This window comes from Salmo trutta, chromosome 13 (genome assembly GCF_901001165.1).
Source record: "Salmo trutta chromosome 13, fSalTru1.1, whole genome shotgun sequence".
NCBI classification, from domain to species: domain Eukaryota; kingdom Metazoa; phylum Chordata; class Actinopteri; order Salmoniformes; family Salmonidae; genus Salmo; species Salmo trutta.
The window spans coordinates 6,007,037-6,128,932 of NC_042969.1; the positions used below are offsets into that span (position 1 = coordinate 6,007,037).

The 121,896-nt window shown below is 42.6% G+C and overlaps 1 protein-coding gene and 1 pseudogene across 8 annotated transcripts in view; both read right to left on the reverse strand.

Annotated features, from left to right (window-relative positions):
* LOC115205107 (glutamate receptor 2) overlaps positions 1 to 17,694 on the reverse strand; it is a 67,908-nt gene extending 50,214 nt beyond the window's left edge. For 3 of the 8 annotated variants that reach the window (XR_003880551.1, XM_029770762.1, XM_029770765.1), the window contains exons 1-2: positions 17,234 to 17,694; positions 16,911 to 17,051 (exon numbers count right to left, since the gene is read on the reverse strand). Coding sequence is in view for 7 of the 8 variants with exons in the window: in XM_029770762.1 (XP_029626622.1) it covers positions 16,911 to 17,051; positions 17,234 to 17,354 (262 nt within the window). In the remaining variant the exon portion in view is untranslated. The remainder of the gene's footprint in view (positions 1 to 16,910; positions 17,052 to 17,233) is intronic. The other 5 variants (XM_029770759.1, XM_029770761.1, XM_029770763.1 and 2 more) reach the window with 4 other exon arrangements.
* Positions 17,695 to 61,314: 43,620 nt separating this feature from the next.
* On the reverse strand, positions 61,315 to 121,185 carry LOC115204997 (glycine receptor subunit beta-like; annotated as a pseudogene).
* Between the last annotated feature and the right edge of the window lie 711 nt (positions 121,186 to 121,896).

Here is a 121,896-nt window from a genome sequence, read left to right on the forward strand (position 1 = left end):
TTTCGCAAAACGCCACACAATGAAAACGCTCACTAAGTACGTAGGTTGAGGCATGTGTCGAAACTTAAAGGGTCGAAAGGCAGGCAGCGCTGCTCTCAGATCAGCTTTCTCCCTTTCAAATCTTACCTTATAATTTGAATAATTCCATTATATGACGACGAATCAGATTCTAGAGAAATATTATCAACTATGGCTGAAAATATTGAGGAGTCTTATTCTAATGCGTAGCCTACCCTAATATAATGCTAGTCAAACAATCCTATAGTACTGGTAACAAAATCTGATGGGATTTTTCTATTGTATTTGTGTATTGGATTTCTATAGGATCCTATAAAAAAATTGTTTTGGGTAGAATCCCATAGGAATCCAACAGGACTGGTTCCAAAATCTGATAGGATTTTTCTATAAGGGCTCTACCAGAAATCATGAAAACAGTGTTGACTTGCCTATAATAAAGGCACATATATTTAGCAATAACAAACAATAAAACACATTTTTCATCTGCAATAACAATACAGTGACTCAAAAAACAACATACAAATGGCTACAATTTAGCCAACCGGTCAGCTGACAGGCAAAATGTGGCTTTTTAGCTAGCATAAAAACTAGTGCATAAAATGCTGTACAATAACTAACACATTGACAACTTCGCCATGACACATGGAAACTAAATACTGTACTGACAGATCTTTCTTTCAAGCATAGTGAAAGTTAGAATAATAATGTTAGAAAACTTGAGATTCTCTTCACAGCTACAGGTGGCAAGCTAAACTTGGGAGTTAGGCTAATTAACACTGCAGGCTTATGCTAGCTGTGACGTCATGAGCTACTCTTAAAGGGACAGGCTTTCTTACGGGCGAATAAAACACAAATTAATATAGAAGTGTTATTTCCAATCAACCAAAATGTTGTAATTAAAATTGTTGCATTGTACTGGAACTAATGACAACAAACTATAATTTAATGGGTTCAATTAAGAAAAAAGTTCCAATAGGATTCTGATAGAGGTGATACAAAATCTTATATGATTGCAAGAATTGAATAGGGTCCAATAGGACTCATTTTGATTTCCAATAGAAAAAAGTAGTCAAATGGGATTCTGATAGAGGTGACACAAAATCCTATAGGATTGTGAGAATCCTATTGGAAAAGTCACTAATCCTATAGGATTTTCTGACTAGGGACTAAATAAAGATTTGGCACATTACTGTGTTGTTATCAACCATAAAATATATTGAGGCAAAACTTAGAGACAGTAGGCTAGTCTACATTTAGCAAAAATGGAGCTCAATTTAATGAACATGAAATGGATTTCAATATAAATATATAGGTCTATGTACCCTATACTGTAATTATCTGTGTAATGCAGTCATCTCAGTTTTCATTTGATTCATCTTTTTATCCTTCACTTGTTTGTAATGATGGTATTTTTTAACTATGTATTTGTAGTCAACTTTGTTCTGAAGTTATCGGCAATCACAAAGAGACAGATAAACATCTTGATTGTGTGTTTAGTGGAGATCTTCTGTAGCTATATAAACTACAAAAAAGGCCCCAAAGGAGACACTTAGCTGTTCTACGAGTGGTCTGAGGCAGTCGGTAAATAAAGCATTTTCAAGTGCAACTTTGGGAACAATGGTTTTGGTAAACCGCTTACAGATTTTTACCAATGCTCCTACAAAAGGTTCTAACAATGAACTTAGCCTTAAGATGCTTTTGGGAAATCAGGCCCTGGGTTGTGCAGAGAAAGCCTGAGGACTTAACTTTTGGTTGAAGATGCACTGGCACGTCTTTTCACTTGTGTGCTCTCCAAACTCACACTAGTTGAGAGCCGTTTGTTTTCACAATGAACATATTTCTGGTTGCTTTCACAAGTTAAAGAATATGTGTTAAATCCATATGCACTACAATAGTTGCTAGCGTTTCACCATTCCCTTACCGTTTATTGCAACATTGAAGGCATTTCTGATTTATGTTTGATACAGGCTACATTGTTACATTTTAATTAGCCTTTTCTTACCATCCTGAGTGGACGCGATGTTTATAGTGCACCTGAGTGTTCGCAACACTCACAAGGTGGAAGTTGTTAAGATAATTTTATTTTGGTAAGATGTATTTGTTTGCTGTTTAGTCCTGGGAGCTTCTCAGTCTTTGTCTTGTCACTGTGAACATGTGCGATTTGATTCAGCGCGCATAGATGTATGCTCCTGGCCTGTGTGCCAGAATAGGTGTGGCCAAATGTATTTAAGTGCCCATTTGGGTATGCTATCCTCATTTGGGTTTTGGTAATTGTTAGGGGAGGCTGTATTCGATCCTGGTAGACTCATTTTGTTGGTAAAGACAGGTTTTGCGTGCTTATAGGGTTTTTGCTTTTGAAGACTACATTTTGTGTGCTGATAATTTAAAGTCAGCAGTTTTTATTGTAAATGTGTCACCAGCACTGTGCAATGAAAACCAACCACCTTTTGTACCTAAACCTGCATCCCTCCTTCTGAATCTTTGTCCTTATGACTGCTACAAGGCTTTTACGAAAAGTGGATTTGTCACTGTTTGCAAGCTGCAGCTGTAAGCCACCACCCGTTCCCTGCGCTGCCCTGAGTATGTGTCACTTATCTATACTGAACAAAAATATAAATGCAACATGCGACAATTTTAACGATTTTACTGAGTTACAGTTCATATAAGCAAATCAGTCAATTGAAATGAATTCATTAGGCCCTAATCTATAGATTTCACATGACTGGGCAGGGACACAGCCAGGGGGAGCTAGGCCCTGCCAATTATAATTAGTTTTCCCCCACAAAAGGGCTTTATTACAGACAAATACTCCTCAGTTTCAACAGCTGTCTGGGTGGCTGGTCTCAGACGATCCCGCAGGTGAAGAAGCCTGAGGTAGAAATCTTGGGCTGACATGGTTACACGTGGTCTGTGGTTGTGAGGCCGGTTGGATGTACTGCCAAATTCTCTAAAATGACGTTGGAGGTGGCTTATGGTAGAGAAATCAACATTTAATTGTCTGGCAACAGTTCTCGTGAACATTCCTTCAGTCAGCATGCCAATTGCACGCTCCCTCAACTTGATACATCTGTGGCATTGTGTTGTGTTACAAAACTGCACATGTTAGAGTGGACTTCTATTGTCCCTAGCACAAAGTGCACCTGTGTAATGATCATGCTGTTTAATCAGTTTCTTGATATGCCAGACCAGGCAGGTGGATGGATTATCCTGGCAAAGGAGAATTGCTCACTAGCCAGGATGTAAACAAATGTATGCACACCATTTGAGAGAAATAAGCTTTGTGTGCATATGGAACATTTGTGGGATCTTTTATTTCAGCTCATGATACATGGGACCAACATTTTACATTTTGCGTTTATATTTTTGTTCAGTACTGCACAGGCTGATTCCTGCTCTGAATTGAATTCCCCTATGGCACAGAGGGAAAGCGTAGTCTGTCTGTTTTTTTAAAGTAGCACCTGAAGCTATGTTAAGGATGGTGGGAACCCACCAATTGAATCCTAAACAGGAAATAACCTCAAGTAAGTGAGAGTCAATGTGTCTCTCTGCCAACCAACCTCCCCTAACTCATACGTATATGCACACATAAATGCACACTTGGATATGACCCAAATATGCATGTCCCTGTAAAGTATGTGAAGTCTCAAAATTACACCAGAGCATACGATATCTGGGTATCAACCATTGTATACAATCACCCTTTACACATATTATCTTTGTCTGTGGCAGATTGGCAAACATCCTCTCTCTGTCTCTCTCTGTCTCCCTCTTTCTCTAAATAAAGAACAATGTTATGGCAGCATGTGACATCTGTTGGGGCATCTATAACAGTCGAAAGACAGTTTTATGACAATAACAAATGTGCTACTACCATAACATAGCAGCAGAGTGAGGGTCAACATCAAAATGACAATATTTGCTATCTAAGAACACGAAACAGACACTTTTGGAAACGTGTCTTATATTTTCGCAATTTGCATCCTTGCCATTATACCTGAGATTTAAAATAATAATAATAATAATTTTGTCTGTTCTTTGATCTCTCAACTGGTGATGCCCATCGAGGGAATCTCATTTTTATATTTTCTTCCTTATTTATTTTTCACAATTTAACTCCACATCAGTAATCAAGTGTACCGAACGTGGATAGTATGACACATAGCTAGATGAGCAGAACATAGCTGAGCTTCTCTCCTCAGCCAACTGTAGGCTGATCGTGCTCTTGTTTCGTGTAGCAGTGTGGCCATGAGGTGGCTCGAGGGGACCACTGAGGTTGAGTGAGGCATTGTGGGATTCCTTTGGGTCTGGGGGTCAGGGGCTATTCCGGCAGCTGCTCTGAAGCAGCACAGAAAACAGAAGACTTCAGTCCCTGACAACACCCACCCTCTCCCGTCCCTCTTTTATTTCCCTCAGTCTGTTGGGTATGTGCTATGTATTGGTTGATTGTATGGGTGGGGGAAGGAGGGTGTCTGGTTGAGAGGGAGGGTCTGCTATAGATGGCTTCACATGAAGAAGAAAAAACCTCTATGGTAGATGTCCCTTGATTTCCTCCAATTACTTTAAACTGACTCTGCATATTAAACGAGAAGTAAAACCTCAGGAAACACATTGCCATTTCATTCCATTTTGCACATGAAACATAGATAAAACAATGATTTTCCAAAGCAAAGGCGTAAAGCAAGACCAGACCACACTATGTGGTTGTATGCACAGGCAATATTTAATTCAAAAAAAGACAATACTGTATTCAAAGCCACATTGATTCTCATCAAGCAAACCATGCATCCTTTACGCATAGGACCACAACACTGAAGCTTGTAGAGATGCTGTTAGACTACTCATTCAAGGGTTTTTCTTAATTTTTTCTATTTTCTACATTGTAGAATAATAGTGAAGACATCAAAACTATGAAATAACATATATGGAATCATGTAGTAACCACAAAAGTGTTAAACAAATCAAAATATATTTTAGATTTTAGATTCTTCAAAGTAGCCACCCTTTGCCTTGATAACAGCTTTGCACACTCTTGGCATTCGCTCAACCAGCTACATGAGGAATGCTTTTCCAACAGTCTTGAAGGAGTTCCCACATATGCTGAGCACTTGTTGGCTGCTTTTCCTTCACTCTGCAGTCCAACTCATCCTAAACCATCTCAATTGGGTTGAGGTCGGGTGATTGTGGAGGCCAGGTCATCTGATGCAGCACTCCGTCACTCTCCTTCTTGGTCAAACAGCCTGTAGGTGTGTTGGGTCATTGTCCTATTGAAAATCAAATAATAGTCCCACTAAACGCAAACCATATGGGATGGTGCATCGCTGCAGAATGCTGTGGTATCAATGCTGGTTAAGTGTTCCTTGAATTTTAAATAAATCACTGACAGTGTCACCAGCAAAGCACCCCCACACCATCACATCTCCTCCTCCATGCTTCACGGTGGGTACCACACATGCAGAGATCATCCGTTCACCTACTCTGCGTCTCACAAAGACATGGTGTTTGGAAACAAAAATCTCAAATTTGGACTTCACTGGTCTAATGTGTATTGCTCATGATTCTTCACCCAAGCAAGTCTCTCCTCCTTATTGGTATCCTTTAATAGTGGTTTCTTTACAGCAATTCAATCATGAAGACCTGATTCATCAGTCTCCTCTGAACAGTTCATGTTGAGATGTGTCTGTTACTTGAACTCTGAAGCATTCTAATAAACTCTGAAGCACTCTAATAAACTTGTCCTCTGCAGCAGAGGTAACTCTGGGTCTTCCTTTCCTGTGTCGGTCCTCATGAGAGCCAGTTTCATCATAGCGCTTGATGGTTTTTGCGACTGCACAAATTTTACAGATTGACTGACCTTCATGTCTTAAAGTAATGATGGACTGTCGTTTCTCTTTGCTTATTTGCGCTATTCTTGCCATAATATGTACTTGGTCTGTTACCAAACATGGCTATCTTCTGTATACCACACCTACCTAGTCACAACACAACTGATTGGCTCAAACACATTAAGAAGGAAAGACATTCCAAAAATGTACTTTTATCAAGACACACCTATTAATTGAAATGCATTCCAGGTGACTACCTCATGTAGCTGGTTGAGAGAATGCCAAGATTGTGCAAAGGGTGGCTACTTTGAAGAATCTCAAATATAAAATATATTTTAATTTGTTTTACACTTTTTTGGTTACTACAGGATTCCATATGTACTATTTCGTAATTTTGATGTCTACACTATTATTCAACAATGTAGAAAATAGTAAAAACAAAGAAACTCTGGAATAAGTAAGTGTGTCCAAACTTTTGACTGGTACTGTATATAAAAGTAAGTTTCATTCATATACCAACACATAGGTTTTGTCCAAGCAGCACTCTCTTTAATGATGTCTTGGCATGTTGGTATGTTAGCTACTACTGCTGTATAGAAAGACTGTTTCATCCAATGAGCCAGGTTGCCAGGGAAACCAAACTCTTTCCCTGTTTGCTTGCGCTGAATGTCACACATACTGTAAGTAATGTGTGTGAAAGCTTACTTCTTCAGTGTTGTCTGTTAATTTGTGCATATAAAAGGATGGAACAACAACATTACATACACAAGGAAAAGGGATAATGTATGGACATATGGGGAGACATTCCATTTAATTTATAGAAAGGCATACTGTGGACAACGTGACACTTGTACCCTGATGTTGACTGATTTCTGGCGTTCTGGGTTTGAGACAATATCTGTTGTCCAACGATTTGGCAGTGTTGATTAGAACAATAAATTGGTTTGTAAGAATAAGAAACGGTATCCCATTGTTAACCTATATGTCCTGTGTTACACTTCTTTCTGTCGATTCTACCCAAAATAACCCCAAAGCCTTATTGGATATGATTGCAGTTACATTCAGGGCACATTGTCTCAATTATACCTGCTCAAATTGGTTTATCATGCATGCATGATGTAGCATTCTCATTTCATTGCTATGGTGCTGTAAAGACACCAACAACATATAATTGGTCAAACCATTTAACACATATACAATATATTATTTTCATGCACTAATGCTCAGAATAGATCACAACACATGGCTAGACACAAATTAAATCGTATGTTAATTCCAAAGGCCAATTTTCCCTTTGTCACCATGGCTACCATAGAGCTATACTAATCAAGTTATTATGATGTTGGATCGTTACTGAAAGTTGATTGCGCCGTCGTGCATCAGTCATTCCACTTGTTGCGCTTTGGGTAATTTGAAGAACAACACCACCGATGTCAGGGAACGTTCAGGTGCGTAAGCCTTACAGAAAGACAAAGGAAACTTCAGTCTACTCATCCATCAATGGAGAGCTAGTCAGGCACCACGTTGCTATGGTAACAGTGGCGCAGACTTGGCTGTGTCGAGCTACTAAAACACTGTGAAATGGGTCGTATATGTCTCTGATATCAGATTTTTGTTGACTCCCTTTCCTACAGTACAAATACTGTATCACCCATCAACTTTACGTTACAGCAAACCATACATGCATGTGTTTTGGGTTAGTACAGGTGGATATAGTTTGACACTAACGTTTCAAGGACCAAATGAAAACAACCCTGAAGAAGGGTAACATCCATCCTTCAGGTCCCACTGCATTGATAAACAACATAAACAACAACTGGAAATGAAGTGTGAGAAGAAGCATGCTTCGAGGGCTGTCCTCTACCTCCTCTAACCAAGCCTTTACATGCATGTCCTGTCTGCCACCGCAACTGTGGTCAGTCGTACTAGAAGCCTTTTATTAGCTGGAACACAATTACTTCTAGAGGCGAGCGGAAATCGAACTGTCAGATAATTTATGCATCTCCCCCCACTCTCTCTCCTACTCCCAGTCGCTGCTTAGCCACAGAAGGAGAATAAATAGGTCTTATAATAAATAGACGGAGGTGGGGGCGGTCAACTCTGAGAATGAAAGTACTGTAAAGCACTCGTTCTCATTGTACTGGTCTGTGTGACATATCTACAAGCTTCTACATGTTTCTGAAGTCTCAAATGGGAGGAAATCTACAGTACCTCTTCAAGAACAGAACACACACACACACACACTTTCGCTCTCTGTCGCTCTCTCTCGCTCACACACACAACCAGCCACCCTTTCTTCCCCTCGCAGCAGGTGCAATCAGAAATCTTTCCCCGCAACTAGTGACAGATACAACAGAGTTACCGCCTACCTACGGCATTGCAGGGTTCCACAGCAAAAAAAACACCCAAGGTCTCTTTAATTGAATAGGATTGAATATCACTGTCAAGTACAAGGGGAGGGGAGCAGAGTGCTGGTTAGCTAAGCATATCGTGACAGAGGAGACCCCCCCCCCCCCCTATCGATTAGACCCCTTATGGTGGTTTTGGATAGGTATGAATCATCCTGTCTCCTTTAATGGATCTTGGTTGCTCGGCTGCACACAGATACCTTGTCTATCTCATATGTGGCATTACGTAAGCCTGTTTTTAATAGGTTGCTTGAATAGAGAATAACACAATTCTCACAATTATTTTCTATGTGTGGCTGGGTTTCCATTGCCCACTTTCTCTGCCCATCATGATCTTTCACTCTGCTCTCTCTTACGCATGCACACACACACACGTCATGTTTTTTGATGAGAACAGTTAGGGGAGAGTGGGCTAAGTTGAGCCATTTTTTTACATTCATCATTACTCCGTCAAGGGAAATATATTATTATTTCTAACAAAGATATTTAAATATATTTCAAGATGTTGTGTATAATCAGAATTCATGTAAAAATTGAAGTTTTTAAAACATAGCTTGTCCAAAAAAAGTGGTCTCTTTGCACATCTTAAGCCTACAAATTTCTTCACTGAATGAAATATTACCACTACCTTTTGTCTATCTTTACTTACCAAGCACAATCGCTTTTGTCTTTTAGTAATTTTAAGCATATTTTAACACAGGCTTAACACCTAACAACATTGTAATTGTTTTTTTTTGTGTGGTTTTTTTACACTTTTAACATAGGCCAGGCCCTGTTACCTCATATCCCAGCGACAATGGCTTGCATTATGCCTGGGAAGAAAACATTTCTATTTGATCAACTTGCCATTGACTCAACTTACCCCAAGGCAAACATTTTGACTATATTAGCCCACACAGCTAAAAATATGCACTTTCATGCTAAGTTTAGGGCCTCAAAATGAAGATTATATAGACCCCAACTTTGGTTTAGACACAAGCATCATGAAACCTCTAACACAAATTAATTTGACTTGATGAAAATCAGTTTTTTGGACCCAACTTGCTTACCACTTTTTCCATGTGGTTTCTTCCTTCAGACTCCATGAATCGAGGACATCTTCCAAGATATACTGCTCAAAAAAATAAAGGGAACACTTAAACAACACATCCTAGATCTGAATGAAAGAAATAATCTTATTAAATACTTTTTTCTTTACATAGTTGAATGTGCTGACAACAAAATCACACAAAAATAATCAATGGAAATTCAATTTATCAACCCATGGAGGTCTGGATTTGGAGTCACACTCAAAATTAAAGTGGAAAACCTGATCCAACTTTGATGTAATGTCCTTAAAACAAGTCAAAATGAAGCTCAGTAGTGTGTGTGGCCTCCACGTGCCTGTAAGACCTCCCTACAAGGCCTGGGCATGCTCCTGATGAGGTGGCGGATGGTCTCCTGAGGGATCCTTTCCCAGACCTGGACTAAAGCATCCGCCAACTCCTGGACAGTCTGTGGTGCAACGTGGCGTTGGTGGATGGAGCGAGACATGATGTCCCAGATGTGCTCAATTGGATTCAGGTCTGGGGAACGGGCGGGCCAGTCCATAGCATCAATGCCTTCCTCTTGCAGGAACTGCTGACACACTCCAGCCACATGAGGTCTAGCATTGTCTTGCATTAGGAGGAACCCAGGGCCAACCGCACCAGCATATGGTCTCACAAGGAGTCTGAGGATCTCATCTCGGTACCTAATGGCAGCCAGGCTACCTCTGGCGAGCACATGGAGGACTGTGCGGCCCCCCAAAAGAAATGCCACCCCACACCATGACTGACCCACCGCCAAACCGGTCATGCTGGAGGATGTTGCAGGCAGCAGAACGTTCTCCACGGCGTCTCCAGACTCTGTCACGTCTGTCACATGTGCCCAGTGTGAACCTGCTTTCATCTGTGAAGAGCACAGGGTGCCAGTGGCAAATTTGCCAATCTTGGTGTTCTCTGGCAAATGCCAAACGTCCTGCACGGTGTTGGGCTGTAAGCACAACCCCCACCTGTGGACGTCGGGCCCTCATACCACCCTCATGGAGTCTGTTTCTGACCGTTTGAGCAGACACATGCACATTTGTGTCCTGCTGGAGGTCATTTTGCAGGGCTCTGGCAGTGCTTCTCCTGCTCCTCCTTGCACAAAGGCGGAGGTAGCGGTCCTGCTGCTGGGTTGTTGTCCTCCTACGGCCTCCTCCACGTCTCCTGATGTACTGGCCTGTCTCCTGGTAGCGCCTCCATGCTCTGGACACTACGCTGACAGACACAGCAAACCTTCTTGCCACAGCTCGCATTGATGTGCCATCGTGGATGAGCTGCAATACCTGAGCCACTTGTGTGGGTTGTAGACTCCGTCTCATGCTACCACTAGAGTGAAAGCACCGCCAGCATTTAAAAGTGACCAAAACATCAGCCAGGAAGCATAGGAACTGAGAAGTTGTCTGTGGTCCTCACCTGCAGAACCAGTCCTTTATTGGGGGTGTCTTGCTAATTGCCTATAATTTCCACCTGTTGTCTATTCCATTTGCACAACAGCATGTGAAATTTATTGTCAATCAGTGTTGCTTCCTAAGTGGACAGTTTGATTTCACAGAAGTGTGATTGACTTGGAGTTACATTGTGTTGTTTAAGTGTTCCCTTTATTTTTTTGAGCAGTGTATTTGTTGAAATTACACATTTTGTGTATGGTTTCCTAGAAACAAGGGTGGCTAAACATACCCCTTTGGCTCCACTTACCCCACTCTCCCCTAATAAGAAATAAACCTACAACAGCGTCCCGATTCAAAGCGAAAAAGTCCTCTCCATCAGAGGGGTAGTGAGCTCGGCATCCAGTGTTGCTAATGAATGCACCCCTACAGCAACTATCCCTATTAGAACAAACAGAATAAATCATATGCGTTTTCCAAATTGATCCAGCATCAAATTGACTATACAAATATTGTGATACTGGGGCTCCTGAATGGCGCAGCGGTCTAAGGCACTGCCTCTCAGTGCAAGAGGCGTTACTGCAGTCCCTGGTTCAAATCCAGGCTGCATCACATCTGGCCATTGTTGGGAGTCCCATATGGCAGTGCATAATTGACCCAGTGTTGTCCGGGTTTGGCCAGAGTAGGCCCGTCGTTGTAAATAAGAATTTGTTCTTCACTGACTTGCCTAGTTAAATAAATATGACATTTTAAAATATATCAAGACACTCTGTGGACATGGATTTATGACTTGTTTAACACCTTCATTTCCACACCTTTTTAAAGGAGTACTAAGGATTTCACTGCATTTAACGTCTTCCAAATTCTGAGCTAAATGGTGACCAGTGCATATTAAGGGGTAAAACCAGACAGAGAATTATGATGCATAATGAATATGCTGTTGCTGAACCCATAGCTATAGAATATATTTCTATGACTGAACCCACTTATGGAATGCATTGTATTACATATAAGTTGCTCTGAACACAAACATCTTCCAACTGACTAAAATAAATATACGGCCTATGATCTGTCCACCACACTTGTACCTCTGTAGTCTGTAGCCTACAAATGTGACAGAATTGGATCAGGTGAAGTGGGAAATATTAACCTGGTACTAGATTTGCTTGTGCCGTCTTGCCAACTGGGACTAGGCAGGACAACGTATCCAGCATTGTTTTTACCTTGTGTTATAGATGCTGTTCTGAAGTGTAGCTATTTATTATAATGGGGATAAGTCTCAGATGTCAAGGACTGATGGTACATAATCATAATTGTGCTCCATCTCTGCCATCTCCTTGGAAAAGAAGTGCTCTGCCTTCAGAATCTCGATTGGAACAGGGACTGTGAGTAAATAGTTGTCGCTACAGTGCCTTCTGTCCTTGGGTGCACCGTAGCCTACCTACAGTTTGATAAAGGATGAACGATAATGGATGTGCATAGGAGCCAGGAGTGTTTTTTTTATCAGATCCTAGATCAGATTAAAGATAATCTTTATTTGAATGAACACATCAAGATCGCTCCTGTGGGATAAGGGTGACATGTTGATGTGGTGCTGAACTAGGAATAGGATGAAGTTGACGCTGATCTGTGACTTTAACTTGAGCTACAAGTTATTACAGAACACGGCTGAGTCCTCTCACTAGTTGGACATATAGTAGCAGCCTGCAAATGCAAGAAAGCAATAACATCAAGCTCATTATTGCTTTGCTCATCTAACTTTCTTTGACGGACAAGTTACATACAGTGTATGCACTGTGACTCCATATAGAGCACATCAACGTGAATAGACTTGACCTCGCTGCCTCGGAAGCAGTGAGCGGGCTAAGCAATGTGATATGAGACAAGAGGAGACGACTTAGACTAGACTTGAAGTCTTTGAACAAGTGTGTAATTGATATTTCAGCGTAGTTTAAAAAGACAAGCCACTTACAGTATGTGTGGATGGAGGATTATTAAAAGGAGAGGAGTAATGTGTGCCAAATGGCACCCTATTTCCTATGTAGTGCACTACTTTTGGCCAGGGTCCATAGGGCTCTAGTGCACTACATAGGGAATAGGGTGCCATTTTGAATGCACACCAGGTTAAGGAGAGTATTCAGGGCAGGCTAATGTCCACAGAGGGCTGTCTAGCCTCGATTTATGAAAGGTCCAACTTCCTAGCCTACTTTAATAATAGGGCGTTGGGCCTCCACAACCCAGAACAGCTTCAATACACCATGGCATAGATTCTAAAAGAGTCTGGAACTCTATTGGAGGGATGCAACCCCATTCTTCAACAAGGAATTTCATCATTTGGTGTTTTGTTGATGGTGGTGGAAAACGCTGTTGCAGGCGCAGCTCCACAATATGTTCAATTGGTTTGAGATCTTGTGACTGAGACGACCATGGCATATGGTTTACATCATTTTCATGCTCATCAAACCATTCAATGACCACTCGTGCCTTGTGGATGGGGGCATTGTCATCCTATGGGGGCATTTTTATTATTTTTATGTCACCATTATTTTACCAGGTAAGTGGACCGAGAACACATTCTCACTTACAGAAATGACCTGGGGAATAGTTACAGAGGGGAGAAGAGGGGATGAATGAGCCAATTGGAAGCCATGGTAGACAAAATAATGACCTGCCCAGCATTTCTAATACATGACCCTAAGCGTGATGGGATGTTAATTACTTAATTGTGTGGAAGCACCTGCTTTCAATAGACTTTGTAGCCCTCATTTACTCAAGTGTTTCTACACTGAACAAAAATCTAAATGCAACATGTAAAGTGTTGGTCCCATGTTTCATGAACTAAAACAATAATTCCAGTAAATGATCCATACGCACAAAAAGCGTATTTCTCTTTAGTTTTGTACACAAATTTGTTTACATCCCTTTCAGTGAGCATTTCTAATTTTCCAAGATAATCCATCCACCTGACAGGTGTGGCTTATCAAGAAGCTGATTAAAGAGCATGATCATTACACAGGTGCACCTTGTGCTGGGGACAATAAAAGGCCACTCTAAAATGTGCAGTTTTGTCACACAATACAATACCACAGATTTGTCAAGTTTTAAGGGAGCGTGAAATTGGCATGCTGACTGCAGGATTGTCCACCAGAGCTGTTGCCAGAGTTGAATGTTCATTTCTCTACCAACGTCGTTTTAGAGAATTTGACAGAACGTCCAACCGGCCTCACAACCACAGACTTCGTCTGGTGGCGATGGGGTTATGGTATGGGCAGGCATACGCTACGGACAATGAATACAATTTAATTTTATCAATGGCATTTTTTATGTATAGAGATAATGTGACGAGATCCTGAGGGCCATCTGTATTCCCAGTCATGTGAAATCCATAGATTAGGGGCTAATTCATTTATTTCAATTGATTGATTTTCTTATATGAACTGTAACTCAGTAAAATCTTTGAAATTGTTGCACTTTGCATTTATATTTTTGTTCAGTATATTATTTTGGCAGTTACCTGTACATCATAATGAGGTCAGATGCAGGTAAATGTAGGAAATTACAATACGATGAGTCAACCGGATAGATAAGGGACTTTTGATGGGTTAAATCAACAATTTCTCACATGCAACATTGTATCTCTTCTAGGAGTCCCCAGAGAGGGAGTGTGGATTCTTTTGAAAGAGGTCACACACAGTGGCCGCCTCCATCCACTCTCCTGGAGTTGGCAGCAGATCCAGAATGTACCAAATGCACTCGATGATGGCGCAATGTAGCTACGGCAGGAGTAGGTTCTCCTGGCATTGCTTTCATACATCGTAGACGTACCACTCTGGCCCAACACGACTTTCTTGAATAAAATTGTACAAGCTCTTGTGTTTTCTTATGGTCACTATAAAAGCCTAGCCAACAATATCCCAGTAAAGGAATTATTATCTGACTCATTGCATAACCTGTACAAAATTGTCTGACATTTTCTCAATCTACTTCATTATGAATCAGCTTATCCCACAAGGCATACTTGTAAGGGAAGCTTATGCCTTCAATTTGGCCTGGATTCTACTGTACTTTGGGCTACTATACAGCTTGGTGATTTAGCTAATCAGAGTGTATTTCATCTCAGGGATATCATTCGTTCTATTCATGAAACATGTCCCATTGACTGGTTACATTAGGTAAAACAATGTACAGCAAAATTATCAATCTAATTTTAATATGGCTTCTATAAATTTCTCTGTGCCCAGTTTTAATGGTGCTTTCTCATCTGAAAATGTATGTTTTAAATATGAAGGGAATTACTCTAATGCCTTCTAATGTATAGTGTCATCTATTGGATTAAAAGAGTAGCATATACAGTCAAATGCTTGAGAAGAGCCACTCACTCTCTAATAATATGTTCACATACAGGAAACACTATTTTACATTTTATATATATATATATATTTATGTATTGTATTGCTAAATGTGCTACCAATTATTATGAGTGTTTTTTAACATTGGTTTATATGAGTTTGAATTGGTCCATTGACCAATTCATTCACTAAAGGCAAGGTTATCACATATCTATCACAGGAGGCTGGGGCAGGGAGGATGGCTAATAATGGCTGGAATGGAGTGAATGGAATGGTATCAAACACATGGAACCATGTCCTTGATACCATTCCATTCCAGCCATTACTAGGAGCCCGTCCTCCCCAACTAAGGTGCGACCAGCCACCTGTGAGATCTATTGTCCCTATTTTTTTCAAATAAATGATGACACCTATCAATAATAGGCTACAGTAGGCCTATGTCCAAAGAACATGCTTTCAGCATTTTCCCTACCGAATAGTTTAGAAATAATTATCCTAAAAGTTAAAACTTTTTTAAAGTGCATATGTGCATAATAAGTGAGGCAAATGTGTAAGTTACAATGATTCCATCTGCTTCTTATTTACAGTAGACTACTTACTGAATGAAGCCATATGTAACCCTACTGCATAAGAACAACGTCTGACATAACAGTTATGGGGATTGATGTTGTTGCTTAGAACCCAAGCGGTGACTGACACGTCGCTGTTCTCTTGATCCAGCGTCATCAGGCATCTGAAGCGTTGAGGTTCTTCAACACAACAAGCTTTTATATGGAAAGTGTGGAAACGGTGATTATAATCAATGCACATGGTCTAAAAATATCCTTGAGTTTTGATATAATATACCTCAGAGACGTTTTTCCAAACGAACTGTCGCTTGGCAACAGCTAGATGAAATGGGGAGCCCACCCATTTTAGAGCGGCGCACATTAATAGCTCAGTGAACAGATCAAATCGAACCTATTATTTTTAAGTATTAAATATTGTCAGTTTATATATATATATATATATATATATATATATATATATATATATATATATATATATATATATATTGTTTCAGTTGATTGTTCTATATATATATATATATATATATATATATATATATATTGCGTTGAAGAACCTAATAACATAACGAATGTGGGCCAAGAAGTGGTAGGCAATAGGCTGGTCCAGAAGGCTATAACCTCCTCTCAATGCCCAGAGGGAATAAACCTTAATGATTGAATTATTACACTTAGCCTATCTTTCTCATCCACAGAACTACATGTAATGCATAGGCTACCTAATACCTCGTTCCTTTACTAAATACGGTTAATAAATGCCTATTAAATATGTGAAACAATAAACTCATTGACGGGCGTGAATGTATTTTAACCTAGGTTATGTCTATCATAGAGATGAAAAGCTATTGCAAATAGTGACAATAATTGACAAAAGATAATACAACTGTCTTGAATTTGATTAAAATATGAGATTACAATGGATACTCCCAGTGCCTACTTGTCATGCAAGACATTATGCGCGCCTGTGTCAATGGAGCAGCGCTGTGACTTACTGTTACTGTGGAAACCAACTTTATCTTGTCATTTCTCACACAGAGAAGATGAACACTAATCCGCATAATATCTTATTTTACAAACAGCCTACTTGTCCATGTCTTTCCACAACATATGTGGTTTCATCGACTTAAATAAGTTCACAAATTACGCGCTAATTGAGTGGTTCCATGCACCGTTTCTAAGTAGCCTAAATGAATCCATCAATTGATAGTTCTGATGTGTTTTCTATTTGAAGGGGATGAAAATTGATTTCATCGTTAACTTTGTAAAGAGACCTGAAATAGGCTACGTTTGTTACTTACAACAATTGGTGACGGCAAAACTGTTTGCTACTTCCAGATTGTCAATATGGGGCGTCAATCTGAATTCGGGTGTGCCGAATTGAACCATTCCTATCCGAAATGCACTGTACTCCTGATCAGCACCCCTTGGAAAGAGTCCACCTGTAATAGAAACAATTGGACATCTCAATATACTTGTGTATAGCATATTCCAAAATGTTATATTGTTGATTCATTTGATTTAATTTGCATGACCAGCTTTCATCATGCATTGGCAAAATCACTAGCCTATGTTCCAAAAATATAGTCGATCCTTGAAATTAACGAATTTGCTTGATACATACCAATTTGTACACTTTGAGAGCCACCAAGCACCAAACCCCATAAAACAGGTAAAACAAAAACCGATAAATGCATTTCCATGAAAGAAAGTGCCCACATCCACCCAAGAATGGAGATATTCATTGTTTCTCAATAATAGTCTATGTTAGATCCGAAACATATCGGCGAATTGATGTCAGGAAAAATGCACTGGTGACTATTTTCTGCAGGTGGTTTTTTTGTATAGAAAATGAGGGCTCCTGCTCCAGGTCCAGCAGTGAAGGAATGCTATAATGTAAATTAACCGTCTCTTCCGGTCCTCCTCCTTGCGCTGTCCGCCTGCGAGTCGTAGATACCTCCTTTAAGCACTGGAACAATGCTCGTCTCCGCTCCGTGTGCTGGAGATCCTCTCAGCATCATGGACAAGCGACGAATGGTAATGAGAAGCGTAAAGACACGAGAGGCGGCCGAGCGTGCGCTCCACTTCAGTGCCTCGCGACTCATTACTGTGTGTATGTACATGTTTATTGAGCATGTATGTAATAGATGAAATATGTGCCCTTGACTTTACATTTTTGAACCAGCTACAATTCATGGCAAACCATAAGGCAATCTCATTATCTCAGGGGTTTGCTTCCTGTTATACAAGTCATTATTGAGGGTTCAGCCCTCACTGTATCACTCTGCACTAACATGGAAAAGTATGACATTAACACATATTGTATTAACCTGTGTGTGCCCTGCTGATAATCAGACTCAGTCACAAAAAAACTAACAAAAAATCATGTAGTTAAGCAAATAATAGCCATGCCAGTTTGAGTGGCATCTTACTTATTCCATGGGTAGTGTGTGCCATCCTCAAAAGCAGGTAGCTGTGCCAGCTATTGACCAACGCCTGCTTCTTAGGCCTGAAACATTGATGCATTGTTGTGTCTATATCTCGGAGACATTTAAATTGCACTTGATGAACTAAACAAGATTCACTTTATCTAGCTTGTCCAACAACAAAAAAACAATACTGTTGCATACCTTCCAACCAAAATATAAGGAACGAAAAACAAACTGAAGATATTCATGGTTGAATCAAACAGGAGCTCCCCTCCAGTCAATAACGGTTTGTACAGGCTGACATTTAGATGCATTCCACTTGTAGCTCGTCGAGTGAATCTTGTCAAGGTGTGTGTGTGTGTGTGTATGCGAGTGGGTGTGCAGGTATGTGTGTGTGCGTGCGTGCGTGCGGGTGTGCGTGCGTCCATGTGTGCTCAACTGCCCGTGTGTGAGCATGAATACGGGTCTCCTTCCACTCCCATCTCGCTGGGATTAACCATCAAATGAATGCGCTCTTTACCTTTGATCTATTGCTTGTTTTCCACTATTCCATGCATACTAATTGGAGCCGAATCTGTGTGGCGCTTGTTATTGCCTTTTTACACAGGGTAAAATGGAACAGGAGCTCCCCTCCAGTCAATAAAAATAAATGTCATCCTGGTTCCCCAGTTTATGATATACAGTGAGGGAAAAAAGTATTTGATCCCTTGCTGATTTTGTACGTTTGCCCACTGACAAAGAAATGATCAGTCTATAATTTTAATGGTAGGTTTATTTGAACAGTGAGAGACAGAATAACAATAAAAAAATCCAGAAAAAGAATGTCAAAAATGTTATAAATTGATTTGCATTTTAATGAGGGAAGTGCTGTAATGATATGCTATGCGGTTCATAAGGATAGCCTTGGCAACACATTGTCAGCCAACATAACGTGTAGTGTAAATCATTTGAAAAATCATTACTTTATTACATTGCTCAACATTTTCACATTTGTCCTAATTAGTTAAAGCAATTCATTTGTATCCGCTCTCGGACTTTGGCTGCATATTTTCTGACGTTTTCTTCAAATTTGAAAACATTATAAAGCCACGCCCATTCCCTGCAAAATTGCATAATGGGCCCTAAAAGTACAGAAATAGTGTCTACTGGGTGTATACTTCGTATTTTGGCAAATGTAGTACGACATCCAGGAACTTTTAGCATACTAAATCTATCCATACTATGACCAATAAGCATACTACATACTCAATTTATGTCACAAATAGTACGGTTAGTATGAGTATTCGAACACAGCTATAGACTGTTCTCTCTGCTACCGTGCGGCAAGCGGTACCGGAGCACTAAGTCTAGGTCCAAAAGGCTTCTTAACAGCTTCTACCCCAAGCCATAAGACTGCTGAACAGCTAATCAAATGGCTACCCAGACTATTTGGATTGTTCACCCCCCCCCCCTCCGCTTTTACACTGCTGCTACTCTTTGTTTATTATCTATGCATCGTCACTTTAACTCTACCTACGTGTACAGTGGTTCTTCCTGTAAAAGTTGTGTCATATAGCAGCACAGCTTGCGGGCTACCGCACGCTAGTGCTGGTTTGACAACCAGCGGGCATCTTTGAGAAGCATTTTACAGGCTTTAATATTGGCTGTATTAGAGAATTTCAAACCTTTTTTTGTAAGAACATAGTATATGGGATTGATTTTAAGAAATGTAGCTTCATTAATTTGATTAATATTATGGTGTTTCTATTCCAAGAAAGGACAATATGGCGCTGTATAATTGACATCAATTACCTTGCCCCCACACATTGACTCTGTACCGGTACCCCGTGTATATAGCTTCGCTACTGTTATTTTACTGCTGCTCTTTAAATATTTGTTATTTACCTTTTTTACTTAAGTTATTTTCTTAAAACTGCATTGTTGGTTAAGGGTTTGTAAGTAACTTATCGGTGCATGTGACAAATAACACTTGCTTTGAGTGTGTCTTTGCCACCACCATGACACAACCATCTTTCAGAACCTTGCCCACAGCTGGTTCCCCTCAATCAATCACAACAAACAAACCTCTTGCAGGTTGATTACAATAACTACAGGCAGATATGAGAAAAATGTAATTGCTTAATTTATGTAGATATTCTAAACTAGGGTTTTGATCACTTTCAAATGTAGTAACAGGTCCATGTGGAATAAACAACCCTTTACATAATACAATAGAAGCAGTGTTAATTTAACAATGTGCACCTTTCATTCTCATTCCCAGCTGATACAGATACTGTGCCTATCTGCATTTTGTCTAGTTTTAATGGGACTACCTTGGCAAACATACCTTCCTGTGTGGTGTCCCGTCTACAACAACAGTTCCCTGATCTTGGTGCAGAACATGCAGGGTTTCTCCATCCCCATATTAACTGATACTAAATCAATTCAACAATAATAATAAGTAAAAGTAAAAATAGTCTGGTAAAATGTTGAAAATGAGTGCCAGGTCTCTCTCTATTCAGATACATCAGTATCAAGCCTGTCTGTCAGTCTGGACTTCATCACATCATCTTGCCAGTCTCCATGTGTTAGATCCATGTTTCTCTGAACACATAGTCACTGTTATATTACCAATGGCAATTATGATAGTATATGTTTTGTGTGTCAGATATTACCTAATGTTGAAGTTTGAATAAATCAGACTAAACCTACCTAATTCGATGACCGTTGGTGAGCAGGCAAGAGGTGTGGTCTTTGCCAGAGCCCCATTGATGGGCATAGCAGCATAGATCAGCTCCTGGCCCCTCAAAGTTACTGGTCAGTCACACACAAACAGAGCACTGATGACATTATCAGTGGTGGTTATGATTATCTTATCACCAATAATTTGCTAGTTACACAACACAGGAATGCATTTATGAAATGTTAATGAACCTGTATTAATATTTTTACTTTCAAAACATGTATACATTGGAGCGCTCGTGAATATAGCTACCCAGTGGTCGACACAAACTTTTTTTCATCACCATCCCAAAATTGTCCTTAAGTGCAATTTCAACTGTCCCAAACTGAAGATGAACCGTCCCAAATTAAAATGCTTTGTTTATTTTTATGTTTTGAACTGCCAACATGGGTCTACATTAGATGTAAAGGTAACTGACAAAATAACAGAAACACTTGAGTAAATGAGGGATACGAAGAATATTGAAAGCAGGTGCTTCCACATAGGAGGGGTTCCTGAGTTAATTAAGCAAATAATATCCCATCATGCTTAGGGTCATGTATATAAATGGTCAGTTACCCATTATTTTGGCTACCATTGCTAGAAGAAAAGATCTCAGTGACTTTGAAAGAGGTATTTCAAAGGAGCATAGGGGGTTTAAAGTGTGTGTGTTTGTGTGTATTTGTGTGTGTAACCAGATCTCAACCCAATTGAACACTTATGGGAGATTCTGGAGCGGACCCTGATATAGCGTTTTTCACCAACATCAAATAATGGAATTTCTCATGGAAGAATGGTGTCGCCTCCCTCCAAGAGTTCCAGACACTTGTTGAATCTATGCCAAGGTGCATTGAAGCTGTTCTGGCAGCCCAAGCCCTATTACGACACTTTATGTTGGTGTTTCCTTTAGTTTGGCAATTACCTGTACATAAATAATTAGTGTATGTCACGTCCTGGCCAGTATAAGGTTAATTGGTATTGTAGTTTGGTTGGGACGTGGCAGAGGGTATTCGTTTTATGTGGTTCGGGGTGGTGTGTTTGTTGAAGGGGCATTTGATTTAAGTATTCCGGGGTTTTTGGGCACTGTTTGGTTTTCATGTATTCTATGGTTAGTCTAGTGTGTGTGTTTCTATGTTGAGTTAATTGGGGCTGGACTTCCAATTGAAGGCAGCTGTTTGGTGTTGCCTTTGATTGGAAGTCCTATATTAGTTGGGTATGTTTGTCTTGTATTTTGTGGGAGATTGTTCTGTGTTTAGCCTTGTGCCTTAGCAGACTGTTTTTGTTGATCGTTCGTTCTTTTGGTGTTCATTTTGTATTTATTAAAAAGCAAGATGAGCATACACATACCTGCTGCGTTTTGGTCCTCCTTCACCGACGACAACCGTGACAGAATCTCCCACCAACTATGGACCAAGCAGCAGAGGAAGGAGCAGAGGGACTTCGAGTTGGACTGGCGGGAGAAATGGACCTGGGAGGAAGTTCTGGACAGGGCCGGACCTTGGCACCACGCTGGGGATTATCGCCGCCCGCAGTGGGAAATTGAGGCAGCCAAGGCAGAGAGGCGGAGGTACGAGGCCATGGACGCGCTGAGGGAGAAGCATGAGAGGCACCCCCAATAATGTTTTTTGGGGGGGCACACGGGTAGTTTGGCTCGGCCTAGGAAGAGCCGGAAGCCAGCTACCCGTGGTTATATGGAGGAGCGTATGGGGTGGAGAGTGCCATGTTTCGCTGAGGAGCGCACTCTCACCCATACGCACGCACAGTCCGTTGCGCGTTATTCCAGCCCCTCGCAGGTGCCGTGCTAGAGCGGGCATCCAGCCTGGTAGGAGGATGCCTGCGCAGCGCATCTGGTCGCCGGTACGCCTCCGAGGACCAGGCTACCCAACTCCCACTCTACGCACGGCTACCATCAGGCCCCTGCACAGCCCAGTCTGCCCTGTACGAGCACCCCGCTCGTACAGGGCTACTAGTTCCATCCAGCCAAGGCGGGTTGTGCAGGAGGTAAGATCAAGACCGACTGTGCGCCTCCATAGCCCTGGGTTTCCAGTTCCTGTCTCTCGTGCGGACCCGGAAGTGCGTCAACCCAGTCCGACTCGTCCTGTTCCCGCTCCCCGCACTAGCCTGGAGGTGCGTGTTCACAATCTGGTAAGCCCAGTACCAGCACCACGCACCAGGCTTCAAGTGCGTAAACCCAGCCTCGCCAGTCAACAGTCACCAGAGCTGCCCGCCAGTCAACAGTCACCAGAGCTGCCCGCCAGTCAACAGTCGTCAGAGCTGCCCGCCAGTCAACAGTCGTCAGAGCTGCCCGCCAGTCAACAGTCGTCAGAGCTGCCCGCCAGTCAACAGTCGTCGGAGTGGCCAGACTGCGCTGAGCTGCCGGAGTGGCCAGACTGCGCTGAGCTGCCGGAGTGGCCAGACTGCGCTGAGCTGCCGGAGTGGCCAGACTGCCCCGAGCCGCCAGACTGCCCCGAGCCGCCAAAGTGGCCCGACTGCCTGGAACGGCCAGGACCGGAGCCACCTCCTGATATAGGTGGGTTGGGGAGAGGGGTGTAGCACAGTGCCGTCGTTGACGGCAGCCACCCTCCCTTCCCTCCCTTTTAGTAGAGGGGAAATTTTGTTTTGTTGTTTGGGGTTGTGGTTTGTTTTTTGTTTTTTATTTTTGTAAGGTGCTTCCGGGGTTAGCACCTTTAAGGGGGGGTACTGTCACGTCCTGGCCAGTATAAGGTTAATTGGTATTGTAGTTTGGTCGGGACGTGGCAGAGGGTATTCGTTTTGTGGTTCGGGGTGGTGTGTTTGTTGAAGGGGCATTTGATTTAAGTATTCCGGGGTTTTTGGGCACTGTTTGGTTTTCATGTATTCTATGGTTAGTCTAGTGTGTGTGTGTTTCTATGTTGAGTTAATTGGTGTTGGACTTCCAATTGAAGGCAGCTGTTTGGTGTTGCCTTTGATTGGAAGTCCTATATTAGTTGGGTGTGTTTGTCTTGTATTTTGTGGGAGATTGTTCTGTGTTTAGCCTTGTGCCTTACCAGACTGTTTTTGTTGATCGTTCGTTCTTTGTTATTTTGGTGTTCATTTTGTATTTATTAAAAAGCAAGATGAGCATACACATACCTGCTGCGTTTTGGTCCTCCTTCACCGACGACACCCGTGACAGTGTAGCTCAGGTGATATGCCCACACCGATGCTGACCTGATGGAGGCACCAGAAAATGTAAACAAACTTTAATGAGACTTTTAATTACATAAATATCGGACAAATGCCAGTTGTATTTGACACACATACTAAGTGTACAAAACATTAAGAACTCCTTCATAATATTGAGTTGCACCCTCTTTTGCCGTCAAAACAGACTCAATTCGGCGGGGCATGGATGCTACAAGGTGACGAAAGTGTTCCACAGGGATGCTGGCCCATGTTCTTTGGGTGGTGGATCATTCTTTGTACACACGTGAAACTATTGAGCATGACAAACCCAGCAGCATTGCATTTCTTGACACAAACCAGTACGCCTGGCTCCTTCTACCATACCCCATTCAAAGGCACTTAAATATTTTGTCTTGCACATTCACCCTCTGAATGGCACACATACATAATCTGTGCCTTAAAAGACAACTAAGGTTTAAAAATCTTTCTTTAACCTGTCTCCACCCCTTCATCGACACTTATTGAAGTGGGTTTAACAAGTGATATCGATAAGGGATCATAGCTTTCACCTGGATTCACCCGGTCAGTCTATGCCATGGAAAGAGCAGGTGTCCTTAATGTTTTGGACACGCAGTGTATAATTATAGATAATTAACATTAATGTCTAAAGGAGAGAAAGGCCAGTGCCCTGTTGTGCACCGTGTATCACTCACCTTGCAATCTGAGCGGAGGCTGTCAGCATTTTGAAACTGCTTGACCACAAACGTTTAAAACCTGGAGGCATGTCTTATCTCGTTTCAAAGTAGCTTAGCCAAAAACAGACCATAGAAATGTTAAGGGGAATTATTTTATAAACACTTCCTTATGCCATTGAAAACAGCATTTCTCTCATGTTCTATTGGTTTTCAAATCAACTTTCTTTCATTGTCCAGCAGCCAAAGACACAATCCTAGTCATATAAGCAACCCATGCTAGTTGTTGCATCTTTAGATCTCCCCTCTTTTTACATTTTGAACAGATGATTTCATCTCTCTCACAATACACCGCTTGCATGTGTGGTGCACTGTTTATTAGGAAGGTATGTTTCTGCTAATGGCATTTTGGAACATTTGCGCTTATCCTACTGTCGTGTGCGCATTGCTGCACTTATGTTAAGAAATAATAGTTTATCAACATTTTAAGCTAAACGTTCTCATTTGTTGCATCAGCCTCATTGCTTTTTAACATTGTTTGATGTACAGTGGTTGTATGAATTTTGGCTCTATCGTCCCAGAACTGTCTCTGAGTCGGTTTTGAACTGTCCCAGAAAATATTTGAACATCCCCAGGACGACAGGACGCGTAGTGCGCACTATTGAACCATTACTGCAGACTAAAGCAATACATCAGACTGCTGAAAAGGGAAAGAGGAGAAATTGTGCGTTTCGGGCAGACGGCCTCTGGGGATCAAAAGCGTATTTGGCGGCGGGGGGGATGCAATCATAAAATTAGGAAATTAGTCACTGTGGTGCAAAGCAACATAAAGCCAGTAGCTGCCTGGTGCTTAACAGTGGGGATTTTTCCCCCAATCAAACTCATCATGGTATGTTATTGGAGAGGAGGGGGCGTCAAATTGGCCTGTTACTAATATTGGTCAAGTTACGCGCCTGGTGGAATATACCGTACAGTATCCTGAGGTAGTTTAACAGGGTTACACTATGTTAAAAGTGAGAGGGAATAGCTTTAGAAATTAACTGACATAAGGTTCAGTAGGCTTACACATGTAACTTTGGCTGATAATTCCTAAAACAAGAGGTGATCGCTGACTGACAGTTCATGCAACTTGTGTTGAGAGGGGGATTAGATACAAGAGGCGTCTAACTATCTTTGCATATTAGTTATAGTGAGACAATTGTGATGGGGGGTTGTACATTTAAAACATCTGTTGCATTGTTACACAGTGGCAGTACAGTAGCTGGGGTGAATTGAGCTTCTGTAGCAGTTCTTTTCATGAAGTGTTCCTACTCCCTCTGGCTCATGGCTGCATGATGATATTACATGGATACACACACAATAACTTGCACAAGAGCATACACTGTGTGATGTCTGCTTAGGCAGAAACTGCATGAAGCAGAAAACAAGATAAGCCCATATTGACTGAGAAAGGAATAGGCAAAATCAATCTGAGAAGAATTGGGGTACACTGCCAACCTAAGACTGACCAAGTTTGTGAAATCATACCCTTTTGTGAGGTACTAGATTGTTAGATTCTGGGTTAAACTTGGAACCTTGTTATACTAGAGACATGATACATCAGGAGTTATACTATAGTATTTGAGGAGTGATAGAGACTGGTTTTCACATCAGAAGTTAATGGTTATCTGTAAGAGCCAGATGGCTTTGGAATTTACTGAGTAGAGGGGAGGCAGTCACATGATTGCTATAGGTGATACGGGTGGAGAACTTTGGATTAGGCATCAAGGGGGTTGAGGTCAGGTCAGGTCACCTTAAGCGAAGATCAGATAAAATATTTGTTTATTTAGAAATCAAATAGAGAGAGCCAACTAAAGGTTTTAACCCTCCACATCTCTCGAGGCAACTGGAACACTGGACAAGCCACAGGTGAAACACTTTCTGTCTAACGAGGTGATACCAATTGGTTCACCCAACATGCTAAAGTCCAACCTCTAAATATAAATGAAAAAACCAAGACCAGTAACACCTTCCCCCTAACACAACAAATACCAGACCAGACAACAGTTTGGACACACCTACTCATTCACTGGTTTTTCTTTCTTTTTACTATTTTATACATTGTATAATAATAGTGAAGACATCAAAACTATGAAATAACACATATGGAATCATGTATTAACCAAAAAGGTGTTCAACAAATCAAACTATAATTTTATATTTGGGATTCTTCAAAGTAGCTACCCTTTGCCTTGATGACAGCTTTGCACACTCTTGAAATTCTCTCAACCAGCTTCATGAGGAATGCTTTTCCAACAGTCTTGAAAGAGTTCCCACATATGCTGAGCACTTGTTGGTTGCTTCTCCTTCACTATGCGGTCCAACTCATCCCAAACCATCTCAATTGGGTTGAGGTCGGGTGATTGTGGAGGCCAGGTCATTTGATGCAGCGCCATCACTCTCCTTCTTGGTCAAATAGCCTTTACACAGCCTGGAGGTGTGATGGGTCATTGTCCTGTTGAAAAACAAATGATAGTCCCACTAAGCGCAAACCAGATGGGATGGTGTTTCCATTCGTTCACCTACTCTGCATCTCACAAAGACACAGCGGTTGGAAACACAAATCTCAAATTTGGACTCATCAGACCAAAAGGACAGACTTCCACCAGTCATGTTTCTTGGCCCAAGCAAGTCTCTTCTTAATATTGGTGTCTTTTAGTAGTGGTTACTTTGCAGAAAATCGACCATGAAGGTCTAATTCACAGTCTCCTCTGAACAGTTGATGTTGAGATGTGTCTGTTACTTGAACTCTGTGAAGCATTTATTTGAGCTGCAATCTGAGGTGCAGTTAACTTGAACTTATCCTCTGCATAGGTAACTCTGGGTCTTCCTTTCCTGTAGCGGTCCTCATGAGAGCCAGTTTCATCATAGTGCTTGAGGGTTTTCGTGACTCCACTTGAAGAAAGTTCTTGACATTTTCCAAATTAACTGACCTTCATGTCTTAAAGTAATGATGGACTGTTGTTTGTCTTTGCTTATCTGAGCTGTTCTTGTCATAATATGGACTTGGTCTTTTACCAAATAGGGCTATCTTCCGTATACCACCCCTACCTTGTCACATGGCAATTGATTGGCTCAAACACATTAGGAAGGAAAGAAATTCCACAGATTAACTTTTAATAAGGCACACCTGTTATTTGAAATGCATCCCAGGTGACTACCTCATGAAGCTGGTTGAGAGAATGCCAAGCGTGTACATAGCTGTCATCCAGGCAAAGGTTGGCTATTTGAAGAATCTCAAATATATTTTGATTTCTTTAACACTTTTTTGGTTATTGCATCATTCCATGTTTTATTTCATAGTTTTGATGTCTTCACTATTATTCTACAATACTAATACCAAAGTGAGCGTCTCCTTCTCGATAGTTGAGTAGTGTTTTTGATATGAGGCCAACTTCTTTGAAAAGTACCCCATTCAACATTGTTATCGTTTATCTGTAGGAACACAGCCCCTGCTCCTACATCGCTGGCATTGGTGTACAAAGCAAATGGACAATGGAAATCTGGAGCAGCTAGCACCGGTGCAGAGACCAAAAGCGTCCCAGCATTTTGAAACCTGAACGGGAGAGACAAAGGTAGGAAAACAAACCATCAGGAGAAACAAAAGCAAACAACTCTTTGGCGCTCTCAGTTAAATGGACCTGCCAATATCCCTTCAGCAGATCGAACTTGCTAATGTACTTAGCAGGGCCATACAGTCCACACAATCGTCAATCCTGGGCAAAAGGTATGAGTCTGACTTAGTAACGGTATTGAGTTAGCGAAAATCAGGAAAAAAACGCAGAGACCCATCCACCTTAGGTATTAATGTACAGGGCGAACTCCACAGACTATTACCACAATGTGCAATGCTGTGTTCAAGCATGAACTTCACCTCACTGTGGAGTTCTCTCTTTTCAGGATTCACTTGATAGGCATGTTGTTTGATTGGGGCAGTGTCCTGAACATCAATGTCATGATCTAGTACATTTGTCTGAGTTGGCACATCCGAGAACAAACCACGACATTCCAAAAGAAGTGCAACAATGTCGCCTTTATCCTCCGGAGACAAGTGTGACAAAAAGACATCAAGGGTTTCAAGAATCTCTGAGTTACTCAGCCGGCACACAGGCATAGGATATATTGGCATTTCTTCGTGCTCTCGAGGAAGACTATAGTCAACGGTGACAGCAGTGGCCACAGGCAGAAGATTACTACCGGTTTCCGCCCGATCGTAGTGGGAGAAGTATGATTTCAACATGTTGACATGACACAGCCAGGTTTTGTTTTCCTGCGCTCTGGAGTGGCGATGACGTAATCCAGATTACAGATTTTTTTTTTCACTATGGTGTAAGGGTTTGGAAAGCCATCTTGCAACAGTGACCCCAGAACAGGCAACAAAACCAGGACTTGGTCAGCCACATCAAAAGTGCAGCTTCGGCCTTTCAATCGTACCAAATTTTAATTTCTCCAGATTCCCACTGGCAAACTCACAAGCACGGTGCGATTTATATTGAAAAGCGCTAACACGCTCCAACAGATTTTTTTTTTTTGGCCGTTGTCCTGAAACAACACCTCTCTCAGCAAGCTCAATGGATCTCTGACATGATGTACAAACACAAGCTAATTTGGACTGACTGAAAGCAAGAGATTCCTGAACAACCTCCGCACTGAAAAATGCACAAGAGGGTCCCCTTCATCATAGTCTTTCTCTAACTCAAAGCGGTAAGCTCTCAACATAGACTTCAGAACAACTTGAGACTGTGTGGTAGGCAGTAGAGAAGCAACGGGAAACACCCAACTGCTGTAACACTTGCTGGAAGACCTTTGACATGATATTCAAACCTTGGTCCAATTGCACTACCTGCGGATGTACAAACATTGAAAAGAATGTCACCTAGGCCTTAAGAATACTGGGAGCCGTGATTTAGCCTTCCCTGTAGCTCAGTTGGTAGAGCATGGTGTTTGCAACGCCAGGGGTTGTGGGTTCGATTCCCATGGGGGGCCAGCACAGGAAAATAATTATATGAAATGTATGCATTCACTACTGTAAGTCGCTCTGGATAAGAGCGTCTGCTAAATGACTAAAAAAAAATAATAATTTAATTTTCCTCAGTGGAATGGCCTCAGGGAAATAAGTGGCAGCGCACATGATGGTTAAGAAATTAGTTAGCAGTATTTGCTTTGGGCAAAGGACCAAAACACAGTCCACCAGAACCCTGCTGAAAGGTTAATCAAAAGCAGGACGAGGCTGCAAAAAGTGCAACTGGTGCAGCTTGACTCGGTTTACCCGTCCTCTGGCAAACGAGAAAGGATTTACCATTGTGAGCCAACCTCAGTATCTCTTGTAGAAGGGTAACTGGAACAACAATTTGAGATACACTAGGACAATCGTCTTGCCAGAAGTGGCGCAAGAATGCCATTTCCTATTTACAAAGTAACCCACACAAACTTGATCAAACTCCTCCTCTGGACACATCGCAGCAAAAAGAGGAGAGGGCGAATCCTCTACTCTGTTCAGCAATCAGCTGCTTCCTAGACATTGAAGTGTCAACTGTAGGGACCCGCTCTTCCTTCAGTGGTTCTACAAACTTGCTCGCATTTGGGGTTTTCAAAAGAGAGGTCAACTCAGGTGGTTTTACCGAAATCAGGATCACACATAAACGTCTCGGACAGATCGAACATGGTGGGACCGCTGACATCCTCCTCAACACTCGAATTGCCCCAACAACTTTCTTAGACATAGCATGTGTAATGGCACATGCTGAGAACACTCTAGAGTACGTTTCTGATAATCCATCAGGTTACTCCACTCTGGGTTGCTTACAAACAGGATATGGCACAACCTTCCCTCCAGCCAAATTGTTTCCCAAAATGAATGAGACCCCTTCCACTGGTAGGCTAGGCCTCACCCCAATGACAATGGAACCAGAAACAAGATCAGACTTGAGTTCCACATTATACATGCAACTCATCTCCAAACCTTGAACTAACACACTGTAACCAATTGCTGAAGTGTCAGAAAAAAAGCTAAACCCCCTTCAAAATGAAGGATTGGGCTGCCGCAGTGTCTCACAGTGTCTTCACTGGCTGCTTAACAGCATCGCCACTCTTCAGACACAAACCTGTCTGAAACAAAGGATCTGATTCAACATCTTGTTTAGGAGAAACACCAGTCCTATCTACACACTTGATGGGCTGGAGGGCTCCCACAAGAGTACATTTTTTTTCTGTTTCAACTTAGGACACAGAGACGATGTGCGTCATTACTGCCGTGAGAAAAGATACTGGGGGATACAAAAAACATTTTCTGACAATCCTTGTCTTTGGTCACTGGGGGAAAAGACAAACTTTGCAGTAGGAAGAGACTTCTCTGGATTGCTTTTTGTTTAGGGATAACTACTGAGTGCTTTGTTTGTGAAGGTAGTTCTATGTGTCAACGAAACCTCATCTGCAAGGACTGCAGCTTTCTCAAGAGTAAGATTCTTGTGCTCATAAAATGTAGGTAGCAACCCTTTTGTGAAGGCAATTCTGCTCGAGAAGTATGAATGTCTTTAAATCCTCAAGGTCCTTGACCTCTGGAGAAACACACCCCAATGAAATACATGCTTGTTCCCTTGCGAATTCAACATGGCTTTGTGATTTGGTCTTTCATAATTTACGGGACTGTTGTCTGTATGCCTCTGGGACCAACTCATAAACTGAACAATAGCAGTTTTAACAGTGTCAATCTGAGCTCTGGTCAAGAGATAAAGTGGCATACACTTTCTGAGCTTCTCCCACTATTTTAGGGATGTGGCAATCCGTTTAAACAGAGTAAAATATATAGCCACCTCCTTTTCGTTGAAAGGTGATATAAGCCGGCTGTTCCAACCAAGTACAAACTTTACTGAGGTAGCAAAATGGCCAGACTTGATTCGGAGTACTTCTAGATCTCTCTCTTTGTCGTGCTACCAGCACCATCTCTTTTAATCGAATGGCACACTCACGTTCCTGTTTTTGTCTGGCTACTCATTCTCTTTCCCTTTCCTGGTGCTCAAGCTCTAATTTCTGATGCACCAATCTCTCCTTACGTTCTCTTTCCTTGTGCACAAGCTCTAATTTCTACTGTTCCCATTTTGCCTTTAGTTCTACGTCTCACAATTGCATGTCTACGGGGTGTACTCTACCACCCGTAGGACCTTTTTCATCATCCTCCCTCTCCGAAAGGATTTCCTTCTCCACTAACTCTTTGACTACTGCTTTTGAATTGGCATGTACAACTTTGATGTCATAATACTTTGCAATGATGAGCAGATTTGCCTTTGTACATTTAACTACACTAACTTTCAAAATAATTCCACCAATCTTATAACCACTCTGGTTGGATGTCTGTGACAAACTACCACAAGTGTCTTTAGAACACTCAAATATCTGATTAGAGCAACTACCATATTCCAGGGAAACAGAATCCTGGACGAGCCCCCATTTTGTTAGGTTCCCTAGCAAGAAACCATAAATTGTTGCTCAAACAGTAGGGGGAACCAACAAAGAGTCATTAACAACTGAAACAAAACCGGTGGGGGTCTAGGAGAGGCCCTCAAAGACATTCATGGGGGTGTCCACTGAAAGTTGACGAGCAACAACAACTGGGACCTAAAAGACACCCACCATGAGCGCCCACTAAATTTGCCCAAGAAGATGCAAACAAAATTAAAACCCATTCCAATTCTTAGAGACAGGAAGCAAACCAAAAGCTGGAACAAAAACAGGGAAGAAGGATTTTTTTTTTATAAAATGGGGAGAGCCAACTAAAGGTGTTAACCCTCCCCATCTCTCAAGCCAACTGGAGCACTGGGCCAGCCGCTCTTAAATATCACCTGTGCTAGCGAGATGACAAGTCACCACAGGTGTAACACATACTGACAATGAAGTGACACCAATTAGTGTGCCCAACACGCTAACGTCAACCTCTAAATATAAACAGAAAAACCAAGGCCTATAACAAACCCCAAACAGTCAACCTGAAATCCAGTAAGAACATCTGTAACCCTGAGTAATAATTTCATAGAAGAATTAACAGAAATATTTGCATATTAAAGGTTGTCACTGACAACCATGGATGACAAAAATATAATGATTCCTGGCCCACTTTTGAGGAAATGTTCTTTCAAATTGAGCTTCTTGGGGAATTTAGTTCACAACAACCTTGTCAATTGATGAGGGACCTGAGGACACTGCATCTGCCACTGTCTTCTAATGGCAGTCGCTGATGCCTCAGTGACCGAAATGCTCCTTGAGCATATACTGTATACAACAGGGTGGTGGCATGAATGCATAAAAAGTCATGAGGCGAAAAACGTGTTAGGCCAAGCATATTACAATCAGCGGCAATTCCCACGAGCCAACCTATACTGGATATCATATGGCACCGATATGAGTCCAACATTTATTCTACTGTCAAAATTGACTAGAAAGTGTAAATAGAATAATTTTGGTCATTAAGTCAGTCTCATCCAAAACAGAATTTTGTGTGGTTGTGACTGCATCACAACGTAAATGTAGGTTGGGTTAGTTTGGGTTAGTAGGTTGGGTTAGTTAATCATCAATTCAGAGTACAGCTGCATGTGACCCAATCGTAATGTCTGTGGTAAGTTTAAGTTGGCTTTGGATATCCCTATGGGGCTAGTTAGGGACTGTCGGTATATTACACAATGTACATGGGACAATATGTTACAATTCCAATAGCTCCAAATTTCAATGACTTAACCTCAAACCAACTATACATTGTAGAAATTCATATACAAATATTGAAAGCATTTAATGAGAACCGAAAGGTGTGCAACATAAAAATTGTCTTATTTACATTGTGTAATTTATTAACTAGCCCCGGAGAAACCAACTTTGTCATGATCGCACACCAACCGGCTGCAGCTAATGAGCTAAATAGTTTTTCGAACTCTTCCCACCTGCGAACAGACACGATTCACATTTTAATTCAGTCATGGCTGCTAGCATTTCTTATTAATGAACCAAATCTAAAACTAGGCCAAATTAGGAAGTTTAGCCACCCTTTAACACCCATGGTCTCTGGGCTGTGGATCAAAAGCATCACTCATTAGAGATTGTGTAATACTGTATGCTTTCTAATGTAAGTTCCCTGTGCTTGGAATTGTAATCGTACTCAAGTATGCATATTAGAGATAGCTGAACTATAACACACTCAGAATATATTCACTGATCTCTTATTGATGTCACTTAAATCCACTTCATCTACACAGAAGGGGAGGAGACCAGTTAAAGAAGGATTTTTAAGCCTTGAGACAATTGAGACATGGATTGTGTATGTGTGCCATTCAGAGGGTGAATTGGTAAGGCAAACGATTTAAGTGCCTTTGAACAGGGTATGGTAGTAAGTGCCAGGCGCACGGGTTTGTGTCACTAACTGCAACGCTGCTGGGTTTTTCACGCTCAACATTTTCCCGTGTGTATGAAGAATGGCCCATGCCCCGATTAATTGAGGCTGGTCTGAGGCCAAAAAGGGGGGTGCAACTCAATATTAGGAAGGTGTTCTTAATATTTTATACACTCAGTGTACATATGCATAAGATATTATAATTATCCTATCATTGTTCACAGTAAAATAGTGCTTGAGATGATTGTAATGGCCTTATCTAGAAGAAGAGCCCTGAGACTATTTCAGGGAGTTGAGGGGGCGTAAATGGCTGAGGTTGGAGATGGTTAACACTGTTTATTAATTACATGTTTAAGAGCCCTTCCAGATTTCTAGATGGTTCTTCTTTTCACTTTATCTCCTCTCTCTCTCTTTCTGTGTGACTCCAGTAATATTCCATGATGATTTGTGTTCTCTTTCCTTCTTGCACGCTGTCACACTTCCTCTCTAACTCGCTCTCTCACAGACACCCACACACTCTTTCCTTCTAACTCCATTCATCCTTCCCTTTCATACATGAAGGGACGTCGCGTGCGCCATCCGTATGGTTAGTGAGAAAGTCCATGTTGCAAATGTACGCTCCCTTACTAGACGTCCGACCACGTCCGATAAATCCGCGGACGGCGTCGGGCCGCTCACAGGGGCCGGATCTTCCAGGAAGTCATCGAACGGAGTCTCTCGGACCTTCCGTTTCTGTTTAAGAAAATTTTCAAATTTTGGTCATTTCCTTGCAGTCCCGGATTATTCCACGAGAGGGCGTATGGAATCATATTGCAAATGTAACATATATCACCAATCGCGACACGGCTTTTTCTCCTAAACTGAAGATAATTCGAAGACGAAACTCGGTCTGCGTGGGTTTGGCATAATGGGCAGTTGGCCCCGAACAGGATGGAGTCGAGGCCTCGACGCTTTTCGAGTTAAGGCTATTTTTCTGGGATTGAAAGTCAAACAGGAAAATAGAGTGCTGATTTGACCGCTTCACATCAAACTACATGAGCCTACGGTGTCAGGAGAAAAGGAACCATGCATTTACCAATGTTCATTTCAGAGAAATTGTACAATGACACATTGGTGATATTCAACAACAAGAGGTTTTTTTTTCAAAAAAGTTACATATCCAGTTGCAGCGTGTTCAGATGAGTCCGTTAAGGCAGGTTTCGGAGCTCTGCGAGATTTCTGTGATTTTCTGTGATTTTCTGAAACAACACACACTTGTTCAACCCTCTGTAAATAAGTCAGTTCTTAACAGAAACACTTAAAACTCAATATTCTATAAGAGCCTAACGTTCAGATTCCTGTGTCAACCAGAAATGCCTTATAATGGTGTCATAGGGGCTGTTTTGAAGGGTTAAAAAGGTCAGATCTTTCCTCAACTTCATATGTGTGACTAGGCAACCCTCATGAACTGTAAATCAGTCATTTATCCCATCAGATGTCAAAGAAAAGCTCTCTCAAACACACACACAGCAAGGACGGAGTGACACAGTGCGGTGCTTAAAGACACAAAGAGCCTGCAATGGCATTACCATTATCTCTAGGCTGAGACGAGTTCAATGAGACGCCCCGCTTGACCGTAGCTTGCTCGGTATGAGCGCAGTGACCGTGAGAAAACTAGGCCCAAAATGAGGCCTGCACCAATATGTCAAGTGCTTATGGGTGACAGTGAGAGAACCATTAGGGTTAGAAGCACAATTCAACCTCAGGAGCGTTCCTGAGGTCCTCCCGATCTGTGCAAGCCTAACCTTGACCCTGTGGCATTAACCCTTCACAGTGAAAAGAAGGTGTTTAGATCAAACTGTGTGCAATGACTTCTCTCCCCATAGGAATACATTGACAATTCTCCTAAATTCAACCTGAAGTCTATGTGGGTTATGAATGCCTTATGAACCTGTCTTCTATAACAATCCATCAGGCTACTGTGAGGTCTACCTGTGTCGATTCTAAGGTTCCTGGAGCAACCGGAAAATGTTAAAATCACCCTAGAGCTATTGTCATATAAGCAACCTGCAGATAGTGAAAATCACGCAACTCAACCATCTGTCATTCAGTCAATTCTTAAGGTAGAGACTTCATATTCAGGATTCTGTTTATGTCTACCCCAAAGACAACGTGTGTGAAGTAAGAGCTTCCTGTGACAACCGGAAGTTGTTAAAAACAGCCAAGAGCTATTGTCATATGGTCAACCTGCATATAGTGAAAATCACGCAACTCAACCATCTGTTATTCAGTCAATTCTTAAGGTAGAGACTTCATATTCAGGATTCTGTTTATGTATAACCCAAAGACAACGTGTGTTGAGTAAGAGCTTCCTGTGACAACCGGAAGTGGTTAAAAACAGCCAAGAGCTATTGTCATATAACCTGCACATAGTGAAAATCAAGCAACTCAACCCTATGTCATCCAGCCAATTCTTTAGGTAGAGACTTCATATTGAGGATTCTGTATATGCCTACCCCAAAGACAACGTGTGTCTATTCTTTTTGCAAAAAAAAACAAAAACACACACACACAATTTGGCCATAGGGACATAGTGTGGGGCTTAGAGTCTTATACCGCCTTCAATAGTTACTTTCGTTCAAACGATTCAAGAACCGTTAGACCTAGAGCTCCGAAATTTTAGAAACCTGTTCTAGAGCTCAAGTCGATAGTGCACGGTGATTTATGGGGCTCTAGAAGGTTCTCTGACCGAGAAACCGCCTCGTACATTTGCAATATTTTTATTTCATTTTGAATATCACGGACATGGCGACATTTAGAAATGTCCCAGAGTCGCAAGACTAGGTGCATTGAAACCGCCTCGGCCCGTAGAGACGGACCCCAATGTCTCTGTCCGATAGCTCATTCAGGGACCCCGTAGTAACGCCCTGAAAAAGTGGATTTTCAGCACCAATTAAGGCCATTGCTCGGGCACCAAATGACCTATCAAGCCGAAACTTGGGATTCGGGGTCGCCTCACATAGGCCTACACATAATGTCAGAGCTGGACCCGCAGCTATAACGTAACTATGTGTTTTAGGTTTTTTTATGGTTAAAATTGAAAGCACTGTGAATTATGGGCCTTCTCTGACATATGTGATAGTTGGCTTCTATATGAGTTAAAAAAAGTTGATTTTGTGTCAGATGCTATCAGTTTGGTGTCAGAATGACATCTAATTGACTGATGGACGCTGACTGCTGTGTGACGAGCAATGGAGAGGAACCACAGTCACTGCCCGGCCATCCCGAGTTCATCGGGCCAGTCAATTATGCATTTCTGCAGGATTTATGAGCATGCCTAAATTTGTGATGCTAAATGCCCATTAAATCATATTGCAAACGTAACGCGCTATATTGCAAACGTAACGTGCGTTTGCAATATGATTCAACAGCAGAAAATATCACCAAAGTTGACATAATGAAATCAACACAATGAGCGACAGAGGAACCACAGTCACTGCCCGGCCATCCCGAGTTCATCAGGCTAGTCAATTATGCATTTCTGCAGTATTTTTGAGCATGCCTAAATTTGTGATGCTAAATGCCCATTAAATCATATTGCAAACGTAACGCGCTATATTGCAAACGTAACGTGCGTTTGCAATATGACTCAACAGCAAAAAATATCACCAAAGTTGACATGATGAAATCAACACAATGAGCGATAGAGAGGAACCACAGTCACTGCACGGCCATCCCCAGTTCATCGGGACAGTCAATTATGCATTTCTGCAGTGGTTTTGAGCATGCCAAAGTTGTGATGCTAAATGCCCATTGAATCATATTGCAAACGTAACATGGAATATTGCAAATGTAACGCGCATTTGCAACATGATTCAACAGCAAAAAATATCACCAAAGTTGACATGATGAAATCAACACAACGAGCGATGGAGAGGAACCACAGTCACTGCACGGCCATCCCCAGTTCATCGGGACAGTCAATTATGCATTTCTGCAGTGGTTTTGAGCATGCCAAAGTTGTGATGCTAAATGCCAATTGAATCATATTGCAAATGCGCATCCGTGTATTTGCAATATGATTCTACAGCAAAAAATATCACCAAAGGTGACATGATGAAATCAACACAACGAGCGATGGAGAGGAACCAGGAGCGTTCCTGAGGTCCTCCCGATCTGTGCAAGCCAACCTTGACCCTGTGGCATTAACCCTTCACAGTGAAAAGAAGGTGTTTAGATCAAACTGTGTGCAATGACTTCTCTCCCCATAGGAACACATAGACTATTCTCCAAAATTCAACCTGAAGCCTATGTGGGTTATGACTGCCTTATGAACCTGTCTTCTACAACAATCCATCAGGCTACTGTGAGGTCTACCTGTGTTGATTCTAAGGTTCCTGTGACAACCGGAAGTGGTTAAAAACACCCAAGAGCTATTGTCATATTGCCACCTGCAGATAGTGAAAATCACGCAACTCAACCATCTGTTACTCAGTCAATTCTTAAGGTAGAGACTTCTTATTCAGGATTCTCTTTATGTCTACCCCAAAGACAACGTGTGTGAAGCAAGAGCTTCCTGTGACAACCGGAAGTGGTTAAAATCACCCAAGAGCAATTGTCATATTACGTGCGCATAGTGAAAATCACGCAACTCAACCATCTGTTACTCAGTCAATTCTTAAGGTAGAGACTTCTTATTCAGGATTCTGTTTATGTCTACCCCAAAGACAACATGTGTTGAGTAAGAACTTCCTGTGACAACGGGAAGTGGTTAAAACAGCCTAGAGCTATTGTCATATTACGTGCGCATAGTGAAAATCACGCAACTCAACCATCTGTTACTCAGTCAATTCTTAAGGTAGAGACTCCATGTTCAGGATTCTGTTTATGTCTACCCCAAAGACAACGTGTGTGAAGCAAGAGCTTCCTGTGACAACCGGAAGTGGTTAAAAACACCCAAGAGCTATTGTCATATTACGTGCGCATAGTGAAAATCACGCAACTCAACCATCTGTTACTCAGTCAATTCTTAAGGTAGAGACTTCTTATTCAGGATTCTGTTCATGTCTACCCCAAAGACAACGTGTGTGAAGCAAGAGCTTCCTGTGACAACCGGAAGTTGTTAAAAATAGCCTAGAGCTATTGTCATATTGCCACCTGCAGATATTGAAAATCACGCAACTCAACCATCTGTTACTCAGTCAATTCTTAAGGTAGAGACTTCTTATTCAGGATTCTGTTTATGTCTACCCCAAAGACAACGTGTGTGAAGCAAGAGCTTCCTGTGACAACCGGAAGTGGTTAAAAACACCCAAGAGCTATTGTCATATTGCCACCTGCAGATAGTGAAAATCACGCAACTCAACCATCTGTTACTCAGTCAATTTTTAAGGTAGAGACTTCTTATTCAGGATTCTGTTTATGTCTACCACAAAGACAACGTGTGTTGAGTAAGAACTTCCTGTGACAACGGGAAGTGGTTAAAACAGCCTAGAGCTATTGTCAAATGGTCAACCTGCATATAGTGAAAATCACGCAACTCAACCATCTGTTACTCAGTCAATTCTTAAGGTAGAGACTTCTTATTCAGGATTCTGTTTATGTCTACCCCAAAGACAACGTGTGTGAAGCAAGAGCTTCCTGTGACAACCGGAAGTGGTTAAAAACACCCAAGAGCTATTGTCATATTGCCACCTGCAGATAGTGAAAATCACGCAACTCAACCATCTGTTACTCAGTCAATTTTTAAGGTAGAGACTTCTTATTCAGGATTATGTTTATGTCTACCCCAAAGACAACGTGTGTGAAGCAAGAGCTTCCTGTGACAACCGGAAGTGGTTAAAAACACCCAAGAGCTATTGTCATATTACGTGCGCATAGTGAAAATCACGCAACTCAACCATCTGTTACTCAGTCAATTCTTAAGGTAGAGACCTCTTATTCAGGATTATGTTTATGTCTACCCCAAAGACAACGTGTGTGAAGCAAGAGCTTCCTGTGACAACCGGAAGTGGTTAAAAATAGCCTAGAGCTATTGTCATATTGCCACCTGCAGATAGTGAAAATCACGCAACTCAACCATCTGTTACTCAGTCAATTCTTAAGGTAGAGACTTCTTATTCAGGATTCTGTTTATGTCTACCCCAAAGACAACGTGTGTGTAGCAAGAGCTTCCTGTGACAACCGGAAGTGGTTAAAATCACCCAAGAGCTATTGTCATATTACGTGCGCATAGTGAAAATCACGCAACTCAACCATCTGTTACTCAGTCAATTCTTAAGGTAGAGACTTCTTATTCAGGATTCTGTTTATGTCTACCCCAAAGACAACGTGTGTGAAGCAAGAGCTTCCTGTGACAACCGGAAGTGGTTAAAAACACCCAAGAGCTATTGTCATATTACGTGCACATAGTGAAAATCACGCAACTCAACCATCTGTTACTCAGTCAATTCTTAAGGTAGAGACTTCTTATTCAGGATTCTGTTTATGTCTACCCCAAAGACAACGTGTGTTGAGTAAGAGCTTCCTGTGACAACCGGAAGTGGTTAAAAATAGCCTAGAGCTATTGTCATATTGCCACCTGCAGATAGTGAAAATCACGCAACTCAACCATCTGTTACTCAGTCAATTCTTAAGGTAGAGACCTCTTATTCAGGATTCTGTTTATGTCTACCCCAAAGACAACGTGTGTGAAGCAAGAGCTTCCTGTGACAACCGGAAGTGGTTAAAAATAGCCTAGAGCTATTGTCATATTGCCACCTGCAGATAGTGAAAATCACGCAACTCAACCATCTGTTACTCAGTCAATTCTTAAGGTAGAGACTTCTTATTCAGGATTCTGTTTATGTCTACCCCAAAGACAACGTGTGTGAAGCAAGAGCTTCCTGTGACAACCGGAAGTGGTTAAAAACACCCAGAGCTATTGTCATATTACGTGCACATAGTGAAAATCACGCAACTCAACCATCTGTTACTCAGTCAATTCTTAAGGTAGAGACTTCTTATTCAGGATTCTGTTTATGTCTACCCCAAAGACAACGTGTGTTGAGTAAGAACTTCCTGTGACAACGGGAAGTGGTTAAAACAGCCTAGAGCTATTGTCATATGGACAACCTGCATATAGTGTAAATCACGCAACTCAACCATCTGTCATTCAGTCAATTCTTAAGGTAGAGACTTCTTATTCAGGATTCTGTTTATGTCTACCCCAAAGACAACGTGTGTGAAGCAAGAGCTTCCTGTGACAACCGGAAGTGGTTAAAAACACCCAAGAGCTATTGTCATATTGCCACCTGCAGATAGTGAAAATCACGCAACTCAACCATCTGTTACTCAGTCAATTCTTAAGGTAGAGACTTCTTATTCAGGATTATGTTTATGTCTACCCCAAAGACAACGTGTGTGAAGCAAGAGCTTCCTGTGACAACCGGAAGTGGTTAAAATCACCCAAGAGCTATTGTCATATTACGTGCGCATAGTGAAAATCACGCAACTCAACCATCTGTTACTCAGTCAATTCTTAAGGTAGAGACTTCTTATTCAGGATTCTGTTTATGTCTACCCCAAAGACAACATGTGTTGAGTAAGAACTTCCTGTGACAACGGGAAGTGGTTAAAACAGCCTAGAGCTATTGTCATATTACGTGCGCATAGTGAAAATCACGCAACTCAACCATCTGTTACTCAGTCAATTCTTAAGGTAGAGACTCCATGTTCAGGATTCTGTTTATGTCTACCCCAAAGACAACGTGTGTGAAGCAAGAGCTTCCTGTGACAACCGGAAGTGGTTAAAAACACCCAAGAGCTATTGTCATATTACGTGCGCATAGTGAAAATCACGCAACTCAACCATCTGTTACTCAGTCAATTCTTAAGGTAGAGACTTCTTATTCAGGATTCTGTTTATGTCTACCCCAAAGACAACGTGTGTGAAGCAAGAGCTTCCTGTGACAACCGGAAGTGGTTAAAAACACCCAAGAGCTATTGTCATATTACGTGCACATAGTGAAAATCACGCAACTCAACCATCTGTTACTCAGTCAATTCTTAAGGTAGAGACTTCTTATTCAGGATTCTGTTTATGTCTACCCCAAAGACAACGTGTGTTGAGTAAGAACTTCCTGTGACAACGGGAAGTGGTTAAAATAGCCTAGAGCTATTGTCATATTGCCACCTGCAGATAGTGAAAATCACGCAACTCAACCATCTGTTACTCAGTCAATTCTTAAGGTAGAGACTTCTTATTCAGGATTCTGTTTATGTCTACCCCAAAGACAACGTGTGTGAAGCAAGAGCTTCCTGTGACAACCGGAAGTGGTTAAAAATAGCCTAGAGCTATTGTCATATTGCCACCTGCAGATAGTGAAAATCACGCAACTCAACCATCTGTTACTCAGTCAATTCTTAAGGTAGAGACTTCTTATTCAGGATTCTGTTTATGTCTACCCCAAAGACAACGTGTGTGAAGCAAGAGCTTCCTGTGACAACCGGAAGTGGTTAAAAACACCCAGAGCTATTGTCATATTACGTGCACATAGTGAAAATCACGCAACTCAACCATCTGTTACTCAGTCAATTCTTAAGGTAGAGACTTCTTATTCAGGATTCTGTTTATGTCTACCCCAAAGACAACGTGTGTTGAGTAAGAACTTCCTGTGACAACGGGAAGTGGTTAAAACAGCCTAGAGCTATTGTCATATGGACAACCTGCATATAGTGTAAATCACGCAACTCAACCATCTGTCATTCAGTCAATTCTTAAGGTAGAGACTTCTTATTCAGGATTCTGTTTATGTCTACCCCAAAGACAACGTGTGTGAAGCAAGAGCTTCCTGTGACAACCGGAAGTGGTTAAAAACACCCAAGAGCTATTGTCATATTGCCACCTGCAGATAGTGAAAATCACGCAACTCAACCATCTGTTACTCAGTCAATTCTTAAGGTAGAGACTTCTTATTCAGGATTATGTTTATGTCTACCCCAAAGACAACGTGTGTGAAGCAAGAGCTTCCTGTGACAACCGGAAGTGGTTAAAATCACCCAAGAGCTATTGTCATATTACGTGCGCATAGTGAAAATCACGCAACTCAACCATCTGTTACTCAGTCAATTCTTAAGGTAGAGACTTCTTATTCAGGATTCTGTTTATGTCTACCCCAAAGACAACGTGTGTGAAGCAAGAGCTTCCTGTGACAACCGGAAGTGGTTAAAAACACACAAGAGCTATTGTCATATTGCCACCTGCAGATAGTGAAAAACACCCAACTCAACCATATGTTACTCAGTCAATTCTTAAGGTAGAGACTTCTTATTCAGGATTCTGTTTATGTCTACCCCAAAGACAACGTGTGTGAAGGAAGAGCTTCCTGTGACAACCGGAAGTGGTTAAGATCACCCAAGAGCTATTGTCATATTACGTGCGCATAGTGAAAATCACGCAATTCAACCATCTGTTACTCAGTCAATTCTTAAGGTAGAGACTTCTTATTCAGGATTCTGTTTATGTCTACCCCAAAGACAACGTGTGTGAAGCAAGAGCTTCCTGTGACAACCGGAAGTGGTTAAAAATAGCCTAGAGCTATTGTCATATTGCCACCTGCAGATAGTGAAAATCATACAACTCAACCATGTGTCATTCAGTCAATTCTTAAGGTAGAGACCTCTTATTCAGGATTCTGTTTATGTCTACCCCAAAGACAACGTGTGTGAAGCAAGAGCTTCCTGTGACAACCGGAAGTGGTTAAAAATAGCCTAGAGCTATTGTCATATTGCCACCTGCAGATAGTGAAAATCACGCAACTCAACCATCTGTTACTCAGTCAATTCTTAAGGTAGAGACTTCTTATTCAGGATTCTGTTTATGTCTACCCCAAAGACAACGTGTGTGTAGCAAGAGCTTCCTGTGACAACCGGAAGTGGTTAAAATCACCCAAGAGCTATTGTCATATTACGTGCGCATAGTGAAAATCACGCAACTCAACCATCTGTTACTCAGTCAATTCTTAAGGTAGAGACTTCTTATTCAGGATTCTGTTTATGTCTACCCCAAAGACAACGTGTGTGAAGCAAGAGCTTCCTGTGACAACCGGAAGTGGTTAAAAACACCCAAGAGCTATTGTCATATTGCCACCTGCAGATATTGAAAATCACGCAACTCAACCATCTGTTACTCAGTCAATTCTTAAGGTAGAGACTTCTTATTCAGGATTCTGTTTATGTCTACCCCAAAGACAACGTGTGTGAAGCAAGAGCTTCCTGTGACAACCGGAAATGGTTAAAAATAGCCTAGAGCTATTGTCATATTGCCACCTGCAGATAGTGAAAATCATACAACTCAACCATGTGTCATTCAGTCAATTCTTAAGGTAGAGACTTCATATTCAGGATTCTGTATATGCCTACCCCAAAGACAACGTGTGTCTATTCTTTTTGCAAAAAAAACAAAAACACACACACACAATTTGGCCATAGGTACATAGTGTGGGGCTTAGAGGCTTATACCGCCTTCAATAGTTACTTTCGTTCAAACGATTCAAGAACCGTCAGACCTAGAGCTCCGAAATTTTAGAAACCTGTTCTAGAGCTCATGTCGATAGTGCACGGTGATTTATGGGGCTCTAGAAGGTTCTCTGACCGAGAAACCGCCTCGTACATTTGCAATATTTTCAATTCATTTTGAATATCACGGACATGGCGACATGTAGAAATGTCCCAGAGTCGCAAGACTAGGTGCATTGAAACCGCCTCAGCCCATAGAGATGGACCCCAATGTCTCTGTCCAATAGCTCATTCAGGGACCCCGTAGTAACGCCCTGAAAAAGTGGATTTTCAGCACCAATTAAGGCCATTGCTCGGGCACCGAATGACCTATCGAGCCGAAACTTGGGATTCGGGGTCGCCTCACATAGGCCTACACATAATGTCAGAGCTGGACCCGCAGCTATAACGTAACTATGTGTTTTAGGTTTTTTTATGGTTAAAATTGAAAGCACTGTGAATTATGGGCCTTCTCGGACATATGTGATAGTTGGCTTCTATACGAGTTGGAAAAAGTGGATTTGGTGTCAGATGCTATCAGTTTGGTGTCAAAATGACATCTAATTGACTGATGGACGCTGACTGCTGGGTGACGAGCAATGGAGAGGAACCACAGTCACTGCCCGGCCATCCCGAGTTCATCGAGCCAGTCAATAATGCATTTCTGCAGTATTTTTGAGCATGCCTAAATTTGTGATGCTAAATGCCCATTGAATCATATTGCAAACGTAACGCGCAATATTGCAAATGTAACGCGCATTTGCAAGATGATTCAACAGCAAAAAATATCACCAAAGTTGACATGATGAAATCAACACAACGAGCGATGGAGAGGAACCACAGTCACTGCACGGCCATCCCGAGATCATCGGGCCAGTCAATTATGCATTCTGAGCATGTCAAATTCGTTAAAAATGTTAAAAGCAACAGAGTCCCACTTCTCCCTCATCATACATGACAAGTAGACCATCTGCGTTGATTGATGGCTCAACATAGGGATACATATCATTTGGGCAGTATAAATGCCATTTGGACCATGGTTCACTGACTTTTGGGTTTGGAAACCGACTTCCTATGATCGTACATGGCAAACGGACAAACATACTGATTTGGCACATTCAATACTTTCATACATGTATAATTGACAAAAAAAGAATTGGACATTTCATTTGCACATTTCTAATGGCATTTGGCAAAAAAATATAAATATGTCACTTTTGACTTCCTATGAAATCATATTCCAAATGCACAAATCATATGCCTTATGCACAAGCAAATATGTCACTTTTGACTTCCTATGAAATCATATTCCAAATGCACAAAACATATGCCTTATGCACAAGCAAAAACAACCCAAAAAATTATGTCAATAAAATATGTCAAAAGTATGTCCATACAGCTCTTATACATGTGTAATTGACATAATTTTTTTTTTTAAAAATCGAAAAACGGTCCAGAAACCACTTTTTTAGGGTTGAAAAGTTTTCTAAAAATATGTCATTTTTTCAAAATTTGACTCTTGGGACTTGAATTGTGTTACATTCGCAATATGAAAATTCACTGCGGAGAGCTCTAGCTATCTTTTGGATATTTGCTGTAATTTGGCACATGCAATACTTCCACAAGTGACAAAAAAAAGCATTGGATATGTCATTTTGCAAAAAAAATGAAAAAAAAGTCACTTTTTTCCTATGAAATCATATTCAAAATGCACAAAACATATGCCTTGCGCACAAGCAAAAGCAACCCAAAAAACGACATAAATAAAAAACGTCAGAAGCATGTTCATACAGCTCTTATACATGTGTAATTGACATAACAATCGAAAAAAATTCGAAAAACGGTCCAGAAACCACTTTTTTACAAGGTGCTAAGTTTTCAAAAAAAAAATCATTTTATCAAAATCTGAGACTTGGGTAAGAATTGGGTATCATTTGCTGTATGAAAATCCAAGGTGGAGCGCGCTCGCCATCAAAAGGAAATTTGGGGTGTTACAATTGGCAATTGCCATCGGAAAATTGCCATATGATTGGCCCGGAGATGGGCCGCTTTGGGTGGTTTTTGCAATCGTGTGTATGATTCGTGCTATGCCAATATGTTGCCATGTTATTTTGTCCAAATCAGGGGGGTATTCCCTTACTTCACTCTCAGGTCTGAGCAGAACTAACTTGTTCACTCATGGCAACCGAGCCAGGAGTCATGGACAGTTTGGCAATTGCTTCAGTCTGCTCAGCCCAAGCCCGGTGTTGAGATGCCCACGACCACATTCTGTTACAGGAAGTCATAGTGACCACACTTCCTTGAGTCTACCACCTCACGCCATGCCACACTTCAGTCAGACATGGCCACCACTTTCAAGAGTGTGGACATTTTAAAATGATGCAAATTCAACTGTGACCTATTAACATTTACTGTAAAAAAAAAAATGATGCGTCTCGGTTGATGCCCTAAGTTGTTTGCCAGGTAAATTGAAAGAAATGGGTCAATTGCAATAAACATAATCTAGACACCTTAATTTGATCTGCATCTCATTAACACGCAAACCTTGTTCAAATTCAGACTAAGGCACAGTAATTGGTGAGTTAACCTTTTTGAATAGAGCAATTGAGGTTGTTAAATCCAAAGAGAGAGTGCATTCAGAAAGTATTCAGACCCCTTGATTTTTTCCACATTGTTACGTTAGCCTTATTCTTAAATGGATTAGATCAAAACAAATCCTCAATCTACACACAATACCCCATAATGACAAAGAAAAAACTGGTTTAGACATTTTTGCAAATGTATTAAAAATACAAAACAGAAATACCTTAATTACATAAACTACCGTTAAAAAGTTTGGGGTCACTTAGAAATGTCCTTGTTTTTGAAAGAAAAGCTCATTTTTTGTCCATTAAAATAACATCAAATTGATCAGAAATACAGTGTAGACATTGATAATGTTGTAAATGACTATTGTAGCTGGAAACTGCTGATTTTTTATGAAATATCTACATAGGCGTACAGAGGCCCATTATCAGCAACGATCACTCCAGTGCTCCAATTGGCATGTTGTGTTAGCTAATCTAAGTTTATCATTTTAAAAGGCTAATTGATCATTAGAAAACCCTTTTGCAATTATGTTAGCACAGCTGAAAACTGTCGTCCTGATTAAAAGAAGCAATACAACTGGCCTTCTTTAGACTAGTTGAGTATCTGGAACATCAGCATTTGTGGGTTCGATTACAGGCTCCAAATGGCCAGAAACAAAGACCTTTCTTCTGAAACTCGTCAGTCTATTCTTGTTCTGAGAAATGAAGGCTATTCCATGCAAGAAATTGCCAAGAAACTGAAGATCTGGTATAATGTTGTGTAGTACTCCCTTCACAGAACAGTGCAAACTGGCTCTAACCAGAATAGAAAGTGGAGTGGGAGGCCCCAGTGCACAACTGAGCAAGAGGACAAGTACATTAGAGTGTCTAGTTTGAGAAACAGACGCCTCACAAGTCCTCAACTGGCAGCTTCATTAAATAGTACCCACAAAAACACCAGTCTCAACGTCAACAGTAAAGAGGAGACTCTGGGATAATGGCCTGATGAAACTCTTTTGCCTGAATGCCAAGCGTAACGTCTGGAGGAAACCTGGCACTATCCCTACGGTGAAGCATGGTGGTGGCAGAATCATGCTGTGGGGATGTTTTTCAGCAGCAGGGACTGGGGGACTAGTCAGGATCGAGGGAAAGATGAACGGCACAAAGTAAAATCAAATCAAAATTCTGCCACATGCCCCGAATACAACAAGTGTAGACTTTACCGTGAAATGCTTACTTACAAGCCCTTAACCAACAGTGCAGTTCAAGAAGAAAATATTTAACAAGTAGGCTAAAATAAAAAGTAATAATATAAAGTAACACAATAACGAGGCTATATACATGGGGCACCGGTACCAAGTCAGTGTGCAGGGGTACGGGCTAGTTGAGGTAATCTGTGCATGTAGGTGGGGACAAAGTGACTATGTATAGGTAACAAACAAACAGTGAGTAGCAGCAGTGTACAAGAGGGGGGCTTGTCAATGTAAATTGTCCAGTGGCAATTTTTATGAATTGTTCAGCAGTCTAATGGCTTGGGGGTAGAAGCTGTTGAGGAGCCTTTTGGTCCTAGACTTGGCGCTCCGGTACCGCTTGCTGTGCGGTAGCAGAGAAAACAGTCTATAACTTGGGTGACTGGAGCCTCTGACAATTGTTTTGGCTTTCCTCTGACACCGCCTATTATATAGGTCCTGGATTGCAGGAATCTTGGCCCCAGTAATGTACTGGGCCGTTCGCACTATCCTCTGTAGCGCCTTACTGTCAGATGCCGAGCAGTTGCCATACCAGGCGGTGATGCACCCGGTCAGGATGCTCTCGATGGTGCAGCTGTAGAACCTTTTGAGGATCTGGGGACCCATGCCGAATCTTTTCAGTCTCCTGAGGGGGAAAAAATGTTGTCGTGCCCTCTTCATGACTGCCTTGGTATGTTTGGACCATGATAGTTCGTTGGTGATGTGGACACCAAGGAACTTGAAACTCTCGACGTATACACGACTACAGCCCCGTCAATGTTAATGGGGGCCTGTTTGGCCCACCTTTTCCTGTAGTCCACGATCAGCTCCTTTGTCTTGCTCACATTGAGGGAGAGGTTGTTGTCCTGGCACCACACTGCCAGTTCTCTGACCTTCTCCCTATAGGCCGTCTCATCGTTGTCATTGATCAGGCCTACCACTGTTGTTTTGTCAGCAAACTTAATGATGGTGTTGGAGTCGTGTTTGGCCACGCAGTCTTGGGTGAACAGGGAATACAGGAGGGGACTAAGTACACACCCCTGAGGGGCCCCAGTGTTAAGGATCAGCGTGGCAGACGTGTTGTTGCCTACTCTTACCACCTGGGGGCGGCCGTCAGGAAGTCCAGGATCCAGTTGCAGGTGTTTAGTCCCAGAGTCCATAGCTTTGTGATGAGCTTCTTGGACACCATGGTGTTGAATGCTGAGCTGTAGTCAATGAACAGCACTCTCACATAGCTGTTCCTTTTGTCCAGGTAAGAAAGGGCAGTGTGGAGTGCGATTGAGTGCATCATCTGTGGATCTGTTGGGAAGATATGCGAATTGGAGTGGGTCTAGGGGGTCCGGGAGGATGCTGTTGATGTGAGCCATGACCAGCCTTTCAAAGCACTTCATGGCTACCGACATGTGTGCCACAGGGCGGTAATCATTTAGTCAGGTTACCTTCACTTCCTTGGGTACAGGGACTATGGTGGTCTGCTTGAAACATGTAGGTATTACAGACTCGGTCAGGGAGAGGTTGAAAATGTCTAAACTGACACTTGACAGTTGGTCCACGCATGCTTTGAGTACACGTCCTGGTAATCTGTCTGGCCCAGCGGCTTTGTGAATGTTGACCTGTTTAAAGGTTTTGTTCACACCGGCTACCGAGAGCGTTATCACACAGTCATCCAGAACAGCTTGTGCTCTCTTGCATGCTTCAGTGTTGCTTGCCTCGAAGCAAGCATAAAAGGCATTTAGCTCATCTGGTAGGCTCGTGTCACTGGGCAGCTCGCATCTGGGTTTACCTTTGTATTCTGTAGTAGTTTAAGCCCTGCCACATCCGACGAGCGTCAGAGCTGGTGTAGTAGGATTCAATCTTAATCCTGTATTGACGCTTTGCTTGTTTGATGATTCATCTGAGGGCATAGCGGGTTTTCTTATAAGCGTCCGGATTAGTCTCCTTGAAAGCGGCCGCTCTGGCCTTTAGCTCGTCATTGATGCACTTATTGATGAAGCCGATGACTGAGGTGGTGTATTCCTCAATGCCACTGGATGAATCCCAGAACATATTCCAGTCTGTGCTAGCCAAACAGTCCTGTAGTGTAGCATTCACGTCATCTGACCACTTCCGTATTGAGAGTGTCACTGGTACTTCCTGCTTTAGTTTTTGCTTGTAAGCAGGAATCAGGAGGATAGAATTATGGTCAGATTTGCAAATGGAGTGCGAGGGAGAGCTTTGTATGCATCTCTGTGTGTGGAGTAAAGGTGGTCCAGGATTTTTTCCCCTGGTTACACGTGTGACATGCTGGAAAAAATATGGTAAAACTGATGTCAGTTTGCCTGCATTAAAGTCCCCGGCCACTAGGAGTGCCGCTTCTGGGTGAGCATTTTCTTCTTTGCTTATGGCCTTTGTGGCAAACCTCTTCAAAGCTAGGAGCGTTTGTCACAAATTAAGTGAGAAACTGTCACCAAAGTCAGCCCAGAATTAAAGTTCTTTCGAACATGACAGTACCTGTATGTTTGTTTCTCTGTCCTGGTCCACCCAGGCCGCAGGTAAGGTCAAGGATAGCAGGGTTCGGTACACAAATCTGGTTCTCGGTAGGTCCAGGTCTAAACGCCAACAGGTAAGTCCAAAACAGTCCAGCTCGTACACGGTAAATCCAGCCAATGTAGAATGTCTCTCTCTCTCTCTATGGTTCATAGATCCTTCCCGCCCTCTCTCTCTCTTCCTGGTTTTTCTTGACCTTTTATCTGTGGGTCGGCTCCACCTTCTGAGGGTTCCCCTTGCTTCTGGGAATTGTAGTTTTGGCAGTCGGCCATTTTGTGATCTGTAGTTCTGATCGGGGTGGCCATTTTAGTGATCGGGCAGAGCCCGTTTATTAGTTCTGCCCTCACATATCTGCCATTTATCACTCGACCCCCTTCTTTGCCACACATCTCCCCCCCTAGATCCGACCCCTTAGGTCGGGCTACCGCAGCAAAATATGCGTGCATGCGGGATAACCCATCCACATTTCCCATTTCCTTTCCTGCTCTGTGTTTCAAGTCAAAGTGAAACGGTTGGAGACTCAAAAACCACCGCATCACCCGCGCGTTCTTCTCTTTAGCCCTATGCATCCAGGTGAGTGGTGCATGGTCACTGATGAGGGTGAAGTGGCGCCCCAGCAGGTAGTATTTCAGGCTTTCCAGAGCCCACTTTACTGCCAGCGCCTCTTTCTCAACAACTGAGTAGTTGGTTTCCCGTGGTTCCAGCTTCCTGCTTAAAAACAGGATGGGGTGTTCCACCCCTTCTACCTCTTGGGACAGCACTGCTCCCAAGCCGACCTCTGAAGCATCCGTCTGAACCACAAACTCTCTCTCAAAGTCTGGTACCACCAGCACTGGATTACAGCAGAGGGCCTCCTGTAATGTCCTAAATGCTTTGGTGGCCCTTTCATCCCACTTGACCATGTTTGGCCCTCTGGCTCTAGTCATGTCGGTGAGTGGGGCGGCCACTGTGGCATAACTTGGGATGAACTTCCGGTAGTACCCGGTCAGCCCTAGGAAGGCTCGAACCTGCTTCTTATTTACTGGTTTCGGCCATTCTCTAATTGCCTCCACCTTCTTACGTTGGGGTTTGATTAATCCTCTTCCCACGGTGTATCCCAGATACTCCGTTTCCTCTAACCCCACATAACACTTGGCAGGGTTCGCCGTGAGCCCTGCCTTTCTAAGGGCGTCTAACACCGCCTGTACCCGGGGTAAGTGGGATTCCCAATCTGGGCTGTAGATCCCCACGTCATCTAAATAAGCTGCGGCGTATGCTTGGTGCGGTTTTAGGACCTTGTCCATGAGCCGTTGAAAGGTGGCTGGGGCCCCGTGTAGGCCGAATGGCATGACGGTGTATTGAAACAAACCGTCAGGGGTTGCAAATGCTGTCTTTTCTTTGGCCCTGGGGGTCAGAGGAATTTGCCAGTACCCTTTTGTCAGGTCCAGGGTCGTAATGTACCGAGCTTTACCAATTTTCTCCAGTAGTTTGTCTACTCTGGGCATGGGGTAGGCATCAAACTTGGAGATTTCATTTACCTTCTGAAAGTCGTTACAGAACCGCAAAGACCCATCGGGCTTGGAGACCATCACAATTGGGCTAGACCACTCACTATGTGACTCTTCGATCACTCCAGCTGTCAACATTTTCTCCGTCTCTGCTCTAATCGCTGCCTGTCGAGCCTCGGGTACCCGATATGGCCTCATGCTCACTTTTCTCCCTGGTAGGGAAACGATATCATGAGCTGTAACCTCAGTTCGGCCGGGTACTTCTGAAAACACATCTCTGTTTTTCTGGATCAGGGTCTTTACTTCCTGTACTTGTGCTGGGGACAAAGTAGGTGAAATATTTACTTCAGCTGTCTCCTGAGTGTGTGTGGGGTACGTGACCATTAGTGTTTCTTTCTCTCTCCATGCTTTTAACAGGTTTATGTGATAGATCTGTTCCTGGGGCCGTCGACCTGGCTGTCGGATCCGATAATTAACTTCTCCTATTCTCTCCAGTACTTCATATGGTCCTTTCCATGTGGCTAGTAGTTTGCACTCTACCGTGGGGATCAGCACTCACACCTTATCTCCCGGTTGAAATTCCCTCAGGGTAGCCTGCCGGTTATAAGTGTGCCGCTGGTGCTCTTGTGCTTGTCTCATGTGCTCTCTGACGACGGGCATGACTGTGGCTATCCTGTTTTGCATTGCCGTGACGTGCTCTATGACACTAGTATACGGGGTGGATTGGTGTTCCCAGGTTTCCCGGGCAATGTCTAAGATTCCCCGGGGGGGCCTCCCATATACCAGCTCGAAGGGAGAAAACCCCAGCGAGGCTTGAGGAACCTCTCTAATGGCAAACATCAGATATGGCAACATGCAATCCCAGTTTTTCCCATCCTTGTCGATTACCTTCTTGAGCATTGACTTCAGGGTCCGGTTGAATCTCTCAACCAGCCCGTCCGTCTGTGGATGGTAAACCGATGTCCTCAACTGTTTCACCTGCCACAATTTACAAAGGTCTGCCATAAGGCGGGACATAAAGGGGGTCCCCTGGTCAGTAAGGATCTCCTTTGGGACCCCAACCCTGGTGAACAATAGCACTAGTTCCTTGGCGATATTTTTGGAAGCCATTGTCCGAAGGGGAATGGCTTCTGGGTAGCGAGTGGCATAATCTAGAATGACCAGAATGTATTGGTGCCCTCTGGCAGATTTGGGTAGTGGGCCCACTATGTCCATCGCTATCCTCTCAAATGGCGTTTCGATTATGGGGAGTGGCACCAACGGGCTTCTAAACGCTGGTCGGGGAGCTGTTACCTGGCACTCCGGGCACTCTCCACAATGCCGAGCCACTTCAGCCTGAATTCCTGGCCAGTAAAACCTCCTTACAATCCGGTCTCGGGTTTTATCGATACCAAGGTGTCCACCCAGAATGTGCCCATGAGCTAGATCCAGTACTGTCTTTCTGTACCGGGTGGGGACCAACAACTGTTCCACCACATCAACCCCTATTTTTGAGACTCTGTACACCAAACCATTTTCATGATGAAGTGGGGAAAACTATTAGGCATCATCCTATCATTTATGGGAGTACCATCTATGACCTGCACGTCTGCTCTGGCTTGCTGCAGGGTTGGATCCTGGTGTTGGGCCGTCCCGAAATTAGTCATGGACCCTGCCAAGTCTGCTGGTTCTAGATAGTCGTCCTCTGGATTCAGATCGACCCCAGCCCCACTAGTACTGGGCTGTTCATTATCAACGAGGTTTGCCACTTCATCCTCATCCTCCCCTACTAGTACCTGTGAGGTTGGCCCCTGGGAGACCTCTTTTCTTGGCCTTGGTTGAAGGCCCCATGCTTCTTCCTGCTTGATCAGGGTTGTTGGCTTCTCAAATATGCCGTTCTTTTGACCTAACTTCGCAAAGTTAGGAAAGTATCTACCCAATATTACATCATATGGCATCTTTGGGACCACGCCGACCTCATAATCCAGCAGACCGTCCTCTGTTTGTATGCTCACTAATGCTGTGGGGTACAGACGGATATCCCCATGAATGCACGTAACACTGATATCCTGACTTGTATCCAGTTTATGCGTCGGCACTAGGTTTGCAACGACCAGGGTTAGCATACTGCCGGAATCCAGTAGTGCTTCAACCTCCTTCCCTTCAACCTTCACCCTGCACATATGTTTGTTTCTTGATCTTTCAAGTACAGTGGTTACCACAGGACATGCATACCATATCTCATCTTCTTTTTCACCGAGGTTACATTGCATTGGCTCTTCCTTAATAGGGCAGTAGGCTGCAATATGTCCCGGTCGATTACAATTGTAACAGATAATAGGATTCCGGGGGGGGAGACCTCCTCGACCCCCAGTCCCGGTTTCCGGTTTTTCCCTTAGTGTCTCGGCCCGATTCTGATTCTTTCCTCATGGCCCCACGCTGCTCTCCTCCCCCTCCCCCTGTTGGCACAGTCTTACCCTGTCCGCTGGTTCGCCCAGGCCTGGGGAATGGGAATCTTTCCTCCTGCGCCTGCTCAGCTGTTCCTGCCGTACAATACCGTTCAACCAGGCCCACGAGATGGTCGGCGGAAAGTACCTCGTTCTGGCCAACCCATCGTCGCACTTCTTGGGGTAGACCTCGCTGAAACTGGTTGAGTACGATGGTCTCGACGACCTCGGCGGACGAACGGGTCTCCGGTCGCAACCATTTCCGTGCCAGGTGAATCAAGTCGAACATCTGTGTTCGGGGGGGGTTGTCCCGGTCTGTAGGACCACTGGTGGAAGCGGTGTGCCCTCACGGTATCGGTCACTCCCAGTCTAGTCAGAATCTCTCCCTTGAGTTTATCGTAATCCTGTGCGTCCTTCAACTCCAGGTCGAAATATGCTTTTTGAGCATCCCCTGCCAGGTATGGTGCCAGAAGCCCTGCCCATTCTTCTTTTGGCCACTTCTCCCTCTCTGCCGTCCTTTCGAAGGTGGTAAGATATGCTTCCACATCATCCTGCGCTGTCATTTTTTGAAGAAAATGATTGGCCCACCTTTGGGTATTTGCAGCTGGTAACTGAGCCCCAATTTGGTCCGCTAGCCCCTTTAGGCCTTCTCTTAACTCCCGGGTGTTTCTCTCTTGCTCTTCTCTGAGCAGCTGGTTGGTGTGGTGCTGGACCTGTAACGTGTCCTGATACATTCGCATTGCATCCTGATGAGCTATTTGTTGAGCTCTAGTTGCCTCTTGTTGGGCGGCCACCGCTTGTAACAGGGCCTGTATGGCTCCCTCCATACTCATTTTCCTGAAAAAAACTGTCCTAACCAAACAAAGCCACAAAAAAAAAAAAAAAAAAACCTGACTCCCCTTTGGAGTGCTAACTAAACTTTTTTTTAATTTATTTTTTTATTTTTTTTCTACCTAACCAGCGGTATGGTTAATCCAGTGCCCACATTCTCCACCACGTGTGGCAAACCTCTTCAAAGCTAGGAGCGTTTGTCACAAATTAAGTGAGAAACTGTCACCAAAGTCAGCCCAGAATTAAAGTTCTTTCGAACATGACAGTACCTGTATGTTTGTTTCTCTGTCCTGGTCCACCCAGGCCGCAGGTAAGGTCAAGGATAGCAGGGTTCGGTACACAAATCTGGTTCTCGGTAGGTCCAGGTCTAAACGCCAACAGGTAAGTCCAAAACAGTCCAGCTCGTACACGGTAAATCCAGCCAATGTAGAATGTCTCTCTCTCTCTCTATGGTTCATAGATCCTTCCCGCCCTCTCTCTCTCTTCCTGGTTTTTCTTGACCTTTTATCTGTGGGTCGGCTCCACCTTCTGAGGGTTCCCCTTGCTTCTGGGAATTGTAGTTTTGGCAGTCGGCCATTTTGTGATCTGTAGTTCTGATCGGGGTGGCCAATTTAGTGATCGGGCAGAGCCCGTTTATTAGTTCTGCCCTCACATATCTGCCATTTATCACTCGACCCCCTTCTTTGCCACACCTTATAGAGTTGGTTGAGAGCGATCTCAGATTCGCTTTCTGGTGGTAAATAGACAGCTACGAATAATACAGTTGAGAACTCTTGGTAGATAGTGTGGTTGACAGCTTATAATAAGGTACTCTACCTCAGGAGAGCAATACCTTGAGACTTCTTTAATAATATTAGACATCGCACACCAGCTGTTATTGACAAAAAGACACACACCCCCACACCTCGTCTTACCAGAGGTAGCGTCTCTGTTCTGCCGGTGCATGGAAAATCCCGCCAGCTCTATATTGTCTGTTTCTTCGTTCAGCCACATCTCGGTGAAACATGGGATGTTGCAGTTTTTATTGTCCTGTTGGTAGGATAATCTTAATATTGGGTCAGCAATCATGATTGCATGTTAGCAAGAAGAATGGAAGGCATTGGGAGTTTACTCGCTCGCCTCCGGATTCTAAGAAGGCTTCCCGATCTGCGTCCCCTTTTCCGGAGTCTTTTCTTCAAGCAAAAGACGTGGATCTGGGCCTGTTTCAGTGAAAGCAGGCTATCCTTCTTGTTGGACTCGTTAAAGGAAAAAGTTTTTTCCAGTCCGCGGTGAGTAATCACTTTTCTGATGTCCAGAAGTTATTTTCGATCATAAGAGATGGTAGCAGCAACATTATGTACACAATAAGTAAAAAAATAAGTTAGTGTGCATCAATCATTACTCCCCTTGATGAACACCTGCTCCAGAGCACTCAGGAACTCAGACTGGGGTGAAGGTTCACCTCACAATAGGACAACAACCCTAAGCACATAGCCAAGACAATGCAGGAGTGGCTTCGGAACAAGTTTCTGAATGTCCTTGAGTGGCCCAGCCAGAGCCCAGGCATGAACCCGATCGAACATCTCTGGAGAGACCTGAAAATAGCTATGCAGCAATGCTCCCCATCCAACCTGACGGCGCTTAAGAGGATCGGCAGAGAAGAATGGGAGCAACTCCCTAAATACAGGTGTGCCAAGCTTGTAGCTTCTTACCCAAGAACAATCGAGGCTGTAATCGCTTCCAAAGGTGCTTCAAGAAAGTACTGAGTAAAGGGCCGGAATACTTATGTAAAAAATAAAAATAAACCCCATTATGGGGTATTGTGTGTATATGATGAGAATATATTTTTTTTAATCCAGGCTATAATGTTGAAAAGGGGTCTGAATACTTTCCAAATGCACTGTGCATCAATCATTAGAATTATCTGTGGTTAAATCGCTCTACCATTTCAGAGGATGAGCTACAGAAAAAAATGTAATAATAATTTCAGAGTTGAGGATGATCTAATGCACCAAAATTACCACATCTCTTTTTATTATTGTTTATTTATTTAACCTTTATTTAACTTGGCAAGTCAGTTAAGAACAAATTCTTAGTTAGAATGATGGCCTACCCCAGCCAAACCCTCCCTTAACCCGGACGAGATGCAGTGCCTTAGCGCCACTCGGGAGCTCCAGGAAAGCTTAAGCACAATTAACCCTACGTTCCATAACCTGGATTCTAGAGTGAAGTGGAAGGAATAATTGAACATACAGTACATTTAAGTGACAACTCAGCAATCACTCCTATTTGAGCTAATCAGCTATAACTATCATCCTGGTTCCTCACAATTAACGTTGTACCATCTTGTCAACCTGACACTAAGGGTTATGTGGGGGTGATAATTCACCACATGTAAATTCTAAGATAAGAGCCAGTGTGGGAATAGCTCCTATTTTAGCTCATCAGCTCCAACTGTCACTCAGGTTTGTTGATTACCTGTGTGTCCCATGGGGAGGGGGGGGGGGATGGGGTTGTCCCTCTGTGAAAGGTGAAAGGTCAGGTTGGATTAGAAGACAGTCTGTGACTTATAGGATACAGAGCTGTGTTAGCGGCATGGAGGCTGAAGGTTGGTGGGGGTGTTGCAGATACAGAGATGTGTTAGCAGCAGGGGGGTGGAGGAGGGTACGGGTGGTGGAGACTCAGAGTTCTCACGGTTATGTCAGTGATCAAAGAGGATGTGAAACGGAGACGAGCCATGAGTACTGTAGCATAAATACTTTCCTTCATCTCAAATGCCATTGACTATAATAACATTGTTTTTAAGAATAGTAATAAACAAGACAAGTTCTTGTCTCATAAGGCTGTTTCTATGGGAACAAGGCATCTGACTGACCCAAAATAACCTAGATTGCATGTTGATTTGTAGTGAAGGAATAAGGCAAAAGGTGATCAAAATTGCTATTTAATCAACTGGCTTCTGGTTTATTTGTTGCTGTGGTATTTGACTACATATTCCCCCAGCATCACTTGTTTATTTTCTGTTCCAAGGGAACCTTTAGATTCTAGATCCATGTGAGTGAATGAATTTCCTCCAACCATTTGAATTAAAGGCAGCAATAGAAACATCCTCTAGTGGGCACTGCAGAGGTCAATCTTATTCTCTGAGACTTTCAAAATAAGGTTAAAATCCTTGGGAGTATATTCCATGGGAACCAGTCGATTTTAATGACAAACCGAAATCAATATCACCAACACATTTTGGCCCTAGAAACCGTACATTTCAAGAGTAATATAAGTATACCTTTTAACGAGGAGATTTTTTTAATTCATTTGTTACTCTTGTTTAACTCACCTGTTGTTTTTCTAGACTTTATCGTCTGGCACGTGTCCTCATTCTAGAAACATCAGTAGGCGTGATTGGTTGCCTTCAGTGACCACTGAAATGTTCCCTCCATTATGTCTGTTACCATGACAGCAACAGGAAAGTCATCATGATGGTACTTATTTGCTTAGTAAATAAGCATATAATCAAAACATGTTATTAATGAATCTATGGACCAACCCCAAGTAATATAACCACTGAAATGACTCTCATTTTCTTCTATCATTTCCATCCTCAACAAACCAGATCTCCTTCTGCTTCATTTATATGGGCCATTTGTCATGACATGAGGTCGGTATTTATCTTGGTTCATTAAGTCGGAGACAGATTTCATATTGAGGAGTCTCGCAATGATACTCTGAGGTCAGTATCCAAACACATTTCCAATGCATAATTAATGGCCAGTTGGTGGATTAGGAGAGGGGCAAGACTCTCACGGGGAGAAACAGCTGTGTGGCGTGCCTAATGTGCAGGTTGCATGTTGGGAAAATATGGGTCGGCCCATGGAGGGAGGAGAAAGAAGGATAGATATTCCCCAATTATCAATCTTACTGGGAATGATCTTTCACAAATGTGACTGTTTTTATGAGTAGAAGTTAATCTTTTGAAACCATGTGAATACTTTAGGGGGATGGGGGTTATGTTTCAGATATCTGACATAATCCTTGAGTTTATTTTAATGAACAATGGGTATACTGTCTTCAAAAATGAGATCAATCTTACTTTCTTTAGTTATTGTAGTAAATCTGTGATAAATGTGTGTAGGGACAGACAGATTTAGGCTACTAGTGGTGTGGGGGCTGTGCTTTGGCAAAGTGGGTGGGGTTATATCCTTCCTGTTTGGCCCTGTCCGGGGGTATCGTCGGATGGGGCCACAGTGTCTCCTGACCCCTCCTGTCTCAGCCTCCAGTATTTATGCTGCAGTAGTTTATGTGTCGGGGGGCTAGGGTCAGTCTGTTATATCTGGAGTATTTCTCCTGTCTTATCGGGTGTCCTGGGTGAATTTAAGTATGCTCTCTCTAATTCTCTCTTTCTTTCTTTCTCTCTTTCTTTCTTTCTCTCTCTCTCGGAGGACCTGAGCCCTAGGACCATGCATTAGGACTACCTGACATGATGACTCCTTGCTGTCCCCAGTCCACCTGACCGTGCTGCTGCTCCAGTTTCAACTGTTCTGCCTGCGGCTATAGAACCCTGACCTGTTCACCGGACGTGCTACCTGTCCCAGACCTGCTGTTTTCAACTCTCTAGAGACAGCAGGAGCGGTAGAGATACTCTCAATGATCGGCTATGAAAAGCCAACTGACATTTACTCTTGAGGTTCTGACTTGCTGCACCCTTGACAACTGTGAGTATTATTATTTGACCATGCTGGTCATTTATGAACATTTGAACATCTTGGCCATGTTCTGTTATAATCTCCACCCGGCACAGACAGAAGAGGACTGGCCACCCCTCATAGCCTGGTTCCTCTCTAGGTTTCTTCCTAGGTTTTGGCCTTTCTAGGGAGTTTTTCCTAGCCACCGTGCTTCTACACCTGCATTGCTTGCTGTTTGGGGTTTTAGGCTGGGTTTCTGTACAGCACTTTGAGGTATCAGCTGATGTAAGAAGGGCTATATAAATAAATTTGATTTGATGATTTGATTTGATACTACAAATATCACAAATACATAACTGTGTGATTCATATAAACATTTATTGGTTAGTTTGTAAATTGCACATTTGTAAATAATATATATATGGTCAATTTGTTAACCCATTTACACATGATATGTAGTCACGTGAGAGATGGTCGAAAGTTACAATTCTCGTCGTGGCAATGTCATATAACCATCTGAACAAGGATAAGGTGTTTCACATATCAACAGGAGTACTGTAGAAAAAAAATCATAATATTAATAAACTTTGATAGATCTAATATACTGTATTTATATTCATATAAGCAATTTTTTTACATGCAATTGTAAACTTTGTGCCAATGTGGTCTTATCAAACTTGCAAGCAAGTTCCGGCAATTAGCACCAAAAAGCAGAGGACCTGGCTATTTACACTAATATTTTCAATAAATAATTAATTGAATCTATTTTTTATTTATATTTTTTAGAAATTCTTAATTCTTGATACATTTTTCATTGATTATTCTTTTCTTAATTCTATCTATTTTTAAATTGTCAAATAATTTGTATACTATTCATCTCATGAATTACACCTGTGATGCTTTTCTTCTTTTCCTAGTACCAATCATGAATTAATGGACGATATGATTTTTCTAGTGTCAATAATGATAGTTAATAATATATAGATTCATATAAATACATAAGCAACTTTAATTAAGGAAGAATGGATCAAAATACGAGATCACAGGGCAAAGATGGAAATTAGTAGAAAATATGGTCTACAAGCACAGCTGGCTGTGCCCAAAATCCTTAAATTCCTTCCATGATCACAAGTAAACGGACCAATAGATGACGTTGAAAAAGAGGAAGGAGAAGGGAAAGAGGGCTCGGGCATAGAGGTCGACCCGCTTGGCGGCTGAGGGGATGACGGGTTTGGGCGGTGGCGGTTTCTTGGCCTTGGCCTGGCTTTTGCTCAGGCCCTGAGGCAAGGTGATGGGCTTCCCATAGCAGTCAAAGTTGGAGAGCTCAAAGTCCAGCGGCAGTGAGCCAACAATGCTGAAGTCATTGGTGCGCAGGTCCGACTTGGAGGTGCACACCTTTTTGCACCGGATCTCTCCCACCTGGAAAAGGGAAAAGTGGATAGAGTAACCACTGCACAATCATTGGAGGAGCAGAGGGTCAGCCAAAGAGCAGTGCCCCTTAACCCCTTACCTGCTTAAGTGCTGTGCTCAAGTGCACAATGGCAGTGGGTGGTGAGGTGGTGATGGGAACAATTGAAAACATTGCATTAGTCCCACTACTCCAAACATTCCTGTCCAGTCACGCTCTCTGACTTTCTCTCAGTTAACGGCAACATACATCTCGGCAGGCAATGCAACAGGAGTCAGCTTGAGCTCCAATCACATCCCATTTCCTCCTCCCTTGCCACAGATGGCAGCTACCGCCAACGCTGAGCCATTGCGGCCAGAGCCAGAAAGACGTCGACAGTAGTGTTAAGCAAACCTGAGAGGAGCCTGACTCAACGAGGGAAAAATTCAAATGCCCTGTTCTTTTTCTGTCATACCCAGCGACTCACAGTCTCACATTTAAGGAGTGGGGGAAGTGCGGGAGGGACGCAAATGGGTGCCACAGATCACCTGGCCCTTATTACCAGGGGAAAGGGGAGACAATGGAAGAGTTGAGGACTTGCCTGACTCGACTTTGGAAAGGAATGGTGATGATGCTTGCCATACCCTTTGTACATCTCAAAGCCTGTCCTCCGACCACCTCCAATTGAATAATGCCTTCATTCGTGTGACATTCTGACATGAGCTGATTTATGACTGCGGTGCTTTGCCAACCCTGTCAGGACTCTTTGGTGTGGTTTCGGTCAGAACTGTTCTGTTTTTTCCTATGGTTCTAGTGTGGTTGTAGGGTAGGATGGAGACATATGGAGATGATCACTCTTGCACGTCCATATATATATATATATATATATATATATATATATATATATATATATATATATATATATATATATATATATATATATTAATATATATATACTCCTCAAAAAAATTAAGCGAACACTTAAACAACACAATGTAACTCCAAGTCAATCACACTTCTGTGAAATCAAACTGTCCACTTAGGAAGCAACACTGATTGACAATAAATTTCACATGCTGTTGTGCAAATGGAATAGACAACAGGTGGAAATTATAGGCAATTAGCAAGACACCCCCAATAAAGGACTGGTTCTGCAGGTCACAGACCACTTCTCAGTTCCTATGCTTCCTGGCTGATGTTTTGGTCACTTTTGAATGCTGGCGGTGCTTTCACTCTAGTGGTAGCATGAGACGGAGTCTACAACCCACACAAGTGGCTCAGGTAGTGCAGCTCATCCAGGATGGCACATCAATGCGAGCTGTGGCAAGAAGGTTTGCTGTGTCTGTCAGCGTAGTGTCCAGAGCATGGAGGCGCTACCAGGAGACAGGCCAGTACATCAGGAGACGTGGAGGAGGCCGAAGGAGGGCAACAACCCAGCAGCAGGACCGCTACCTCCGCCTTTGTGCAAGGAGGAGCAGGAGGAGCACTGCCAGAGCCCTGCAAAATTACCTCCAGCAGGCCACAAATGTGCATGTGTCTGCTCAAACGGTCAGAAACAGACTCCATGAGGGTGGTATGAGGGCCCGACGACCACAGGTGGGGGTTGTGCCCGCTCGATAAAATACAGAACGGTTCCGTATTTCACTGATAGAATAAACATTTTGTTTTCGAAATGATAGGTCATTAATATGGTCAAATCTGGAAACTAAGGCTCGTATTTCTTTGTGTTTATTATATTATAATTAAGTCTATGATTTGAGAGAGCAGTCTGACTGAGCGGGGGTAGGCAGCAGCAGGCTCGTAAGCATTCATTCAAACAGCACTTTCCTGCGTTTGCCAGCAGCTCTTTGCAATTCTTGAAACACAGCGCTGTTTATGACTTCAAGCCTATCAACTCCCGAGATTAGGCAGGCAATACTATAGTGCCTATAAGAACATCCAATAGTCAAAGGTATATGAAATACAAACGGTATAGAGAGAAATAGTCCTATAACTACAACCTAAAACTCCTTAACTGGGAATACTGAAGACTCATGTTAAAAGGAACCACCAGCTTTCATATGTTCTCATGTTCTGAGCAAGGAACTTAAACGTTAGCTTATTTACATGGCACATATTGCACTTTTACTTTCTTCTCCAACACAGTGTTTTTGTATTATTTAAACCAAATTGAACATGTTTCATTATTTATTTGAGACTAAATAGATTTTTTTTAATGTATTATATTAAGTTAAAATAAAAGTGTTCATTCAGTATTGTTGTAATTGTCATTATTACAAATATATATATATATATATATATATATATAAAAATCGTCCAATTAATCGGTATCGGCTTTTTTTGGTCCTCCAATAGTCGATATCGGCATTGAAAAATCATTATCGGTCGACCTCTAGTGTATAAATCTCGACATATACAAAGGGTGCAATTTTGACAGTGTAGTAGTGTTGTGTTGTGCAGTGGTGTTGTTGTCAAACCAACGTATTACTTCAATGCTAACTGGCAGTTTCTTTCAGGAAGAGATGAGAATGCAACAGATACACAATTACCTCATGCATGGCAGAATGTCCCTAATGTTGATGTTTTGGAGCTGTAATCTGGATTTTCTCGTTTTTTCTTTGGTGAATCGACATGCTGTTATAACAGAATCAGTGGGAAGTAACTTCTGAAAACACACATTTCAATCTTTCTCATCGGCTACAGGGCAAATTAGATACTAATCATACAGTTGCTACTTTTTCACTCAACCATTAAGCTCATTAATTGGCGTTAATTTGATTTACGTTTGATTAGAACATATTCGACTAGTCATCTTCAAGCAAATCGCACAGCACAATACTCTGCACAAGTCTTGACTAGCATACATTACGATGTAAATTAATTTATATGAAGTGTATGATTGAAAATAACATTTCACAAGCGAAATCTGTACCTGTGTCAATCTTTATCCATGCAAGGCCAGAGTGCAGGAGATGTTAGGACAATTCAATCACTCATAAATGCTATCTATTTATCTATTGGTATCTCTAACTTCCCTCTCATCATGCCGAAGGATATATGCAAGGTTAAGCATTCCTCATTCAACTGTGAGGGAAGTGGTTAGGGACAACTTCATCTTGACCTTAGATCAGTGTCTGGGGGCAACTTATTTCAAATCACACAAACCTCCCCCCACTCACCAGAAACAAGCCCATCCCCTTCCCCACCTTTCCCCTCACCCACCACACACAACCACCCCTCACCCACCTGCAGCGTGCTGACATGACAGGGCGTCCCGCTGGTGCCGCTGACCGTGTTGTTCTTGCCCGCCTCCTTCTCCTTCCCCTCTGCCTTTGCCGCCATCTTGGCCTTCTCTGCCTCAATGCGCTTGGGGCTGTTGAGCATCACCTACACCACGGCATACTCCACTAGCGAGGCGAAGCCAAACAGCAGACATGCAATGAGCCAGATGTCGATGGCCTTCACATAGGACACGTTGGGCAGCTCTGAGGCCAGGGACGTGCAGGTTAACAGGCCTGGGAGGTTAACAGGATGGGAGTGAAGATGTGGCCTTGTCAATTAAACATCCAAGGAAGGAGAGCATAGCTTAGCGTTGGGGATACTTCTACAGGCGTCTTAGGATCTCAAATTAGCATTTGACCCCTGGACTCTCTAATGCGCGACACAAAATGCACAGCAGACAAAGAGATTCAACTTCAGACCATGAGGATCGCAGTATTTTATTAGTTTTCATCCTTGCCTTTAAATCAGAGGTCTAGACTTTGATCTAAACCAGGTGAGTGGTAAATAGCAGGGAGAAGACACAGCAGCCCTTGAGAGTTGGAATTGAATACCCCTGGTGTACAGTACATAATGGATATATGAATCACCTAAACTAGGCAGTGGTAATGAAACACTCACAAGCCCATATCCCAGGATTTACAGTACAAAGAGCCCAATTATAAACCTTCTTATACCTTTCTCATTCTAGTGATGAAGCGGGTTCAAATAGCCACTGATAACGGAGGGCTATTTATATTTATTTTTCTCCAATTGGACAATTAATCTAGGTGGTTGTATGCGTAAAAATCTTCATATAAAAGCGGGGTCCTTATTTCGGATGATTATCTAACCCCATTCGAGTTCACCGAGCTCCGAAATCCTTTTCATCACAGCATGTAAGATGGCCTATTTTACATAACACAAGGAAGGTGTTGGCTCTGTTGAAACAGCATAATTGTCACAAAGTCCACAGAAGGTGGCGCCTCTCCTCGGGCGGGCGGTGCTCGGCGGTCGTCATCGCCGGCCTACTAGCTGCCACCAATCTATGTTTCAGTGTCTGTTAGTTATGTCTGTTTTTGGTTGCACCTGTTTCGTGTTTGTCATTAGTGGGGAGGGTATTTAGTTTGTCTGTGTTTAGTTAGGATTCGTGCGGGATTGTTTTATGTTACGTGTGGTAGGGGTTGTAATTATTTAACGTAGTTGCATTTTGCTACGTATCGTTTAGGCATTAGGGTTGCCGGGCTGCGCCCCGTCTGTCTTTTAGAGTGGAGCTTTCCTCTCGTCATTTGACTTTTGTGCACCCTGCCTTATATGTGGATTTTGCCCCTTGGCAGTATTAAATTACGTTTGTTCAAACGGACCTCAGCCTCCTGCGCCTGACTCATCCTCCAAGTGTTCTATCTGCCCGTGACAATAATGCTTTGTTTGCTTGATGCTTGGCCCCCGATAGGGCGCTTTATTGAGGGAACAAAATGAGTCTGAAACCGACACACATAGTAGGAAGCATGTATGTAAGTATTCCACACATTTAATAACATGTACACTAACATACACTCACAGAGATGAATGACATATGTCAAATGATCACACACGGGAGATGACTGACCTTTGCTGATCCCATTTACTGAGGTGTCATGAGTTGGCCCTCCAGAGGAAATGGAGGGATGGGACAAAAGTGACAAACAGCTGGAGGTGGATGGTCCTCTTATCCACACAGCTCTTTCCAGACCCATCGGACTGTGTGAAGTGACGCCAAATGGGTGAGAAGTTGACATTTCCGACTCATGCAGGCTTGTTTACAATGGACCAGGCGAGTTACCCATACAAAATAAAAGGTATCATTATCTATTATGTATCATGTAGGGGCGACAGTGGAATGAGAATGGGTGGTCCCATTCACATTGCACTCCCTCAGAGGAGTGTGAAAAGCCTGCACAAACAGATTGTTGGCCATCCCTTGTATCTTGTATAAGTATGTACATTCACAAACTAAAGTGTACCGAGTTTTTCAAGCTACTGGTAGGGTAACACACATTCATAACAAAGTAATCTAAAATGTATTTGGGTATACAATAATATGACTGCAAAATGACTGTTGTGATAACTAACTATAATTGTTAAATACCATTGCATTACATCGGTCTATGAATGAAATCATAATAATGAACTACACATCTTTTCCAAGAGTTTGACTAAGGACAAGCAGAGAGAGAACGCATCATCATCAAGATACCCTATATACCAGGCTAAATGTGTATGTTCTCACACTCGTCTAATACCGGAGGCTATTTCCTGTTGGATCTTTTTTTCAGAAGCAGAACAGGAGGGGCAGCCCTTGGCATGTTCCATTTTGTCAGATTCCGCTCTCTTTCCCTCTATCTGCTAATGCTCTGCTGTTTAATTACATTCATGAATAACCATGGTATCTCACTTCCTAGACAGACTTCTCTTTCATCGTTTCTTTCACTTGTTATCTGCTTTGGAGTAACGTCATTAAAACACGTCTCTCTCGTGTTCCCTTTTAGTCAGTCACTCGGTATAACACACTATGGGGAGTCAACGACCAATCGTATTCACCTTAAGAAAACTGAAATCACGCACAATGGATGCCGAGCCCACCCCCTTCATGGCTATAATAATCGGGGCTCGCATTCATTTCCTAATTTCTTTGCTCTCAGCTCCTGTCACGCAATTTCCAAACATTTCAAGCACACGGAGACCACGAGATTAGGCTCCGACTTAGGTGTCTGTTAGTGGGAACAGTGCATACTCCTCCCTCTAGATCAGGGTCTCCAACATGTCGATTGTGAGCTACCAGTAGCTTGCAGCCCACCTATGAGTATCTCGCCAAACAATTCTGAAAGTACATCCAATTTTCACGTGTCCCATCGCAAACCTTTGTTAACAAATCTCACAAGTATCAGACACCGCAAGCTCCCAGCTACTATCTAAACAATGCAACATTGATATTATCCCAGCCCTGGTTAGCCACTATTGGATTTAAAAAGCCAAACCTAACACAATATCTGCAAATACATTTCCAGCAATATTGCCTCTGTCGGTCTGTGTGGTGAGCGCGTTTGTCTATCACTCCGTGTGTTGATGTGATAAGGGTCTTGTGGATTGACAGAAATACTTTCCCCCAAACCTTCGCAATTAAATGTTAACTGCAAAGTAGGTTCACTTAGCAGAAAGACTCATCATTAGACTAGCCCATTAGATGGCACCTTCCTCACTTGCTAGATGCGCAATTAAAAGGGGAATTACACTTAAAAATACATTTTTGTTTTCTTCCAGACCTGAAAAAAATATTGTCTTCTGATGTGATTTCAGCATTGACATGGACTCAGTACATCCAATTGTGTTGTCTCTCTATGAACAATTGTGATTTTGAGAGTGAAAAACTATCTAAAACCAGGAAAAAGAAAACTGAGAAAACAATTTAGGAAAATAAAACAATTGGGGAGAAGAAAACCCACAGATTTTATAGGGCCCCCCTTAGAGTCGTTTATTAACCATTATTTTACCAGATATATTGGCAGAAAACAGTGCACTACTTTCTCTTGTACACTAAGAACCTGGGGAAGAGTTGCGGGGAAGAGTTGCAGGGGAGAATAGAAGAGAAGAATGTGCCATTTTAAATGGCTAGAAAAAAATTGTAGCTTGCAACAAGTTTTATTTTTTAAAGTAGCTTGCATGCTAGAAAAAGTTGAAGACCCCTGCCCTAGATGTTGTGAGTGTTGTGTATTGGTTTTTGTTTTTGCTAAAAAGTAACAACTTTCTGCTCTGCTTGTGTAGCTAAAGCTTCCTTACTTGGGTAAGATTTGTGTTTGCTAAAAGTATACTACATGCTGCTCTGCTTGTGTAGCCAGTGCTTCCTTACTTTAGTAAGATGGCCAGCGTAAGACTAAGTTCAAAAAGGCTGACCTCCAACCGTGCCCTAGGGCATGTGGTTTCAGAATGACAATTTAAGATACTCGTGAGTGCAGTCCTGTTTGCCTGAGGTGAAAACACACTCAGGAGTGAGGCCAGGAGGGATCAGCAGTGGTTGTCGGAGTTGATAGGGGTGTCATCCCAGCCGAGTGAGGCTCATTCCAGTTTCTCTGGCAGTGTTCAGAGTCTGGATTCTGGTGATAATATACTATCTCTGGTTGGCTCTAGAGAGTTTTCAGAGTCTGAATTGGATGACATCAGTCCGGGGCAGCCTAAAGCTCTGGCTTTGGATTTGGCGGGGGAGAGTGAACCATTGGTGGTTAATACCTCGTGACCTGCAGTGGTGAAGCGTCGATTACCGCTGTTTATAAATTTAGCCGATGAGCTAATGTCAACCTGGGATTCCCCTCATTCAGCCATGTTGGTGCTACTAGGTTATGGAGACTTACCGAATGTAGAGGGTATGGAGGTGGCAGGACTGGTTTGCATACTTCCGATGGATGGAAAACAATTTACTTAACTCGAGGTTAAGAAGGGGGCTAATCCTAGCATGGTGCTTCCAAATAAGCAGTGCTGGTTCTCGGCAGATCGGCTGGACAAAGTGTATCAGGCTGAGCGTTGGCGGCCAGATTGTTGAATGTGGTCACAATGCCGCAGATTTATCATATTGGTTTGCTGCAGTAGCTGAATAGAACCGTGGAGGTGGAGAAGCCGGTTTCAGAGCTTCCCGACGCAATCCATGCTATGGCTGATTTAGTGCTGTGTCTTTCTCGCTGTATTATCCTGGCTGTGGAAAAGTATGGGGGTGACGGTAGTGGCTCAGTGCCACCCCTGGTTGACGTTGTCCCGGATTCCTGAGGAGGGACAGGTGGATGTATTTGGATGAACCAGTTACGCCAACAAGGTTGTGTGGCTCGGCTATGGAGTCCTTATAGGCCCATTTTGAGGAGAAACAAAATGATGGGTGATGGGGGGGCTTAAAGATCAGTTTTTGACAGTTTTGGTGCTTCTGGGCAGTGGTGGATATCTTGGCACAGATGCCGTGCTGGGTCAAAGGAGAGCAGGGTGAAAGCAGACTCTTCAATGGTGCAGGGGGAAGAAGCAGACCTTGTGACCCTAGCTGGAGACCAAGGTAGGTGGCATGTTCTTGGCACTCTCGTCCCCAAGCATTTACTGTGGCAAAAGTGCTCCCAAGTGGCTCGGTCAATGGGGGCAAGTTACTGGTTGCCGAAGTCCCTGAACCCGGTGTGGGCCGGGTATTAGAACGGAGGGTCCGTTAAGAGGGTCTGTTGTTGATTCTGGTGGCTCCCTGTTGGCCCAGACAACCCTGGTTCCCGGAGATCATCCACCTGTTGGGCGGGGACCTGTGGAGGGTTCTGTGTTGTCGGGATCTAGTGTGCCGGGGGCAAGGGAGAGTTTGGCACCCACCACTGCAGATATGGATCTGTGGGTTTTGGCCCCTGAAAGGTTGAATTTGACAGCTAGGGGTTTTCCTTTGAACATGATTACGACGGTACAGTCAGTGTATAGGGTGTTGTATACATATAAGTGGCACGTTTGAGGGTTGGTGTCAGGGAAAAGGAATTTCTCCTTTGATGGACATTTTGATGTTCTTGCAAGAGCTTTTTGAACAGGGCCTTTCTTTTTCCACATTTAAGGTATATTTGGCAGCCATCTCAGCTTGTCATGTATGGATTGAGGGCGCTACCCCGGGGCCTCATACACTGGTGGTGTGGTTCCTGAAAGGCGTGCGTCAGCCCAGACCAGTGTCTAAGTCTATGGCGCTGATCTGGAACCTGACTTTGGTCCTGGACGCTTTGTGTGAGCCTTTATTTGAACCACTGGAGTCTGTGGACCTGAAAGTCCTTTCATACAAGACTGCCTTGCTCATGGCCTTGGTGTCGGCCAAGCATGTTGGGGTTCTCCACGCGTACACCTTTCCTGTTTGGAGTTCGCACCTGGTTACTCCAAAGGAATGTTACGACATAATGCAGCTTTTGTTCCCAAGGTAATGCTTATGTCTTGCTTTCGAGCTGTTCCCATTCTCACCTCCTCCGTTTACTTCTAGTGAACAACGGAGGTTGCATGGCCTGTGTCCGGCACGCACTTTATGCATGGATATGGATAGAACCAAGGATATCCGCGTTCTTGACCAGATTTTTGTCTGTTTCGCTAATCCAGCTGGGGGTAGGCGGCTTTCTAAGCAGCGTCTTTCTCATTGGATTCTGAAGGCCATCAACCCAGGGCATATGACAGCAAATGACGAGGGTTGCCTAGCGGTGTGCATGCTCACTCCACTAGAGGTGTGGCGGCTACTTGAGCATAGTTTTAAGGGCATGACGATTGGTATTTTGTATTTGTATTTATTAAGGATCCCCCATTAGCTGCTGCTCTTCCTGGGGTCCAGCAACATTAAGGCAGTTATGAAATGTAATATTTAAAATTGTATATAACACTTTACCCAATACATTTAGTGTTTCCCTCAGGACACTACTCCACTATCACATATTTACAATAAAACATCCATATGTACGTGTGTGTAGAGTGCGTGTCTTATGTGTATGTGTGTATGTCTCTTCACAGTTCCCGCTTTTCCATAAGGTGTATTTATATCTGTTTTTAAATCTGATTCTGCTGCTTGCATCAGATACCTGATGTGGAATAGAGTTCCACATAGCTATGGCTCTATGTGGTACTGTGCGCCTCCCATAGTCTGTTCTTGTCTTGGGGATTGTGAAGAGACATTTGGTGGCATGTCTTGTGGGGTATGCATGGGTGTCCAAGCTGTGTGCCAGTAGTTTAAAACAGACACCTCAGTGCATTCAGTATGTCAACATTTCTTACAAAAACAAGTAGTGATGAAGTCAATCTCTCCTCCACCTTGACATGCGTGTTCATTTAAGGGCCAGCTATGCTGCGTTGTATTGAGCCAATTGTAATTTGAAGTTTCTCTTTGTGGTACCGGACCACACGACTGAACAGTAGTCCAGGTGCAACAAAACTAGAGCCTGTAGGACCTCCTTTATTGACAGCGTTCTTAAAAAAGGCAAAACGCTTTATTATGAACATACTTATCCCCATCTTAGCTACTGTTGTATTAACATGTTTTAACCATGACAGTTGCTCAATTTCCTAATTATTTATTAGAAGATTTAGTTGAGATTTAGGGTTTAGTGAATGATTTGTCCCAAACCCATTCAGAAACTAACTGCAGCTCTTTGTTAAGCATAACAGTCATTTCAGTCGCTGTAATAGCTGAAGTGTATAGTGTTGAGTCATACACATACATAGAGACACTGGCATGGCATTAGTAAAGATTGAAAAAAGTAATGGGCCTAGACAACTGCCCTGGGGAATTCCTGATTCTACCTGGGTTATGTTGGAGAGGCTTCCACTAAAGAACACCCTCTGTGTTCTGTTAGACAGGTAACTCTTTAACCACAATATAGCATGGGGTGTAAAGCCTTAACACAAGTTTTTCCATCAACAGACTATGATCGATAATGTCAAAAGCCGTACTGAAGTCTAACAAAAGACCTCCCACAATATTTTATCATGTGTTTCTCTCAGCCAATCAGTTATTTGTGTAAGTGCTTTGCTTGTTTAATGTCCTTCCCTACAAGCATGCTGAAAGTCTATTGTCAATTTGTTTACAGTAAAATAGCATTGTATCTGGTCCCAAAAATGTTTTTTCCAGAAGTTTACTAAAGTTTGGTAACAGGCAGATTGGTCAGCTATTTGAGCCAGTAAAAGGGCTTTACCATCCTTGGGTAGCAGAATCACTTTTGCTTCCCGCCAGGCCTGAGGGCACACACTTTCTAGTAGGCTTAGATTGAAGCTATTGCAAATAGGAGTGGCAATATCATCGCTATTATCCTCAGTAACTTTCCATCCAAGTTGTCAGACCCAGATGGCTTGTCATTGTTGATCGTTTTTTCACTTCTACCACACTCACTTTACGCAATTAAAAATTACAATGCTTGGGTTTCATAGTTTGATCACTTACAGTGCATTCGGATAGTATTCAGACCCCTTCCCTTTTTCCACACTTCTGTTACATTACAGCCTTATTCTAAAATGGATTAAATAAATGTTTTTCCTTATCAATCCACATAATACCCCATAATGACAAAGCAAAAAACGGTTTTTACACATTTTAGCAAATTTATTACAAATAAAAATAGCAATACCTTATTTACATAAGTATTCAGACCCTTTGCTATGAGACTCGAAATTGAGCTCAGGTAAATCCTGTGATCATTCCATTGATCATCCTTGAGATGTTTCTACAACTTGATGGGATTCCACCTGTGGTAAATTAAATTGATTGGACATGATTTGGAAAGGCACACACCTGTCTATAAGGCCCCACAGTTGATATATCAACATGGTCTCAAGGCATTTAGTATTATTCTGTACGTAAATCGAAGACTTAATTTATATCAACTGTGGGGCCTTATAGACAGGTGTGTGCCTTTCCAAATCATGTCCAATCAATTTATGTTAGGTTTGTATGTTATGCATTAATTTGTGGATGTCCATCACCCATTTTGTATGATATGTTGCGAATTAGAAAAATGTACAATATGTTACCAAATTTGCTAAACGTGTGTTACGAATTCTAGCTAGGTCAGCTAGGTCACAAACATTAGCTAGCTGGCTAATGCTTGCTGAGTTAGGGGTTAATGTTAGGGTTAAGTTTAGGAGTGAGGTTAAAGGGTTAAGGTTAGGGGATGGGTTAGCTAACATGTTAACTAGTTGCTTAGTAACTAAAAAGTATTAAGTAGTTGAAAAGTTGCTGATTAGCTAAAATGCTAAAGTTATCCGTGATGAGATTCGAACTTGCAACTTTTGGGTTCCTTGACGTTTGCGTTATACGCCCACCCATCCACCCTTTGCTTAAGTAACCATTTATTTTATGTAACCATACCAAACGTAACACATCATACTAATTTAAGTGACGCGTATGTACATTTACTACGATAAATCTAGTCTATGAGACCAGGCTGGCTATATTCATAACTTTACGTTTTCACACCCTGTTTCCTGGCTACTCGCTCTACCTTTCCCTTCAGTAGAGCTTGTATTTAGTATTTTCTAGTATCTCCATTAGCTTTTGCCAAGGAAGAAGCTACTCTTCCTGGGGTCCAAACAGACGTAGCTTGCCTGAAGAAATGGAACCATTGGAATAGTCACAGAAGTGCAAACCCCTGCCCTTCTGGCACACAAACAGGCTCAATCAAACAATGTATTTGAAAGAGAAGGAATCATACTTGAACCAGGCTGTTGAGACCCTGTAGGGGTTTCGGGAGGACAGACTAAGGTTGTTCACCCATCTCCAGTCTCACTGTGTGATCTTCATGCCATGTTAAGGGGGGGCTGCCATAGAACAGACTCCCACCGGTCACAGACAATGGTGATCTTTGTGTCTCACTGGTTCGTCACAACAATCCCATTAAAAAGGTCAGCCTCACTGCCAGCTGCGTTGCTCCCCTATGTGAGTGTGCTGGGGTTGTGTTCAAACTGAGTGCTAACTGTGTAGGCCTTTCGCTAATGGCGCTATGCTAGTCTCCAGTGACAATCGTTGCTTTGTTTTTAGTGGTAGCATTTTGGTACTCACACTGACAAGTGAGAAAAAGGCCTGGGTTTTTAAAGTGCTTTAGCAAAATGTGACCTATCAAAGTTTTAATATCTGTGGGCATTGTGCATGAGGGCAACTATATGTTTCTTCCATGTTCAAGTGCAGGACAAGTGTAAGAAGCACCAATAAAGCTTTGGCCAAAGCTAGTTAGCTACATGCAGTGATGCAGTGATGAGGATCATATGGAATAATACGTTACAAGGGTACTCTTGAATTATTATTGAAATGTGGTTTGCTTTTTGGCACCACGTGACTGCCGTAGCGTCAACTAAGTGGGTGCTTTAATTTGGTAAAAGTGAAGGCGTAAATCAAATCAAATTTTAGTCACATGCACCGAATATAACAGGTGTAGACCTTACAGTGAAATGCTTACTTCCAAGCCCTTAACCAACAATGCAGTTTAAAAAAAAACACGGATAAGAATGAGAAATAAAAGTAACGTAATTAACGAGCAGCAGTAAAATAACAATAGCGAAACTATATACAGGGGGGTACAGGTACAGAGTCAATGTGCGGAGGCACTGGTTAGTTGAGGTAATATGTACATGTAGGTAGAGTTATTAAAGTGACTATGCATAGATGATAACAACAGAGAGTAGCAGTGTTGTAAAAGAGGGGGAGGGGGGGGGGCAATGCAAAGAGTCTGGGTAGCCATTTGATTAGATTTTCAGCAGTCTTATGGCTTGGGGGTAGAAGCTGTTTAGAAGCCTCTTGGACCTAGACTTGGCGTTCTGGAACCACTTGCCGGGCGGTAGCAGAGAGAACAGTCTATGACTAGGGTGGATGGAGTCTTTGACAATTTTTAGGGCCTTCTTCTGACACCTCCTGGTATAGAGGTCCTGGATGGCAGGAAGCTTGGCCCTGTGATATACTGGGCCATTCGCACTACCCTCTGTAGTGCCTTGTGGTCGGAGGCCGAACAGTTGCCACACCAGGCAGTGATACAACCTTCTGAGGATCTGAAGACCCATGCCAAATCTTTTCAGTCTCCTGAGGGGGAATAGGTTTTGTCACGCCCTCTTCACAAGCTACGGATTCCATGAATTGCAGTGGCTGAGCTCAAACTTAATCTGAGTCCTACTATGGAGAAGCCACACAGGGCAGCGAGACACCTTGATGACACCGTGCTCCCTGCCCGCCCCTTGCTACAGAGACCATCTTTGGTTGCTCTCCCCCTTTGAACACCTCCCGCCGTTGACCACTCAAGCATGCACTTTCCCAACCCTCAACATTACCTTCTATCTCATAAATTATATCGTTGTTTTTCGATATTGCTTGTCTTTTGTGTTTCTTTAAAGCAGTTTGAGATTATTTATTTAATGAATAGCGCTATAAAAGTTGAATAAATTATTATTATTAGCGTTAGTATCGAGCCACGCAAAACATTTTAACTCACGGGGAATAATTAAATGAATAGATGAAAAGGGAAAATCCAGAGCCTTACATTCTTAAGGCAAGCACATGTAGGTCTCTGACACTCCAATTTATGGCAAAGCTTAATCAAGAGACTGGAAGTTCATTGGTTCAAAGGATTACTCACTGTGCAACCAATTGCAAGGGAGAGTCTGGCATAAGTAAAATAGATTAGACCAATATGGTTTCATTTGCATATTCCTTAAAAATAAAGGCAAATATAGTAGGTAGTGTTATGTATTGCCATATAGGCCTATAGTGAAATAGAGCCAGCATAGCAGTGTATTATGGGCATTATTGGCTGAAAGCCACATACAGTTGATATGAAAACCCATTTACACATACATGCATATGACAAGTAATCATGACTCATACCTGTAGTTAGCACAGTTTTCACATATGCATGCATATGAGGAGCATACCTGTCCCTGCGTAGAATTTGGTGCAGTTGCCATACTCTATATCCTCCTGTTTAATATCAAACTGGGGCAGGGCGATCTCCTCCATCTGGACAGGGTCCCCTGACTGCCACATAAACTGCAGGTCATCTGTTCTATAGCCAACTGTAGACACAGACAGACGGGTTCACATACACAGAAGCATCCACAGTCACGCGTACACAGGCAAACGCATCGTCGTCATCAACAACAGTTAATACTGTATATAAATCTCCATCCAGGCATGATTACACTATATCTCAATGTTGTTTGAAGTACATTTTTAAATTAATAGTAATTACACTCGGCTAAGAAGATGCTTTTTCCAGTAGTCATTTTCAATACTTACAAACATGAAGTATTGGCAGATTTACATGTCCTATAGATTTTACTAGTGTTTTTTTTTAAACCAGTCTAGTCAGTTAAGAAAAAAATCTTATGTATGATTACGGCCTGAGAAGTGATGAAGGGCAAGTGCAGCTCTAAATAAATAAAACAAGACAGGAAAGAGGCAACAGGAAAGACATCACAAGACATAAGACAGTACAGACAATAACAACAATGCATACTAAAACAGTGACAAACTGGCTATAAATTTAACCAATTGGTCTCTAAATCAGGTTGAATGGCGGGAACCCGGTTACCGAGACTTACCGCCCAAAACCACTCCCTTTTCTTGGGCTAAATAACAGAGAGAAAACGGGACATTATAATCAATTATTTAAATGAAGAGCATGGGTGTGAAATGGAAATGGATTTTAGCTCCAAGTGATTTTAATTTAGGAAACTCTGTTCCCAAGTATTCCCACGCATAATATAGAAATATGTGACCGTATAGAAATAATAATTATTAAATATTAGATTTATATAGAGCTTTTCTATCAACTGAGGTACTCAAAGCACTTTACATAGGTGAGGGAAACTCACCTCATCCACCACCAATTTTGTGCCAGAACGCTCACCACACATCAGCCATCAGGTGGAGAGATGAGGAGTAATATACACTACCGGTCAAAAGTTTAAGAACAGATACTCATTCAACAGTTTTTCTTTATTTGTACTATTTTCTACACTGTAGAATAATAGTGAAGACATCAAAACTATGAAATAACACATGGAATCATGTAGTAACCAAAAATGTGTAAAACAAATCAAAATATATTTTATAATTGAGATTCTTCAAATAGCCACCCTTTGCCTTGATGACAGCTGTGCACACTCTTGGCATTCTCTCAACCAGCTTTATGGAGGTACAGTGGTTGCTCCACTAAAAGTTTTGCGATTATGCTGTGGGACTGAGAGGTAATTTGTGGTTTAGTACGGTACCCCGCGTCATTACTTCATTGCTCCAGACCAGCGCAAGGGGGAGTTAGAGCACTGATTATGCAATTGGGTCCCAAGGCGCTACTGTGTCTGTAGTACTGTAGCCTACTCCTGGCCAGTCACGTTGTACAGCGCCTTAGTGGCGCAGCAGTCTAAGACACTGCATCGCAGAGCAAGCGGTGTTGATACAGATGCTGGTTCAATACCCGTGCCGGCCTAGACTGAGAGATCCGTGAGATGACTGTAGGTTTTTGGTTTCTCTCCCTCTAAAAACAGAAATAAATCATTCAAAATAACAAACTGGCTTTATTTACAAATTGGTAACCACATCTCACCCCATGTTCAAGAACGGTCTTTTTCCTCGCTCATTTTACATGATTTGAAAACAAAATCTCCAAAATAGTTATTTTTTAAACAAATCGATTATTATAATTTGTATTATTATTAATTTAGAATTATATAAAAGCCCCTAGGATATTCTCACATATATATTATTAACTCTGTTATTAGCAGGACAATACAAACTCAGCAAAAAAAGAAACGTCCCTTTTTCAGGACCCTGTCTTTCAAAGATAATTAGTAAAAAATCAAAAAAACTTCACAGATCTTCATTGTAAAGGGTTTAAACACTGTTTCAAATGCTTGTTCAATGAACCATAAACAATTAATGAACATGCACAGGTGGAACGGTCGTTAAGACTTACAGACGGTAGGCAATTAAGGTCACAGTTGTGAAAACTTAGGACACTAAAGAGGCCCAGGGTCCCTGCTCATCTGCGTGAATGTGCCTTAGCAATGCTGCAAGGAGGCATGAGGACTGCAGATGTGGCCAGGGCAATAAATCGCTATGTCCATACTGTGAGACGCCTAAGACAGCGCTACAGGGAAACAGGACAGACAGCTGATCGTCCTCACAGTGGCAGACCACGTGTAACAACACCTACACAGGATCTGTACATCCGAACATCACACCAGCAGGACAGGTACAGGATGGCAACAACAACTGCCTGAGTTACACCAGGAACGCACAATCCCTCCATTAGTGCTCAGACTGTCTGCAATAAGCTGAGAGAGGCTGGACTGAGGGCTTGTAGGCCTGTTGTAAGGCAGGTCCTCACCAGATATCACTGGCAACAATGTCGCCTATGGGCACAAACCCACCGTCGCTGGACCAGATAAGACTGGCAAAAAGTGCTCTTCACTGACGAGTCGCGGTTTTGTCTCACCCGGGGTGATGGACGGATTCACGTTTATCGTTGAAGAAATGAGCGTTACACTGAGGCCTGTACTCTGGAGCGGGATCTATTTGGAGGTGGAGGGTCCTTCATGGTCTGGGGCAGTGTGTCACAGCATCATCGGACTGAGCTTGTTGTCATTGCAGGCAAACGCTGTGCGTTACAGGGAAGACATCCTCCTCCCTCATGTGATACCCTTCCTACAGGCTCATCCTGACATGACCCTCCAGAATGACAATGCCACCAGCCATACTGCTCATTCTGTGCATGATTTCCTGCAAGACAGGAATGTCAGTGTTCTGCCATGGCCAGCGAAGAGCCCGGATCTCAATCCCATTGAGCACATCTGGGACCTTTTGGATCGGAGGGTGAGGGCTAGGGCCATTCCCCCCAGAAATGTCCGGGTACTTGCAGGTGCCTTGGTGGAAGAGTGGGGTAACATCTCACAGCAAGAACTGGCAAATCTGGTGCAGTCCATGAGGAGGAGATGCACTGTAGTACTTAATGCAGCTGGTGGCCACACCAGACACTGACTTACTTTTGATTTTTTAACCCACCCTTTGTTCAGGGACACATTATTCCATTTCTGTTAGTCACATGTCTGCGGAACTTGTTCAGTTTATGTCTCAGCTGTTGAATCTCGTCTTGTTCATACAAATATTTATACATGTTAAGTTTGCTGAAAATAAACGCAGTTGACAGTGAGAGGATGTTTCTTTTTTTGCTGAGTTTGTATTGGTCATGGCTGATGAGTGGCGCACAATGGGATTGCCTTGCAGTTCTCCAGCTGTATCCACTGAAATAGCGGTGGGCGCACGAAGTTCAAGGCACGAGGGCAGGGGGCACGGGATGGGCCACAGAGCCGCGCACAGAAGATGGCACAGAGCAACACTTTAAGGGGCATTGCACTAATAATGGTGCTGACCAGGGAAACGTTCCCGCTGTTCTACGTCCCAGTCTTCATTTTCAAACTAAAACAATGTAACTAATAATGGCGCGGAAAATGCCCCTTAGATATGAATTCGGAGGGCAAATATTATTAAATATTAAAATCATTAGACCTCTCACTAAATGCCTCCCTCAAAAGTTATACTTAAATCCGTTCTGGATATAATGAAAAATGACATGAAAAGCATATATTTGTAAATCCCAAACTCTAAAAGTAATTGGAAAGGTAGATACAAATTATTTGTGACATTGTGGTTACAAAGAATGTAAACCAGATGCTATGTTTTTATTTACGGTAGTGATGGACAGCTGGTGGCATTTTGAAAACAGGTTTTCAAACACTTGTGGCCAGATTAGCAGGACAATAGACTCTTTATAGCCCGGCTACTGTAGGTCTGAAAGTCACACCTTTCCAGTACTCCTCACCCCAACCCAAACTCCATCCTAACACACTTGCCATTCAAAAATGAGCTGTTTATCTAAAAAAAATGACATTGTGACCAAAGAGAACAGACAAAATGGACATTGTTTTCATCAAGCCAGCTTCTTTCTATGGCGCTACTTGTTCCAGAGTTAGGACCATAACCACGAGAGGACTTGAAAATGAGCTGAAGCTGAGAGGATCACCAAACTAGTTATTTTTGTTTCAGTGAATTTTCTTTAAAAAAAATGTATATAGCCTATCAATGTGTAAGCAAACTGTGTAATAGCCTTCCCTAGCCTTCCCTGTAGCTCAGTTGGTACAGCATGGTGTTTGCAACACCAGGGTTGTGGGTTCGACTCCCACGGGGGGCCAGCACAGGGGGAAAAAATGTATGAAATTGTATGAAATGTATGCATTCACTACTGTAAGTCGCTCTGGATAAGAGCGTCTGGTAAATGTAATAAAATCGAGAATTAAATAAAGGTTAAATAAAACAATAAAATGATTGTGTACTAAAAACGTGAATATATTTTTGCAGAGCATACAACCATGCCGACAACCAACCGGGGAGATCAGTGGAGATCAAAGGGCTGGACAACGGCCACACCGAAAAAACCCTGCATGATTGCCAAGAAAGAGGTTCGTTTTTCTTGACTCTTAAAATGTGTATGCAGCATGTGTGTGTTGGAGTCACATTTCATTCTTAATTGATCTACCGTTTCATCATAGGCCACTGTAATAGATGGGGGCTCTGCTCATCTGATGAGGCTGCGCATGGATCAGATTCAAACTTTGAAGACCGAGATCGAGTCAATGAAGGCAGACCAGCAGAAAGATAAACATTATCTGAGGGCAGAGATACAGGTGACAGCTGATCCATTGGTCCAGAGCCAGGCGGATAATGACGCGTTGAAGAGGGCGAGGAATGAGATGGAGTCACAATCCATGCCAGGCACACCTGTGAGCTCTGGAACTCCACCTCCGACTGGCAGAGTCAACATACCTGGCGGGTTCATCAGGTCGTCGTTTCACCCTGACATTTCCAGTCCTCTTCTGACAACAGAACCTGACCAACTGCTCACCAGGTACAGCAAGAGCCGTCCGGACCGTTATGCTATTAGATAGATATTTTCTTATATTATTATATTAAAAGTGGTGTAGGTCTTTTATTTAAAGAGCATGTTGAAATTAGAAGCAATAGGATTTAAAGCAATAGCCTACAACTATTTTAGTACCGTTTCGTGCTGCTCTGAGACAAGCATGGGGACTGGTCTTGATAAATCAATGAGATTTTTATTTTTACTGAATCTCCGTTTGGGTATTAGTTAGACTACAATTATAGTGTTGAAATGTTATGCTCTTAGTGTAACCTTTATTTAACTAGGCAAGTCAGTGAAGAACAAATTCTTATTTACAAGGACAGCCTACTCCTTCCTCCCTATCGGGGAATTGAACCCCGGTCTCCCGTATGCCCACACAACAAGGGGATTCTTTAGCTGAATAGCCCAGTACTGTAGCCAACTCCCGACCGTCACGTTGTACAGCGCCATATTTTCCGTTCCACCCTTATTTATTTAAAAAGCATAGATAGCACTATTTAGTAAAATACCAAATCCATATTATGGCAAAAACAGCTCAAATAAGCAAAGACAAATGACAGTCCATTATTACTTTAAGACAAAAACTTTGAACGTTTCTTCAAGTGCAGTCACAAAAACCATCAAGCGCTATGATGAAACTGGCTCTCATGAGGACCGCCACAGGAATGGAAGACCCAAAGTTACTTCTGCTGCAGAGGATAAGTTCATTAGAGTTACCAGCCTCAGAAATTGCAGCCCAAATAAATGCTTCAAAGATTTCAAGTAACATACACATCAACATAAACTGTTCAGAGGAGACCGTGTGAATCAGGCCTTCATGGTCAAATTTCTGCAAAGAAACCAGTACTAAAGGACACCAATAAGAAAAAAAAAACTTGCTTGGGCCAAGAAACACGCACAATGGGCATTAAACCAGTGGAAATTTGTCCTTTGGTCTGGAGTACAAATTTGACATTTTTGGTTCCAACCGCCGTGTCTTTGTGAGACGTGGTGTGGGTGAACGGATGATCTCTGCATGTGTATTTCCCACTGTAAAGCATGGAAGAGATGGTGTTGTGGTGTGGGGGTGCTTTGCTGGTGACACTGTCAGTAATTTATTTAGAATTCAAGGCACACTTAACCAGCATGGCTATACACAGCATTCTCCAGCGATACGCCAACCCATCTGGTTTGGGCTTAGTAGGACTATCATTTGTTTTTCAAAGGGACAATAACCCAACACATATCCACTGTGTAAGGGCTATTTGACCAAGAAGGAGAGTGATGGAGTGTTGCATCAGATGACCTGGCCTCCACAATCCCCCGACATCAACCAAATTGAGATGGTTTGGAATGAGTCGGATAGCATAGTGAAGGAGAAGCAGCCAACAAGTTCTCAGCATATGTGCGAAATCAAGACTGCTGGAAAAGCATTCCAGGTGAAGCTGGTTGAGACAATGCCAATAGTGTGTAAAGCTATTATCAAGGCAAAGGGTGGCTATTTGAAGAATCTCAATTATAAAATATATTTTGATTTGTTTAACACTTTTTTGGTTACTACATGATTCCATAGTTTTGATGTCTTCACTATTATTCTAAAACCTTTGACCGGTAGTGTACGCCAATTAGGAATGAGGGGGATGTTTAGGTGGCAATGATGGAATGTGGCCAGGTTGGAAATTTAGCAATTACACCCCTAGTCTTACAATAAGTGCCAAGGGATTTTGAATGACCACAGAGTCAGGACACTTGTTTTAATGTCCCGTCCGAAAGACAGCACCGGCAATGTGCAGGGCAATGTCCCCAAATGATTATGATTTAGTGAAATCTAATATCTGTTTAGACTTCTTGCGGTCAATTTGCAGTCTAAAAATATTTGTTTTATTATGTTCCGGCCCCCAACCATCTGCTCAAGAAAAAATTGGCCAGAGGCTGAATCTAGATGATGATCCCTAGTCTATAATATAAAGACAGTATGTGCGTTTAATTTACCCATCTCCATCTGGCTTTCGGAGGTCACCTTTTTTTTTATTTGTAAAGATTATAATTTTTTTTTAAATTGATGTTGCTGAGTTTTAAAAACAGCCTATCACTCGAATATTGTAGTTTTAAAATCAGTGCACGCACAAGCACTCTCTCGCAGTCTTTTTCTCTCTCCATCAATTCAATTCAAAGTGCATCCAAAATAGATCATGTTCTACTGATATATAGCACTATATATCGATGTCCTAGCCTACCTCTTTCAGGTAATACATTAAATTCAGTATTAGCCTTATATTTATCTAATTAATGATGGGTTATTCATAATAATCTTCTAACTGATAGCCTCTGTCTCTTGAGCAATATGCATGCACCTGTGCTCCGCTTGTCTCTCTCCTTAAAAAAAAACGTTCCTTAGCTCTTGGAGTCCCATGCAGGAAAAGCTAGACTAGAATAGCGTGCTGGATATTTTTAGCATTTCTTATACCAAAAGAGTTTTCAAAGAGGTACGCAGGCTCTGGTTTGCTGAATGTTAAAAACAGAAGCCAATATTAGTTACAGGTACTTTGAAAGAAGAGCGAACATGCGATGGCTTTAGGCTAGCAGTTATTTATTCAGACCCATAATTATTGAATCTTCGTGAAGAGAAGTTAAAGCCTTCTCCATCTAATTCTAGTCCTATAATATTCAAGGATGTTGTTGGAATGATGAAGATAAGGACAACAGACCTTATTTCGTTTAACTGTTGAAAGCAAGGAAGGAATGAAGCAATAATAAAGAGAGAAAGAGCCTACTAGGCTAATAACATTAAGGGAAATATTATAAAAGGTATATATGTGTCAGCCTACTAATTATACAAATAGGCCCTATTATATTTCAAAATTAAAATAAAATTTGCTAGCCTATACTTGCGGCCTACAAAGTTACATGTGCTGCACCAGAATCCCATGTTCTTCTCTCCATGCTTTATCATGGTTTGAACAATGTGCATAATTTCAGTCCATATAATACAATATAGTGCAGTAATACAGTTCACACTGAAAAAGATTATCCTACTGGAGCTACAGTAGTTTCATTTATTTACACAAGAGAGCATATAGCCAGCTACATCTATGGGCTTTTATGTTTTTCTGTTGTGCTTAATGTGCAGTAGCCAACAACATATACAGTATTTAATGGATAACGGCACAATCATTTGGGCGTTTTTGGGCTTGGGCTCATTAAATATATTTAATGTATGGCTCATCAGACTTCAGTAGCACCAGGCTTGAATTTTCGATCAAAGCTCTACTCAAATCCAGACGTAGGCCTATTTATATGCTTTATAATGCTTTTGAATGACACTTACGGCTTTGGCGGGAAATACTGGGTTAACTGGGGGAAAAGTGATTTATTCTCGGGATGGAACATTTGAAAAATACCCTTGTCTCTAACTGAAAAATTCCTTTTACATGAATTCAGGAATAACTATAGCGAGCTCCTTCTCTAACGGATACCATATATGGTAATGTAAAACCAAGTCATTATCAGTTACTCACAGCTCTCCAGCTGCATCTTACAGCGCTGCGTATCCATGGGAAACAGGGTCAGGTCCAGGGGACAGAGTGTGACAGACAACCTGGGAACAGAAAATGCAGAACCACAATTATGCAAATAAATGTAATTATTGTCTGTTAGTTGCAATTGTTTCTTAAATGGTATTGACTGGTCAAACTGACTGAAAAATGTATAAAAAAATGTCAGTGTCCTTGAATTTAAGAATGAGCTAGATTGAGATAGAGCTGCTGGGGATTCAGACTTCTAAAACTCTTTCCCCCAAAATCTGTTCATGAATACAGCAAAGCTACATTATTCAGCAGAATTAGGGCCTCTATTTCATCATTTCAGAGACAATGGAGAGTGCTGAATGATTGAGAAAGACTGTTCCTCCCGCTCTTAAAAGCTTTTTTGTCGGCTCCGGAAATAAATTCTTAATGCAAGCGACGCCTTTATTGTGCATGAGCAGAGACGGAGTTGCATATTTATTTCCCAGCCTTCCATTTGCACATGAAAGCTTTGTTTTGGGGTGCTCCAGACTCTAGAGGAGTGCAACACCACTGAAAAGGGTGGTGCTATTTTAGTATTTTTACAGCTTTCCCCATCCAATCCTGTGTATACATAGTACAAACATTACAGTAGATCATCACAAACACAGTAAGCTTAGGGAGTGACTCCGAGCTTTTAGCCCTGAGTGACATGAAAATACATGTGTGGGGCATCCAATATGGGATCGGAAATAAGCAGTTCAGCAGCCAAACTTCAGTACTTGAGAGTGTGAGAGGTTCAAAACGAAAGATCATCCTATCTAGATACTGTAGTTCTTACAACAGCTAGTTCCCCCTTGTCAGATGACTTATAAGGAAAATACTAATGTCAAGTCTAGACTAACCTAACATAGCAGGCGTAAAAGAAGCGCCTGAAACTAGATCCCCAACATACTGGTCTTGACAAATGTTGGGGGAGGTTCTCTTCTGCAGGAGGAGTGTGGAGGAGATGTTAAGATGGATTGTCGCCTTGTTAACATCCAAAAGTGGAAGTCGTGTCACAGGCTCTCTTTACGTTTCCCCCAAAAACCGGAACATCCGGTTGTTGGGGACTCAGCAGAGGCAAAGTCTTGACAGATGGGGAGCAAGTAGAGGGATAACTGACTGGGGAGATGACCATTGGACTGTGTTAGTGGGGGAAAGCATTTTTAATGTGCTAATCTTTGGGCTGGGGGAAGCGGAGTGGAGTGGGGCACTGTGGGAAAATACAAACTAGCATTGAGAGAAGAAAAAGAGAGTGGGTGAGGGAAGACCACCCAGCTAGTAGAGTAGATGTAACCAGCTGGTAGAGTGGAAATGGTGGGGATGTGAGGGGGGGGGGGCATGCATGCTTGCAATAATGTGTGTCTGTGTGTGTGTTAGTGGTGCGCGGGTCAGCCGTTTGCTCATCCACACCTGCATGCAATTGCTAATAACCCATCCACAACCACCCGACTATGTACTATGTGATGAAGTGAAAATGAGGCCCGTACCCAAACTTATCCCGCTAATACAACTGACTAGGTATCCCCTTTCCCTTCCCTTTCCCCTAATAGAGAAAATGCGCAGTAGGTTACAGAGACAGCAGAATGATTTGACAGATTAAGAGGGTTCTGATTATAATTTCCAACATTTTGGTAGGCTTTGTGTTTAGTCAACTTGTCTATAACTAGATACATACAGCTTCTCTTCTGCCAATATACAGTGTGTTGCCGTAGAAAACGAAATAAACCCTTGCTCACCAGAATAATGTAATAAATGATAGAATGAATGCTTCAATCTTGTTGATGTTGGTTCTGTCGTCTCTGCTTCTTTTGCGGAGCTGTAGTGCTGTCTTAGGCGTCTCACAGTACGGACATTGCAATTTATTGCCCTGGCCACATCTGTAGCCCTCATGCCTCCTTGCAGCATGCTTAAGGCACATTCACGCAGATGAGCAGGGACCCTGGGCATCTTTCTTTTGGTGTTTTTCAGAGTCAGCAGAAAGGCCTCTTTAGTGTCCTAAGTTTTCATAACTCTGACCTTAATTGCTTACCGTCTGTAAGCTGTTATTGTCTTATCAACCGTTCCACAGGTGCATGTTCATTAATTGTTTATGGTTCATTGCACAAGCATGGGAAACAGTGTTAAAACCCTTTACAATGAAGATCTGTGAGGTTATTTGGATTTTAACTAAATTATCTTTGAAAGACAGGGTCTTTTTTTGCTGAGTTTATATTGTCCTGCTAATAACAGAGTTAATAATATATATGTGAGAATATCCAAGGGGCTTTTATATCATTCTAAATTAATAATAGTAGCTTCGTTTTAAAATAACAATCATTTGGAGATTTTGTTTTCAAATAACGTGAAATGAGCGAGGAAAAAGGCCATTCTTGAACATGGGGTGAGACGTTACCAATTTGTAAATAAAGCCAGTTTGTTATTTTGAATTATTTATTTTTGTTTTTAGAGGGAGAGAAACCAAAAACCTATAGTCATCTCATGGATCTCCCAGTCGAGGCCGGCACGGATTGTTGAACCAGCAACTATAGCAACAAGTAGTCAGACTTGCTCTGATTAATATTTGACAAGCAAACCTGACTTTCTGGAGTTACATGTCAAAACAGGTAGTTCAGACTGCTAACAACATGGCTGACTTCTTCCCACGAACTCTACCAACTGATTATGAACAAACCATTTAGATCAAAAGTTTCTAAGTCTGCCTTGACAGAGGCAGCCCAATTCTGATATTTTATTTACTAAATGGTCTTCTTGAAAAATATCTGATATGAAAAGATCTGATGTGATTGGTCAAAAGACCAATTAGTGGGAAAACAAAAATCAGAATTGGGCTGCCTGTGTAAACACAGCCCAAGTTACTTCTTCAACATGCAATTCTTAGGTTCTACATATGCAGAGAAAGGCTGATTGTATTGACTGCTTTAAATAGAAATAGAATGGTAACATGAAAGGAACTGTTTAAGGGTGTTGCAATGGTTCAAAGGGTTATCAATACAGCAACAAGGAATGATGCAAAAGCCTAATTAAGAGCTCAGACCATTATTGTTTACGAGAACATTTCACTCAGTGACGTTTTATGTAACATTCTGTTGTGGTGTATGCCAAATTCTGTTGAAGAGCAGGTGTAGGGAGGGCTATTAGTGCAATACGTGGAGACGGATGACCTGTCAAATAATCCTCAAACACACCAGCTGTGTCTGTGTGTGTGCCTTGTTCATTTTTTTATCAGTTTAATCAACAGACACTATCAGTTTTTTTAACCATCTTCATTAATTAACATTATAAATTCAGAAACAAAATGTCCAATAGTTCTTCAGCTGTACGGTATTCAATGTGGCAAGCTAGTGGTTTGATTTATCATTACTTTTTCTTTTGGGGGGGAACTAACTCAATATACTTTAAAATGACTAAAACCAATTCGAAACTGTGTTGAAATGATAATGAACCTACATTTATACTGTTTGACTGTGTCTAGCTCACTAATAATCACCTAAATTAGAGCTAGACAGTCAGGGAGTATCGAAAACTGACAGCGAGGAAATACACATGACCAAAAGTATGTGGACACCTGATCATCACATTCCAAAATCATGGGCATTAATATGGAGTTGGTCCCCCCTTTGCTGCTATAACAGACTCCACTCTTCTGGGATGGCTTTTACACTAGATGTTGGAACATTGCTATGGGGACTTACTTCCATTCAGTCACAAGAGCATTAGTGAGGTCGGGCACTGATGTTAGGCGATTAGGCCTAGATCGTAATCAGCATTCCAATTCATCCCAAGGTGTTTGATGGGGTTGAGGTCAGGGTCCACACTGTATGGACCTCGCTTTGTGAATGAGAGCATTGTCATGCTGAAACAGGAAAGGGCCTTCCCCAAACTGTTGCCACAAAGTTGGAAGCACAGAATTATCTAGAATGTCATTGTATGATGTAGCGTTAAGATTTCTTTTCACTGAAACTAAGGGGCCTAGCCCAAACCATGAAAACTCCTCCAAACTTTACAGTTGGCACTATGCATTGGGGGCCGGTAGCGTTCTCCTGGCATCCATCAAACCCAGATTAGTCTGTCATACTGCCAGATGGTGAAGCGTGAATTATCACTCTAGAGAACGCGTTTCCACTGGTCAAACTCCGATGGCAGCGAGCTTTACATGCCTCCGGCTGACGCATGGCAAAGCATATTTGTGATCTTAGGCTTGTATGTGGCTGCTCGGCCTTGGAAACACATTTCCTGAAGCTCCTGACAAACATTTCTTGTGCTGACGTTGCTTCCAGAGACAGTTTGGAACTCGGTAGTGTGTGTTGCAATCTAGGACACCCGATTTTTACACGCTACTCGTTTCAGCACTCAATGGTCCCGTTCTGTGAGCTGGTGTGGCCTACCACTTCATGGCTGAGCCATTGTTGCTACTAGACATTTCCACTACACAATAACAGCACTTACAGTTGACCGGGGCAGCTCTAGCAGGGCAGAAATTTGACGAACTGACCTGTTGAAAATGTGGCATCCTATGATGGTGCCACATTGAAAGTCACAGAGCTTTTCAGTAAGGCCATTCTACTGCCTATGTTTGTCTATGGAGATTGCATGGCTGTGTGCACGGTTTTATAAACCTGTCAGCAACAGGTGTGGCTGAAATTGTGAATCCAATAATCTGAAGGGGTGTCCACATACACTATATATACAAAAGTATAACCAATTTTCAGTGTGGCCCTCGTTGAAGACCGAATGCGGCCCCTGGGGCAAAATATGTTTGAAACCTCTGCATTACATTATGGCCTTAAAGGTCCAAAGCAGCCGTTTTTATCTCAATAAATTTTTTATCTCAATATCGTATGTCAATTTTAGTGTATGATATACCATTTTCTAGCTCTGAGTCTCTACTTTTATCCATTGTAAAAAACACCATTTCAAAATGGTGAATCGAGCCGGTCAGCCACATATAATTTCCGGGTAACAATTAAGTACCTTACTGTGATTGTTTTCAATTACAATGTTCAAAAAATACTGTAACTTCAAAGCAATTTTCTAAAGCAAGAATTTTGCTAGGCCTGTCTGGGAGTGGTCTGAGTTAAGAGGGGAAAACTAGCTGTCATTGGTAGAACCTGCCTGGTGAAATCAAGGCAGGCTAAAACTCCATCCCACCGAAACAGGCTGAACTTCCAGGTGTTTTTTTCAAAAAGCTCTTACAATAATGGGCATTATCCTCATTTAACAGTATTATTCCAACCTGATAGTGTGGAAATATATATAAAATAAAGGAACATAACATTTTTGACTGCACTGGGCCTTTAACAACTTACCATAATAGTTTATTTAACAGGCCTATCTTTAACTATACCCTGACATTAACTCAACCAACCTCTGTTGCATTCCAAATTTCACACCTGACTTTTGTATATCTCTAAAGATGAAATGTATTCTCCGCGGCCGGGTATCAACCATGCATCTCCCGCTATGAATTTGGCAAAGATTTAACACATCCACCAAGTGTAATCAAAGAGGAAATCTAGAGTCGGAGATGCCTTATAAAACATTGTGGGGATTTATTGTCCACTGCAACATCAAATTAGTCATCCTCTCCAGGCAACTGTGCCTCAAAGTGAAAATGGATGTATTAACTATGGTGGGCATGCAGCAGAGAGGAGCATTCAGCTGAGGTGTAAATGACCAAGTATTTCAAAAGATCAGAAGCCCCATTGAGTGATAAATGGAGAACCAGCTGTTTTTCTTCATCCCGCTCTCTTTCTGTCCTCTCTTTTTCATGCTGGGATATAGCTAAGTGGAAATATGAAAGAAAAGAAAAAGATGAGCACCTGTCTGTGTCATCTTTCTTTACGACTTTGTCTCTGTCTGTCTCTCTCACTCTTTTTCCCTCTCAAAAAGCCAACCGCTAACTCTGGAGAAGGGAAAAAAAGACAAAAACCACTGTTAGCATTAAACAGCGGTTGACATGCTTCGAAGTACGGTAATGGAATATTTAGAATTTTTTTGTCTAGCGGAACGTCTGCTCCAATATCCAATGATGGGCGGGGCGCGAAATACAAACTCCTCTAAAATCCGAAAACTTCAATTTTTCAAACATATGACTATTTTACAGCAATTTAAAGACAAGACTCTCCTTTATCTAACCACACTGTCCGATTTCAAAAAGGCTTTACAGCGAAAGCAAAACATTAGATTATGTCAGCAGAGTACCCAGCCAGAAATAATCAGACACTCATTTTTCAAGCTAGCATATAATGTCACATAAACCCAAACCACAGCTAAATGCAGCACTAACCTTTGATGATCTTCATCAGATGACACACCTAGGACATTATGTTATACAGTACATGCATGTTTTGTTCAATCAAGTTCATATTTATATCAAAAAACAGCTTTTTACATTAGCATGAGACGTTCAGAACTAGCATAACCTACCGCAAACTTCCGGTGAATTTACTAAATTACTCACGATAAACGTTCACAAAAAACATAACAATTATTTTAAGAATTATAGATACAGAACTCCTCTATGCACTCGCTATGTCCGATTTTAAAATAGCTTTTTGGTGAAAGCACATTTTGCAATATTCTAAGTAGATTTAGACACCCATATTATATATGGGTGTCTAAGCTATTTAGACACCCACCAAGTTTAGCCCTCACCAAAGTCAGATTTACTATAAGAAAAATGTTATTACCTTTGCTGTTCTTCGTCAGAATGCACTCCCAGAACTTCTACTTCAATAACAAATGTTGGTTTGGTTCAAAATAATCCATAGTTATGTTCAAATATCCTCTGTTTTGTTCGTGCGTTCAAGACACTATCCGAAGTGTAAAGAAGGGTGACGCGCACGACGCGTTTCGTGACAAAAAAATTCTAAATATTCCATTACCGTACTTCGAAGCATGTCAACCGCTGTTTAAAATCAATTTTTATGCAATTTTTCTCGTAAAAAAGCGATAATATTCCGACCGGGAAAGCGTGTTTACGTTCAAAGAGAGAGAAAATAAAAACATGGTGTCGCCTCGTGCACGCGCCTCAGTCTGATTGTCCTCTGATAGACCACTTACCAAAGGCGCTAATGTTTTTCAGCCAGGGGCTGGAATTACATCATTCAGCTTTTTCCCGGGTTCTGAGAGCCTATGGGAGCCGTAGGAAGTGTCACGTTACAGCAAAGATCCTCAGTTTTCAATAAAGAGAGTCAAGAAGAACAAGACCTTGTCAGACAGGCCACTTCCTGTAAGGAATCTTCTCAGGTTTTTGCCTGCCATATGAGTTCTGTTATACTCACAGACACCATTCAAACACTTTTAGAAACTTTAGGGTGTTTTCTATCCAAAGCCAATAATTATATGCATATTCTAGTTTCTGGGCAGTAGTAATAACCAGATTAAATTGGGTACGTTTTTTATCCGGCCGTGTAAATACTGCCCACTAGCCCTAACAGGTTAATGTAGCTGAAATATTTATGCATCACCTATTCCAATGATTTAGAACAGACCAATTTCAAACCCCAAAGATATTTATTTTATAAAAAATGTTTTTGGGAACTCAGTCGGGGTCTCAACTTAGATATCCAGGAAATTAGCTGTAAAACTTAATTTTTCTCTCCACTCTATGGCAAAATTTGTAGAATTGCATGACATGTGTTATAAAAGTGCTAAATCTTCTCTCAGCCCCATGGCAAAATGTGTATAATTGCAGCAACTTGCTTTAAAATTGCAACATTTTCTCTACGACCCATGCCAAAATGTGCAGGATTAGCATTAGCGGCTAACATGATTTAGTCACAACTTGCTAAGAAAAAACAAACTAGCTGTTTGAAGACAGTAAGAAACACAAATAGTGTAATTATAGAGACCTTGTGGAATTATATTAAAAAGCAAAGTAGAAACAGCATTGTTGTCATCAACATCTTGTTGCATGTTCTACATTGACCATGAAGACCAATGACTGTATACGCAGACTAAACGCAAGTGGTCTCAAGGTCAAGTAACAACAACTGCGCTCCTTGAGTGACAGGGGGCGGGCTAGAGAGTGGCATAGAGAGAGAGAGAGGGAGCGGAGAGAGACGACTCAAATAGCGGAGTAAACTATAAAAATGGACGTTACATGTAGCGTATCACATTTAACAAACCAAACATTTTAATACCGTTATAGATGGTAAAGTAAAAAAAAAAAACAGTCTGTGCATCAATACCGGTATATAGTATACCGCCCAGTCCTATCAAATACACTACAAGTTTCCTGCAACAGGGTGATCAAATGAAGATCCTACATCTGTAGGCCCAGAGTGGCTAATGGAACAGATTGTTAACTATTCTGCTCCTCCCATATGTGGAATAAAAAGACAACAGTAGGTAGGTAGGTTATTAAGAAGTTTAAACAGTGTTCTCGTTATGTCTCTAGAAGTGAGTCAGGGTAAAATCTCGTTCTTGAGTTTAATATATGTTCATTAGCATTTGGAAACACAGTTCTTTCAACAATTAAGCCATCAGATAAATGAGCCATTAAAGCCTCTGTTCCAATGACGATCCAACGTTAAATCGTCTGATGCATTGTATTCTGCATCTTCCCAAATATGTAGGGAGAAGGCTTTTTTCCCATTTCACCTATTTAAAAAAATATATATTTTACCTTTATTTAACTAGGCAAGTCAGTTAAGAACAAATTCTTACTTTCAATGACAGCCTAGGAACAGTGGGTTAACTGCCACAGATTTTTACCTTGTCGGCTAAGGGATTCGATCTTGCAACCTTTCGGTTACAAGTCCAACAATCTAACCTCTAGGCTACCTGCCGACCCATGCTGATTAATAATGTACTATTATATTGGCGATTTATCAAATTATATGTTGATCAAGTGGAATTGGACCATGAGGATTGGAGTAGGTTAAAGATGCCACGAGATAATGATCTAAGATCAGTGTTGTGATTTAGCCTAATGGTTAAGGTCAGGATTTGGGGAGGGTAAACTGATCCTAGCGGCTCTAGTTAAAAAAAAACTAAAGCAATGATAAATTTAAGCGTAGGCGGTAGGTTCAGCAGTGTGTGAAATATTTGTACTGTTTTCACTATCACAATTATTGGCGCACTTGCTGGCGTTGGCACAAAAGGGCTGGGTTTTGATGAATAAACAAGTTGTTGGTATGTCGAGGATTGGTCCCTCACTGGCCAATCTGAGGGTGCTCCATGGCAAAATATTTGGTTGCTTCAGGTTGTGTATTTACAGTCTTTTATGTATTGCCTTGGAATCAAGTCCAATTCCAATGTTTGTCGGTTATAGTTTGTTAAATGGCTTACAGAAACAAAATCCAGACCTATCCCATCTTTACTAAATAGGTTAACTTGAACCCATTTGCAGTCCACATTGTTCTAAGTAATTGCATGGCCTCAATAGCATTCACACTGATATACAGTGAGGGAAAAAAGTATTTGATCCCCTGCTGATTTTGTACGCTTCCCCACTGACAAAGAAATTATCAGTCTATAATTTTAATGGTAGGTTTATTTGAACAGTGAGAGACAGAATAACAACAAAAAAATCCAGAACGCATGTCAAAAATGTTATAAATTGATTTGCATTTAATGAGGGAAATAAGTATTTGACCCCCTCTCAATCAGAAAGATTTCTGGCTCCCAGGTGTCTTTTATACAGGTAACGAGCTGAGATTAGGAGCACATACTTAAAGAGAGTGCTCCTAATCTCAGTTTGTTACCTGTATAAAAGACACCTGTCCACAGAAGCAATCAATCAATCAGATTCCAAACTCTCCATCATGGCCACCTCCTTCTCTCAGCCAGGGCATTGAAAATGGGTCGTGGATGGGTATTCCAGCATGACAATGACCCAAAACACACGGCCAAGGCAACAAAGGAGTGGCTCAAGAAGAAGCACATTAAGGTCCTGGAGTGGCCTAGCGAGTCTCCAGACCTTAATCCCATAGAAAATCTGTGGAGGGAGCTGAAGGGTCGAGTTGCCAAACATCAGCCTCCAAATCTTAATGACTTGGAGAAGATCTGCAAAGAGGAGTGGGACAAAATCCCTCATGAGACGTGTGCAAACCTGGTGGCCAACTACAAGAAACGTCTGACCTCTGTGATTGCCAACAAGGGTTTTGCCGCCAAGTATTAAGTCATGTTTTGCAGAGGGGTCAAATAATTATTTCCCTCATTAAAATGCAAATCATTTTATAACATTTTTGACATGCGTTTTTCTGGATTTTTTTGTTATTCTGTCTCTCACTGTCCAAATAAACCTACCATTAAAATACCATTAAAATTATAGACTGATCATTTCTTTGTCAGTGGGCAAACGTACAAAATCAGCAGGGGATCAAATACTTTTTTCCCTCACTGTAGGGGCTAGGCCTACTGTAATTGCATTCTGGCTGAGCATGGACATGCCAAACATTGTCAATAAGCAAGATTAAGGATTAAGGCCTAAAAAGAGAACAAATAATTGTGTTAATTTCTAAACAAAACAACAATTTGTTTTAAATAGGCTACTTACAGGAACCACAATTTCTCCCCGTGGGCATATAATATTAAAACAACGCAGACTATGGAGGGTTTTACGCACATCCAAAGCAGGACCTGCACAGCTAAAATAATGTGGGCCTGTTTACAAAGAATAGATAAAAAGTGAATGTCCGCTCACTGTTTAACTCCTCACAAAATGTATATTTTAATAAAGCTTTGGTGATTAAAATGTATTTCCAAACGGTCTTAGGTGCCAAACCCTTTATTTTAATTGTATTTATTTTTATTTATTTATTTATTTAACCAGGCAAGTCAGTTAAGAACAAATTCTTATTTACAATGACAGCCTACATTTGACAGTCTTGACTACTTCACGATTGCATTGGGCAGCCTTCATTTAGAGGCTATGCTTGGTTTTTAATCAATTAAATAAAAACAAAATTGGGAAAAAAACATGAGCTTTTAGGCAAGTATACAGGCACCTAATGCACATTAGGCTACAATTCTTCCATCTGCATATGGGCAGTGTGTGTTATGGCTGGATAGGCTGTGTTTCCGCTGTCAAAATTCATGCTATAACAAACTGCGTTACTACACTTTTGGTTAAGGGCTTGTAAGTAAGCCTTTCACGGTAAAGTCAACACTTGTTGTATTCAGCTCATGTGACGAATAAAGTTTGATTTGATTTGTAACAAGGTTTTGGTTGGTCTTAAATATCCATATCAGCGCTTACTGAAATTTGCACTTTGAATCATGTTTTTAAGGACACACTTCAAATATTTCCACCCTGCCCATCTGAGCACAAGCGAGCTGATATAAGACAGGTAAATTGCCAAACTTGACGTTAGGGCTGGAAAATGCCAGTGCGTCAGTTTTTACATGACGAAATTGCAAACGAACTTACGTTTGACACTAGCGCCACCTTAACGCCAGCTGAAAATAGAGCCCTAGATCCGTGCCGAGGAGGAATTTCTAAAACACAGTGAAGAAGTCTTACCATAGTGGTCTCCTGGATTGACCCAAAGCTGTTTATGAATATGTTAACTTTATCCTCCACAGGAATGCCTGAAAAAAAGAAAAGTTAGAGTAGCAGAAATTGAAAACAGGCAGTCTGAGGACCTCTCATTGCCAATGCTACTGAACTGTACAGGCTTAACCTGTGTTTTAAATTAGTTAAGATTGCATTATCCTGCAAGGAGGGAAATTCATTTCCACACGCGTTGCCATAGAGCACACCAACAAATCCATACATAATATTTACAATACCAAAACTAAACTTCCCTACAGCAGATAAAACAGACAGAATATTAACATTGGAAAATAGTCGATTAGCTGTTAAGGGTGTTTATGGTTGTGGGGATGAAGCTCCTGTTGAACCGCGCCTTTTCCCAGCGAAGGCACCAGTACCTGCGGCCAGAGGGGAGTCTTTCAAAACAGTGGTGCCGTGAGTGGTCAGAGGCTATGGTGGTTGCTTTGCATCGATTGCTATGTCGATAACGGCGCTGGAGGGGATGACTGCCGTTTTACGTGCTCCTAACCAACTGTGCTATTTTGTTTGTTTTTTCACATTGTTTTTAAGTCATTTTGTATATAATGTTGCTGCTACTGTCTCTTATCAGAACAGTGATTACTCAACATGAACTGGTGGAAGATTTTTTCTTTAAGAGTCCGATGCGAAGGATATACAGCTTTGTCGAGACAAGGCCCAAATCCCCGTCATTCATGTCAAGAAAAGATGGAGAAAAAGGTGGAGGAGGGCAGGATGCCTTGTAAGAATTCGCTGACGAGTACGTAAACCACCACTACCCTCCGTATTATTGGCCAACGTGCAATCATTGGAAAACAAACTGGAAGATCTACGATTAACCCTATCCTACCAAAGGAATATTAAAAACAATATCTTATGTTTCACCGAGACGTGGCTACACAACGACATGGATAATATAGAGCTGGCTGGCTTCTCCGTGCATCGGCAGGAGAGAGCAGCTACGTCTGGTAAGACGAGGGGCAGGGGTGTGTGTCCATTTGTCAATAACAGCTGGTGTGCGATGCCTAATATTAAAGAAGTCTTGAGGTATTGCTTGCCTGGGAATACCTCATAATAAGCTGTAGACGACACTAGCCACCAAGAAAGTTCGCATCTATATTATTCGTAGCCATCTATTTACCATCACAAACTGACGGCATTCAACGAGCTGTATAAGGCCATAAGCAAACCAAAAATGGTCATCCAGAAGCGGTGCTCCTAATGGCCGTGGACTTTAATGCAGGCAAACTTAAATCCATTTTACCTAATTTCTACCAGCATGTCACATGTGTAACCAGACGGGGGAACAAAAACTCTAGATCACCTTTACTCCACACACAGAGAGACGCATATAAAGCTCCCTCGCCCTCCATTTGGCAAATCTGACCATAATTCTATCCTCCTGATTCCTGCTTACAAGCAAAAACTAAAGCAGGAAGTACCAGTGACTTGTTCAGTATGGAAGTGGTCAGATGACGCAGATCTATGCTACAGGACTGTTTTCCTAGCACAGACTGGAATATGTTCCGGGATTCATCCAATGGCAATGACGAGTATACCACCTCAGTCACCGGCTTCATCATTTAACATTACATTTAAGTCATTTAGCAGACGCTCTTATCCAGAGCGACTTACAAATCACCTTAAGATATCCAGTGGAACAACCACTTTACAATAGTGCATCTAAATCTTTCGGGGCGGGGGGGGGGTAGAAGGATTACTTTATCCTATCCCAGGTATTCCTTAAAGAGGTGGTGTTTCAGGTGTCTCCGGAAGGTGGTGATTGACTCCGCTGTCCTGGCGTCGTGAGGGAGCTTGTTCCACCATTGGGGTGCCAGAGCAGCGAAAAGTTTTGACTGGGCTGAGCGGGAGCTGTGCTTCTTCAGAGGTAGGGAGGCGAGCAGGCCAGAGGTGGATGAACGCAGTGCCCTTGTTTGGGTGTAGGGCCTGATCAGAGCCTGAAGGTACGGAGGTGCCGTTCCCCTCACAGCTCCGTAGGCAAGCACCATGGACTTGTAGCGGATGCGAGCTTCAACTGGAAGCCAGTGGAGAGAGCGGAGGAGCGGGGTGACATGAGAGAACTTGGGAAGGTTGAACACCAGACGGGCTGCGGCGTTCTGGATGAGTTGTAGGGGTGTAATGGCACAGGCAGGGAGCCCAGCCACAGTGCATCGACCCCAGCCACAGTGCATCCACAACATCATCACCACAGTGACCGTACGCACATATCCCAACTAGAAGCCATGGATTACAGGCAACATCCACCACAGGCTAAAGGCTAGAGCTGCCACTTTCAAGACGTGGGACGGTAATCCGGACGCTTATCAGAAATCCCATTATGCCCTCAGAGAACTATAAAACAGGAAAAACATTAATACAGGACTAAGATTGAATCCTACTACACCGGCTCTGATGCTCGTTAGATGTGGCAGGGTTTGAAAACTATTATGGACTACAAAGGGAAACCCAGCCACGAGCTGCCCAGTGATGCGAGCCTACCGGACAAGCTAAATACCTTTAACTTTTTAGGGTATAAGGGACAGTACTTTCAATTTCGGTTGAAAAGCGTGCCCAGAGTAAACTGCCTAATACTCGGGCCCAGAGTCAAATATTTGCATATTATTAGTAGATTTGGAAAATCTGAGAATTGTAGTTATTCTTTTGAATCCCTATCGAAACTACAGTGTCTGTGGGGTCACGTTGCACTTCCTAAGGCTTCCATTGGCTGTCAACAGCCTTTAGAAACTTGTTTCCACCTTCTCCTGTTACTGGGCAGAGAATAGTACCTCAGTCAATGAGTGGACTGCCTATGGACAAAGGGCTTGGGTATGCGCGAGCACGCCGTTCCTTCTTTTTCTCCTGGAATGAATATGCTATTGTCCGGTTGGAATATTATCGACGTTTTATGTTAAAAATACCCTAAGGATTGATTGTTGGTGCAGATGTAAAACATTTTGAGGACCTGAGAACTCCGAGGCTCAGTAGTGTGTGTGGCCTCCATGTGCCTGTATGACCTCCCTACAACGCCTGGGCATGCTCCTGATGAGGTGGCGGATGGTCTCCTGAGGGATCTCCTCCCAGACCTGGACGACAGCATCCGCCAACTCCTGGACAGTCTGTGGTGCAACGTGGCGTTGGTGGATGGAGCGAGACATGATGTCCCAGATGTGCTCAATTGGATTCAGGTCTGGGGAACGGGCGGGCCAGTCCATAGCATCAATGCCTTCCTCTTGCAGGAACTGCTGACACACTCCAGCCACATGAGGTCTAGCATTGTCTTGCATTAGGAGGAACCCAGGGCCAACCGCACCAGCATATGGTCTCACAAGGAGTCTGAGGATCTCATCTCGGTACCTAATGGCAGTCAGGCTACCTCTGGCGAGCACATGGAGGGCTGTGCGGCCCCCTAAAGAAATGCCACCCCACACCATGACTAACCCACCGCCAAACCGGTCATGCTGGAGGATGTTGCAGGCAGCAGAACGTTCTCCACGGCGTCTCCAGACTCTGTCACGTCTGTCACATGCTCAGTGTGAACCTGCTTTCATCTGTGAAGAGCACAGGGCACCAGTGGTGAATTTGCCACTCGTCGCCTGATCCTCACAATCTCCTTCCCAATCTCCTTCCGCGGAATCTCTTTCTCCTGCGAATGACTGGGATGAGGGCCTGTTCGGGTGTTTGGAGTATATCCTTCCCATCCGACTCATTATTCATCCAATTCGAGGTGAGCAATCGCTGTTCTGATGTCCAGAAGCTCTTTCAGGTCATAAGAGATGTTAGCAGCAACATTATGTACAAAATAAGTTACAAACAATGCAAAAAATAAAAAATAAATAGCACGGTTGGTTAAGAGCCAATAAAACGGCAGCCATCCTCTCCGGCGCCATCACACAATAATCGATTCAAACATTAAGTATCGCCGGTTCACTATATTTCTTTCACTCCAATTGTTACCCATTTCAGGAAACTAGACGTATGTCGCAGGTCACTGCTTCACAGGAGTTCCGTTTGAAAGTAAACAACTGTCACGTCCTGACCATAGTAAGATGTTATTTTCTATGGTAGAGTTGGTCAGGGCGTGACAGGGGGTGTTTTGTGTTTTTCTATGTTTTCTATTTCTATGTTCTTAGGTTCTAGTTTTTGTATTTCTATGTTGGCTTGATTGGGATGATCTCCAATTGGAGGCAGCTGGTTATCGTTGTCTCTAATTGGAGATCATATTTAAGTAGGGGTTTTTCTTCCTGGGTTTTGTGGGTGATTGTTTGTGAGTAGTGTTTGTTCTCCTCTGCGTCACAGTTTGTTGATTTTTTGTCTATTCAGTTATTTTTATGTGTTGCATGAGTTTCACAGAGTAAATAAAATGTGGAACTATCAACATGCTGCGCTTTGGTCCGCTCCTTTCGACAGCCCTGTCAGAATAACCCACCACCAAGGGACCAAGCAGCGTGATATGGACCTCTAGACATTTGAGGAGATAAGGAGTATATCCAGGGCTTTGGAGGATTTAGGGGCAGGAGAAGAGCGCCTCCCAGGGGACCAGGTATTGGACAGATATCGAAGGCTGCCGCGGAAGAACGACAGGCAGCCCCCAAAACTTTTTTGGGGGGGCACACGGGTAGTTTGGTGGGGTCAGGGGTGAGACCTGAGCCAACTCCCCATGCTTACCGTGGGGAGCGTGTGACGGGGCAAGCACCGTGTTATTTGGTGATGCGCACTGTGTCGCCAGTGCGCACTCACAGGCCGGTGCGATCCGTGCCCGTGCCTTGCAGTTGTCGAGCTGGGTTGAGCATCCAGCAAAGACGGGTTGTGCCAGCCATAAGCTCCAGACCTCCAGTGTGCCTCCACGGCCCAGTATACCCTGTGCCTGCCCCACGTACCCGGCCTCCAGTGAGTCTATCCAGCCTGGTACGTCCTGTGCTTGCTCCTCGCACTCGCCCTGAGGTGCGTGCCTCCAATGTGCCTGCCCAGTCCGGGGTGTCCTGTTCCTGCTCCCCGCACTCGCCCTGAGGTGCGTGTTACCAGTCTGGCGCCACCTATGCCAGTCCCACGCATCAGGCCTCCAGTGCGCCTCCACAGCCCAGTACGTCCTGTGCCTGCTCCTCGCACTCTCCCTCCAGTGCGCCTCCATATCTCAGTACACCCTGTGCCAGATCTGCGCACCCAGTCTCTGGTGCGTCTCCCCAGTCCGGAGAGACCTGTTCCAGCTCCATGAAAGAAGCCTCCAGTGATGATCTATGGTCCGAAGCCTGTAGAGATGATCCATGGCACAAGGCCTCCAGTGATGATCCATGGCCCGGAGCCTGTAGGGATGTTCCATGGCACGAAGCCTCCAGAGGTAATCCATGGCCCAGAGGCTGTAGGGATGATCCATGGCCCGGAGCCTATAGAGATGATCCACGGCACGAAACCTCCAGTGATGATCCACGGCGTGGAACCTGTAGTGACGGTCCACAGTCCAGAACCTCCTGAGATGGTCCACAGTCCGGAATCTTCAGCGACGGCCTGCATCCCGGAATCTTCAGCGACGGCCTGCATCCCGGAGTCTTCAGCGACGGCCTGTAGCCCGGAGTCTTCAGCCCGGAACCTCCAGCGGCGGCCTGCAGCCCAGAACCTCCAGCAATGATCTACAGTCTGGTTCTTTCGACGACGATCCACGGTCAGGTGGTAATAAAGCAGAAGGATCAGCGGGTGGAGCGGGGATTACGGCCCGAACCGGAGCTGCCTCCTCTGCTGGAGTTTATGTGGACTGCATTTGAGCCGCCATAGATAGGAGTTACCCACCCAACCCTCCCTTTTGTTTTTGTTTATGTTTTGTTTGGTAGCATTCGGAGTCTGCACCTTTGGGGAGGGGGGTACTGTCCCGTCCTGACCATAGTAAGATGTTATTTTCTATGGTAGAGTAGGCCAGGGCGTGACAGGGGGTGTTTTGTGTTTTTCTATGTTTTCTATTTCTATGTTCTTAGGTTCTAGTTTTTGTATTTCTATGTCGGCTTGATTGGGATGATCTCCAATTGGAGGCAGCAGGTCCTCGTTCTCTCTTAATGGAGATCATATTTAAGTAGGGGTTTTTCTTCCTGGGTTTTGGGGGTGATTGTTTGTGAGTAGTGTTTGTTCTCCTCTGCGTCACGGTTTGTTGTTTTTGTCTATTCAGTTATTTTTATGTATTGCATGAGTTTCACAGAGTAAATAAAATGTGGAACTATCAACACGCTGTGCTTTGGTCTGCTCCTATCGACAGCCGTGACAACAACGTTTTTGCAAAATGCGTTTTTTGGCAGAAATGCCTTCTCGAACATGTGAACTTTTATTTGCCTTATTAACAAACTTGTATGCCATCTGTAAATACGAATAAAATTGTTAAATTACGAACCCAGTTATTTTAGCCACAGAAAGTCAGCAGCCCTCACGCTAGCCATGATTGGCTGAGATAATGAATGGGCTGGACATGCCAAGAGATGACTTTGGGTTGGTCTGCCATATAGCACACTTCTGTCTATTTGAGCTGGTCAGTATGTCTAGGTAATCCTGTCTAACACAGCTTTTTTTGTATCGTGTAAGTAAAACTGCATAAGTGTTGCTCTCCACTTTCTGGAGGACCAAGTTTTGAAATCAGTGGAATTTGAGTATAATAGCTAAGGAGATGGGCAACCATGGCATTCCAACTAAGGGCAACCATGGCATTCGACAGGAGATGTATCCATCCATGAATTATGTACACAGAGATTTCAGAATTTCAGCCTATAGCTGTGACTGTAGCCAACTAAGTTGATATTCAGAAAACCCTGACGTGTCACGATAAAATATATATAATATAAAACTGGTCGAGATTTCATTCACCTGGGCGAAGGGATGCCAAAGAAACAGCTTCAAATCAAATTTCTGAGATTAAAACGGTGACTTTAATGTAAGATATAGCTTTCATCTCACCTTGACATGAAATCCATATATAGGATAAGTGGGAGGAATAAGCAAGCAGTCATAGAGAGAGTTCACATGGCACAAACTACATCAAACTGGCCTTTGAGTCTATCGGCCCTTCTTCATCGGCTTTGCCAATAGTCCCCCAAAATCAGCAGCAAGCTAGCTCATTCTGCAACAGAAAGAAATGGATGAATTGACACAGTGACCCAAATCGAACTTTGTGGTGTTAGCTGGCTAGCTATATTAGCTATTATGCTAGCTAGCTGGCTAAGATATCAGATAGAAGCAAATAGCCAACGTAGCTAGCAAACGTTTGCGGTTTATCATCTTGAACATGCACCATTTTCGGCAATGAGCCATCTGACTTGTGTTGTAACGTTACCAATTTACTGGTGTGCTGACCTGACCATCCGCAATCGTATCAGTAAATTGACAGTTGATTGTCTGTAACGTTCGGCGTCTGGTGACGAGGAAGCGGACCAAAACGCAGCTGGGAGCGAACACATGTTTATTCTTTTACACCGAAATAAACACGTACACAAAAATCAAGAAAATACCGAAACGTTAGCTGCTCAAAATCAAAGAGACAACAACCCACAAACATCGTGGGGGGAAAAGGAACTTAAATGTGATTCCCAATCAGTCATAACTAGCGACAGCTGTCTGATTGGAAATCACCTCCGAGCCCAACATAGAAATAAACCACAAAGAAAGGCTATAACAAAACATAGAAAATAAACCATAGAAATACCACACCCTGACCAAAAATAGCAGAGTTCCCCTGGTCAGGGCGTGACATTGTCGGATTAGATGATTGTCGTAATAGGGAAAGGAGGAAGTGTTTTAAAATGCCTAAATAAAAGGTTGGCAATAGGTTTAGCTACCTAAGAATCTTCCTGCATGTTTACAGACCAAGAAAGCTGCAGATCAGCGTGCATGTGTGTGCGCCCTCACTTCTCAAACAATGGGCAGATTTGAGATATTGAGACAGAAAAAAAGATGAAACGACAATGCAGGTTCTACACTCACTCTCCTTGTTAGATATCAAGCACATTTATGACTTGGCAGCAAATGGCATCGCCAATGAGCTAGTTCTCATAGTAGCAGTAAACAGCAGCAAGTGATTTGAACGATGAGAGATGTGAGGAGAATTTAAAGCCTCGCTCTATCCAATCGTAGCAGTAGGATCAAGTTACAATCCGCCCATTTTGTGACAGATTGTTGAACTAGCCAATTTAGTTGTTTAGAATTTCGTCCTGGCAGCTGAGTTGTTTAGAGATGCATCCTGACTGAAAAAGAAAAAGTTTCCCAGGGCCCTCCCGAGTGGCGCAGCAGTCTAAGGCACTGCATCGCAGTGCTTGAGGTGTCACTACAGACCCAGGTTCGATCCCAGGCTGTGTCATAACCAGCCGTGAACGGGAGTCCCATAGGGCGGCGCACAATTGGCCCAGCGTCGTCAAGGGTTAGGGCAGGGTTTGGATGGGGGGGTCTTTAAATTGCTCATCGCGCTCTAGCAACTCCTTGTGGCGGGCCGGGCGCCTGCAGGCGGACCTCGTCGTCAGTTGAAAGGTGTTTCCTCCGACACAATGGTGCGGCTGGCTTCCGGGTTAAGCGGGCGGGTGTTAAGAAGCCTGGTTTGGCGAGTCATGTTTTGGAGGACGCATGACTTGACCTTTGCTTCCCGAGCCTGTTGGGGAGTTGCAGCGATAAGACAAGATCGAAATTGGGGAGAAAAAGTGGGTAATTTTTTTTAAATAAATAAATCCCCATCACGAAGAATTGCGAATAATACTAGTTTGATAAGCATTCGTGATCAGTGATCACAAATCATGACATTACGTTCGGTCCATTTGCATTAAATAATGTTATTTTATATTCTCAAACAAACAGTTCCGATATGATGTCCTTCCACACAGGCGTGAGACGCTGGAGTGATTGTTCTGTGCAAATGTTGTTGATCAGTAGGATAATATAAGTCCCAAATGGAAGGCAAACAGATTGTTTGCCATCTGTAGCACCATAGACTCCACTGATCAGCCAAATCAAGCTCGATATCTCAATGCATGCGCACACTCCTATTGAATATGCATTCACCTATAATGTGAGAAGGCCTATGCCATCTTAATTTACCAAGTTTATCATTAGAGATTTACCATTCAAATAAAAGTATTATCATTATGTTATGTAGTTAGATTGGTCAAAACCAAGTCAAATTCATTGTTTGGCTGTTGTCAATAACAAATTTAATGATAAAATATCATCCATCGGCCTTCTTGACCTGTAAAAATCTGTATCAGCCCTAAAAGAAATCCATATGGGTCATTCTGTACATCAAACAATCAAGTCTGGGAGATGAGGAAGAGGATGGGCCTGCGATGGTCTAAAGACGACCAACCTGGACCCATAACATCATAAGGTGGGTTTTCTATTGGGACACAAAACATCTTAAAAGCCTGGGGGGAGGGGAGCGGGGATTGTTTTTTTTTCAACAGTGTGTATAGATTGATTTTAATCAAAATGTGAATTACTGTAAAGGTCTAATCCAATAACTGCCTTCAAAGTAGCTTCCTCAACATGGAGTGGAGACAAAGAGGGCTAACCTTTGAAGTTGGGCCTGATTCGAGGATCATGGGTGATCAGTAATCTGTTCAAGATGTTACTGGTTGAATTCTCAGGGACTCATGCAAGATCCTCAGGTGTCAGCTGTCTGCAAAGAAGAAAAAAGGAAACTCTAAACCACATTACGTAGCACATCAAATTCTCCTGGATAAACTGCAGATGGAAGTATGTGTTTCCATTAAACAGTACTGTTTGATTGAACCATAACCTGAGAACTACCTATTGGGGATTTAATTAGCTTTGGTAATAGGACCTCTCCAGTAAACAATGCTTGGTTGCTCTAATGTCAGCAACTAAATGGAAACATCCCCAATGTTGCTGAATATTACATTTGCATAACATTCCTTGCAACCATTGCATGACATTATTGGAACAGTGTGAGAAGCATTTGCATTTCTGTCAACTCGCAAAGGTTCTTAGTGTATTTGTGGAAGATCCACATCAGTTGTGACCTTTCAAGAATTTTCTAGGGAACACCTACAATGTTCAAGGAATGTCTTCTGCTTTCTGAGACTGATTTGCTGGAAGAACAATGACCCGAGGAGAGATGGATGGAGCGAGCAGGACTTGGCAGAGGAGAGGGATAATCTACTCCACGTGGGTGGCAACTGAACTCTGCCAAGGAATTCGACTTGAAAAGCACTTTACATATGATTCTGTAAACCTTATCAGGCACTAAGGATGAGTAAAAGTGCTCAGCAGGAATTTGTGTGTGTGTGTTTGCAGTTCCCTTGATCAAAATGTATCCTCTCTGCTCCATTGTGTGGAAGCACACTGACAACCTAGAGGGCCAAAGCTAAACTGGAACCAACTGGATCTCTGGGTCCACAAAAGCACACTGGGGCCTAATCGAAGGACATCATATATAATGTACAGAATGTAGTGAATATTGTAATGAAATTAAACTTTTCCCTTCAAATTCAATCATCTTTGTATGTTTGATCCCCTTTTAGGAATTAGTAGAGTAAGACATCAAACATTGCATGATACATTTGGCTTTGAAGCTAAAGCAGGGATATGGATGACAAATCTCACTTTCTTTTTAGCGATAATTTTTTTAGGCCAGCTGTCCACTCCCTGATTTCTAATGCACCAAACATGTCTCTACTTGAACTACATTCTCAAAGACTAAGCATTTGCAAATGATCCGAGTAACTCGTATATTTGAGTTTGGGCAATATAGGCAATGCTGCCAGGAATCTCATGAGGTGGGGTGAAATTCTGCACTTACGAAGGACAGGAGACTTGCATCCCTTTTTTTCCCTTCTTTGTCCCCTTTTCTTTGGCGGATCCAAACAAAGAGGACAAGGAGAAAGATGGCAAGCTTCTTGACACGCATCTTGGTCAACCCCTGAGCCTGAAAAGAGAGCGAGAGAAAAGAAAAAGGACATCTCTTCAACTGACTCATGCTTAACGCATTGATATTCGTGATCTCTCTCCAAATGTTGTCTTTTCCCCATCCAATGAACCCCGAAGATGATTCACACATATTGAGCAATGCTACCACATTGGTTAGTTATATAAGACTAAAGCCCATTCTCCTAACCCATTGCAATCACAGTAGGCACATGGTTTAAATCCCTTTCCTGTAGAAAATAAATGTCTCTGTCAGCAGACTGGTACTCCATGAATATGACAGATTCTGTAACCAATATATTCTGATTTGATTCATACATTTGAGTGTATTCTTAATCTTATGGCTCAGTTGGTTGGAGAAGAGTTGTGTGTTTGATTCCAACATAGGCCACCTACTGCATACTGAATGTGTATTCACATTTGTTATACTGTCATTTCATATACGAGTTTCTGCTTAATACCCATATCATAGCATTCTTAAAGTATAATATCAATGTCTTACTCTTGCTGAAATGGTTGGTTTGAAAGCACCTTTACTATATTTAAAGCACTAGTCAAAAGAAAATCTACAATTGTATTTATTGATGCCACCAACACAATTTAGACCCTTTATTACATTAAGATATTGCAACCCAATCTTCAGACAGTTCCTCTGCCAAAATGAAGTTGTTCCAGTTCATTGTCTAGTCTAGACACTGCTCCCTGCTGCTGCACAAGGAAATCCCTGTCTGCTCTTTGCCTCAACATTGATCATCATCAGTTCCAGTAGAACTGTGCCTGACTTCAGATCACTCTGTACCTCAGAACTAAAACCTCTGCTAGCTTATCTCACACATGATCATTAATTCCACATTGGGGGCAAATCCACCCCCCCCCCCAATCCCGTACCTTAACCTAACCCAGTTGGAATTACGCCTAAACTTAACCGTAGTGTTCTTTCTGCTGTGCCTAAATTGAACACGTGTCGTCAAAACGTCAGTTTACCTGAAAAAAAATTGTTTTGTCTAAGGACGTCAGTACCTATGCCCTCATGTGCTTCTCTGTGTCTGATCAGAATTCCCTTGAATTACACCTAATCATTATCTTCAAGTGACATATAACCTTGGTTCTCTCTCTCTATCGCTCTCAAAGTTGTGCTATGACCAAATTGTGCTTTTGCTGGTATGCCCTGCATATTTCCTGAGCTTTTAGTCACTTTGCTTTGGCATCGTCTCTCCTGCCTTCGGAAAGTATTCAGGCCCCTTGACTTTTTTCACTTTGTTACATTACAGCCTTATTCTAAAATATATATATTTTTATTTCCTCTTCAATCTACACACAATACCCCATAATGACAAAGCGAAAACATTTTTACAAATTTATTAAAAACAAAAAACAGATTCACATAAGTATTCAGACACAAAATTGAGCTCAGATGCATCTGGTTTTCATTGATCATACTTGAGATATTTCTAGTACTTGATTGGAGTCCACCTGTAGTAAATTCAATTGATTGGACATGATTTGGAAAGGCAAACATCTCTATATAACGTCCCACAGGTGACAGTGCATGTCAGAGCAAAAACCAAGCCATGAGGTTTATAGGAATTGTAACGTAGAGCTCTGTGTTGAGGCACAGATCTGAGGAATTGAAGGTCCCCAAGAACACAGTGGCCTCCATCATTCTTAAATGGAAGACGTTTGGAACCACCAAAGGTATTCCTAGAGCTGGACGCCCAGCCAAACTGACCAATCAGGGGAGAAAGGCCTTGGTCAAGGAGGTGACCCAGAACCCGATGGTCACTCTGACAGAGCTCCAGAGTTCCTCTGTGGAGAAGGGAGAACATTCCACAAGGATAACCATCTCTGCAGCATTCCACCAACCAGGCCTTTATGGTAGAGAGGCCAGATGGAAGCTACTCCTCAGTAAAAGGCACATGACAGCCCGCTTGAAGTTTGCCAAAAGGCACTTAAATACTCTCAGACCATGAGAAACCTTAAGCACACAGCCAAGACAATGTAGGAGTGGCTTCAGGACAAGTCTCTGAATGTCCTCGAGTGGCCCAGCCAGAACCCAGACTTGAACCCGGTCGAACATCTCTGGAGAGACCTGAAAATAGCTGTGCTGCAACGCTCCCCATCCAACCTGACAGAGCTTGAGAGGATCTGCAGAGAAGAATGGGAGAAACACCCCAAATACAGGTGTGCCAAGCTTGTAGCGTCATACCCAAGAAGACTTGTTGCTTTAATCGCTGCCAAAGGTGCTTCAGCAAAGTACTGAGTAAAGGGTCTGAATACTTATGTAAAATGTGATCTGTTTTTATACATTTGCAAACATTTCTAAAAACGTGTTTTTGTTTTGTCATTATGGCGTACTGTGTGTAGATGGATGAGGATTATTATATATTTTTTTTACATTTTAGAATATATCTGTAATGTAACAAAATGTGGAAGAAGTCAAGGGGTCTGAATACTTTCCGAATGCACTGTATACTGAACAAATATATAAAATGAAACATGTAAAGTGTTGGTTTCAGGAGCTGAAAAGAAAGTTACCAGAAATGTTCCATATGTACAAAGAACAGTTGTTTATATCCCTGTTAGTGAGCATTTCTCCTTTGCCAAGATAATCCATCCACCTGACAGGTGTGGCATATCAAGAATCTGACTTAACTGCATTATTATTACACAGGTGTACCTTGTGTTGGGGACAACAAAAGTCCACTCTAAAATGTGCAGTTTTGTCACAACACAATGCCACAGATGTGCAATTGGCATGTTGACTGCAGGAATGTCCACCAGAGCTGTTGCCAGATATTTCTATACCATAAGTCGCTTCCAACGTCATTTTAGAGAATTTGGAAGTACGTCCAACCAGCCTTACAACCACAGACCACATGTAACTACGCCAGCCCAGGACATCCACATCCAGCCTCTTCACCTGCGTGATCGTCTGAGACCAGCCACCCGGACAGCTGATGAAACTGAGGAGCATTTCTGTCTGTAATAAAGCCCTTTTGTGAAGGAAAACTCATTCTGATAGGCTGGGCCTGGCTCCCCAGTGGGTGGGCCTGGCTACCAAGTGGGTAAGCCTATGCCCTCCCAGGCTTGTGTAATTTCCCTTCTCACTAAGTGAGGACTGAGGAGACAATCATTGCTGCTCTCCGAATATACTGTAACTAATATAAATTGAATGTTTGGGAAAACATTGCAAGTAACCTCATAAAGCCCTGTTGTAAGAGTTCATCGATGTCACTCCATTCTTACTGATCCATTCCTAGTGTAAGAGCCTTTCTTTTCATAAAGAGTTAAATTCAAGTGTAAAGACAGTGGCACAAGCACCCACACAGAATGCTTGTGTATAAGGTCAATAGGAATTCTGTTCAACCAACACAACCTCCTCCAATAGTCCTTTAATTGCACTATTGGATTTCTGACCTTGGGAGTCATATTAATTGGATCTTATTGCTTGTTACATTCACTGAGTATACAAAACATTAAGAACACCTGCTCTTTCCATGACATAGACTGACCAGGTGAAAGCTATGATACCTTATTGATGTCACTTGTTAAATCCACTTCAATCAGTGTAGATGAAGGAGAGGAGACAGGTTAAAGCCAGATGTTTAAGCCTTGAGACATGGATTGTGTATGTGTGCCATTCAGAGGGTGAATGGGAAAGACAAAATATTTAGGTGCCTTTAAATAGGGTATGGTAGTGGGTGCCAGGCGCACTGGTGTGTGTCAAGAACTGCAACACTGCTGGGTTTTTCACGCTCAACAGTTTCCCATGTGTATCGAGAATGGTCCACGACCAAAAGGACATCCAGCCAACTTGACAAATGGGGGGGTGTGCGTGCTAGTTTACAAACAATACAAACAAATAAATTACATTGTTAGTATAGATACAAATGAGAAAAAAAAAACTTTAGCATGACTACATTTTCTGTCATTTTCATCATTGTGTCTTGTCGGGCCTATTATTGTGCACCTCCACATTTGGGTCGTTAAATCAAGCAATGCAATTCCTTTTAAATAGACCAATTACATTTTCAACAATCACTACCTGTGGCTGCCTGCACCTCGCATCAGAACCAATCGCAACAAGTGAGAACAAGGAGCAGACGCTGCCACTTGCCCAAAGCTTAAGCACCACTTGCAAAAGATGGAGAACAATATAACTACAGTGACTACAATGATTTGCGTTGATAGGGGAGATGCCATTACATACGAGCGAAAACATACCTCGGTCATGCATTTCACATTGTCTACCGCACATACATAGAACATATAACGCCGTTTCGTTAAAAAATACATGCAGTTCACTTAACATTTCGTTACTAGACCCGATATTCCTGATAGTGCAAGTGTTCGTCTTCCTTCATGACCATATGCAGTCCATATTTTTCATTCTGGTTTGTCTCGTCTGTCATTCATCCGAAGGAGCAGTTGGATTTTTTTTTCTCTCTAATTTACATATCGGCAATTTTTAGTTTCACGTGGTCTGTTTTTATTTAGATGTATTGTATGTGGTTGATGCACTCTTGCCTCCGTTCGGGATTCACAAAATGGAGGATTAAGTGTGCCCATGTCACAAAATATGCGCAGAGTAGGCTGCACACAGACATATAATTGCCTAAACACCAGCCAATAATGTGCAACAGCAGCCCACAATTCGGGGCGTTCCTGCATGTGGGAATTCCTGCATCTGCATGAATGCCCTTCCCCTCCAGTATCCATCTCCATTGATTCCTGCATGAACGCCCTCCTCTAGCATGACATCCTAATGTTTGTGTGACACTTTATAATGTGGGTCAAAAGGGAAATAACAGTATTACCTGAGTAGACAGTGTCCTTCGCTATCACCTGCCGAACACCTGCACTCACTGTCATTAACAGAACTGCGAGGAAACAGTGCCCGACAGGCGGGGGCAAAGGACACTGTCTATTGGTCGTCTCCGCCTCCCGCTAGCACAGCAGACGGGAGGCTAGGGCGACATGTGTACTAGCTAACTAGTTAGTTTGCTAGTTAGCGATACCATGTGCTAGCTTCCTAGTTAGCTAGCTAGCACAAGTTGTCGCCTCCGCCTCCGGCATGCTGTGTACCGTAGAAAACCGTGCCCGACAGGCAGAGGCGAAGGAAATTGTCTACCGGTCATCCCCACATCCCGCTAGCACGGGAGGCTAGGGTGACACAGTGTGCTAGCTAGCTTGCTAGTTAGGTAGCGTATGGTGTCGCCCCCTCCTGCTGTGTACCGGAGTCCACCTTAAAACTAGCAGGCTAAGCTAACACAAGGTGTCCTTCGCTCCCATCTGCCGAACACCTGCCCTCGCCGTCGATAACAGAACTACGGGAAAACAATACCCGACAGCTGGATGGCGAAGGACACTGTCTACCAGCTAGCTACCATTGTCGCCCCGCCCCTTCTTCTGTGGGGTTTATCGGAGGCTGGGGTGACACCATGTGCTAGCTTGATAGTTAGCTAGCAAGCACACAGTGTCGCCCCCGCCTCCCGCCTGTTGTGAACCTGCGGGCCACAATTGCACCCTTCTCCAGACAGTCACTTTCTGCTCTCAGCGATAAATGGCAGCATATTATGTAAGGGCAATAACAATATATTAACGTGATACATACAAACTCGCTCTTTATGATGTCATATTTTTAACACTGTTTAACACCAACTAGGCTAAAGAGTCGGTAGAGCGCTTGTGAAGATTGCACAGCCTATGACACCTTGCTATTTAGCAAATAAAATTACTTTGTCTAATGATTATGTTTGTTTGTTTGTTGATACATACATACATATTACTGAAAGTAAGTTAATTCAATATTTTCATATTGTGTTGAGGCAGGTAAAATGTGAATTTATGACTGAATGCCAGTGGTGTAAAGTACTTAGTAACGATACTGTACTTTATTATTTATATTTTTGACTCCTTTTACTTCACTACATTCCAAAAGAAAATAATGTACTTTTTACTCTATACATTTTCCTTGACACCCAAAAGTACTCGTTGCATTTTGAATGCATAGCAGGAGAGCAAAATGGTCCAATTCACACACTTGTCAAGTGAAACATCCTCGGTCATCCCTACTGACTCTGATCTGGCAGAATCACTAAACACAAATGCTTTGTTTGTATATTATGTCTGATTGTTGGAGTGTGCCCCGGCTATCTGTAAATAAATAAAAATCCAGAAAATGATGCTGTCTGGTTTGCTCAATATAAGCAATTTGAAATTATTTATACCTTTACTTTTGATACTTAAGTATATTTTTAGCAATTAGATTTAATTTTGATACTTAAGTACAGTATATTTAAACCAAATACTTTTAGACTTTTACTTAATTGAGGACAGACTTTCCGCTAGCGGAACGCCTCGCCAAATACCCAATGGTAGAGCGTGGCGCGAAATACAAAACCTTAAAAATGCTATAACTTCAATTTCTCAAATATATGACTATTTTACACCATTTGAAAGATAAGACTCTCGTTAATCCAAACGCGTTGTCCGATTTCAAAAAGGCTTTACAGCGAAAGCAAAACATTATTATGTCAGGAGAGTACTCAGCCAAAAATAATCACACAGCCATTTTCAAAGCAAGCATATATGTCACAAAAACCCAAACCACAGCTAAATGCAGCACTAACCTTTGATGATCTTCATCAGATGACACTCCTAGGACATTATGTTATACAATACATGCATGTTTTGTTCAATCAAGTTCATACTTATATCAAAAACCAGCTTTTTACATGAGCATGTGATGTTCAGAACTAGCATACCCACCGAAAACTTCCAGTGAATTTACTAAATTACTCATGATAAACATTGACAAAATACATAACAATTATTTTAAGAATTATAGATACAGAACTCCTTTATGCAACCGCTATGTCAGATTATAAAATAGCTTTTCGGCAAAAGCACATTTTGCAATATTCTGAGTACATAGCTGAGCCATCACAGGCTAGCTATTCAGACACCCGCCAACGTCGGGGCAACCTAAACTCAGAATTACTATTAGAAAAATTGGATTACCTTTGCTGTTCTTCGTCAGAATGCACTCCCAGGACTTCTACTTCAACAACAAATGTTGTTTTGGTTCCAAATAATCCATAGTTATATCCAAATACCTCTGTTTTGTTCATGCGTTCAGGTCACTATCCAAAGGGTAACGCGCGAGCGCATTTCGTGACAAAAAAAATCTAAATATTCCATTACCGTACTTCGAAGCATGTCAAACGCTGTTTAAAATCAATTTTTAGGCTATTTTTCTCGTAAAATAGCGATTATATTCCAACCGGACAACGTTGTATTCATTCAAAGAGGGAAAGAAAAAAATGTCGAGGTCTCGTGAATGCGCATCTCCAGTTTCTCTGTCCCCAGGCAGACCATTTAAAACTCTGCTCCTGTTATCTGCCCAGAGACAGGAGACACGTCATTCCGCTTTCTGACGTCTTTAGAGAGCCAATGGAAGCCTTAGAAAGTGTCACGTAACAGCACAGATGCTGTAATTTTGATAGAGATGCAACAGAAGGACTACAAATTGTCACACAGGCCACTTCCTGCATGGAATCTTCTCAGATTTTTGCCTGCCATATGAGTTATGTTATACTCACAGACACCATTCAAACAGTTTTAGAAACTTTAGCGTGTTTTCTATCCAAATCTACTAATTATATGCATATTCTAGTTTCTGGGCAAGAGTAGTAACCAGATTAAATCGGGTACGTTTTTTATCCGGCTGTGAAAATACTGCCCCCTATCCACAACAGGTTTTTAATTAAGTAGTAATTTACTGGGTGACTTTCACTTTTACTTGAGTCATTTTCTATTGAGGTACCTTTACTTTTACTCAATTAGTTACTTTTTCCAACACTGCTGAATGCATATTTTTGTATTTAGTATTTTATTAGGATCCCATTAGCTGCTGCCAAGGGATTATGATGATTTATTTTATTTTTATTTATTTTTCACCTTTATTTAACCAGGTAGGCCAGTTGAGAACAAGTTCTCATTTACAACTGCGAGCTGGCCAAGATAAAACAAAGCAGTGTGACAAAAACAACAGCACAGAGTTACACATAAACAAACGTACAATCAATAACACAAAATAAAATAAAAATAGAAAAATCTATGTACAGTGTGTGCAAATGTAGAAGAGTAGGGAGGTAGGAAATAAATAGGCCATAAAGGCGAAAATAATTACAATTTAGCATTAATACTGGAGTGACAGATGTGCAGATGATGATGTGCAAGTAGACATACTGGGGTGCAAAAGAACAAGAGGGTAAGTAATAATATGGGGATGAGGTAGTCGGGTGTGCTATTTACAGATTGGCTGTGTTCAGGTACAGTGATCGGTAAACTGCTCTGACAGCTGATGCGTAAAGTTAGAGAGGGAGTTATAAGACTCCAGCTTCAGAGATTTTTTCAATTTGTTCCAGTCATTAGCAGCAGAGAACTGGCAGGAAAGGCAGCCAAAGGAAGTGTTGGCTTTGGGGATGACCAGTGAACTATACCTGCTGGAGCGTGTGCTACGGGTGGGTGTTGCTATGGTAACCAGTGAGCTGAGATAAGGCGGGGCTTTACCTAGCAAAGACTTGTAGATGACCTGGAGCCAGTGGGCTTGGCGGAGGATATGTAGTGAGGGCCAGCCAACAAGCGCATACAGGTCGCAGTGGTGGGTAGTATATGGGGCTTTGGTGATAAAACAGATGGCACTGTGATAGACTACATCCAGTTTGCTGAGTAGAGTGTTGGGGGCTATTTTGTAAATGACATCGCCAAAGTCACTGATCGGTAGGATAGTCAGTTTTATGAGCGTATATTTGGCAGCATGAGTGAAGGATACTTTGTTCTAGATATAATTTTGGAATCGAGATACTTAAAGTGAGTCTGGAAGGAGAGTTTACAGTCTAACCTGACACCTAGGTATTTGTAGTTGTCCACATATTCTAGGTCAGAACCGTCCAGAGTAGTGATGCTAGTCAGGCATGATAGTGGGCATGATAAAAAAAATATTTCAAAAATACACCCAACAATGACAATAAAGTAGGCTGGTATGTAACATCCTACATTAAAATGAGAAACGGTTTATTGTGTAATTTTTTGTCATCTCACAACCTATCCATAACTCAACATACTGTAACATCTATAACACAACATACCTGGCAAATATTATCTATTTAATCTCTCTCCATTTCTCAAATGTCTATATCCATGTTTCTACACTAAATGCATGATCCACTGATAAAAGCAACAAACTTACTTGCTCACCTTTTTGTTGACAAGGTTTCAGTACAAGATTGCTGTTTTCAGTACAATAAAAGGTGGGGGAGGGGAGTTTGCTGAACTAACATGGACAGGAGGGAATGCATACTTGTCTGCTAGTGGTGCCTGGGTCAGTATTCGTGCACACGCACCTGCCCGCAATTGCCAATAACCCATCCGCAACCACCTGAGTATATATGATAAAGTGAAAATCTGAGACCCTCACCCACCCCTAACCCACTAATACAGAAAATGTGATGTAGGCTACAGTCAGAGACAGCAGAAGGCCAGCATCCCGGAGTCGCCTCTTCACTGTTGATGTTGAGACTGGTGTTTTGCGGGTACTATTTAATGAAGCTGCCAGTTGAGGACTTGTGAGGCATCTGTTTCTCAAAATAGACACTAACGTATTTGTCCTCTTGCTCAGTTGTGCACCGGGGCCTCCCACTCCTCTTTCTATTCTGGGTAGAGACAGTTTGCACTGTTCTGTGAAGGGAGTAGTACACAGCATTGTACGAGATCTTCAGTTTCTTGGCAATTTCTCACAAGTTTCAGAAGAGAGTTATTTGTTTCTGGCCATTTGGAGCCTGTAATCGAACCCACAAATGCTGATGCTCCAGATACTCAACTAGTCTAAAGAAGGCCAGTTTTATTGCTTCTTTAATCAGGCACAACAGTTTCAGCTGTGCTAACATAATTGCGAAAGGGTTTTCTAATGATCAATTAGCCTTTTAAAATTATAAACTTGGATTAGCTAACACAACATGCCAATTGGAACACAGGAGTGATGGTTGCTGATAATGGGCCTCTGTATGCCTATGTAGATATTCCATAAAAAAATCAGCCGTTTCCAGCTACAATAGTCATTTACAAAATTAACAATGTCAACACTGTATTTCTGATCAATTTGATGTTATTTTAAATGGACAAAAAAATAGCTTTTCTTTCAAAAACATGGACATTTCTAAGTGACCCCAAAAAAATTCACGGTAGTGTATATATTTTAGATAGATACGTGTATAGGTAGATGTGTTAAGGTAGATACAAATGATTTGTTGCAAGAGGGAGTTTTCACACCTAGCTCGGCTATTAGAACATTCTTTAGTAAAGGTTGAAAAGTCTATTGTCCATCTAATAGCCCATCCTGCTACCCTTATGAAAAACTAATAATAATACTTTTTCCCCTTTCCACATGTTAAAGATTCCAATTGATGAAGTGTTTTTAGCCACAATCGGCCCCAACCCCAATTAAAACACTTGGGCACAGTCGATAGCGTGCTGGACTTCGGGCTAGAATGTTGAGGATTCGAAACCTGCTCCCTGCTTGTTTTATTACATTATTATACCGGCTTCAGAGCAATTAGCCTGGATTGTTACTTCCATCTCGTTCCTCGCCCTCTTCCACGCATCATTCTCCGCCTGAGTGGCTCGCTTTTGGGCATGCTGGCAAGATATGGCAGAATCTTCGGCACTGCGTCAGGAATTCATCATAGCAAGTTTGTATGAAGGTCTGGTTATTCACAGGCAAATAGTAATATGCTCTAAAACGCTCTGGTGACAAACAAACAAACTCCGGGACACAAAGAGCATATCGGAGTTGCCTCTTCACTGCGTTTATTTGGGCTGCAATCTGAGGCTGGTAACTCTAATGATCTTATCCTTTGCAGCAGAGGTATCCGTATCGCCGTAAACTACACCACTGCTGTCATCCTTACCTCCAAGCATTTATTCAAGTTGGATCATATTTGGATGCTAACAGCAGTCACACCACTGGAAGACATAGCTTGGACTGTAGCCTGCACTTTTCCCGTGATCCACCAAACACATTTGGTGTGTCATCACAGTGGTCTCTGACTTGTGGTCAGACTGGCTCAGGTGGAACAAACTTAAACTTGTAGGCCTTTTTTCAATGCTGATTTGAATGTCATTGAGAAAACAGAGAAGTGTCAAATATTTTTTTTCCTCACAAACATCCTTTTTGAATTTAAAAGTAATCCTCGAACTAATCATCTAGTTTTTCAAAAGTATCTGTAATCTTATTACAATATTTTTTATGGTAACGTAATGGATTACAGTTAACGTTTTATGTAATCTCTTACATGTACATTGTAATCCGTTACTCCCCAACCATGCTTATGCACTAATGCATATGCCAAAATAATGAAAGAAAACCCTAAATGTATCATATAGATATAAATCGCACAAGAATGATACATTTATGGATTTTTTAAGGTAATGTTTTCTCGTTATTTAACCCGCCCGCCTCTCACCCGCCCTTTATCCACACAATATTAATGACCCTAAATCCGACCCCACCTGCAGATATCCGCAGGGACGGCAGGTTATGAGTCAACCCATGCATCACTATTGTCTGCCAACAACACAGTGTCAGTGTTTGTGTTTGTGTGTGTGCAGGACTGCATTCTAGCCTCTTAAGCCCAACAGGAAATTGGGAGTGGAGGTTCTCTACCATCTATGGTGTGTGTGTATACTGTACTTCCACATTGTAGCCACGCCAACAGAGAATCAAAGCTGACCTTTGAGGTGGAGCCACTCCTTTCTTTCACACACAGTCTGATATCAAAGAAAATCAAACTACAGTATGTGGTTTGTGATCCATGCCTTTGTATGTCTAGCCAAGAGGTATTACTGGTATCACGTTTTAAGGTAAGACCCAGATGCAGACTGTGTAGAAATAACAAAGTTTATTACAACAGGGGCAGGCAAACGACAGGTCAAGGCAGGCAGGGGTCAGTAATCCAGAGAGGGTAAAGGTACAGCACAGCATGCAGGCTCAGGGTCAGGTCAGGCAGAGGTTGGTGATCCGGGGGAGAGGGGTGGGCCAGGAAACAGGAGACAAAGGGATGTGAGACATGGGTTTAACTCTGGAAACATGAAAGGTAGGATGTATATGAAGGGTACGGGGCAACAGAGGACGAACAGCAGAGGCTAATGATCTTGGAGTGTGGGAGAAAGGTCTCGGCTTCTGGGGGTGTAGCCGCAGGGCTATAGCGGCGTGCCAGCACATCTGGCTTGACCTTCTTGGATACCGGTCGGTGCTGCGGAAGTGAAGTGGCCCGGGCCTTGCTGAACCCCTCCCGGAGGTCCTGGTACTTCGCGGGGCTTGATGGAGAGGTCCGGGGCAATTTCCAAGTCCCCAGGAAGATGTCCCAGGGCAGGCAGAGCTGACTTCAGGCCATGAGTGTGGCAGGACAGGCTCCAGCCCTCGATGGTACCAGTAGCCCAGTCAATAGAGGGATTGTGTCACTGGAGCCAAGAGAATCCCAATACCACGGGAACCTGCGGTGACTAAACTAGCAGGAATTCGATGGTCTCGCTGTGGTTCCCTGACACTCGTAGGTTGATGGGGGTGGTATGGTGGGTGACCTGGCCTATAGAGCACCCGTCCAGTGCTCTAACATCCATGGGAATGGAGAGGGGTTGAGTGGCGATGCCCAGCTCGGACACCAGGGTAATGTCTATAAGACTCACATCGGCCCCCGAGTCGATGAGTACCTCTGGAGAGACTTGGAGTGGTCGCCCCACAGCAGGATGGCAAGGAGAGAGGGGCGAGTAAGGGGAGAAGAAAAAATGTATTTTTTGACCCACCAGAGTACTCACTCCAACGAATGAGCTAGGTCTCTTGAAGGGACAGGTAGACACATAATGACCGGCAGTACCTCCAATACAGACAACTCTGGGTGTCAAGTCTGCATATGTGTTCGACTGGAGACAGCCCAGCCATGCCGAGCTGCATCGGCTCAGGAAGAGGTGAATCGGCAGTTTTCGGAGGCTCTTGGCGGAACTAGGGTAAGCTCGGATCCTCTCGGAGATGTAGACGCCGGGGTCTTCCGGATTTCATCAGATGCAAGGTGGGATACTTGAGTGAGCGATTGGGACCGCAATCAGACCTCTTCTCCCTCCTACGTTCCCGTAGCCGATCATCGATCCGGATGGTTAAAACGATGAGTGAGTCGAGATCCGTCGGTAGTTTTTGGACTGCAAGCTCGTCCTTTACTTCCTCCGATAATCCGTGCAGGAACGTGTTGAACAGCGCTTCTGGGTTCCAGGCACCCTCTGCTGCTACCGTGCGGAAGTCCACTGCATAGTCTGCCACACTGAGGGTGTCCTGCCAAAGCTGGAGTAACTTCTGGGCAGCCTCTCTCCTGGACAACGTAGCCTCAAAAACCTTTTTCACTTCTGCCACGAATCCCTCCAGACTGAAGCATACGGCCAACTGTTGTTCCAAAACGGCCAGAACCCAGGCGAGGGTCCTCCCGGACATCAGCGTGATGAGGTACGCTATCTTAGAGCAGTCTGAGGGGAAGGAGGGCTGCAGCTCCATGACGACAGAACTGAGCGAGAAATGCCCGACAGGTGCCCGACTCTCCATTGAAGCGCTCCGCGGGAGGTAAGCGGGGTTCCTGGGAAACCGTGGTGACGGCGCTGTTACCAGCTGGGTTACTGAGGGGCTGGGAGGTTACCGTCGTGGTTGGCTGCCTAGTAGACAACCCACGGAATTGCTCCCGCAATGTGTCCAATACTTGGTCGTGACGTTCGGCCACGGCCTGGAACCTTTCCATCAGACCACAAAGCAACGCCTTGTGCCTTCCAATGATGGCTTCTTGGGAGGCGAGGGCGTTGTGGATCTGGTCCGAGTCTGCTAGGTCAGTCATGGCCAGTTCGTACTATCACATTTTAAGGTAAGACCCAGATGCAGACTGTGTCGTGGTAAAAATGTTTTACAAAAGGGGCATGAAAATGACAGGCCAAGGCAGGCAGGGGTCAATAATCCAGAGAGTGTGTAAAGTAACGGGACAGCAGGCAGCCTCAGGTCAGGCAGAGGTTGGTGATCCAGAGTAGTGGGGCAAAGGTACAGGACGACAGGCAGGCTCAGGGCAGGCAGAACGGTCAGAACCGGGAAACTATTAAACAGGGACACAAAACGCTGGTAGGTTCTACAAACAAAACGAACTGGCAACAGACAAACAGAGGACACAGGTATATATACACAGGGGATAATGGGGAAGATGGGCGACAACTGGAGGGGGTGGAGACAACTGGCAAGAATAAGAAAATGGACTCTATTCCAAATCCCATTTCAGATATAACCCAGCCCAGCCAACTGGGAACATTCCCAGAAAGTTAGCTAAGATTCCCATTAAGTTCTGGTTAGGGTAGTATCTAACATTAGGATGGTAACATCCCAAAAACATTCAAAGAATGTTTTCGATAACTAAACCTTTTTTTAATTAAATATATTTGTAATGCTCTCCTAACATTCACTAAAATGTTGTGCACAACATCTGTAACAACCATCACAGTATATTCCCCAAAAGTTATTATTAGGTTTCCAGGTAAAGTAATAACACAATGTATCAGTAATG